This window comes from Lytechinus variegatus, chromosome 4 (assembly GCF_018143015.1).
Source record: "Lytechinus variegatus isolate NC3 chromosome 4, Lvar_3.0, whole genome shotgun sequence".
NCBI classification, from domain to species: domain Eukaryota; kingdom Metazoa; phylum Echinodermata; class Echinoidea; order Temnopleuroida; family Toxopneustidae; genus Lytechinus; species Lytechinus variegatus.
The window spans coordinates 27,705,371-27,849,549 of record NC_054743.1 but is presented as its reverse complement, the minus strand read 5'-3'; the positions used below and the strand labels follow the sequence as shown (position 1 = coordinate 27,849,549).

The 144,179-nt window shown below is 36.7% G+C and overlaps 3 protein-coding genes across 9 annotated transcripts; 1 reads left to right on the top strand and 2 right to left on the bottom strand.

Annotated features, from left to right (window-relative positions):
- The first annotated feature begins 6,121 nt into the window (after positions 1–6,121).
- On the top strand, positions 6,122–23,022 carry LOC121413753 (peptidyl-prolyl cis-trans isomerase CYP18-3-like). Its single transcript, XM_041606690.1, has 8 exons — positions 6,122–6,234; positions 11,364–11,538; positions 14,354–14,475; positions 15,324–15,386; positions 16,638–16,791; positions 19,433–19,489; positions 21,495–21,630; positions 22,813–23,022. The coding sequence occupies exons 1-8, from the start codon at positions 6,160–6,162 to the stop codon at positions 22,943–22,945; spliced, it is 915 nt and encodes a 304-aa protein (XP_041462624.1). The 5' UTR covers positions 6,122–6,159; the 3' UTR covers positions 22,946–23,022.
- Positions 23,023–30,478: 7,456 nt separating this feature from the next.
- On the bottom strand, positions 30,479–43,785 carry LOC121413752 (sorting nexin-12-like). The gene is made up of 4 exons (XM_041606689.1): positions 43,555–43,785; positions 35,172–35,267; positions 34,701–34,828; positions 30,479–32,593 (listed from the first exon to the last, which is right to left on the bottom strand). Exons 1-4 carry the CDS (start codon positions 43,729–43,731, stop codon positions 32,488–32,490), a joined length of 507 nt encoding a protein of 168 aa, XP_041462623.1. The 5' UTR covers positions 43,732–43,785; the 3' UTR covers positions 30,479–32,487.
- Positions 43,786–51,959: 8,174 nt separating this feature from the next.
- LOC121413751 (serine-rich adhesin for platelets-like) lies at positions 51,960–126,525 on the bottom strand. Of its 7 annotated transcripts, none has more exons than XM_041606683.1 (19): positions 126,459–126,525; positions 105,709–105,863; positions 104,654–104,812; positions 98,007–98,108; positions 97,180–97,293; positions 93,362–93,453; positions 87,752–87,850; positions 82,776–82,890; positions 81,764–82,129; positions 80,898–81,027; positions 78,657–79,371; positions 76,637–76,846; positions 75,949–76,024; positions 73,355–73,585; positions 71,801–72,376; positions 71,226–71,452; positions 68,637–70,566; positions 54,341–54,596; positions 51,960–53,008 (listed from the first exon to the last, which is right to left on the bottom strand). In XM_041606683.1, exons 1-19 carry the CDS (start codon positions 126,487–126,489, stop codon positions 52,332–52,334), a joined length of 6,261 nt encoding a protein of 2,086 aa, XP_041462617.1. In that variant the 5' UTR covers positions 126,490–126,525; the 3' UTR covers positions 51,960–52,331. The 7 variants fall into 7 exon arrangements, with proteins under 7 accessions (XP_041462617.1, XP_041462619.1, XP_041462615.1 ...); XM_041606685.1 differs by lacking the exon at positions 126,459–126,525 and adding an exon at positions 125,889–125,974; XM_041606681.1 differs by lacking the exon at positions 126,459–126,525 and adding an exon at positions 116,058–116,581.
- Positions 126,526–144,179: the final 17,654 nt, after the last annotated feature.

Genomic DNA, 144,179 nt, shown 5'->3' with positions numbered 1-144,179 from the left:
AGTTGTCTGGGTAAACTATTCACAGCTGTTTTAAATCATCGGCTGAATAATCTATCAACGCTAGATCATATTTTTACTTGACATTAGTTACTTGAATTATACCTGTTTGGCAGAGAAAGGGTATATTGTGCCTTCATCGATCATCGTAAAAAGGCATTGATATTGTTGATAGGACATCACTTTGGAACAAATTACCTTTAAGTGATATAAATGGAAACTTTTCAAAGTGGTTAAAATATGTACACACAAGCTAAATCGTGTTTTATGAAAGATGGTGAAAAAAAATCAAGCCTATTTAATTGTAATATATAGGAGTCAAGGAGAAAATTTTTCACCTTTACTGTTTGCTATGTTCATAAACGACTTTAAAGAATTTATCAGTGAACGATATGATGGTCTTGATGTTTTACCTGAGAAGCTTCAATCATTATTACTAGATCATGGAATTGATGTGTACATGAAGTTATTTACAATACTTTATGCACAGATGATATTTACCATTGTCCTTGTCAAATCTGAACAAGAACTTTAATGTGCGCTCAATGCAGGTTGTTGTAAACGATGGTATTCAAATGTGAATATAGACGAGAAGAAAATAGTTATATTTTGCCGTGGCAAAGTGAGAAAAACGGGTTCTCTTACATTCTTGAAGTAGTAAATGATGATATCTTGGAATAACCTTCAATTCCGGATTAAATTATAATAATTCATCTCGGAAAGCTCAAGCTAAACAACTGAATCAAGCAAGAAGAGCAATGTATAGCATTTTGAATAAGATTTATCATCTTGATTTACCAGTGGATATCCAATTGAATTATTTGATCAACTTGTTTTACCGATACTCTTCTACGGGTCAGAAATATGGGGTTTTGATGTGATTAGAGATCAGAAGTGTTCCACATAAAATTTTGCAAGCAGCTTCTTAAAGTTAATAAATCAACGGCAAACTGGATGGTTTTAGGCGAACTTAGATTCAAATTAAAGAAAAATATTGAGAATAGAATGATAAACTTCTGGTATGGATTAGTTTACAATAGTATAACAAATTTGTCTGGTTTGATTTACGAGATTGTATATACTTTCTGATCAAGGTATATATCACTGTTGGTTAACGAAGATAAAACAAACTCTTAATAGATTGGGCATGACGAATATATTTGACATTTTTTATATCTTGATGAGATATTCGGTAAAACAAGTTGTAGATCTACGAATAAAGGATTCACATGTTGGTTTGCGTTAATATACGAAAACTCTCAGTGTGTTGACTACAAAATATTCAGACAAGTTCATCTAGAAAGTTACCTCATCAATATGAAATAAAAAAGATAGAATCACTTTTTATAGATTTCGTTGTGGAAATCATGGACTTCCTATAAAAATATATTGCCGCAGAAAGATTTGAAAACCGTCAAAGAAACATTAGGCTTTGTATATACATTATGCAACGTTCACTCAATTAGGAATGAATTTCAATTATTCATTTATCCTTTTTTTGCCAAAGAAAGAAGTTTAATCTTAAAATATATTACGCTCAAAGACCGAATACACTCAAAATGAATCAGCTATTCAATAGTGAAAAACCAGAAATCCGTTCCAATCTTGTGAATTTTTGTAAGAAAATAAATTCGTTTCTAAGTATGTTATGCTCGAAATTCAATATTTTTGAGCTGAATTGAATAGTGGTATAACAGCCAATGAAATGCTGATGCCATTACTTGCCTTCTATTAGAAATTGTTTATGCTAATTATAATGTTAAAAAGCTGGGGGTTAAGCTTAACATGGCATATTATTCGAGGTTACACTTCGTAATTCCGAAGGTTCTTTATTCCGAAGGTTCGTAATTCCGAAACACGTAAATTGCCTATACCTCGATGTTCGTTAATCCGAAAACGAAAAAGGGTTCGTTAATCCGAACATTTGTGGCGTTATTCCGACGGTTCGTTATTCCGAAGGTTCGATAATTCGAAAACGAAATAAGGTTCGTTGTTCCGAAGGTTCGTTAATCCGAAAACGAAATAAGGTTCGTTGTTCCGAAGGTTCGTGAATCCGAAAACGAAATAAGGTTCGTTGTTCCGAAGGTTCGTTAATCCGAAAACGAAATAAGGTTCGTTTTTCCGAAGGTTCGTTAATCCGAAAACGAAATAAGGTTCGTTAATCCGAAAACGAAATAAGGTTCGTTTTTCCGAAAACAAATAAGGTTCGTTAATCCGAAAACAAAATAAGGTTCGTTAATCCGAAAAATGAAAACCGGGAAAGCAGAGGCAAGTGGGAGGCAAGGGGGAGGGGGACACTGTTGCCGTTCAATTGTTATGAGGATGGGAAGGCAAGGGCGGCCGAACGAATTTTCGTTTGGGGGTATAAAGCCAAAAAATGAAACTCATACGTCAAAATGGGCACTTTGGTGATATTTTTACCTTAAGATTATCATCTGCTTGAAGTCATTGTGTGTTTGATAGTGATTAAGTAGAGAAAAACCTTTTTTGAAGTGATTTCTTACTATGGCAAAACGAATATTTAGGCTTTATATTTCGGGAGAGAGTATAATGAGCGAGCGGCTTGGTAAAACAAATTCAGAGGTGAAGTTGTAAAACGATTTTTGGGGTCAATTATTCTTAAAATGGCATTATTGCGAGCGTGAATCACAAGCTAAAACTTTAGGTTATTTCAATAAAAAATGAAAACAAGTTTTTTTTTAAAATCCGAGCAGATTTCTGCTGTCATTAAACAGATGTACATCTAACTAAAAAATTAATAAGAGCGCAAAACGCGAGCTTAAACATACTGACCAGAAAATGCACCTGTTAAATAAAGCATTTAGTGACCTCTTTAGGATGCATATTTAGCCAATCGTATGAGAGTGCGAAGCGCAAGCTGAAAATTTGCAATATTCCAGCCTGAAAACTTAACTTAACTTGTATACTTTAAAAAGAGTATTTTATTTCGAAAAACACGAAAAACGGCATATTTATTTTTAAAAAAGGAACTTTCCCATTTTGGAAAAAATTAATTTCCCTGTTTTTTTATATCATTTTGGGGTGCAAGTGCCTTCTGCCTTCTTCCCGGCGGATCCAACTTTCGTCAAATGGGGGGGGGGGGGGCAAATATTTCCTCGATCGGCAGCCTAAAGTTGATTTATGTTTGTTTCTTTGAAAGGGTAGTCCTAACAGTCAATAATTAGCTTTATACTTATAAAATAAAGTAAATATATAATAACATGATAAACCTTTTTAAATAATGCGAGCGCGAGCTATACATTTTTTTAATATGATGAGCAATATGTTTGTGATCTTCAAAACGAGATGCCTATGTAACTAAATTTAGATAATAACTGCGAACAAGAAGCGGAAACAGAAATTTTAAATATATAAGCTCTGACATGATCTAAAGGGGACATTTTAAGAACTTTTTGCAGTTAGCCATGAAGACGATGCGTGTTTCAACCAGTGGCGGCGGAACATATTTTCCTGAGGGGGGGCAAAGCCAAAAAAGGGGCCAATAGGGGCAATTTGGTGCAAACGTATATTTTCACTATGAGATTATCATCTGTGTAAAGAGGTTGTGTGTTTTGTAGTAATTGAACTGAGCAAAATTATTAAGTGATCACTGATTGATAAATTATATATTTACGTTTCATTTCTGCGAGTGTAGCGAGCAAGCGGTTTGGGGGGAAAGAAATCAAATATGAAGATGAAAAATTCGTGTTTTTGGTCGATTACTGTTAAAAGGGCATCCTTGTTATAAATGTTGCGAGCGAATCACGTGCTCAAACTTTTGGAAATTTCATGTAGGCCTAGAATGATAATAATGATATAGATATTTTTTACCCTGGGAAGCCACTTCAGTTCTGAAAACTGTTCTCCCAGCTATTATTATTTTTTTTACAAAAATGCGTAGAATGTCCAGTTTTCAGGTTGGAAAATCGGAAAATTTTTGCTCAAGTTTCTCTTTCGCATCAAGTATAGCTTATTGAGGAACTCATTCTATTCCTGGTTACAAAAAAAGTATAAAATGTCCAGTGTTCAGGTGGAATATCACAAATTTTAAGCTTGCGGTTCGCGCTCTCATTATTTAGTTCGTGAGATATATATTCTATTCATGAGTCACTAAATGCAGTCCTTAAAAGATTACTTAGAAGCCTGTTGCATAAAACTGAGAAAACTCTGGTAAAAACTGAAAACTAAGGTTAGTCTGATTTCCGCCATTGACTTTAGCACAGGGCAAAAACTCCGGTAAAAACAACCTGAGTTTTCTCAGGTAAAAAGTTTTATGCAAACAAATTACAGCTCGCCCTCGAGTTAATTCTTTAGAAAGATACATATATTTTTCTTACGATTACAAAAAATGCTCAGAATGTTTAAGTTCACGTCTTGTTACATGAAATGTCTACTAGTTTGAGCTTGCGATTCGCACTTTCAACATCTCACAAGGATCATTATTAGTATTATTTTTATTTTTATTACAAGCAGAAGCTGTTATTAAAAATGACGTCCCCTCCAATACAAATCCTATTATCTAGAGGTTACTCGCACGCGACCAACACACTTGATCACCGCATCTTTAAACCATTTGCTTAGGCAGCAATTGCTCAGATAAAATCGAAATTAGCATATGCTTGATCAGGGCGCCTATTCTTAAAGGGGAAGTTCACCCTGACAAAAAGTTTATTGTAAAAATAGCAGAAAAAATAATGAAATATATTGCCGAAGGTTTGAGAAAAATTCATCAAATAATTAAAAAGTTAATAGAATTTCAATTATTTGATTTGTGACGTCATATGCGAGCAGCATTCCTAAATAGTGAATGGTAAAATATCAATAAAATGTCATTTTCTCAGAAAATTGAAAATGATTTTTACTGTACCTTTTGTATATCAATAGACAAATCATTTCACACCCGATCATGAATAGAAAACAAAATCAAGTCATCAGGAACCATATAAAATTTGAAATTCATGCGTTTTATATTACATAACACATGGGGCAGCTGCTCGTTTATGACGTCACAAATCCAAAACTTTGAACTCTGATAACTTTCTTACTCTTTAAAGGATTTTCCTCAACCCTTCACCAATATTTTTTACTATTTTTTCTGCTATTTTTACAACAAAGTCTTCTTCAGGGTGAACTTTCCCTTTAATGAAATACATGCTTTTGGCCACAGCAGACGCATGTATCATCGATCGTTATTACTATCATTGCATAATATCGTGTAATCTTGTAATGACAACACCGTTTTTGTTACCAAAATGAATAATTTTCATTTTCGGAAATACGAACCTTATCTAATTTTCGGATTAACGAACCTTATTTCGTTTTCGGATTAACGAACCTTATTTCGTTTTCGGATTGACGAACCTTCGGAATTACGAACCTCATTTTGTTTTCGGATTAACGAACCTTCGGAATTACGAACCTTATTTCGTTTTCGGATTAACGAACCTTCGGAATTACGAACCTTATTTCGTTTTCGGATTGACGAACCTTCGGAATTACGAACCTTCGGAATTACGAACCTTCGGAAATACGAACCTTCGGAATAACCGAACCTTCGGAATTACGAAGCTTCGGAATTACGAATGTATGCGTTATTTGATTATCTCAACTCAGGCCTAATCTTCTCAACTTTGCTACGCTCGAAATATAACATTTTGAGCTTTTTTAAAGGCTGTGGTTTGATAGCCACCGATATGAAGATGCAGTTACTATGATTTTTCTTCTTTTTTAAAAAAATCAATCATATGTAAATTTGGATTATTATTTTTGAAGCGTCAGGTTACTATTTAACCGTAATTATAAAATTGTTTTTAATGCTAAAATTCGTAGTCTTTTTAATTTATTTTTGAAATGTACTCTAAATGATTTGTTAATTACTTCATGAAATGCTATTAATGTTTTTTTTACATTTTTTATGATTGCCTCTCCAATACCCACTCTATGGGTGACATGGGAATAAATGGAATAAATGTCATTGCAATCGTCATTGTCATTGTCAGCCATATAGAGATATAAATATTATCTCTATCTATTGTCAACACTGCCGTCGACTGCCTTGTGTTGCTTCCCTCTACGTCGTTGATAGCAACTTAATTAATTCACGGAAATTTACGCATGCGCGTTTCGTTGACAACGGACGCTCGGCCTACTCATTCTCCCAAAATGGCAGGGATAAAATTGACTGTTATTGGACTCTTACCAAATGAAACATTTCACGTTGCCAAATTCTGCGCAGAGGTATTTTCTTTTGATTTAGTTCATTGATATATTTCCATAATTCCTTTCGATAAAGCGACAATTTTCACAGGTTTTGAATCGTTCGATCGTAAATTACTTGCACTACCTTGTCCCATATACTGAGGAATGTGTTGGTAGACTTTAGGTCTATTTGCCAGTGACACAGTCACATGGGACAATGATGGGTCATGGCCACTCACACAACATGCGAGGTTAGTAATACTAACCTCGCACAACGCATGTGGTTTCATAGTGGACTTTGACGTTTTCATTCATCACACGAATGTGAGGGAATGAAAAACGCCAAACGTTTCAGTATTTCTCCACTATCGATTATTATTTTTATAATTAAGTTTGTTTTAAAAATGAATTGGAAATTGTTTATAAAAGTGTTTTTATCGCTTACCTCCTAGTCTCAACCAGGATACTCCGTTCGATCCGTCCTTAATACTGCGGTGGAAAGTACGCAAACAACAAGCGAAAAGCAATTTTTCGTATCGAACATTCTCAATTCAAGTCGTCAGCGCATAATAGGAAATTGTACCAAAAATCAACAGGTTGCATCTCATGTATACCCAGTTGTTGTGTATCCGGACGGGTTGTGTGTCCGGACGATCAATTTTAGAATGTCATTTGGAAAAATTTACAAGCGAAGTTTCATCAATTATTAGTACAAAATGTTAGGAAATATTATAAAGAACAAAATAGAAAATTATTTACAAGTAATGAATTCATATTTTTAGTGTAATACACAGACAAAAAAGAAGGCTTTAAAAGGATAAAGTGTCCGGACACCCGACCCCCCATCCTATATACTTATTGGTAAAGTACGCCATCTTTTGACAAGATGATGAAAGTGGATTGAACGAGCAAGAAAATAATGCTGATCGCCTAGAATGCAGCTAGCTTGCAAGACCGTAAACAAAGGTACGGTAGGCACTTAAGAACCAAGTTTGAAAGGACACTCGTAAAATTACGTCACTGTCGCGATGAATATTCATTAGATCGTGGTCGTGCGTGTTCAATACAAACTCTCTGCATGCATGCACTCAGTGTGTATTGAACACGCACGACCACGATCTAATGAATATTCATCGGCGAGAGTGACATAATTTTACGAGTATCCTTTCAAACTTGGTTCTTAAGTGCCTACCGGCTTGGTGAATAATATCGCGCGCACTCTTTAGGCAAAAATTGATATCCACGCTGAGCAGAAGTTATCTACGTGAAGATCACGAAAAATGCTCTTATTTTATTAAAAAAAACAGCAAAGAGAATTCAACGAACGATCCATATGGTTCGGTAAGTGTTATAGAACAAGTAGAATTCTTAGCTATGATGTAAAGTCATAGTTATTTTCGTAAAAAGGGTGTGAAAGATTCGCGTGCACCTGGGGTGGTATTCTGAGGTCATTTTATCTCTTAAAATCAAATTGGTATTCTGAGATGACATTTTATCTCTCAGATGAAATTTTAGATTTTATCTTGCCGCTTCTTGCGTATAAATTTTATCTTGCGTATCTACAGATGATACGCAACAGAACAATGCCTGCGTACACATACCCATCGCGTATCTGGCCATTGCAACGCAGATGATGTGCTTGCGCCCATGTTACTTTGAAGAAAAAATAAAATAAATTTAAAAGAGGGTAGAGGCTATTTTATCTTTGCGACGTTGATTTCACCAGTATTTCTAGGTGAATTAACCCCAAATGGTGACATGAAAATGAAGAAAAATTATATATTTATTGAGAATAACACCTTAACGTTGTTCCTGTACAATCAGAGAGTATTTCATAAGACTTTTCTTTACTAATATTGTCTTTGAAATGATGCTTGAAAAGATGCGATATAGACTTCGAAAAAAGATGAGAGTATTGTCCTTTTTGTTAAAAAGAAATCTCTGTAAAGACGCGCAAGCGTATAGTGCAAGCGTATTTGAAGTCAATAAATTGACGCAATCTGGCCCCTTTGCCACACCTGGCGGAATGGATTTTAATTGGTTGAGTGATATGAGAGAGCTATAAAAGCGCGTTTCTAATTGGATATTGATTGAAAAATAGGTGTGTCTTACAGAGATAAAATGAAGATAAAATGGTTCTCAGAATACCAATTCAGAGAGATTTTAAGGGTATTTTATCTCACTGATTTTAACGGAGATAAAATATTTTATTTTATCTGAGATAAAATGGATCTCAGAATACCACCCCAGGTGCATATGAATCCTTCACACACGAGACGATTTGAAACCATGAGTGGGTCATGGCAATTGCACGTTGCGAGACACTTGTTCACTGCCATGCACTTTTCCACTGTAACTGCCCTGCCGGCAAGACTTCCATATGTCCCCTCCACTAAAATTGAAAAAAAAAATATGGAGAAGGTTTATCAAGAATTATCTAACATATATCTAAGAGATTTAAGAAGGAAAAGTCGGATACATACCAAAATATGGCTTTATTCCGTCAAAAATTCGAGTGTGTGTAATTCCCAATGGCATCGGTTTATTTAGTCAGAAAAATAAATACCCAATACTCTTGGAGAGTAGACTAGTCGTAATATCGGTTCACAACTGGGCGTTGTGGCGTGCGCCTGTAATCCAAGCTGTGGGGAAGTTACAAATTGATGCAGAGGTTCGAGCCCTGGTCACGTCTTTCGGATGGTGACGTTAAAGGTCGGTCCCAGACGTAAATAATCATATCTGATTGATACACGTCTGACAAAACTCAAATACACACACACACACACATAATTGTTATGAAACCCATGGCTTTCAACAATTCCTGCTAGCTCAGTGAGTAAGGCGACAGACTGGAGATGCTTCGTTCTGCAGCGAGAGGTTCGAATCCAAGTTCCCACCGGAAGTAAGAAGAAAAAAAAGAAGAAAAAAGAGAAAGACAGAAGGGGGTTTTGGGGAAGTATTTTTTAAAATTAGTGGAGGGGACATATGGAAGTCTTACCGCCCTGCCTGTGTGGGGAATCTACATCATCGTTGGTATGCCAATGCAGTAAAAATCTCATGAAATTGAAAATACCGGGGGGTATCACTTTTCAACCTTTTGGTGATATGATGAATTTTCAATCATTTTGACATTTGATTAGCCTAATTTAGATCTAATTAATTAGCAGGCATGCATATTTGAAATTTGGAAATGAATTGTTTTTATTGTCTCTTACATGCTATACCATTAGAATGGAAAATTTAATAAAAAATGTCCATGACATCAATCACTATGATGATCACATTGTAGATAAAAGATAAGGGCCTAGGCCTAGATCATTTTACGAAAAGTAAAAAGGTCACAAAATTGTGTGATAATACTTTTTTAACAGAAAGGAGCATGTCCCTTTCGATGATGAACCAAGAAATCAAATGGCAAGATGATTTGAGTAATAATTTGTCAGATTCTCATGTGTGGAATTCTCGTTTCCCTCTTATATAAGTCATCAGTTGATTATAAACTTTGAAACTTCCAATTTACATTATTTACAGAAGAATTTCAATACAAGATTTTATATTCAAAATTAGAGTAAAAGATTCTCATGTAATTTCTGTGAAAACCACGTTCAAACAATTGCTCATCTATTTCTTAGATGTGAATAGGTAATTTCATTTTGGAACAAAGTTCACGAATGGTTGAAGGCCAAGCATATTATTAGAAGTACACAATTCAGTGACATTGAAATTTGTTTTGGAGTTACAACCCTTATTAACTTTCATCTTACCATTATTATTGTGTTGTTTGCAAAATATTTCATTCATGTAAATACAGGACTATCAAACCCACATTTGCTCATTTTATGCTTGGTTTGGAAAAAATCGAAGTAACCGATAGAATTATTGCTTTTAAACGTCATTTGATGAATGTGCATAAAAAAATTGATATTTTGTGTACAAAATGAACCATTTATTTGAATTTGTTTGAAATATATGATATTTTTCAATTATGATGTACCTGTGTATGTGATACTTATGAATGGAATGAGTTGAGAAATAAAAAAATCTTGAAAAAGAAAAAAAGGGATGCATATTTTTATTTTTCATTTTGTCACCATGGCATGTTGACATTGTCATGAAATTATTAGTAACCGATCTAACGTTAAAGGGGAATGAAACCTTTGGAACAAGTAGGCATGTGTCAAAACAGAAAAATAAAAAGAATAAGAACAAAGAAAGTTTTAGAAAAAGTGGACAAATAATGAGAAATTTATTTGAATACTGCAATCACTAATGCTATGGAGAACCTTCCCATTGGTAAAGCATCAAGGATGTGTGATGTTACATGTGAACAACTTTCCCTTTGATGGGCTATAAAATACCTCAAAAATATGTCTCTTTTTGCTTTAATGGTGATACAAAGTCTTTATCCAAGACGTGCCCTCCTATAGAAAGAACACATATCTACTACATGTAATAGAGGGCCATACAGTTTTAAGTGAAATATATACTAAAGTAATGGGAAAATATGTTCAAAAGTGACATCACACATCTTTGTCGCATTGCCAATATGAGGATCTCCATAGCATTAGTGATTGCAATATTCAAATGCTTATAACTTTCTCATTATTTGTCTGATTTTTCTCAAACTTTCGTTGATCTGTTTCTTTTGATTTTTCTGTTTTCACACAAGCTATCTTCATTCCCCTTTAACGTTAGATCTGTTACTAATAATATCATTCTCCGTTAAAGTTACCTGAGAATCATTTTCACCAGTGTGCTCAAAAAACTTAAAAAAAAGATATTTCTTCATATTTTTTTATGCCCTCTATTGCCATGGCCCATGCCTTGTGGAAAATAAAATTGCAAGAAACTGGGCGTTGTGGCCAAGTGGATTAGTCTTCGGACTTTGGGACAGAGGGCCGTGGGTTCAAATCCCAGCCATGGCATAATTGCCTTCGGCAAGAAATTTGTCCACATTTTGCTGCACTCAACCCAGGTGAGGTAAATGGGTTCCTGGCAGGAATTTATTTCTTGAAATGCCACCGCGCTGTAAAAGGCTGCGGGGCTAAAGCCAGGGTAATAATATCCAATGATGTGCATAGGGACGCATTTGGCAGTGATATGCACTAAATAAGCATGTTGGTATTATAATTATTATTATGTCTTCTTTAACTCTTTCCTTTTTTCAGTATTTGTACCAGAATATTCCTACTAAGTTCCAATCTCCTGAAATCAAAGGTCTCCTGGAGTTTCAGTGGGAGCAGTATGTGGAAGAACAAAGAAAAGCCTTGAGAGATGAGACATGGGTTTTCAATGAAAAGGCTATGACTTACGTTCACACCCATGGAGATTGCGCTTTCCTCGGTAAGCAAAAAAGAGTAACAATGCTACTCAGAAACAAACAGAATGGTTGTTTATATAATAGTAATATTTGGTTAGCTATATACAGTATATATGTGTGTGTATTCCAAATGCCTCAACAATTTTTGTCTTGCCCCCAGAGCAGAGTGAGACTGTAGGTCTGATCACATGAGGTCAAAGGTCATTTAGGGTCAATGACCTTTGGCCATGCTGTGGTATCAACATTGAATACATACATACATGGGGTAATACATACAAATCACGCCTTCTAAAACCATATATCCTACAGAAAAAATCAATCCGGTTAATTACTAAGTCCCATATGCAAAGTGCTAGTAAACCCCTTTTCAAAAAGATGAATATTTTACCTCTCCATGAACTAATTACTTTAAATACTCTAATCTTTATGTACTCAGTTAAAAATCATATTTTTCCATTGAAGTATTGCAATATGTTTTCACTCAATTTAAATGTTCATTCTTATGCTACTAGACAAAAAGATAATTTCCATGTTCCGAAAGTGAGACTTTCTTCTTCTTTAAATTCACTAGCTTTAGTCGGTATAAAAAAATGGAATCAACTCCCAACTTCACTAAAAGATTGTTCAACTGTATCCTGTTTCAAAAAAATGTGTAGGGCCTATTTAATGGAAAATCTATAAAATCACCAGGGTTTGTGTGTGTGTGCGTGTGTGTGTTGCTGTGTGTATGTGTGTATGTTTATACATTTATATATTTTCTGATAAAATTTGTGTTTTCTCAGTTTTTTGTTTTTGATTTTAAATTATGTCAATGATATTGTTTTGGGGGCCATTATCTACAAGCAGTTTGCTTTTTTATGGTCCTAGCCATATTTTGTTTGTATAATTATGTATGATTTGTATATACACATTTTTATGGTTGAATAAACTTGAATTGAATTGAATTGAAATATAAGTAAATTGATTTTTGAATACGGGTAGTTAAGAGTCACTTATCATCTTGCATGTGTTTCAGGTCACATGATCAAGGTCAATGATCATATAGATTTTAGTGGACAACAAACTTAAATTATAGTATTTTGAATGATCAAATGAATGGTGTTTCTGTGAAGAATTAAATGTAGTTGTTTACAAAGTCATCACAGCTGCTACTTTATTGAAGTGCGTAATGCAGAAAAGACTGCCAGAGGCAATCCACTTGTTGCATTATATGTGAGAGTCCATACAATTACGAGACAAACTAAGGATCTCTAGCTGAAATTTGAAACCGTAACTGATTAATTTTCTTTAAATATGATTTTAACAGATGATCTTGGAGAAAAAATGAAAAAGTACAATGAGCAACCAACTATTAGCTGTTTGCCCTGATTCAGAGATTGATGTTTTTTTGTTTGTTAGTTTGTTTTTAAACCAAATAACATCAGGTAACTATGTACATGTAGGCCATGGTCAGATTATTTTGGGGTAAATATTAAAAAAAAAACATTTTGAGGAAGTACAGTAATACAATTTCTCATTACCATTTTGTCTTTAATTTTATTATTTTTTTTAATATTTTTTTTCTTATCACGATTCTTTTTTGGTGTGCTGCACAAGAATGGCAGCTGTACATGACCAGATGCTTTTAATGAAGGAAAGGGGATTTTTCATCTGAAACAACCTTTCCCCTTTTAATAAACAATCTCATCACGTTAGCCTAAGAAACTGGGAACATGTTGACACTGATGATTGGTCATATGGGATGTCACTTGTAATTGTATCTCTATCATGTTACAGAGCCTGGTAATCTCATCTAACAAAATATATAGACCATGACAGTTAGGTACAATCTGAATTAAAAAAGCCTGAAGAAAGCCATTTTTTTCATGTCAAATCATAACCAACATGTAATATAAATTCACAGGGGCCATGCAAGAAAGAAAAGGATAGTTTTTACATTGTGGTGGAATATTGGTCTTCTCCCTCCCTTCTCTGATAAATGTTAAATGCACACAATGTACAATTACTGCATGGCGTAATTTCCTTCAGCAAGAAATTTATCCACATTGTGCTGCACTCAACCCAGGTGAGGTGAATGGGTACCCGGCAAGATTGATGCCTTGAAAGCATGAGCGCAGAAAGGCAGCTCGAGCTAAAGCCGGGGTAATAATAATAACAACGCGCCTCGGAATAGAATATTTCTAGATAGATGGCGCTACATAAATGCCTATTATTATTATTGAAGACAAATATAAAGAATAGAACATAACATTTTAATAAACGGAACATGTTTCGAGGTGTCGCACCTCATCCTCAGCCGTAAAATTATTAACAGAGTCATTGGTATTTATACAGTTAGGATGTCAAGTAAAAATTTTAAGAATGTAGTTACACAGGATTACAAGGTGTGAATTCAATTGTTAAATGGAATGAAGTAAAACATTTTACAATGTCTATGAATTTATCAGATAGGGGTGGGTTAAATTAAATGGATAACATTATTTGGTAATTGTACACCTGTTGGTTTAGTTGAGGTTGTTTCCATTTGATGAAAATCCCTTCTTTCATTTTTAGTTGAAAATCTGTTTGAGCAGTATCAAGAATTTTGAAACAGTGGGTATTGCATTCTAACAAGCATTGGGGTGACGATTGCAAGTGTCTCCAGACATGGGAGTTTTTGTCCTTCCCCAGGTGCTCCTGTACTCGTGTCTTATAATGATGCTTGGTTTGACCAATATAGCGAGCTTTACATCTCGCACATGTAAATTGATATATGACACGAGCACGAAGTATTATTATTATCTAAACAAATCCATTTATCTACAATGTAATCCCTTTTTATTTTTGGGTCCATCACAGGAGGCCCAAAGGCCTTGCAGGAGTGGGCACAGGAGCACTTTGGGTACAGGGAATGCAAGCCTTTACCTCTCTACATGGCTCTGGCGGAGGAAGCGTATAGGGAGCACATACTTGCCACAAATGTAAGATACAAAAACAGTGTGATGATGATGCACAGCATTTGTATAGTGCCATATATCTGTCAAAAACGTTCAAAGGCGCGTTGGAGGAGCCAGTCAATCTGGGTCGCCTAGAAGGGCGCGCACACAGAACTGTGACCCGCAGGTCTCTCCTCCCAATAACTGGTTGGGGGAATGCAGGTTGACCACTACACCGGGGTTCCCCCTACTCTTATTTGAATAGTGCTGTGGGTTCTTAACGTGCAAAGGTAGTGATTCTCCTCTATACGGGGCCTCCATTTAACATAGCCTGCATCTATGAAACAGGGGAGAAACGTATGTCCAAGGCTTGCATTGGCCCACTGGTGGAGATTTGAACTGCAAAGCTATGTTGTTCTGAGAGGGGGAGGGGAGGGGGGTTAATGAACTACATGTACTGTGCCATCCCCATACAAGAATAGATTGATGTGACAAATTCGCAATCTCTGCCAGTGATCATGGGTTGCTCTGCAAAATGATTGAAGCAAAATGCTGATATGTACAAAAATATCGATTGGCTGAAATACATGTATATAATATACAGAGCATTACATAAATTTAGAAAGTGTTCAAGGTATTCCAAACTTGGCATTATTGGTGGAACAAAGTTTTACTTTGTGCAGTTGAGAATCGATCTAAATTTTCATCTATTCCTCCCCCTCCCCCTTTCTTATTCCTCTTTATAATATTGTAAACAGGGGTGGAATAACTTTAATTTGGTATACTTTATATTCATGTCATTTTGATACACTCTATATTTCGCTTTTTCCAAGAAGCATACCGTCACAGATGAGTTCAATGAGTTAACTTTTTTTCCAATTTTCTTTCTTCAGCATACATTTGTGTACTTTGATGTGACAGTGGATGGGGAAAAGGCTGGCAGACTGCTGTTTGAGGTAAGAAAAAAAAACCAGGGCTCACTTCATAAAAAGTTGCTCTGATAGAAAAAAAGTGTTGCTGGCATTTCAATTACCATGACAACAGTGGAAATTCTGCTTCCTGATTGGCTCTTCCAATAAAAGTTGACATTTAGCAAGAGTTGCTATCTTAGTATCTTTATACGCCTGTCCTGTGGGATGTATTATGGTATCACACTTGGTGTCCGTCCGTCTGTTAACTTTTCTTTGTAACACGATAACTTCTGTTTAGCTTAACCTAGGCTCATATAATTTGGTGTGTATGATACTAGCATGGATCCCAGAAAGCCTATTGATTTTGAGGTCAAAGGTCAAGGTCACAGTGACATATTTTTATCTTACACTTCTGAAGTCCTTGTAAATGCAATAACTTTAGTTTAACTTAACCTACATGTAGGCTCATGTAGTTTGGTTTATATGATACTAGCATGGATCCCAGGAAGCTATTGATTTGGGGGTCAAAGGTCAAGGTCACAGTGACATGTTTTCATCTCACCCTTCTGAAGTCCTTGTAAATGCGATTGATATCTGTAATTTAACTTAACTCAGGCTCATGTAGTTTGGTGTGTATAATACTAGCATGGATCCCAGGAATTCTATTAATTTTGAGGTCAAAAGGTCAAGTCTCCACTTTCCACTTTTCTTGCTTGACCAATAACTTCATTTGCTGTGTTACAGGCAGGTGTTTCATGTGCTCGCCCATGAAAATGGGTCCCAGATCCTGATTAGAAATTTTTGTTCTGAGGGAGCTTTGTAAAAGACTTGAAATCAATCTATAGCTCATTAGATATCTCCTAATCTCTCCAGTAAATAGCCATTTTTCTATTGATTGGTATATTTTGTTTCATAATTCAAAGATTTCCATCAGTCAATGATTTCAGAAATAAAAATAAAGGGAAGAAGAGCAAAGGAAAGTGGTTGAAATGTGACATTATTTTCGGATTTGTATTCAAAGTCTATCACAAATGAGATTTTTATTGTATAGAAGCCCAATATTTTTACTTACTCGCAACTTTTGTTTCGATTTCTCCATATGTAAAAGATAGATAGCTCCTATATTCATCTCTTAATTAATGCATTGACTAAAATGTATAGGAAGGTATAGTTCTATGCAACATGATTTTGGAGTAAATGAGCCAATTTAGCAATTCAAATGAACACTCCGGATATACAATGCCTACAAAATTCAGGCTTCTAAGTAAAAGTAACCATAACCATCTTCTTGCATAGCTTTATACAGACCGATGCCCAAAGACATGTGAGAACTTCCGAGCGTTGTGCACTGGTGAGGAAGGACAGAAAACAGACGATACGCTGATGAAATACCACTATCTGGATACCTTGTTTCATAGGATTGTACCGAACGGTTGGATACAAGGAGGGGGTAAGGAACACTGGATTAGCAGGGGTGAAAAGGGATAATTCTCTGAAATACCTCTATCTGGATACCTTGTTTCACAGGATTGTACCAAATGGTTGGATACAAGGAGGGGGTAAGGAACACTGGATTAGCAGGGGAGGGGAAGGGGAGAAAAAGACGATACCCTGATGAAATACCACTATCTGAATACCTTGTTTCATAGGATTGTACCGAATGGGTGGATACAAGGAGCGGTAAGGAACACTGGATTAGAAGGGGAGGGGGTGCAAAGAGGGTGAAAAGGGATTATTCTCTGATGAAATACCACTATCTAAATACCTTATTTCATAGGATTGTACCGAATGGTTGGATACAAGGAGGGGGTAAGGAACACTGGCTTAGCAGGGGTGGGGTTGGAGGGGGGTGAAAAACGATACCCTGATAAAATACCACTATCTGGATACCTTGTTTCATAGGATTGTACCAAATGGTTGGATACAAGGAGGGGGTAAGGAACAATGGATTAGCAGGGGAAGGGAAGGGGAGAAAAAACCATACCCTGATGAAATACCACTATCTAAATACCTTATTTCATAGGATTGTACCGAACGGTTGGATACAAGGAGGGGGTAAGGAACACTGGCTTAGCAGGGGTGGGTTTGGAGGGGGTGAAAAAACGATACCCTGATTAAATACCACTATCTGGATACCTTGTTTAACAGGATTGTGCCGATTGGGTGGAATCAAAGAGCGGTATGCTCATTGCCTGTGTGGTGGGGGCAGATATAGTTGCCGTCAGTTGTATGGTTTGAATACGTTGGATACAAGGAGGGGGTAAGGAACACTGGCTTAGCAGGGGTGGGGTTGGAGGGAGTGAAAAAACGATACCCTGATAAAATACCACTATCTGGATACCTTGTTTCATAGGATTGTACCAAATGGTTGGATACAAGGAGGGGGTAAGGAACACTGGATTAGCAGGGGTGGGAGAGGGGTGAATAGGGATAATTCTCTGAATTACCTCTATCTGAATACCTTATTTCATAGGATTGTACCAAATGGTTGGATACAAGGAGGGGGTAAGGAACACTGGATTAGCAGGGGAAGGGAAGGGGAGAAAAAACCATACCCTGATGAAATACTACTATCTGAATACCTTGTTTCATAAGATTGTACCGAATGGGTGGATACAAGGAGGGGTAAGGAACACTGGATTAGAAGGGGAGGGGGTGCAAAGAGGGTGAAAAGGGATTATTCTCTGATGAAATACCACTATCTAAATACCTTATTTCATAGGATTGTACCGAATGGTTGGATACAAGGAGGGGGTAAGGAACACTGGCTTAGCAGGGGTGGGGTTGGAGGGGGGTGAAAAAACGATACCCTGATAAAATACCACTATCTGGATACCTTGTTTCATAGGATTGTACCAAATGGTTGGATACAAGGAGGGGGTAAGGAACACTGGATTAGCAGGGGTGGGAGAGGGGTGAAAAGGGATAATTCTCTGAATTACCTCTATCTGAATACCTTATTTCATAGGATTGTACCAAATGGTTGGATACAAGGAGGGGGTAAGGAACACTGGATTAGCAGGGGAGGGGGAGGAATGAAAAAAACGATACCCTGATGAAATACCACTATCCGGATACCTTGTTTCATAGGATTTTACCGAACGGTTGGATACAAAGATGGGGTAAGGAACACTGGCTTAGCAGGGGTGGGGTTGGAGGGGGATGAAAAAACTATACCCTGATGAAATATCACTATCTGGATACCTTGTTTCATAGGATTGTACCGAATGGTTGGATACAAGGAGGGGGTAAGGAACACTGGATTAGCAGGGGAGGGGGAGGGATGAAAAAACGATACCCTGATGAAATACCACTATCCGGATACCTTGTTTCATAGGATTGTACCGAACGGTTGGATACAAGGAGGGGGTAAGGAACACTGGCTTAGCAGGGGTGGGGTTGGAGGGGGGTGAAAAAGACGATACCCTGATGAAATACCACTATCCGGATACCTTGTTTAACAGGATTGTGCCGAATGGGTGGAATCAAAGAGCGGGTATGCGCATTGCCTGTGTGGTCGGGGTCAGATAGAGTTACCGTCAGTTGTATGGTTTGAATTGCTCCAAGAAAGAAGGCACAGATTTTACAAAGGAGAAACTTGAAAGTGATGTAGGAAGATGAAAGGCATGAGACAGTTGTGTAACTAATAACTACAAAAGTACGAAAAGGCACAAGATGAGTGACTGTAATTTCAGGGGAAAGGGTATTAGCAACACAATGGGGAGAAAACATACAGATATTGATAGTTTGATTAGTGGATAGCATATAATAGAAGTACTGGTAGTTGTAACTAGTAGTGGTGGTGGTGGTGGTGGTGTTAATGGTGGCAGTAGCAGTAGTATCAGTTGGAGTATTAGTAGTTGAGTAGTGTAGTAGGAGTAGCAGCAGTAGTTGCAAGAAAATACATGAGGAGGCCAAAGGAGTGTATGATATTTATGTTCATTTTCTGTATGATTATTTATGAAGCACTTTGTCCATTTAAGAGTTGAAGACTAATCAATTCAGTACTACAGTATAGTATATAGAATGTATTTTTTTCCCTTACTATTGCTTTCATATTTTAGTTTTGTCATCATTTTCTCTCCCTCCAGATATCCTGTATGGGGCAGGAGATAAAGGTGAATCAATCTATGGAGAAGTATTTGAAGGTATGTGCTCTATAATTACGTAAAAAATTCAGTCACACAAAATGACCACTATCTGATGTGTCAAGTGTTTCTTGTAGTAAATGAGTAATTGGTAAGCAGTATTTAAGAAATTTTTCAAACAAGGGACTTATTGACACCGTTCTCATTACAGTCCTAAAACTACTTTAGTGGAGAGTTTCATGTGTAATATGAACGCGCAAAGTGGTCGTGGAAGCAATTTTCCAAACTGGTTTGGAAAAGCACCTCGCAACTTTCCGGCGTTAAACTAGTTCAAGCATCGGTGAGGACATAATTGTTTTTCAGGAAGCACTTTTCACACATATTGTGTGTAGATTGCCCACATATACTGCAATTCCTATTTTTTTTGCGCGAAATAGAGATCGTCTGAAAGCAAAAATATCGCTTTCCATGAAGTGGTTTAAAAACCACTTTCAGGCGATCAGGGAAGCGTTTCATGAAAAGACTTGTCAGGTGTGTAATCCGACAGGTCTTGTTTTATCTGACAGTTACCATAGGAACTGAGCTTGTCAGCCAATCAAAATCAATGAAAGTTGTCAGATTGACAACTCCCCTGATGGGAAAGCTAGTGAAGCGATTTTCCAAACTGGAGTCCTGAACCGGTTCAAGGGAAACTAGTTTTAGAAAAGTAGATGAGAGCACAGTCTCTTGTTACATGGATTATGGTTATTTGCCAGCCAATTCATTTTCAGCTGGATTTTATTTTTAGCTTAGTCTTTCCAAGGAGTCAATCCACATAACGCTTTGATTTTGCCACTCTCCACCCAGGTGTCGGAGGGTACCTTTCCCCTTGACAGCTTGATAGGGTGTTGTTTACAGCTCAAATTTCCATGGTCGGGACCGCTTGTCATGTCGACAAGAGTGCATTTTTAAACATGTGATTATATACCACTAAGCAATCAATAAAGTCACAATATCCTTATATTTATTTGGATCAGAAATGATGGATTGTTTGTTGCTTTTAAATAATGTTTAACTTTCTATGATCTTATGAAAAAAAATTGAAATGATGCTAAAGATGTCAGAAAGTCAGGACATTTTCTAAAATGATGACCTCTGGACTGTATTGATTTACTCACAAACTGTACATGTACACACCCTCCCCCTTAAAAAAAGATCTTTAAAAAATTGTAATTTTGCTTCATGATACACTGCTGATCAGACAATGTCAGAAGTCAGAAAAAGAAGTATATTTTGTTATAAACGTTTATGAATCAATAATAAGATGTTTTAGGATGTTATTGGTTAATTCTAGTTTAGGATAAGTTACAAAAGTTGCATTTGAACACAACTGTTTCTTAAACATCACTTTTCAGTCCTAAATGCATGCCTCAGATTGGTTGGAAATCCAGTTGTGTTTGATTTTTGAAGATGCATTTGATTGCAATCCCTTGTGCAACAAGCCCCTAGAATACCTACATTAGGAAAAGTTTGTTCGGGGTGCACTGGTTTGGATGTAAAATATACATGCCAGCTCAAAAAAAAAGATAAACTTAATGGTTTGACATATTACAAGCAAGTGTTTAAGGACAGTTATGAGTATGTATATAGCACTGCCAGTACTGTACCCCACCCATTTTCATTTCATTTTATTTCAACACGGTAAACAAACTTCAACCAATGGCTGTTCTTCTGAACGTCCGTGCATACATATTAAAATCACATTACATGTATATAAGATACATTATACGAAATAAATATACAATTAAAATATCAATAATATTACAAAAGAAAAACAAACAAACAGAACAGACATGTTTACATCACTCTGGGTCCAATCTAAATATGTTGAAACTAGTTACTTTTAAGTCATTGGGTAAGTGCGTTCCAGCTTCTGGCCCCCCTGTACTGTAAACTTCTTTTCTTATAATTGCTTTTAACTAAGGTAACTGTATACCCAGGCTAGGGTATGGTTAAGATTTGGATGTTTGTTGCAGGTGAAGATTCATGATTGAAAACTTGTGTCGCTCATTCTTTGTTTACTCAGATGAGAATTTCTCCATGAAGCATGATTCCAGGGGTATACTAGGGATGGCCAATAGAGGGCGACATACAAATGGTTCTCAGTTCTACATCACATGTCAGCCTGCACCATGGATGGACACCAAATATGTAGCGTTTGGGTGAGTACGATGTTATAAAGATCCATCAGAAATATTTAGAATATTGTGGGAAAAGGTCCATGAAACCATGGGTGTTTGATTACCCCAAAAGTTTGATTCACCTGATTTGATTCAATTCATCAGGGGAAAAGAAAAAATTACAGGGGGCTTGGGGCGTCCCCCTCCCCCCCCCCCCCTTTTACTGCAGTGTTAAAGCTTATCCAATGTTGGAGATTTACGCAGTTGGATGTGAAAAATAGCCCAACAAATATTGAAAAATAATGATTTCTTGCCAGCGAGGTTTAGATTTATTCTGTAATTGAATAGGCAGAAGTGTTTTTTCACAATGGTAATTATATACACCTATCTACCTGTTCTAAGAAATTGCCCACTAATGACAAAAATTTAAATTTTATGGAAATGTCGAGTCAGATCGGCTCCGAAAGCATTCATGACGAAAACCTCGTGTCTAAACATGAAACCCATTTTTGCTTTCCATCACTACTTGCACAACTGCAAGTTACCCGCATTGACAGTATCTCGCATGCATCTTACACGCAATTATCGCAAAAAGATTTTGAACATGCTTTTTTTTATAAAATTGCCCCGTCCTATTTACTCGATTTAGTATCATATAACCAGCCATCCCGAAATCTTAGATCAAGCTCAAAAGCATTATTTGTTGTTCCCTCTGTCTTTACAAAGTCATATGGTGATGGTGCTTTTACTCATGCCTCTGCTGTCCTCTGGAATGCTTTACCTAATTTCAATGAGATATCAAAGTGATTCATGTACATTCAGATCCCTCAAAACATAATTTTTCAATGCATAAAATACCAACTTTGAACTAATGATCCAATCTAAATACTTGATTACTTTATTCTTACCTTTCACTATTTCTTCTTCAAGCGCATAGGGACATGCTATGCTATGTGTGATGCGCTATACAAGAATTGAGTATTATTATTATGCTTAGGGAAATCACCTATAACTCACCTGCAAGGCTTGCGCAGAATTATGTGACAGGGCCTTCAAAGAAAATCCTAATTTAAATCCAAACTGGGATTTTATATTCACCATTTTAGTGACTGATTTTTTTTTCCTGCTCAAATTCACATCACTAATTCTATGCTGTCATTTCTAGCAACAAATCTTTTGCCATTGCATTTTCAGCTCATGTAGTCTCTTCTCTTCATATTTTAGAAAACTTGTGGAAGGCACTGACGTTCTCAAAACCCTGGAGGCGCAGGAGACGTATAACGAGAGGCCAAAGAAGGACTGTAAGATTGCTGCCTGTGGGGTGTTTGTTCCGAAAGATGATGAGGCCTTGGCTTAAACCTGGACCCTGTCTTACAAAGAGTTGTGATTGTTGAAAATCCATCCGTACCATAATTTTTTCTACAGGAAATTTGCACAATCTCCTTAGTAAATAAAGAGAATCACACTGAATCTTCAACAGAAATGATGAATATATGAATATGCATCATATCTAGAAAATATTTTGAACAAATTGGCATTTTAGATGTTGATGTGTCTGGCTGTCAATTGTTGTGATTGATGGGATCAATCACAAGTATTTGAAAGACGGGTCCCTGGACCCTGTTCCACAATGCTTTAGCATTTGATCATATGGCTTATTTCTTCGCTTCATTACATTGATCATTGTGTAATCAAGCATAAAAATCAACTATACGATCAATTGTTGGGCTTTATGGTACGGGCTGCTGGACTAGCTTTTAGGTGAAACAGTATTTTAACCTGATATTTTCAGACCTCAAATGACCAATTTCCATCATGGTTTTTGTTTTCAAAGAACTCCGATGGGACGAAGCCTTTATTATGGAATACACAGACCATTTTTGTCTCACCTGCGAAGCAAAGTGAGACTATAGGCGCCGCTTTTCCGACGGCGGCAGCGTCAACATCAAATCTTAACCTGAGGTTAAGTTTTTGAAATGACGTCATAACTTAGAAAGTATATGGACCTAGTTAATAAAACTTGGCCATAAGGTTAATCAAGTATTACTGAACATCCTATTAGAGTTTCATGTCACATGACCAAGGTCAAAGGTCATTTAGGGTCAATGAACTTAGACCATGTTGGAGGAATCAACATCGAAATCTTAACCTGAGGTTAAGTTTTTGAAATGTCATCATAACTTAGAAAATATATGGACCTAGTTCATGAAACTTGGACATAAGGTTAATCAAGTATCACTGAACATCCTGCATGAGTTTCATGTCACATGACCAAGGTCAAAGGTCATTTAGGGTCAATGAACTTTGGCCGAATTGGGGATATCTGTTGAATTCCCATCATAACTTTGAAAGTTTATGGATCTGATTCATGAAACTTGGACATAATAGTAATCCAGCATCACTGAAAATTTTGTGCAAGTTTCAGGTCTCATGATTAAGGTCAAAGGTCATTTAGGGTCAATGAACTTTGGCCGAATCGGGGGTATCTGTTGAATTACCATCATAACTTTGAAAGTTTATTGGTCTAGTTCATTAAACTTGGACATTAGACTAATCAAGTATCACTGAACATCCTGTGCGCGTTTCAGGTCACATGATCAAGGTCAAAGGTCATGTAAGGTCAATGAACTTGACCGTGGCCATGTTGGGGTTTTTTGTTGAATAACCATCATATCTCTGTATATGGTCTCGTTCATTAAAAAGGGAAATAAGAGTAACCATGTATCACTGAACATCTTGTGCGAGTTAGAGTAGTATTCAAAGTGAGCACTGCTGCTATATTCAACGGCGTGATGCAGGTGAGATGGCCAGAGGCATTCCACTTGTTATGGGGTACTTGTCCAAAGTGATATAAATTGAATGAGTTGGTTAACAATGAGCAAGTAGAGCACTTATGATGTCATCAAACTTTGATCACGGTAATTATTGTAAACTAATTTCTAATATTTCCACTTTTTTGTCAAAATTCATATGCAAATTACTAGGGGTATGCAAGAAATGAGCTCATTTTGTATTTCCACTCTATTGGTTTTCTCATTTTCTGTGCATTTTATTTAATGAAATAACAAATATTCCAGTTCTCTGCTCAACACATTATTCATTTTCTAAGGTCATCATTGCTATATTTTTCTTTCTGAAGGAGATATGATAATAATGATGTTCAATTCAATTTGATAAATGACAGGAATTGTCAAATCAAATCATTAGGTGGCAAATGATTGTTGATGTATATACAACAGTTTCATCCAAATAATGCAAAACTGAGAAACTCCATGCCTTTCTTCAAATTTTCATCTGATTCTGATAAAAAATACCCAGTGTTTTTCTGTTTTCTCTTCTGTAGAAGTAACTCCTGTTGAAGTTCGAGCATTGCAGCTTTCTGCCGCATCAACGCCAAGCTGGCATAAGCAATTAGAATAGGAAACATGTCATGTTCAAGTTATTTAGTCGTTGTGACTACCTCATATATTATGAAGCCCAGCTTTCCATAGAAGCATGGTTAGAAATTCTTGTTTAGGATAGGGCTAAAACTAGGTTTAATTATCAGGATACCAATCCTAATAGTTAAGTGTTCTGAGGATCCATAATATTTGGGCCTCCACAATTTACCAGTTGTGTCTTCCTTTGTATTTTGGATACAGGTTAAAAGGTGCTGCATGTCAATCCCTGGCAGTATTCACAAAAATTATAACTTTATTTTATCATGAAGAGGGTGTTCTCATTCATGACTGGAAAGGGCTGGGGCCTCATTCACATTTGTAAGCCTGGTTTATATTTACTTGGTATGAAAGCAGTAGGGCTGCCTCTTAGATTGTGTAATGCCACATTGGCTGAATCTATTGGCCTGAAATCACATAGATTTCCATTGAACCATGGTAAAAAACCATGCATGGACTATGCATAATTACGCATTTTCATGACGTATGCTAAGAAAAGTCCTATTTAGAATGGGCACTTTTGGCAAAGAGCCCCTAAATTCATGCTTGACTGAAGCGCATTTAATAGAGAATTCTTCATCGTCCATGATTTTGTGATATGCCATAGAAACCATCATTGTGAATTTAGATCATCTAATCTAATATCGATTTGGTCCAATTGCTGTTCGGTCTGCAATACATAATGATGAGATGGAATAATTTGGTGCTCAAGTAAAACAGTTTAGATATTCCTAGAGACTAAGAGGTTTTCAACCTAATGGACATTAGACAAAGTGGGTATTCTTGCCTAACTGGAAATTACACAATTGAATAAAATAAATTCATCTGATTGTGGGTGATTTTCATTGGTCTTGAATATTTTCGTTATGCCCATATGCTCCATGTATATTTCTAAAGTTACAAAGTATAAGATTATCAAATGTTTGGGAGGTAGTATGAGGAATTCATAGTTCTCTGAAAGCTTTCATGTACATAATGTAATTGTACAAAAACTTGAAAGATATTGGTTATATATATATATATTCATGTAAATGTTGATTGGATGTTTGTTATAATTGTAATATATTGTATCATATTTAAATAAAACATGGATTTCTACATGAATTTGTGTTTTTTTTATTCAAATTCTTAAATTTTTACCCTTTCTGGGGCAGCATCATGAAAGAGTAGGATATGGCCATTCATGGAATAATGGCTTGGAGTTGTGCACACTTTTTTTGGAGGGGGGGTCAGTAAAGTTTTAGTCTCTTTAATATATCATTTCAAGTTCAGTCTGACCCAACAATAGAACAAAGTGATCAGGGGGGTGTTTCACAGAGTAAAGGAGGACTTTAGGAGTCATGCTTAAATGTCGTCATGCACATCACATGGTTTGCAATGGCACAATCTTAGTAGTGCGCGTCCTCTTAATATGATTTGACCAATGCTGTAATGCCTTTTATGCCACATGCAAACGTAAATTGAAGTGCAACTCTAATTCGCATTCAACTCTGCAAAACACCCAGGAGCACTGTACGGAGCATCCAACAAAAAAGAGGAAAACCGTTCAGAGAGAGATTTCACAATTATTAAACGTTAACTATGAATTTGATACTTATGGTTAACAAGATTTGGATCTCATCTTTAATTTGAGATCAACTGCTTAGCAAATCATTCACGCATGGCATATTACAAACAATGAATATTGAGGCCTATTTGAAATGATTTGCGCAGAAATTCACGTTAATCTGGATCACTCTCGCTTCAGGGATCAGCAAGAGAAACTTAGGAAATGCTAATGAGACGATCATCAAATAAGCACGGTTGTTGTATCACGAACTAATCTTGTGCAATTTTTCTGCCCAACCTGATGTACACATTAAAATTTCAAACTTGTCTTGCTCATTAATACATGAAGTATTCATCGCACATAAGGCGTCTAAATGTAGATGAATAATTAAATTGTACGATGATGAAAATGACGTATGATTAATTTACTTTGAAGGAAAAAGATGTGGGAATCCCAGTTTCTTTTTTTTCTGGAATGTACTGTAGAAGTCCCAAGTTAAGCAAATGCCTTTTTTCAAAAAACATTTTATTAAAGCTCTTAATCAAGTAATTTGATCATCTTTTTCTCTCAGTCAACAATCCCCCCTGTCCTTATTCTACTCCCCCACCCCCTAACCTAACCCAATCTCTCCCCTTCCCCCTCTCTCTACCTCATTCTTTCTCGTTCTTCCTCTCTCTCCTTTCTCTTCATACATATGCAAACTGACTAATCTAAATAAGCATACAATGGCAGGTTAAAGATTTAATTAACAGAATTTACTCAATTTTACTTACGACTACATGTATGCAAACTTTCAAGTATTCCACGAATAACGTTTTTAACTGAAAAGACAAACATAAATTTGAGTAACACGTCCTATTTAACAATATCACCAAAGAAGTTCGCATACAAACATGTACAAGATTTTATTTATTACAAGATTGTCAACAGACGCAGAGGTACAAAACTTAAAAGGGGCTATTGTTCATTCAATAATTTTGATAAACACGTCTGTCAATATTTCATTTTAAAAAGCAAATTTGCGTGAAGGTTACATGAATGAGCTGAACTCCTAATACAATTCTTTATTCGCAATTCATACAGAATTGATATATGGCTGACTTGCAATAACCCCAATTACATGTGCAAGTACATGTATCTTCAAATGGCAGGAGTACACGAGTCAAGATTTCAATATTTTCATAATAAAACATGTTTGATAAAAAAAATTCATATTACGTCTGCTACATCTTTTTAACCCTAAATTCCATTCAATATTACCAATTCAGATCATTATAAAAGGCAATGTATAGATAGCACTAATACGAGGATAAATACTAGAATAGCAGAGTTTCTTAAATACAAAGGCAACGTAGAAACCAAAACTGTATAATATTCTACAATGTGATTTTTTTTCTGAAAGTGAACTAAATGAAAGCAGCAGGTACAGGGATATAAAACAAATAATGTACATGTACTATTATCATTCTACGATGTCTAATTCATATTCATTTCAATATCACACATACCCCTCAAATCTAAAGGGGAGTGGTTCACAATACATGTATATACCACAAGTGAGGGTTCTCGATCCCTGATTGGTCAAATTAATTATAGGCATTAATTTGAAATCTCACTGCTGGGCAGTACATGTACTAAAATATTGACTAAGCATACTTTCATGAATAAAAATTTTAAAAGACGGAATAATGATGGTGTTTGAAGATCACTGTGAATATTTACAGATTACAGAAAGTCTTGCATTAAGTCAAAGTCAAAGAAAATTTTAGACCAGTTTATGCAAAACTGATGTTTTTTGCCTTTTCTATGTCGAATTCCATGTTTTTTATTTGCAATCCATCGTAAACCTTGATACTGCTGCCGATATCAATATCAAGTCAAAATCAATGTCATGTGATCCATCGCATGTACTTAAAGGGATGGTCCGGGGGGCCGTTTCATAAAGCTGTTCGTAAGATAAGAGCGACTTTAAGAACGACTGGTGAACCTTTCTTAAGCGCTAAACCATCGCCAATGGTGTATACCATTTACCAAGAGAAAGGATCACCAGTCGTTCTTAAAGTCGCTCTTATCTTACGAACAGCTTTATGAAACACCCACCAGGATGGAAATATTTATATCTTAATAAATAAGAGTAAAATTCACAGAGCAAAATGCTGAAAATTTCATCAAAATTGGATAACAAATAACAAAGTTATTGAATTTTAAGGATTTGCATTATTGCAGTGAAACAATTCTAGGCATGTCTTCATGATTATTACCTGAATGAGGCATTTTAGAGACATGATATAAACGCGTATTTTGTCTGTCTAACTGATTAACTCAACATAAACTACGTCACAATGGCTCGGTCAGCGATCAGCTGAATGACGAGTGACCATAATCGTACACCCCTCCTCCCCGAAAAGAGTAATTTTCCTACTACACCTACATACAATAATTAGCGGTCCATAATATCCGTATTCCGAGCTCATCAATCCCCAGCGCATTTGTGGATGCGTATAGAGATACGCTTCATAAGGATCCGCGCACCAACAATATACGTCATAATAAAGACAACGCTGGATCCGAGCACTTGTAAGTACGTCATAATGGTAAAGTGCAGAATTGACACTAGAGGTTTGACCAAGGTAAGTCCAACAATTTAGTTATATAATCTATCAATATGTTAATTTAATGTACCAGAAAGAGGTAACAGGTAATAATAATAATATTGACTGGCGTTACTTTCGGGAGATACCAAAAATATTTCCCTCACTAGACCCATATTGCCCTCGTCTGCGACTCGGGGCAATATGAGACTAGTTTTGGAAATATATTTGGTATCTCCCTCAAGGCCAGTCAATATTATATAAATATTCACTAGGTGGGCTGATGTCATATCCCAATTGCTTTTTGTAGGAAATTTGATTTATTAAAAACATTTTCTACCAAAAACTAAAACAATTGGATTGACAACTGATTAAAGTGCATTAGTTATTTATGGCCGCAACTTATCTCAGCATAATGAGGACACGTCATTTTCACATTTACAGAAAAAGTGAAACAATCATGTAACGTAACATAAGAAAAAGGAAAGTGGAGATGTGACATCATCAGCCCGCCTAATGAATATTCACAACAATGTGCATATAACCTTTTTCACAAAATATTGAGAAACTTTAAAATTCAATAACTTTGTTCTTTGTTATCCAATTTTGATGAAATTTTCAGCATTTTGCTCTGTGAATTTTACTCTTATTTATTTAGATGTAAATATTTTCCGCCCAGACCATCCCTTTAATACAAAGTATACATTTACATGTCTTGAGAAAGTGACCATACACGTTAGTTCCACAAAAAAATAAACCCAGAATTTGAAGACGTACATTAATCATGATATACCGACCACAACACACAAAATATACATTTTTAGAGAAAAATAACACATTTCATAATCATTTCACACTGATATATAAACACTATTATGCATAATCATCTTTTTTTTATACATTGTTAACAACCGTTCGTATTTGTACATTACACTGCTTACATCAACAAGTGAGTGCTTGAATTAGAGGCAAAAGAATTCCAGCTAGCTGATGCAAGTGCTTTTGTACAAAAATAAGTTTCTTCTCTATTTCACCATTGACAAATGATTATAATAGAACAAATCAAATTACATTAATAAATAAATACACTACAGTAAAAAGAAAAAAAATCTAGAAACTTGGTCTGGGTGTGCACTCAGAGTATTAAAAAAAATAAATTTGGTGTGTGAATTCAAATCTAATGAAAAAATGTGCAGTGCTGGGTTGGCATTTACATTGGTTGAAGATGAAATTATATAATAAAAATATTCTCAGTTTCTCAGACAATTAGAGGATACAGTTACTCAAGCCTTCCTCTCTTTTTTTAAGACAAGTGTCTGGTAAATTGTAATTTTGTTTCCATATTCGCTTTTGGGACCTGTTAGGTCTAATATCCAAGTCTCGTCCCGCCATGGTTTAATCCTAGTTGGTCTACAACAACTGATCTAACCATTTTGTCTAATTGCCATTTAGCGATTTACCATGATTTTTCTTATTTCCAGTTAGGCTGTAAAAATTTCCACTTACAGTAAAACCACTTTAATAATCTGTATGATTAAAAGAACTGTACATAAATAAAACTTCAATTTTTTTCAAGAGCAAAATAAGTAGACAAAGTCAAAGGTAGAAGACCAGGGTCCCGTCTTACAAAGAGTTATGATTGATCCGATCAACCTCAAGTATTTGGAAATTAATCAATGTCGTCATTTTTTCTTCAGGAAATTTGCACAATGTCCTTTGTAAACAAAGAGAATCATAGTGAATTTTTCAACAAAAGTTAAGAATATACGAGTATACATATACATCATATCTGGAAAATATTCTAAACAAACATGTATTTTAGATGTTGACATTGTTGGCTTTCCATAGCTGTGGTTGATTGGATTAATCGTAATTCTTTGTAAGAGGGCGGCCCAGATCACTAGATGAAAGGATAGTTTGACCAAGTGGCAATTAGATCAGATAAATAGTAATACAACTGGATACAAACTTAGGGTTAGAGATTAATAGGGTGGTGGTATGGTGTATGTGATCAGGGGTTCGTTGCAGAAAGAGTTGCGTTTAATCGCAAGTCCCATATGCGCGCTGTTGATTGGTTGAAAATCAAGTTGCACATGATTTTTAGAGTTGCGATTGATTGCAACTCTTTCTGCAACAGGGCCCCTGGATGTAGGGAGAGGGTTAGGATTAGGTTATATAATGTCCGACTTTATCTGCATATTTCCCACTGGAATATTAAATTGTCATGAGACCAGATTCGGCATTGCAAAAAAATTATAAGTGCTATCAACATAATATACATACACAGATGAACTGTCAAAAAGTGGCTAATCAAATATTTTGAAGTGCAATTAATGAAATATCTAGTACCTGGGTTTAATACAACTTTGTTCTGTATTCCAGGCATAAGAGCAGATATGAATGTCCAGAGACTACTTGTATTTATTTTGCAAATAGGCAGGCCTCATGACTAGGTTTATAGGCCTTTTAATTTGAAACACTTCACTGGGTATAACACTAGCGTATTCAGCATCAACTATGACAAATAAATGTATGGGCCCATGCAAAACCATAATAGAGTCACTATTGTCCGCAGACAACTGGGCAGATGAAATGCTTTGTAGGATCTGATGCTGGATACGCGCCTGCATAATACTGTAACCCCTCCTATATTTACATGAGCAAATATATCATTTATGAAGGATCCCGAATATCCCCAATCAAATGCAATTTAATCAGTCGATACTAAAAAGTAAGATAGCGAGAGAAACATAACCAACGCAAGCCGAAAAGATGGTTGGGGTCATCATCTGGGGTCTGTTGCAGAAAGAGTTACGTTTAAACGCAAGTCAAAAAAATCAATCGCTAGTCCCAAATGCGCACTGTTGATTGGTTGAAAATCAAGTTGCGCATGATTTTTAGAGTTGCGATTGATTGCACCTCTAAAAACCTAATGCAGCAGTCGCATTTCCCCCACGGCAGCCATACAGCGAGTCGACAATAGCAGTTTTATTCAAACCATCTGTATGTAGCTGGTACAAATAATGTTAAAACAGCCATTTTCAACTCGCTGTTTTATTCAAACCATCTGTATGTAGCTGGAACAAAAATGTTAAAACACCCATTTTCGACTCGCTGTTTTATTCAAACCATCTGTATGTAGCTGGTACAAAAATGTTAAAACACCCATTTTCGACTCGCCATAAGGCCGCCATAGAGCAAATGTGACTGAGGTATAAAGTCAGAGTCCAATCAAATTCTTGAAGGTTTCTTGTACAAGTAATTCATACAGGTGGAGTAATTGTTTGGGCCTGTGTATTTGTATCGTGCACATGGTTGGGGGTTACGTATTCCTGACTTTGCCTGGTACATACTTCTTGTCCAGCACCTTGTCTTGTAGAAACATGTGAAGGATCTTCTCATTCTGGGCAAGCGGATGTCCCGCAATCCTGCAAGGGACAAAACGTTTCAATGATTTAATGACAGGATAGCTGCAACTTCCGACTTTAAATATGAATGTTCAAGTATGCATTCAATGAACACGAATGAGGCTTATAGTGGGTTAAATGAATCACATGGATCAGGGGGTCCATTCCATACCAGGGACAGTTTTACAAGGACTTACAACTTTGGTTTTGGTTTCATCATGGCAACCACTAACAGGGCTGAGTAGCCAATCACAATGAAAGTTTCCATGGTCGGTCACTAATGCCAAAGGTACCTTTATCTTATGGTTTTATCTACCTATTTCAGTAACTCGCTGATCCAGACCAGTCCCGTACTAAGTTGTAAAATTTTGGCCAGTGTGCCCAAGTTTTTTAACGTACGATTGTAAAAGTAGCGCAGCTCTGCTGTAGTAACTGAAAGCAATCTTTAATGCTTGGTGCGGACCATTTTTAGCGCAGGCCTAGTGAGGAACAAAAATCATGAGTTACTGAAAAAGAGTATATAAAACAGGCCCTGGAACTTCAACAATTATGGTAACTCTGCCATTATGTTAACCACAACTTGAAAATCGAAAATGGTACTATCAAAATTTGAATATGCTGGTGTAGTTTCACTTCATTACATTCATATCATATTTTTGGGAAAATTAATTTTGTAGATTTTAAATACTGTAATCATAGTCCGTTATTCAATAGGTTTGGGCTTACTTTTGATGCTAAAATAAACAAAAACATAAGAAATTCAGTCATTTCAGTGTCACCACAGATTATGAATCATCAACCACTTTAGGCCTATACTGTAAAAGTGGAAATTTTACGCGGATTTCGCAGCAAGATCGGCGAGCGCACATTTATGAGCATCTATTATAATGCAAGTTTTGAACCATGGTTTAATTGCATGGATCGTTTTGTCAAAGAGATTGCATAATTTGACCTAAGGAGCATTAGCTCTAAAATCATATGCATCGCGGAATTTGTTCCGAAGCAATGCGATCATTTTTTTAACAGTCGCAGATCGGTATTTAAATCACGATTTTAGTTGAAATATAAGTTGCTTTTGCTGTTTGATTGGTGAGTGTTTAGATCTATTTCGTTTTTAAGAAGACGTCTGGTCGATCGCCCAGGTTTGTTGATTGATCCCATGCACTTTGAATAGCCGTAACAGTTATCCCCCGGGTGCTCGGCCGTCTATACTAATAAGCCAGCAGTGCCTCCGTTTTGCCTTCCCTGATGTCCACCCCACAAAAAAAGTTGCACTAAATGTCACAAAAGCTCATGATTGGATCCAAACAATGCTGAATTACGCCACTTTAGAGGTAGAATTATGATCAGAAAATACAATTTCGTCGCTGAAATGTTAATCAAGACCATTCACAGATGGGGAAGAAGGAAATGACTTTCTGATTATGGAGTGTGCAGCGTGAATTCAAGAACAGGCGAATATGTTTTGAAGCCACCAAGCGCGAAAAATTAATCCTGCGAAAATAACAGCGTTTACAGTATATCAAAAGTTTCACATGATAATAAACCGGTAATATTGCCGAACCTTAATCAACCAAGCAGAGCTACGAAAATTATAGCACGAAGCAAAATTTCTCAATTTTCTACTTGAATTTAACGGCCAGTGTGGTCATCATCCTTGTGCATGTGCGCAGATATTTAGTTCTGTTTGCCTGGATCGCAAACACTGAACTACATGTAGATCGCAAATGCCGCAGAGTGCTTACATCCTCTACATTCCTTGCTCGCAAACAGAACAAATAGCTGCACGCAACGAGATTTCCAAGATACGAGCCAATAAATTCGAGCAAGAAAATTGAGAAATCCTGCTTCGTGCCATTATTTTCATAGCTCTACTTGGTTGATTAAAAGTTCAGAACTATAGCATCATGCCAAAGTTTTCTTATAAAGGTCTAAATTAGGAAATATATGTCTTAAAGTGGTTGATATTCTCAGCCTTTGGTTACACCAAATTTCTTTTGTATTTTTTCATTACGTCGGTTGATTGGTCTTGACAAATTTACACCGGTGACCGCCATCATCAGGCGGTCACTGGCGTACCACCCGGTTTGACTCGGGCTTAATGTCGCTATATTTCAACAGCACTTACTTATTAATAAAATCCTCTAAACCTTGCCTCCGGTCCTCGATGAAGTCGTCCTCAAATATACCGTCTCCTTTCTTTAGAAATGGAAGTTGTTTACCAAGAGCTTTGCCTGGTAACGGTGGAACAACAATCTAAAAAAAAAAAAACATTGTTCAAGTTGTAATGTAAAGTGATTGTGTCCAGGTATTCAGACAGATAAAAAGGAAACTAGTTAAAAAGGAAACAAATCTCTTCAAATCAAACCTCCTAGCTATATGTATTTAAGTCCATGTGCTCTTCATGACTACTTTCATCTACATGCAGTGTAAACATTTCCAAATTGGGGTATTACAATTGTTTTCTTTTTAAAGTAGGTGGTACTCAAGTGGAATGATTTGTTGATAGTCTAATGTCAGACACTACCAATAGATGGACAAACTTTCAGGATATTACAAATACATTGTTTTATAGAATTATTTCAGAGTACAAACTTACTTTACTATCTCGTTCTAACTCTTGCTTGAGAAACTCAAAGTCACTGTATCTCCGCCGTACCGTTGATTCTTTTTGCTTGAAGACTGGTAGATTCGTCTATGGTCATTAAGAAAATAATGATGAAAAAATTGTAAGATTCTGGGCCAGACTAATTACAGATTTCAGTTGTAAATAATCATGTAAATAAATATGATGAATAATAATTTGTCTATAAAGTGTTCCACAAACAGCACCTCATAGTGTAGGCCGTCGTTGATATATCATCACAAACCGAGTCAAAGGTTAAGCCCATTGTATTATGCAAAGTGGGAAGATTTTGGAGTTGCAAGAAAGTGATCAGTCAAGTATAAAGAAACCTCTCAGTTTGCCTATTTTCAATTTATCCCTTTATACGCATCATTATTAGGTGAAAAAACAGGATTAATTCTCTTTTTTCGAAAAAGTATGTGATAGATGTGGATTTTTGAGGGAAATCTGTCATTGTTGACAATGTTCGACACACAGGTCTATAGCCCCCTTGTTTAGGCTCCATGATGACAATACAAATGATAAAAATATCATTACAGATTCCTCTAGGCTAGCCAGGAGGCTCCTAGAGAGTAAAAAAAACATTCACTAACGAATGCTTACTCTCCACAGAGCCAGAGATTTTTCTTATATCATCTACATACATGCTCGTTATTCTTCAAATGAAAAGCATGGCAAACCAAAATTAATTTTCGCCATAAGTGTTCTACTCTTAAAAAGCTTTTCACACTGCTTTTCCTTAACCCCATACTATCCTTAACCCCGGACTATCCTTAACCCCATACTATCTCTGTTTAGTTTCATCCCGTATTACCAGGAGGAAAAAAAAAATTCTGGGGCTACTTTTGAGTTCACTCGACCAAATTTGCCACATTTTATTAAATTTTACATCGGACCCTATGTGAATTTGAGGGGCTCTTTTTTAATTTTTGAGGGCTCTGTAGGGCATTTTGGGGTCAAATTTCCCCTGAGCCCCCATGTAATTTTTCCAATCTCAACCCCATACTATTTGCTTAGCCGGGGTAAACAACACCTTAACCCCATAAGATCGCGGATGCTCATGAATAATGATGATTTTTCCACCCAGAGCGTCTGAGCATGATTAACGTGCAACTTCGACTTCTGTGACTGGCTCATGCTTAGCCCCACTTTTCCTTAGCCCAGTTTCGTTTCACTCTGCATCTCTTAGCACCGCAATAAGCCGGCTAACTCTGCTTTTTTGCAGGCGGGACAGAGAGTACCATATGGCAGTGAGTCCAAACTTTGCGTGTGTCCATACTTCGCAGACGGTCATTACATGTATCTCAAAAACTAGCCAATATCCTTAAAATCTGACATCAACGTGAAAAGCGACCTAATATTTTATTTCGTAATTCTCCTGGAGAAATTACAGGAGATCCCGCCCGCGCATGCGCAGTCATTACGTTCGCAGCATTGATTTTGGCAGTCATTTTCCGCCATTTGGGGTAAGATAAAAATTGCTTTTTCTTCCCCTTCTTCGAGTTGGTTGCTGGAAATTATGCGCTAGAGCTCTTTTCTATTACAACCTCCTTCTGATATCGACATTGGGTTCGAATTGGAGTACTTCATGACAAAAATACGATTATGATTCGTGATTTCTTGAATGTGGGTACCAGCCCGCCGGCGACTCAGTCGCAGCGGAGTGCGGTTTCCCCACCGGGCCAGACGCCGGCGAAGCCGGGCGCAGGGACCCGTTCCACGAGCCAGCAACCAGCGTCGCATCAACAGTCTTCGTATTCGACTTCGTCGAATACAGTTAACTTCATGATAAAGGGGATATGATTGAATCTCCGTCGGGCTTTTCGGGCATAGGTACCGATATGGCACTATTGAAAGCCAAGCCCAATAAAATTGTCAAAAACATAAAGATAAAGGAGATATTAAATCTCCGTCGGGCTCTTCGGGCATAGGAACCGATATGACACCAACAAAGCCAAGCCCAAAAAGAATAAACCTTCCCCCTCAACTTCAAACTCTGAGTTTGAGGAGAGACTAAATTAGAATCGCTTTGACTGAAGCACTGGAGAACCAGGCTTTTCAGAACTAGTCAGGGAGCCAGTTACTCCCCAGGCATAGGTCAGCCATTATCAAGATAATATTCTGAGGCTGTCTTTTTACGATGATAATAATGGTTTTGATGATCAGAATTCTTAAATACAGTTCCACGCAAGTCAGGTCCATGTGACCAATGTCAATGATGACAATTCACAAGCTCCAGATTTCGAGAGGGGGGAAGGTGAATGTGATGTTGGCCAATTAAGGCCCAGGCATACCGGCATTAGCCGCTAAGTTTGCCCAGCCCCAAGAGATGGGGCACGGCAATTGATAACCTTGGTCGATATGCCAAGAGTTAATGCTCCCATTTGGGATCAAACTAAAACAAGTAGGCCTAACTAGACAAGGAAACCTGCAACTACAAAAAAATCAACGTTCACTAACCAGAGGTTTGACAGCATTCATGCAATCTTTAGACCCAGAGAATATTTCTGAAGCTCAACAAGATTGCCTCGCTTTGCTCAGCAATACCAATTTTGAGCTAAATTGCACAAGGAAACGTCTTATCAGACCTGATATGAATATGAAATTTACACCAATTGTGAAAATCTTCCCAAGTGGGCAAGTTCTTATTTGGAGATGATCTTGCTAAGCAAGTGAAAGACCTGAGTGGGCAGCTGCAGGGATGATGAGAGGCCAATTGAAGGACAAGCATGTCTCACACATATCACCCATATGCCAGGAATAAAACCAGTACTCGTGAATCTGGATGGGCTCAATCAGCCCAACATGATTTGTGGTCAGGCAACCATAGGGTCCTTTTTAGGGCATCCCCAGTGGAAACGACACAAGAACAAGGGTCATGACCAGTGGCAGAACCCAGGCTCGCAGAGCAGAATGCCTCTCAACAGCCCCTTTCCCCCAAAGCAGGGTGCATCTTGGAAGAAAACAAAGTAACTACTTCTACTGAAGAGGCGAGTTAACTCAATGATTATTCAAAGTTTCCTATTGGTGGCCGAATGAGGCATTTTGTAAACAATTGGAAAATATTACTTCTGATCACGTCATCTTATCAGCTGTTGAAGGGTATAAATTAGAGTTTGAAAATTTATCTATTAAACCATACCGTTCACTACCCCCACACTGTTTTCATATCAGAACAGTTGAAGTAATTAAAATCAAGAAATTATACACTTACTTGAGGAAAAGGTGATTGAACAATGCTCCCATGAGAATGGAGAGTTCGTGTCCAACATTTTTATTCGGCCCAAGAAAAATACTGGGCTAATTAAGAGTTATTCTGGATCTTTCTGACCTGAAAAAGTATGGCTGTCAGCATTTTAAGATGGATAGCATACATACAGCAACACAATGTCAGAAAATTTGTTTTCTTGCCTCAGTGGACCTCCGGGATGCTTACTTTTCGGTCCCAGTTCACCCTTCAGATAGAGAGTACTTAAGATTTATTTGGCAAGACACGCTTTTTCAATTTACATGTTTACCAAATGGTTTGAGTACTGCACCACGGCTCTTTACCAAAATTTTGAAACCAGTGTTTGCCACACTGCACCAAGCAAACCACACTTTAGTGGGTGATCATGACAACACCATCATTATTGGTAACAATAAGGCCCAAGTACAGAAGGCAATTGATGCCATGGTTGGCCTTTTATCAGAGCTTAGGTTTATTATTCACCCTGATAAGTCGGTACTCAAACCATTACAGGAAATTACTTTCCTTGGATTGGTCCTTAATTCAGTGAATATGTCCATTACACTCCCTTCTGACAAGGTAAATGAAGTTAAAAAGTGTTGCTTATAGGCCTCCTCCAAACTAACTTGCCTAGTATTAGAGCAGTCTCCAGAACAATTGGGAAAAAAAAAACTGTACCATCATTCCCTGCTGTCCAATATGGCCCTCTTTTCTATCGGGCTTTGGAATTGGACAAAATTGTAGCACTGAAAATTAACAAAGGTCATTTTGATAGACCCATGCAACTCTCGCAGGCAGCTCGGTACGATCTTGAATGGTGGATAGCAAACCTGCACATTGTATAATCGTCTTTGAGAGTAAAGAACCGCACCTGGCATGCCTGGAGTTGTACTCCGATGCAAGCGGTTCGGGATGGGAAACTACATGTATAGAGCTAAATTCTAGTAAAGATGGGCGATGTCATGCCGAGGAGCTTGCCAAAGCTCAGAATAATGAGATTGATTATCTTGAATTACTGGCAGCCTTTTTCGGACTAAAGTCCTTTTGGACATCTATGAAAAATACCATATCCTACTACGCATAGATCATGTAGTTGTAATGAAATTGCAAATGCAATCTGTAAATGGTGTTTAGAGAGAAATATTTGGCTGTCTATTTCTTATATTCCAGGCAAGCTAAATGTAGTAGCTGACAAGCTGTCTCGTAAATTCAATGATAGGACAGAGTGGACACTGGATAAACAAGCTTTTAACCAATATACTCCTTACTTTGGCTCACCAGATATTGACTTATCTGCATCTCGACTAAATAATCAATTGCCTAGGTATGTCTCTTGGCAACCCGATCCTAGTGCATTCTTGGTTGATGCATTCTTTTTTCTAAACTGGGCCAAGTTGAATTTTTATGTCTTCCCACGTGTTTTGTCTCATGCCAAGTTGCTTGCAGAAAATTCTGAATGACAAAGATATACGGGCTTGCTAGGTGTCCCATATTAGCCCTCATAATCGTGGCTTCCCTTGATCCAAATTATAGGGAAACCTGTAGAATTCAAGAGGAGGAAAAGGTTAATAACTTTACCCTTCTCAAATTTCACCCCTTTTGAGATCACATTGATGTATATGTTGCACGATCTCCGGAAACTTTTCAAGAGACTGAATAAAAAGACCACGGAGATCATAAGGTCTTCACGGAGAGACTCTACTAAAAATAAATAATAATAATAATAATGCTCAATTCTTGTAAAGCGCATGTAGCATAGCATGTCCCTATGCGCTGTATCTACATAAGAAAATGGAAAAATTTTATTTAGACAAAGGTTGGAGTTATGTTCAATCATCAAGACATTTATTGGAGTTCCTTACAAGTTATGTGAACACGGAGCTGGTTATAGTACCTTGAACACTACAGAAGTACCTTGTCTAAATTTTTAGTTTTAGATGGTCCTTTTACAGTGGGAACTCATTCATTAGTGCACCACTTTATGAAAGGAACCTTTCAACTTCGACCACCCAAACCCAGGTACACTAACATATCTGGGACGTTAAATTAGTGTTGAACCATTTAAGGAATTAAGCTAGCACCTGAGAGAACCCTTAGCCTCAAGCTCTTGAGCCTAAAAATTGTCACCCTCTTGGCACTAACCTCAGCGCAGCGGGTGCAGTCGCTTCATCAGTTAAACATTGAGCATATGACTCTTAAAGATACTAGTAGTGGAGCTACGTTTTGCTTTGGTCAACTACTGAACAAGATAGACCAGGGCATACATTATGAAGATATGACATTGGAAGCTTACCCTCTAGATAAGCGACTGTGTGTTCTTGATTATCTAAAACATTATATTCGAAGAACAGAACGTCTGAGTGGATCATAAAAAGTTCCTTTTTATCAGCTATCAGAAGCCTCATGTGAGGATAAGTAAATTTATAACAAACCATTTCCCTTTGGATACGAGTAAATCTAGCTGCAGCTGGGGTATAGACTCTGATTTGTATAAGGCGCAATCCACGAGGGCTGCGTCGGTGTCAGAAGCTGAGAGGTCAGAAGTTCCCATCGCTGCTATTATCTCAGACAGGCTGGATGGACTAATGAGAAAACTTTTAACTCTATCATACGCTTTGGATCAGAAAAGTGACTTCTCAGCCTCCTTGTTAGGCAGTGCCTCATACTCGGTTGTAGAGGTTATGTTGTGTTCACACCAGGGTTGTGACTTGGTGTAATTTTGGTATCAAATATGCCTCCTGAGCTTTGAAATCTCCTGTAATTTCTCCAGGAGAATTACGAAATAAAATAGAAAGATTAAATGAGAACAAAGTTTGAAATTTAATATTTATTTTATGAGTAATTTGGAGGGAGAGATTACAGGCCCCCCACTCCCTCCCATTACTCAAGGGCAAAATTAGCTCTAACTTGTTCTCATCTTAGTTTAATCTTTCTTGCTGTTTTATCAGGAGTCATATTTGATGCTTTGAATGATGACTGCGCATGCGCGGGCGGGATCTCCTGTAATCTCTCCCTCCAAATTACTCATAAAATAAATATTAAATTTCAAACTTTGTTCTCATTTAATCTTTCTATTAACCCTTTGTCTTAAGTTTCATTAAGATGAGTTCAGTATTCATGAAAATATTGACAAACGATCGGCAAACTTGTCTATGTTAGCGCCCATTCCGAAGAAATCTGAAATTGTCAACAAGCATCACGATATCATCATTTTGCAAACAGATATCATCAAAAATGTGAGTTCAATGTGGTACTGCATGATTCTATAGCATTTTGTTGTCAATCTGATATAAATATCTTACCTTTTGAGCTTGAGTTTTTGTTTAAATCCCCACAAAAACTTTGGTCCGCGAAGTTAGGTCACACTTTTTCAGAAAGTTTTTTCAATACAGCGCACATTTATCGATCAGAATAGAATTTTGAGATAGCGATACCAGCAAAGCCCCTTGACCTACTTCACAATTTCGTCAATGATTTTATAGTTTACGGTCTTGCCGTCATGGTGGTAACTATTTCTTGAATTGGTTTTGTATAAATTGTGAATATCTTTTGAACAAAGTTAAGCCTGAAACATTTTTTAAGTCTGCGAAGTTTGGACACCCCATTATATACTATTTGAAGAACAAAAACACCCACAAAAATGTAATCTTTCCAACCAAAAGTTTGTCTCACTGAGGTCAGAAGCCCATTTGTTTTGTGTGTGGGCGACAACAAAAATCCAAATGAAAAAAAGTTGACGATGAATTTTTAAAGTAGACAGTCACAGTGAAAAGGGGTAATTTTTATGAGGAATCTGCTTATCAGTATCACATTTCTATTTGCCATCAAGGTAATCCTTTTGCAGAAAATATAAACAAAAGAATATCCAAAGTAACTGGATAATTGGATATAATACACACATTCTAAAATACAAAAGTCTCTGGTCAGTCTGGTGATATTGGCGATAATCTCCGTCATAGGAGACAGTCTTCCATATTGCAAAACGATCATGCACAAATTATGGAGCGACCATAATTTGCCCACTTTCTAAAAATTATCATGAGGTTGATTTTCAATAAAAAAAATCTCACAGTTCACAAATTTATCAAACTCATACAGTAAGTATGGTAGTGGATCGTATTACCGAACACTTTTCATGAATTTATCAAACACATTATTCCAATAAAATTCACCAAACTTTCACCATAAATACACAAATACCTACAAAATATAAATATGCAGAAATTTTGCCGAAATTGTTTTTCATTTTTACAACATCAGCTTCCAATCGGACGCCTCTTCGCAAGTGAAATATTTTGGTCACTTGAAAAGGTATCGTATTACCGAACGTGTGTTTTCTATGGGAAAAGTTGGGTAAACAAAGTCACTCATGAGCTATTTTGACCATATTTTATTGTTTTGAGGATATAAAGACTTCGAAATTGTGTTTTTGATAATTTTTCATCATTTTTCTATTTAAGTTCCCTTTGGAAGGAAGTTGCAAAGGTTTGAGCGTATTTGATTATTTTCTGACGCATATGATGCGCGCGTTCGGTAATACAAGGCCGGTCGGTAATACAATCACTCACTATACCAGACGGAAGGCAAGATCCCAAAGTCAAATTCGCTAGAAATTACAAAGTACATGTATTGTAGGTCAAGGACAAGGGTTTGGCTGGTATCACGATCTAATAAAATTACATTGGGATCGTTTCATAAAAGTGTGACCTTGGAATCACGATACATCTAAAAAATTCTCTCATATCTCATTTTGCACCTGTTTTTTCACACTCACAGCTGAGAATAAGGTTTTTGGCCATTTTTGAGCGTTTACAAATAATAAAATTCCATGGTTAAAGAAAGAGGTGTTAACTGAGTGAGAGTAGGCCTACAACATGTTGTAGATCTAAATCGTAAGTCATGTGTAAGTATAATTTCATTATCATCAACAGACACCAGCTGGCTGCCACACAGGACACAGCAACAACTGCATGCATGCAGAACCATCACTTCACTTCGACTCCGTGGATCACGCCTCTTTTGATGGGTTCAAAGCAACACAGCTCAATTCGAACTCACGGGACACTGCACTGCACTGAAATTGAAAATGGGAACACTGCCTGGCCACCGCAGTCCAGTGCTACTTACCGTCATCCTGACTTCATAATCTGTGTATCTTTTGTTCCCTATACCATGTGTTTGAGGATTACAGACATCTATTTCAAGAAAATTGGCAGGAGCAGCGTAAGCATCGTCAAGAGTTTGTCTCTTGGAGTCTAAACGACTCGTGTCAATGTCGACAGGTTTTGGTCCGTCTTCCGCCATGTTTCGTTTTCTCGGTTATTATGCCGCAAAGCAAATTCATTATGTAGGACATAGAACACGTAGTTACTTACGTAGCTCGAGAGACCCCTTTGGCACGGTATAACGGTTCCACGTTCCACAGAGAGTTGGGACAAAAGTTCTTGTCCCCGCCCCATAAAAATAATAACGAATAAATGAATAATATTCATAATAATAACAATGATGATGATGATGATGACGATGATAATGATGATGATGATGATGATGATGATGATGATGATGATGATGATGATGATAATGATGAAGATGATGATGATGATGTTAATGATAATATTAACATTAATTATAATTTTAGTGTTTTGGTGTGGGGTTTTATTTCATTTATAACTTTCGCTTATAATAGTTGGCCTATTCCTTTTTTTATCTTTATCCCTATATTTTTGTGCTATATTTATAAAATTTATTTCTGAATTAATTCTGTTATCTCTATTTATGTTCATGTGATCATTTCTAAAATGCAGCCCCGTAGTAACAATAATAATAGTAATCTGGAAAGCGTTTTATCACGGACCTATTATAGGTCCATGGTCTTATCAACATTTCCGTCCGACAATTTTTTTCTTGATTGTGATTGGCCAAGAGGCACTGTTACCATAGAGACTGTCGGATAAAACAGTAGGGCCTACTTTTCAGATAAAACTACGTCCGACATGGAACTTTTCGTGTAACGCCTATCGCTTAGGGTCGCTTATGCATAATAACTGGCCCATGACAATGTGCATTATTTATTATCAAACCTATCTTTAATATAAATTCTTCTGCAAAGCAGATATGATTGTCTTAGGAGCAAATTAGCAATCACGATGCCCCTGCGATTCCCCCTTTTTAATTTCCCAATGATTACTCTTCGGTCAAACGTATCTCCATCTTGCTCTTGCTCCGTGTACATGGGCTTCCACGTAGTCATACAACGTCGCGTGTCAAGCTAGTTTGAGAGTAACCACTCTTCGTTATCAATACTCTTTCTTTAGTGATGATCACTGCTCAAAAAGTGGGTGGTTCCCTGACCCCCCCCCCCCCCCACACACACACCCATCACTCATTTTTTTTTTACATATTGGATATCCTCCCAAAAATGATAATGACATGTCCACACTTTTGGAATACAATAAGGATAAACCTAAACCCCAAAAAAGGAAAACTTAAATCTAAACATGATAAACGCGGCAATAGGCCTGTACGATCCTACAGTTGCTTGCTTAAAACATTCTTGCTTTCTTAGCAGTCAGCTTAAAAATCACCACCATTTAACATTTACCAAAGTACAGAACTAAAAACCACTCCATGGCGGGTGCCGATCACGGGGATCCCCCCCCTCCGATATTTCAGGTGGGGAATTTCCTGTGGTATATTCCCCGAAAATTCCAGGTTGAACATCATAATATTTTTATAAGATGAATCATATGACTAGTATATAATAATAATGATAATAACAACAATAATAATAACCATAGTATGATGATGGTAGGGATATCTATCATATTTTCTCATTATAAATTACTATTGAGATTGTTTGTTTTTCAAAAAAAATCATATTTTTATTACTGTTTTATGAAACCATTCATTTTTATTACGAACAGGTGGATAGAGAAAAAAATCATGATAACTTTTTTTTTTAATTCACCCGAGTCCGCAACCAAGCACATGTGATGTGGTCTGGTTATACCACACTTTTGAATATCACTTCATTTTTGTTAATTTTCTTTATTCAGGTTATGATTTTAAAAAAGCGGAGAACATAAAAATTATCATTTAATGATCTGTAGGCTATACTGAAGAGAAATAACCATTAAAACAGATAAGAAACTTCAAAATGGCTCATTTTCCGTGTCATTTTTTTTTATTAGCTCGCGCGCTTCGCGCTCGCCTTATACTTATGAAGGACCTTGTCTTGTAAATATACTAAAATTACTTAAAATTCGGTCATAAAGACTACCCCCCCCACACACACACACACACACCTATAGTGGCGTACAAATGGAGCTTGGGCCATGGTCTCTGAGCTCGATCAAAATATTCCATGGCCAAGCAAGAACAAGGAGAAAAGAAAGAAAGGAAAAGAAGAAGGGTCTAATGTAGGCCTAAATTAAAGATTTTGTATGTATTAAATCAAATGAAGGAGAGGAAGAAGAAGAAGGAAAAAAAGAAGAGGAAGAGGAAAGAATAAGATGAAAGTAAAAGAAGAAGATGAAGAAGAAGAAGAAGAAGAAGAAGAAGAAGAGAAGGAGGAAGAGAAAGAAGAAGAAATGGAGGAGCTAGGAGGAGGAGTAGAAGAGGGAAAAGACGAAGACAGGGTGAAGAAATGTGCACCAAATCATTCTACCCATCATTTAAGACAGGCCAATACTTGATTTGTATAATGATAGGTTCAATTAAGTCATGTATTTCATAATGATTAAAAAAAATCTAAAATCTTTGTAATCCATTATCTTTATATTCAAACACTGCAGAATGTTTATGTATGTTTCTGTTTATAGTATAGGCCTACTTGACATTTCAGTTTCCGGAAATTGCATAGTGTTTTTTTTTTGTTTGGCTTTGTGTTTCTTTTAGAGCTAATTGCAAGGGCGCCGTCTTATGGTCGAATTTTTTTTGAAAAATAATGCCCATTATGAATGTGATTATGGCAAAGAATAAAAACATAGAAAATCAAACCCGAGGTATTCCAGCAACCTTTATCGATTGATCAATCAAACTTGATAAATTTGATCAATACATTAACTTACGACCCACTCAACCAAAGGTTTATAAGCAAAACACCCTAGGGGTGGATCTATTTCAAACATGGTCGCCTTTGCAGCGCGGGGGGGGGGGCAAGGAGGCAGTCGTCCCCCCCGAAAATTTTGAAAACTTACATTTTTTTACTGATCATTTTCACAAAATTAACCAAATGGACGCAATCCTTCAATTTTACAAAATGCAAAAGCGCCTCAATGACAAGCTCAGCTTTCGAGTTTTTTTTTTAAGTTTACACTGCTCCCCCCCCCCCCCCCCCCCCCGCTTGGAAAAATATTGCGTAAGGCCATGATATCCGATTTTCCAATCGTCTGCTCCATCGAAAAGCAAAGAGCCTGTTATAGAAAAGGGAGGGGTATTCGTAATTAATGATTGCAGTTAATTGATTCTTCATTTTCACACAACAAAATAAGGTATTCACACAATCATGTGGACAGTCAAGTAGCTATTCCCGGAACGTCAATTGGCCCACTTTCAGAGCCCCATGCAGCTGATCATTCATTCAATAAACCAACCAATCAATCAATCATCCAACCAACCGATCCATCAATCAACTATCCAATCAATGAGCTATATATAATCAAACCAACTAACCAATCAATCAAGCAACCAATCTATCAAGCAATCAATCAACTAATCAATCACCCAACCAACCAATCAATCAATTGACCAACCAACCAACCAATCAACCAATCAATCAATCACCCAATCAATCAATCAAGCAACCAATCTATCAACCAATCAATCAACCAATCAAGCAACCACCCAATCAATCAATCACCCAATCAATCAACCAACCAATCAATCAATCAGCCAATCAATCAACCAGCCAACCAATCAATCAACCAACTAACCAACCAATTAGTAATATATCCATCCATCAATCAACCAACCGATCCATCAATCAACTATCCAATCAATCAGCTAATCAATAAAGAAACCAATCAATCAATTAAACCAACCAATCAATCAACGAACTAATCAACCAATCAATCAACCAACAAATCAATAAACCGCTTGATCAATCAATCAGTAAATCAATGAACCAATCAATCAACCAATATTAACCAATCAATCAAATAATCACATAATAACTCATGCAACCTGTAACAAGAAGAAACCATCCAATCAACCATCAATTAACCAAATAAATAAATCAACCAACCAAATAGAACAATCAATCAATCTTCCAACCTATCAATCAATCAATAGACCAACGAAGTCATAATCAATGGAGGGGGTCAAGAACTATGAATTAAATGAACCTATTGAAATACCTAATATATAAATAAATCAGGACTTCTGCTCATTAAACGAATATAAAGAGAAACAAACAATAGGTAGGGAGGGAGTTGTATAACTGTTAGAAAAGTTAAGCATGAAGTGAATGAAATAGAATAGGAAAAAGTTACCTAGAAGATATAAAAGAATTTTGATATTTTTCCAATAATGCATGGTTAATTTCAAGTATTTGTATCAAATTAGGTCAAAGCTATATACTGAAAGTATCTTTGAACTGTAAGCATTTTGTCCATTCAACATCTGCTAATGCAATCAACAATGAGAGAGAATGGCATTTTTGCGTGTGTTCTTGCAATCGCAAGTGTCAATTCCTAAAGTCAATGTATAAAAATACAAACACCCGTAACATTTCATTAAATTGGCTTTAATTGTTCAACAATAAACCTCTTTCTCATATTTCAAAGAATACAAATTATCTACATGTACACAACAGAAAATATTGGAGCTCTCAAAAAATAATTTAAACTAGGTAAGGAATGTTCTATTTCATTTCTCTAAATCAAACTGCAGTATATTACAAACCAATTCATTAATATGTACAAAATAATAGGTCTGGCAGGGGAGAGGGATACCGAGGCTTGCGACTAAGACACAGAGTCATCCAGAAGAAAATGCATGAAGAATGAATACCCAGATTTGTGTGTCCAGACAGTATATGTACATCTGACCAATTTAGAGATTAGAAATGGCAATGGGAAAATGTTTATATTTCAGAGTATTCTCGGCTGTAATTGTTCACCAGTTCTTTTAATTTTGTTTATCTGGCGGTAAAATGTACATATGCTATGCCAGTTTAAATCAAAGAGAATAATAAATCATGAATCAGGATTTATATGTAGTTAATTCCTTCATTCTTTCTTTCTGGCATATACACTTTGAAATGACACCAAAAATGATACAATAGTAAACTAAGATATCCATTGGATTTTTTTTACTGTTGTTCTTCTGGGTGACCTTCAAGAAATGTTAACCTTGATATTAACTGTTAAACTCTTAATCAAAACAGAAATATAAAATGTATAAATCAGTGAATACTACAAAAAAGGGAACAAAATTACAAGTTTTGAATTTTGCAAATTCATGGATTGAATGGGATAGATCTTATTTATTTGGGGCAGTTTTTCAAGGCAATTTTTTTCTGGCAAATATTAGTCTTGAGATCTGACACCGATATACCCCTCACATTGCTGTACATTGGCAATAAAGTGATAAAAGAGATATTTAACAAAAACTGTTGATTTCGCTCAAAATGGGAAAGGAATAGCATTTCTCATATGAGTACAGAGAGAAATTAACAAGAAATTCATTCAGCATAGAAGACAAGTACACTAGGCCCAAATAAGATATGGCTTAGCGATTGATTGTGGAGCCGACCTTTACGTTTGATGATACACAATGGTCAATGAAATCAGACCAATAACCAATCATTTATCTTTAAAAGGTCAAGTCCATCCCTGAAAAAATCTTGATTTAAATAAATAGAGAAAAATCACACAAGCATAATGCTGAAAATGTTACTAGTATTCAAATTGAATTCAAAATAAGTTATATTTTAAAGTTTCGCTTATTTATCACAAAACAGCCATTTGCACAACTCGGTGATATGTAAATGAGGATTGATGATGTCCTTCACTATTTCTTTGTATTTCATTATTTGAATTATACAATATTTCAAATTTTACAGATTTGACAATAAGGAAAAACTTGCCTGAACCGTAAAAATAATAATTCCACATGTTAAGGGAAAAATAAAACTTTGTTTCACAGGACAATGAGGACGAAATTAGAATATTTCATATTTCACATAATAAAATACAACAGAAATAGTGAGTGATGTCATCAGTTCCCTCATTTGCATATCGACCAGGATGTGCATATAACTGTTTTATGAAAATTAAGCAAAACTGTAAAATATCATAACTTTCATATTTTACATCCGATTTTGATGAAATTTTCAGTGTTGTGCTTGTTAGATTTTTCTCTTTTTATTTAAAAAAAAACCAAGAATCTGTTGGGGTGGACTTGTCCTATAATCATACTACAGGACCAATAATTTTCATATAAAATTGGTAGTGACTTGCAACCTCTTTCCATTTAGAGGGCAGGCAAATTCACTTCTGACCTGGTAATGTCCTCTTATCCATGTAGCTCTCTTAAGTTTTCTTCTAAGACCTGTTCCTGATCTGTTTTTCTGATTGTTGGCTTTAATATTTTTTTTAAAATCCAAATTAATTTTTGTGGTCCTCACAATATAACACAAAATAATAAGTGACTTTAAATATATAAAGGCAAGCATTTCTATGCAAATTTAATAAAATCTCAATCATTTATGTACAAATATATTTACAAAATAGGGTAAATTATCTAATCTATAATATATTGCCACATACTATAAATGTACAAATAATTCAACAAATCAATGGAAACACAAGATTTGACAATGATGTTAGTTACAACAAGAACAAAAAAAGGAATAAAATTTTGATATTTTCTGAGGCACCATCCATCAAATTTGAAAGCCCAGTCGGGTGACCATTTGCATGGCAGTAAAAATAATTCATATCATTTAACACTGGTGTTCCCAAATGAACTTTCACATCATTTCCCAATTATGTACAAATTATTTTCAAACTGAAAAGTATACAAGATAAGTATTATCAAGATGCTGATGAAACATAATTAATATTGCACTGTAGTTATCACCTGAAGACACACACTGGTTTTCAAAACACATATCAAATATTTGTTTAATGTTGTTGTTGCTGTTGTTTTTAATTCCTTTACAGGTACAAATTACAATAATAAAGTGCATTTTTTTTCTCCAATATTTGCATCATGTAACTAGGAGGAGAAATTCATTTTTCTTCAATGAATGAAAACAAGATCAAAACAGGGGAATACTGTACACAAGGAAATAAACTGAATGCTTCCTGTAATATTCTAAATGCATAACTTAAGGTGGATGTGAAAATGAATGATTCAAAAAATTTGTAATTGTTTTTAGCAAACTTGAGAATCAACCTCAACTATATGGAAATCCTTCAATGACATAATTTATTCTACGAAAAATTTGTACAATGTCCTTCGGAAACAGAGAAGCACAACTGATATTCAAGAAAACAATGAATGTATGAATATACATCATATCTAGAAATATTTTTGAACAAACATGCATTTAAGATGTTGATGTTGCTGGCTTTCCATAGTTGTGATTGAACGGACTGAACGCAACTCAGGGCCCCGTCTTACAAAAAGTTACGATTGATCTGATCAACCACAAGCCAGCAACATCAACATATAATTGACTTGTATAATTGTTCTAAATGTTTTCTAGATATGATTTATATTCCTACATTCATCATTTACTTGATAATCCAGAATACACCTCTTGTTTACAAAAGACCATTGTGTAAATTCTCTGTAGGGAAAGCTATACCATTGATGGATTTCCATATATTTGAGTCTGATTTGATCAACGGCAACTCCTTTTAAGACAGGACCCTCATATATGTGAAACTAAACTGAAAGGATGGAAATAATGCATGCTTTGCATGTTCTGGTCTGAAAAATTGCTTTCACTTATCCAATCATATGACTTAAGAAGATAACTGTACATTTTACAGTTTGGGAAAAAAATCATTACACCACTTTCCTACCAAGCTCCCATATGGTATGGCCTAATGATTATTTTCCAAGCTTTATATATCATTGAAGAATACACATTTCAAACGAGGTGGGTGTTTCATAAAGCTCTTCATAAGATACGAATGACTTTATGCATGACTGGTAACCCTTTCCCATGCCAAGTGATATATCCCTAGACAATTGAGTTAGGACCTAAGATTCTGTTCAAGTCGTGCGTAAATGGTGTAAGTAATTGTACGAACAGCTTAATGAAACGCCCACCAGAAAGAATGAGTTTATCCTATCCATGAATCTCTTTGGTACCATACCAGGGTCCAATTTTACAAAGACTTGCAATCATGGTAACTTTGCTATCGTTGTAACTACCATGATAACAGGGTTTAGCAGCCAATCAAAACCCAAGTTTTCCATGGTAGTTAGAAACAATTGCAAGCAAAGTTACTATGAGTCTTCATGAAACAGGCCCAGAACCAGAGCGGGAAGTGCACTTATTGAAAGACTACACACACCATCAGCCTTCACCTCATGCAAGCATTGTAAGTCCCTAAACATTGGCTACATGCAACATTAAACTTTTGAAAAAACAAATTTTGCATAGTGTGTATCATGCTAAGGGCATGATACACCTTATCATGTCAACGGCACTTGTGGCATAAATTGTACAATTTTGGGAATTATGTATGATTCATAAAACACTCACTGAAGCCTCATTCAGGTGCAAAAAAAATCCCCCAACATTGCATCAGGAATAGACATATGTTTTCACCATAAACGTGTGAGTACAAACAAACTTTTAAACTTGATAGCTAAAGCTCAAAGTATCAAAGTAGGCACAAAATTATACTTCCGGTTGGTGAATAATGAAGTTGTCCTCAACATTACAATAGCGAATCAGTAGCATCATTGTATAGGGTACTGTTGCTTGAAGTTCCGCTCACGAAGTCATTACAATTGTTGTTATTATTGGCATTGTCTTCATTATTTTTCAATTCCTTCTTGTGCAGATTGCGATACATCTTGGCCATCTTGCTCAGTTTCCCAGTGCACTCGTCACTGTTGCTGTTATTGGCATTGCTCACACTGCTTGCAGGCATCTTCATCCCTGCAGTTGGAGACATCACCTGCTTGGTGCGCGGTGTCCTACCCGGGCTGATGGCTCGATTCTTGGAAGAAGGGCCAGGACTGGTGCCTCGCTGAGGTTTAGTGGGACCGGGACTGGTGCCACGTTTTGTCGGGCCTGGACTGGTGCCTCGCTTGTTGGTCCTGCCTGGGCTAGTGCCACGCTTGCTTGGGCCGGGACTGGTGGCTCGTTTGGCTGCAGCGGTAGCGACGGAAGAAGAAGAAGATGAAGAGCTGGAGGAGGATGAGGAACTCCTGGAGGATCCGTTCATACTGAGGTTTTGGGTGGAGGTGCTGTGTTTAATTGGGAGCTTAGAGGATCCACCTCCAGGAGGGGAGATCCTGTTGGAGCCAGGAGATATCAAACGGGATTGCTTGTTACTGCTAGCCTGTGATCCAGCAGAACCTCTCCGCTGTTTGATTGGAGAACTGCCATCTAGGGGAGAGAACAGAACCAAGAAAAATAATTTCTTTTTTATTTTTAGTGTATACATTAAAAGTGTCAACAACAACATGTAAAACTAAAAAGGCTTCCTTTCATTACTTTTATACAGGACATGGGGTAATCTTCCAAAACAGGGGTACTTTTTCTCATCTCCTAATATTAAAATGAAAACTGCCCCTTTGTCTATTGATATTTTTTTTCAACTTGGGGAATCTGCTAATCTTTCTCAGGAAAAAGTAAGGTGAATTAAGGAGTATTTATCATACATTGTTTGCCTCCCCCTTTTGAAAATTGATAATCTCTTAAAGGTATTGTTTAACTTTGTGAGCAGCCGATTTAAAAAATTCTCAAACCAAGATGAAACATGTGTACAAGTGCATGTATTAGAACTAATAAACCCTGAAAACAACCATTATTGAGAATGAAAAGCTAAAACTACATGGCAAACACAGATTTTGTAAATAGGCGTCTTATAGACGCCTAAATAGTACACATAACTGTATGGGATGAAATTAAGTTGGTGTTTCCGGTCACTTTATATTTCAATTTTTGAAGCACTAAATAATGATATTCGAACGCAATTTTTTCAGGGCTTCTTTTTTGTAACATATCACAGACACAGGTGACAAGTGTGGCCTTCTAGCTCAGGTTTTTTAAAAGTCAAACCAATGTTAACCAATCACTTTAATGTACCAAACTTTCATTCAGATTTCAATGCAAGCATGATGAATACATTGCAGTTAGCAAGACATCAACTTAGGTGTAACCTCCAATTATCCTGTAGAGCATGCATGTGCTAAGGTCTTTCTTCCAGTTGCATCATATTTATCAAGCTTGCACCAATGCATTTCTACCAGGTGGGCAACGATCAGGCAAGTAACAAAGTAAGGACCAACCCTAATATAAAATCTGAATTTTTCTAGAAATAGGAAAGTGAAAATTTTCATGGAATGGGGGGGGGGTACACAGAAGTAACAGAATTTCAGGGAAAACACAATTTTTAGTGCCAAAACAATTTGAAATTCATGAATATCAAGCAAAATCCAATAAAAAAAGATGTGCATCAGTGTAATATCTGCTGATCAAACCTGTTTGCACTGTTAAGCATGTATCTGTCAAGCTTTTCTTGTATATCATTAAGCAGCGAGTACATAATGGCAACTTATACATGTTTCCAAGACTTTTACTATTTTATAACTGCTTTTCTATATTATTTGTTAAGTCATCAGAGAAGCACAGGATTTGTTGTTTAGAATACCCCAGAATATAGGATTTTGCATTTTTGAAAACTGGGGACCCTATAATACTTCTGAAAACCCCCACCTGCTTCCGATTGCATCTCCAGCTCATCCTCCGCTTCCAGCTGCTTCTGAAGGTAAAGATTAGGCTCGGAGCCACTTCTCTTGATCTGGGGTACCTTGCTGCCCTTCTTCCCGGCCTTGATGCGCCCCTTACAGGCGCTCTGCCCCCCTCCGCTGGGGCTAGATAGGGTGGTTCCACCGCTCTTGGAGCGAGACCTGGCAAAGAGAGGCTGTTGAGGCTGGCTGTCAGTGGATGGGGATTCAGGCTTTGTCTTATTCTGAAAGAAAGATCAATAGAGGTACAGTGACCTTAATGTTAAACTCTTGACATCATTTCTTAACAAAAACACAAATTTTGTAAACTGTCTGATGTTTTTTTTTTAAGTCAGACTTCTATCAAAGTCATCCCTTTAAAAAACAATAATAGGTAGGGCTTTTCTTACTTCTGTTTGGGCAGCACAAAATGACATCTGCTAGAGTTACACATACTTTTTGTGAAATACATATTTATAATCTTAATGTCACATCAGCCATCTTTGTTCTCCAAGGGGAAGCTCACCCTCACAACAAGTTGATTTTAAATTCAATAGTAGCACAGAAATTACAAAATTCCTGCATAGTAGTTTAAAAAAAACACACCAAAGAACATCAGAGTTACGAATATGATACATATTTTTGCATTGTAATGTCACATGCAGGTGTAACCAAAAAATATTGTTTCATACTTCTATGCTCAAAAGTTAGTGAACTCCACCACAAAATGCACTCCTTCATGCCGAGCGTTGCATAGAGACAACAATACAACAATGTTCGGTGGGTCCAGAGAAACAAACTAATATTTCATCTTCTGACTTCACAATATCTAAAACACCTTTGAATTATTTATTTTCTATACGGGTTCACTGACTTTTCAGCACCACTGTACATGCAAAAACTGCCATGGGTTTGACAAAATGCATGTATTCATAACAAGCATGTGACCAAGTTATTACCGTTCTTTTGTGCAATATGAGTATTTCAAGTGTGAGAAATGAGAACAAAATCAATGTAATCTGGAGGAAAGGAAATGACTCTGATTGTAATTAGTATTGTACACACTTATGTTGTGTTTCAAGTACAAATCTGGGATAGGTATCTTCGGAGTGCATGCATACACTAAAATGGATAAGCAGCTGTAAACTTCTACCAGAGCCAGAGGGGTCAGAGTCAAGTGGATCCCACACTGGATTAAAATTTTATAGCCAATTTACATTGATCAAAACCTGGGGCCAGTTAAACCTAAATCTCCCGGGGTATTTTGATTCTTGTCATTCCGGGGGGGGGGGGGGGGGGCCATTATGGCCCCCCCTTAAGATCTCGGCCGCCGATCGCGCGAGCGACGCAAAAATTTGCACACTGGTAGTGTGCGATATAATCTACAAGGCTGTATGGTAAAATTTTCCAAAATAATGAGATTTTATTTTATATGAATTAATTATGCTAATTTATGCATAAATCATACTTTTTGCTCTAATTCACTAAATAAAGCTCCTAGAATGCTAATTTTTGGTAAAAATTTTCTTTGTAGCATTCTTAACAATCGTAATTCAAAAAAACTTTGGTTTGGAAATAAATTTCTTATGTATTTTATTGTTTTATGAATTTCTTATGTATTTCTTTGTTTTTTTACTTTTTGTTTTTTGTTTTTTCAATGGAAATTGTTCCAGACATAATTCTGATCATAAACAAGGCAAAATTAATTAAGTTTAATCAGTAAAAGTAGAAATAATGATACATTTATGAATTTTGGCTAAATACGCAATTTGCATTGGATTTGTACATGAAATCACGTTTATGAGCAATTTTGGGTCTGACATGCACTTGCATAATGTTGCGTAATGTTGTAACCGCGTACCCGGGCGTCACAACTTTGGTCTCAAAATTTGCGCGAGACTTGAATGTAAAAAGTCAGTGAGCTGCGAGGTGAAAAAATTTCGCGCAGCAGATATATCGCGAAAATTGTTGAGGGGGGGGGCCATTATGGCCCCCCCTCCCGGGAGAATTAGGGTTAAATAAAACAGTTACTTTGCCATTGTCAACTACCATGGCAACATGGCTCAGCAGCCAATCACAATCAAGGTTTCCTGAGTATTTACAATAATGGTAAACTTTATAAAGCCTTTTTGAAATGAGCCCCAGATGCAAGTATTCCCAGATAATACCAATCTATACCTGAATTATTATTATGATTTCTTAAGAACTACCATTTCTCATGCAGGACATAAGTTATAGAAAAAAATACAAGAAATCAAAATATGCCCTACTTGAATATATTAAAAGAAAACTTAAAATACCAAGTTAAGAATGAATCCTAGTTATCAAAATATGCGGGGGGGGGGGGGGGGGGGGTGTTCCGGGTGTCTGATCGTCTTTTTGTTATTTTATTTACATTTAGATTTCTGAATGCCATGTGCAAGGGTCTATTTCTTTTTCTATTGTTTTGTTTTATATTTTGAACATGTTTATATTTAAGAAACATTTTATGTAAATTTTATTACCTTTGGGAATAACCCTGATCGGCCTTTGTCAATTCCCACCACATTATGATTTCGAAATGAATATGTTTCATTTAAATGTTTTTTTTTTACTATCTATCTGCATAGGAATTTGTACTTGTATTTTTAATCAGATCAGGGGCCCGTTGCAGAAAGAGTTGCAATCAATCGCATCTCTAAAAAATCACGCGCAACTTGATTTTCAGCCAATCAACAGCGCGCATTTGGGACTTGCGATTGATTTTTTGACTTGCGTTTAAACGCAACTCTTTCTGCAACGGGCCCCAGATGTAGAAATAAATTTGTATTGAATTAATGAGTAACTTATTCATTAAGACAAAAAAAATGCATGGTGGCATCTGCATTGTGAATCAGATCTGACTCCTGTCTTTTAATCAGAGAGGTTTCAGGATTCAAAGACTACTCCTGGAGAGCGTTTCATGAAAGGACTTGTCAGATCCGACAAGTCCTGTTTTATCAAACAGTTACCATAGTAACAATGCTTCTCAGCCAATCAAAATCAATGCAAGTTTTCACATCTGACAGCTAGTTAAAACCTTTTTTTTTTGCTTGTAAATTATTTTGGTTACGAGAAGACGTAATTTTTCTCTCTTTTTTTTGGTGAAACATTTACATTTGCTTGTCAAATTTTCATTCAACTCTACTCCCCCCCTTTCAAAAATCCTGCGTACCCTACTGGCACCACCCCTGCAGGCACTGTACCGTTTTCACTGTAAATGGTACTGGTCATATTGATTTTATTTTTCACACGTCATGGTGCTAATCTGACGTAATTTAGCTCACCGCAAAATTTCCATTCGGGTACTAGTCTCCACCAGTGGCGTACGATAGAACTGGAAAACAATGGCTCTACAAATCTGTTGTTTTAACTTGGCACTACAAAAATGTGAACCTTTGCTTTCAAGTTACATACTCATATTACATGTAGATTCAAGAAGGGTACTAATATGGGAGACACATTTGTTCATGCAACAATTGCTACGGGCTTTATTTCTTTGCAATAGGGTTTTATGTTAGGTTTAGGGCAGGGTGCTACATATCTTTTTAGGAGCAGTTTCCCGGTAGTGCAAGTGAATTATCAAATAGTTGGAATATGCTTGCCCCAAAATCTTTTTCACTTGCATGAAAAAATCCTTGAAAAAGTTTTACCTCTTCAAAAGTAAGTATTGCAGTTTTATAAACCATTGACCTTTTTTTTCTCTCTTTTGACATGAACTGATGTACCTTGTACCTGCATTTCTTTTTCCAAAATGAGTTTATCTTGCCCGCCATGACCAAATTTAGGGTCGATAAATCGTATAGACCCTAAGTTTGGTCATTCTACTGTGAGAATTTTGCTTGCCCAATTCGGGCAAGTAGCGTTGGTCTTAACTTCAAAACACTTGCCCGATTCTAACTTTTACTTGCCCCAGGCAATCGGGCAAGTGTTAATTAGCACCCTGGTTAGGGTTAGGTTTAGGGTATGGTATAGTGATAAATTCAAAGTTGAAATTTATAGTTATTCAATAAGTGTGTGGAATTCATAAAGGAGCAAATATCATGAACCACTAGTACGATATAAATCTGGTTGAGCAGTTTAATTTTTTTTAAATATCATTATGATCTAACACTGACTAAATATTGCATCAATCCATTATCTTAATATTTATTGAGTTCTATTATCTTACTATTTATTAAGTTATCACACATCTTGATATAATTAAGCAATCTTTTTCATTCGCATTTAAATCACAATCCAAGGCCTTGAAAATGTTGGAGGGTGTGAAACAAAAATATCAAACTAAGATTAAAGTCTCTGGCAAATCATGTATCCCCCAAAATGTACAATTGATTGAATAGCTCATCATATGGTCCTTTTTCCTAACAATTCTGAAGTTTCCTCAATCAGTATTCTAGGCATCCTTGCCCTCTACATCTGTTCCATCCGACAACACACGAAAAGGGCATAACTGTGTACAAAGGCCAGTCAAAGGATAACAAGAAAAGTGGTCTTTATAAGCAGGTTCTACTGCTTGTATTTGCATTCCTTTGGTATACACCACAAGAAGAACTGTATTCAAGGGGACTAGATAAATGCAGCCTTTAAAACCTGATGGAAAGCTGATGAAAGTATGACTCTATATTTATATCCTTATGCATAAGGTCTGATGCTACTGCACGACCGCTCTCCCCGGAAGTTCACAGCTTGGGGAAGTGCGGTACATAGAGAGAAAGATGTTAGGATTATCACAGTATTTGCTGTATGACTATAGGGCTCAAGGACACAGAGCCGACACCTTGCAACACAATGTGGCAAAAATCAATCTCTGCAGCATCCCCTTCAGAAAAATAATCAATAGGAATTCTACAAGTCCTCATAAATATGCTGTATACTGAAAATAATATATGCTTGGTCAAGTGGCATAATATTTATGATTGTTTCACCTTGCCAAATCTGTGGCTTCGTTTGTTGTTTCGTTATAAAGACGGAGCTACAGTATATTCAAAGCAAAGGCTTGACTGGAATTATACATGTGTCCTCATAGTACAGTGATGTGGATGTAGGGTTATCAGAGATAATTTGCTGGATTCTTGGAAATTGAATAGAAAGGTAATTATTGGCATAAGAGGAGAGGAGAGAGATTGGAAAAGTATTGGTCGGGTTGAGGCCATGATGGAGTACAAGGATCTGGGATTTGTCCTAGTCCTCTTCCTCTCGATCTGCCATGGTGGGGGGCTGCCAGGGGTCACAGGGCAGTGGACCAACTTTGCAAGGGGCAATTTCTTTCAAGATAAGTTCTGTGAAATCTTCTGCCCGAAAGACGACACTCGGCCAAGGCTTACTTTAACGGACGAACAGATTGAGACCATTCTCAACAGCGAAGAGGTGAGGTTTAAACCAGTGGGGGTCCTGTAACACAAAGCTTAGCAATCGTCATAGAAGAATATCTGTATAATTGATTGCACTGACCACAATGTATAATCGATCATGAAAATGAAGCATGTGATTGATCGTTAACATTTGTGTTACAGGACCCAGGTCATAGTTCCATTCTGTGGTTTAATATTGAACGAGATTAGCATTATCTAATGTGATATTTCGCATATTATTTTGAATTGTGCTTTTCATTAGATCCATTGTCAAGCATTAACGTGTCCATTAGTAAATGGTATTTTACAGTTGGTTGAGAACATTGCAATTGCAATATGCATTCTCAGTAGAAATGCTATTATCACCTGATTTAGGCAAATTCTGAATCCTATCCTAATCGAAAAAAGAAAGGTTATTTGAGAAAACTTGCCAATGAAATAACTCCAAGCTGGTCTATTCAGACGATGAAGTTACTTGAAAACCTTGATATTTCATCAGCTTTCATCATTTGATTTTTGCCAAAATTTGAATTTTTCTTTCATTTTATCCTTTGAAATTTAAGCATCATAAATTAATAAAGATTGCTAATGTGTACCTTTGAAGCTAAATGTACATAAAACATTACCAATCTTAGGATTTATATCTTAATCTAATATTCTACTCTGTGTAGAATATCGCACTGACTAATAAAATGAAATGTTGACATTCAGGATTTTTTTACATATAAGCTTTCAAACTTGTAATTGGCTGTAATTGTAAAAGTACAGAAGTAGTGGATATATAGAAATTTGTAAAGAATGTATGTCCCAGTGCGCAAATATCAATCTTTTATCAATTTGGCCACCCTAACTCTATGCCAATGCCATACAGATTATCAAGATGCTGGAAGAAAACCCAGAGCTACTGCATGGTGATGAAGAGCTAGAAGGGGCTTGCGTGATTCAATTCAATAGAGACCAGAGGGACTCCATACTGGCCCAGTACGGGGGGTTCTTCTCCACCAGGAAAGAGGCTAATGAGCTGGAGGAAACAGCAACACGGGTCAACGTCCCAACAAAGCCACTTTTAGACCCGGCGGATCAAGAGAAACTGGACAATTTTCGGGAGAATAATCTGGGAAGAACAGCTGATGAGGATGCAGGTGCGACGCGAATGAGTGCGGTACCAGAAGTCGGTAAACATTTTCATTGATAGAATTCTCATGACATGCAGTAACACATTTCTTATTAAAGATGATCATAATACTCAGGTTTCTTCATGGGAAAAAAATAATGTGTAAAAATGAAGGAATGCACAGGTATATACATGAAGGCACTTTTTGGAGGGGGATTTGTTTTTGCTTTCTAAATCTCAAAGTAACATGGCTATGTTTCCTTTAGAATTTCACATTTCTGCTTTAGATTTTTAAACAATTTTTCTTAGTAGCTTTGTCTTCAAAGATACTCTCAATGAAGTAGAATGTAAGTGTGCAGGTAAGTTATTCCACAATTTGGGACCACATCCTGTGAAATCCGCTCTTTATTTTTAAAACTACTCTTGGAAAAAATATCAAACGATCATTAAAATGAGGATGATTTCCACAAATACATGAGATACAAGATGTTTTTAAACCTAAATTCTGTAACTGCAAAGTCTCTGCTCAAGCTTGTTAAAGCTCTGCAATTCTTTCATAATTCATCTTCACCAGGTACTTCTGGTGAACAACAGGAAAAGACCCATGACAGTATCTTGAGTTATTACAGAGGTAGCAGTAGCAGTGGCAGCTACGAATGGAGTAATTCTGGCTCTTCTGGTAGCAGTGGCAGCTACGAATGGAGTAATTCTGGCTCTTCTGGTAGCAGTGGAAGCGACTCAAGGCGGCGGAGAAAGAGACGAGGTGCTAACACTGTTGGGGATTCCCACAAGACACTCAAAGACCAGCCTCGAGATGTGAAATTGCTAAGTGATATCAGCGTGAAAAATTCAATAAGGTTGGGTTGGTTTAGCATATATGTGCATTCTATAAAATGTTAATCAGTACCAAAATAAAAAGTTCAAGAAGACAACCTTTGGGCCCTGTTTCATGAAACTATAAATTTGCAATAACAGTTGAAAGCTAGTAAAATTGTTCAATCTGATTGGCTGATAGAAAATTTGTTATGGAAATCATGCATTTGTTAGTATATCAAGTCTATAAGAAACAGGACCTTTATTCTTTGCACCCATGAGTGCATTGCATGTTCCGCAGCGTTCCTGATGGACGAACCCACAGGTCATCCTTGAATTCAATGAGATATTTCCTTAGAATTTTAAATGGTGGGAGGTGTGCAATAAAGCTGCAAACAATTTCTGAAGTGTGTGCATATCATTTTCGGAAAAGTTTAAATAATGTCAAAATCAAAACACACACACACACTGAAATCCGGTCTAAATGAAGCATACTTGAATATTCCACCATGGAAAACTGTTCCTGGAATGTTCACAGAGGAAAATGGATACACCATGTGCAGGCAAGTAAAGATTAAATCATTCTAATGCAGAATATCATTTTGAAAGTCTGCATAAATTGGTCTACTCTTAATTTGAATAATTGCCTAAAGTCAAAGCAATATTCTTGACCAAATTGTGCAGAGCATGTGTCATTCAATGTCGTCTAAGCCAAACATATTTTTTGTGACCAGTCTAAAAATAAAATGACTATAATGGGCAAATTCACATGTCCTTGCAAAGTGCAATTAAAGAGAAATTCCAGTAGTTGCAGTAAACACTGATTTCATGAGAAAGTCTGTAAAACAAGGCTTAATTGTCAGTATATTTCATTGAGGATCTAGATCTGGTACAGTTACACAAACTGAACTTTGTGAAATCTTGAAATGTACGCTGAAAAATGTTCACACCGAAGATCCCCAACACAGATAAGCGCACGTGGGACAGTGTATAATTATTGCTTTGAATGTCGGCCCGAATCCTGTGCTTATTTGCTGATTTCTCAGCAATTACACAATTTCTTCCAGAATCCTTTGGCACATATGTTTTTATACAAACAGACACTTTGGTGGTCATTTCATTGGATTCTGTAGGAACTCATTTTGATATCGTTACCAAAACTAGCATTTACCTTTAATAGAGATGTATGATGTGTTATGAAAAATCTGGAAACAACCATCTGGAAATCTGGAAACAACCATCAAAGTCTGGAAACAACCATCATTGTGGTTGGTTTAAGCAAGTGTGCGCCTAACAGGCTGCTTGAAATGCTATGAATCCAGTGACCGGGTAATAATTGTGAAGTGCTTTGAGCAGTCGTAGATTTATAAAGCGCTACACAAATGCCAATTATTATCATTATTATTATTATTCAGGAAAAGATCCCTAAGGAGCAGGACCCGGTCAAATGGTGCAGCTCGAGTCAAGAGGGGCCCTACTTCTGCTCCTCTGTGTGAAAGTATAATAGACGCAAAGGCCATTGACATTGCATTAACATCGGACAATAAGCTGGTACAACTTCCTCAGGTAATAGTACAAACATTAGCTAAAAACATACATAGGGATGAAAAAGCCCATTCTTTACAGGGAAACATAACACAAGGCTTTGGGCAAAATCACCCTGAAATTCTCAAAAAAAACCTAGGAAATAAAAAAAGAGCCGAAAAATCTCCCTTCCCTACAATGTTAAAGCTTATAAAATCTAATGTTTTGGATTTAGGCAGTAGTCGGTGAAAAGTAGCCCCTGAAAAAAAAAGGTGAGGCCCATTTGCCCCAAAATGTCAACAAAATATCCCTTGAGCATTACAAAAAGGACCCCTATGATTTTCAATTTTTTTTTATTGTTGATACCATAACATGGTTAAAGATCATTTACCCCAAAAAGGACCCTATGAATTGTTGATTTAAGAACGAAATATGGTTCTAGAAATCTTCATGCATTTCAGTGCAAAAACTCTGTTTCAAACACATGTTAATCACAAGCAGTTATTACTTTAGAACCCAATGGCTGGGGTAATATGTGCAGAGCTAGAGACACCATTCCAATGCAAGAAATCAAGATGGATCATCGTCATTGAAGTCACTATTATGGCCTTCCAATAATTTTTTGCTTTGACAGTTCAGCGAGATTGGACTGAACCAATGGTTCCTGACGGAAACCTGTAAATACCCATATTCCCTGGTCCATGAGGACGTGGGCTGCTACAGTACAACCCGCGGTCACAAGGCCCTCGCAGTGGATCTATCGGTGGACCCCACGGAAAACAACTCCACGATCTTTGAGGGCATCATTATGGTAGAGAGCTGCAAGGCTTTTATTTCCGGAGCAGAGGAAGTAAATGTCGAAGAGGGTACCAGCAGCAATAGCAGCGGCACTAACAGCACCACCACCTAAAGTCCTCAACTTCTCAAATCTAGCCAGGTTCCTTCCCCATAATGCATTGTTCTCAGCAGTGTAGTCTTGTAGTATATAATTCACTACTTAAACCATTCGTATCACAGTAATTATGTTTCCAAGTATGATTCAAACATGTTCTTCTCATGAACATTTTGGTTTCTCTATACAAATAAGGCTAATTTATTCTCTGTATTATTAATGGTTTTCTCAAAAGGTTCATTCTGGGACTAGCAATTAAAGGTCAAGTCCACATCAGAATAAAGTTGATTTGAATCAATAGAGAAAAATCAGACAAGCATAACATTGAAAATTTCATCAAAATCAGATGTAAAATAAGAAAGTTATGACATTTTAAAGTTTTTCTTATTTTTCACATAACATTTATATGCACAACTTGGTGACATGCAAATGAGAGAGTCGATGATGTCTCTCACTCACTATTTTTGTTTTTGACTGTTTGAATGATATGATATTTTAATTATTACAGATTTTACAATTAGGACCAACCTGACTGAACCATAAAATGTTAAAGTAATGGTAGTTTGACATACATGTACAATAAGACAATTAGAATATTTCATATTACATATAATAAGATTCAAAAGGAATAGTGAGTGGGCGATGTCATCAATTCCCTTATTTGCACGCCAACCAGTATGTGCATATAACTATTTTGTGAAATTAAGCGAAACTTAAAAATGTCGTAAATTTCTTATTTTTGCAATTTGCATCCGATTTTGATGAAATATTCAGTGTTATGCTTCTTAGATTTTTCTCTTTTTATTCAAATAAACTTTTTGTTGGGTGGACTTGTCCTTTAATAACACGCAGCCAATGACAGACCACACAGTCCTGGTCAGTTTGCTGCCCCTTTAAGCTGCCAATATATAGATATCCTCAGCTGTAGGCATACGTAGAGGTCTGTTCGAAGGATACAATCATCGTGTAGATCACAACATTGGAATCATTTTGATCATACTGTCGGGAACAGGTGCAATTCTGCGACATGGTCCATTGCATCGGTAACGTACAAACAAATCACTGTTAAATTCTAGAGACAACGCCTGCACGAAGAAATAAAATCAATCCTGAAGAGATTTATCCTTCCCCTTCCCCCATGACAGGGGTTTTAATCAATTTGTTACAGGAGAAACTCTGCCAGGAAACTTAATCACTGTTTTGCCCAGATATGTTGTTTCGAAGTTACAAATAATATTGTAACTGTATGAAGGACCAAAAACTACTAAAAGATGTAATTTAATGCAACACAAGGTAAAAAATGACATGGGTAAAAAATGAGTTAAAAATTCATGTACAACTCACTAACAAAGCAATAAAATATGAAGTGACTTAGGAAGGAAAAATACTAATGTGTATTGTGTGATCTTTGAATCAAACAGAATTGAATGAAATGGAATCAAACTTGACTATGGGGGCCTATTTAAATTCGAATCTTGATAATTTGCATTTGGTAAAGATTTGGATTTGGACTTTGACTTGATTTTGATCTTAATTTTGATTTCAATTTGAATTTGAATAATTGGATATAAATGTAAATTGGAAGTGAAAGAGAAATTGAAATAAAATTTGATATTGAAAGTAAAATTGATATAAAAAATTCAATCAATGTCATTGTCTATGATAGACATCAATTTAAATTGGATAGGGATTATCATTAGACTACATGTGTATGACTTGACTCAGTAAGCGGTGTACTGGTAAAATATTCATCTTCTGTACATCTATCGTGGAAAAAGACCTGGGTCCTGTAACAAAAAGGTTAGCAATTAATCGTATACTTGATTTTCACAATTGATTGTACATTGTAGTCAATGCTATCAATCGTAGAAAAATGTACAATCAATAGCTAAGCTTTGTGCTACGGTGCCCATAGCTCTGTAACATCATGGAGGTAGGAAGGATGGAGTGACAACGAAATGCAAATTAATTCATGTAGCTTTCAATTTCTAAGGGAGTACAAAAGAATACACAGGTTCAGTCTTTGGTTGCAACTTGTGATGCCACCAGTTTCATGGAAAAACTGAAAAGTGTTGTTTTCAAAACAGGTAATTGTAAATATTTCTAATTCGATTTGATCACAAAAGGTGGATATTAATCACATGACAAAATATATCTCAAAGCCTTAATATTATGTCCTGAAATTGGGTGAAATATTGAATGATAACAGTTTCAAAATGTGCAAAAAACTCAGAATTTGACAATTTGTAAATCAACATTTTACAAATTTCCACACACTTCCTCATTATGAAAAATGTTGAGATTAATTTTCAGGGTATACAGTCACCCATTTGTGATGCTATGCGTCATAGTTGCACCTTCACGCACCCAGTCAAGTAATTTCAATTCCTACTTCAACAAAAATTGCAACATTTATTTTTGCTTTCTCCCGTAAAAATTAGCAATGTGTCTGCTCATAACATCTGACCAGAGGCAGCGAAAAGTGACCATCATTACAAAAGCATATTTCCTATTGTATCTGGCCAGCAAGTCTGTAGTTAGGTAGGAATCTTTTGTCTACAATCTGCAAGAAAAAGCCAATGAAACACATGCCCGACGTATTTTATCCCTGAGGCATCAAAAGTGGCTTTAAATGAAACAAATGAGATGGTACTCGTACTCCTTCCTTTTTTTTACCTCCATGGTAGCATAAAGCTAGCGATAGACTGTAGGGCTGATTTCTATAATTATTTGCATTGAGTATTGTGTATGATCATTCGTAAAATTCAGCTCCGTGATTAATCACTAAGCTTTATATTTTAGGGGGCCCAAGACTACATTCGGGACAGAGAGAATAAAGATATCTGTATCAATACACACACTTGTACTAAATCGTGTCTGGTGGCTGAGTTAACCCACGACCCAGGTACCCTTAGTAAAGTTCACCCTTCTTCAAGCCCTTACCACAATAAAAAATATCCAGGGGTTGTTTCACAAACAGTTAAATGTCGACTTGAAATCATGCTTGGTGCCGACAAACGCTTTCATAATTGATATGCTGTAGCGCGCATCCTCTGAGCATAATTTGATCAATGCTTTGATGCATTTTATACCACATGCAACTACAAATTATACGTTATATCTTTATGAACCACCCCTGGGTTGGGTTTACCAGTGAACCTATCTAGAAAGGGATTAGTGGTCTAGTATTCATGCTCAACAATGCAACATTCAAATTTAAGACAACTTCTCTTGCAACAAATATTTTCATTCAATCTTAGACTATTCATGCACCCTATCAAAAGTTAGAGCTACAACTTGAACAAGAATTCTCAATCCATCTTTTTACTGCCATCCCTCAAAATTTATCATAAACAAAACACGGAATATGGGAATGCCGCCTGAAAAGGACATACAGGCCTGTGTTCTGAAAAAAGGTTTCAATTGTACCATGGTACATGACCATGGACTACGCAGATGTTTGTGTCCACAATTACGCTTGTTCCGTCGTGTACACTCAGAAAAGTCCAGTTATAAGTGTGTACTTTTGGCAGAGGGGGCTATATTCAAGCTTGAATGAAGTAGGATAACACAAGAAATATGCATAATCCATGGTTTTGTACCACGGTCAAAGTCAAACTTCTAAGAATACAGGCCAAAATAACTTTATAGCAGGATTCATCTGTGCTGTGTATCTTTCATGGTAACATTCTTGTATTTCCAAATGTGTTTTAGAAGTTCATGCTTTTGCATTCAGTACGGTGCCTTAAAACCATTCTATCCTACTGTTCATTTTTTTACATTGATTTCCATCTAGTTGAGTGTTCAGTCAATTTGCATGTTATTGAACGTTCATGTCATCTGGGGCCCATCTCACAAAGAGTTGTGAATGATCTGATCTATCACAACTATGGAAAGCCATCAACATCTAAAATACATGTTTGTTCAAAATAATTACTACAAATGATGGTTATCCATATATCATCTGTTTTCTTCACAATACAGTATGCTTCTTTTTGTTTTCAAAGGACATCAAACAAATTTCTGAAAGAAAGAAATTATGACATTGTTGGATTTCCATATACTTGAGATTGATCAGATCAATTGTAACTCTTTGTAAGACGGGGCCCTGGTCTGTAGCTTTGTTATTAACCTGTAGCAGTGCATTCTTTAATTAAAAACACCCTAAAAAACAATTATTTCTTTTCATTAAGAATTCCTAGAAATAGTGAGCAATTTATCATTTTGAAGCTGCTTTGTAGTCGATTTCTCTCCTTTTAAACTGTTTTGTCACATGGTTTGGGGCTCTGTTTACAGTTATCATTCATTTGCTGAATCGAGCTAGTTTGATCTATTTTCATGCCAAGATTGAATTCTGTATCACGGAAGGGAAAATCCAACAGCCACATATATGCATATGTACCATATCCATGAAATAGTCTGTAACAATACTGGCTGTACAGAGATCAATGTGCAAACTAAAGAAGAGTTCATAGCTAAAGGTAGTAGGCCTACGACATGCACATTCATACAAATGCACTGGGTTTATGATTCCAATTTGTGATACTTTATCATGCATTGATGGTGTTACCTGGCCATTGCCATTTCCGTTTGATCCATTTCCCCCAGGACTCTTCACAATCTCTAAGGATGGGGTACTAGTGGTACGGTGGACACCGCCACCAAGCCTCAAGAAACCTTTGGTTGGAGAGGGTACTCGGACCATCGGAATCCCTGACCCACCATTACTCCTAGACTTGTGCTGCATCATTGGGGAGTTTATAGGGCTGAGGATTGTCTTGATGTTGGTAGGTCGTGTGGCTCTGCTTGGCCTATCATCAGATTTGTTCTGTTCTGTGCCATCTCCTGCTTTGGAGCGGCTGTTCGTCTTGGCTTCCTCGCTGTGTTTGGCAGAAACAGGAGCCTCTTTTGGTTTGGGCTTGTTGGGCTTTGGAGCCAGAGAGAATGAGACAGTCTGCTTGGAAGATTTGTTGGAGGAAGCACTGTGGTCGCTAGGAGATGCTTCATCTGAGGACATTCTGCTGTCTTCAAGGCTTGATGAACTCACCACTCTCTTAGCTTTGCCCTCACCCAATCTCAAATTGACTGTCCTATCTTCACTGTCATCACAATCACTCACAGGCAAGGACTCTTCAAAGTCCACTGAAAAAGGATCATGACCTACACTCACCCTGTGTGATTCATCCATTTCGCTTATCTCAGTCATTGTATTTGCACCATTACTGCTGGCTGATTTTGAAGTGAAATTGGCTGCCAGTTTGGACAAACGAGGGCTGGGTTTGGGCTTTGGACTTTTGACAGGAGCATCCTTCTGTTCAGACACAACTAACAACTTTTCTGAGGTGGCAATCTCTGTTATTCCTGTTGGGGATTGAGGGTAGGGGATCCCACCCTGGAAGTCAAAATTAAACACTGTTTCTTCTGTCGCTTTCGTGGAGGACTGTTCAACTATTTTAGAAGATTCAGCAACACTCCCTAAACTCTGATTTGGCTCTGACCCATTCCCTGCTGATTCAGGCTGAGGTGTGCTTTCTTTCATTTGTAATTCTGAGTTGGAAGGAGAATCAGTGTGTGTATTGTTCTTATTGCAATGTAAAGATTGATTATTGCCACTACCCTGTGAGTCCCCATTACACAAAGGGTTTATGCCTGAGGTATCATCTAAACCCTGAACACCATTACACTTGCTTGCTTCATTTACATTTTCATTCCCTATACCGGCTTCACAAACAATACCTTTCTGACACTCACCCGACCCCTCTTTCACTATCTTAGACAAACCCTGCACATCATTTGCTTTCTCACCAATATGTCCGTCTACTAAGCTACTTTGCTTAACCACCAGTGGACCTTCCTTTTGGGACGACACTTCAAGTTGTTGGACAGGAACAACTTCAATTGCTCCACCACCTCCATTTTTCTTGTCTTCCTCAATGGAATTGGCTCCTTCCACATCAGGACCAACATCAATAAGAGCAATGATGGCCATCTGGATAGCAGTGTCAATTATCTGTTGACTCATCTCAACTCCAACAGACTTGGCAATGGCCACTTTCAAACCGTCCTCAAGGTCCACAACAGAGGGCTCAGCATCGATGTCCATTTCTCTTTTTGATTTCACAGAAGCAGGCTGCATAACTTGCTTTCCATTCCCTGCTTTAGTAGATTCTCTTGCTGACTTAGCATCATTCTTTGCATTCTGACTGCCAATGTTGGACTTGTCCTTCAAAGCATCCCCTCTGCTTGAAGAGCCACTGGATTTCTTACTCAAAGACTTCTTGGGGGAGTCCTTGGAAGCTTCAGAGGAAGTCTTTGAGCTGGATTTCTTCTGGTTCTCCTTGCTGCTCCTCGGACTGGCTACTGGACGTTGCTTTGCTGGACTTGTTTTCTGAGTTTCTGCAGGGGATGCCTTCTTGGCCAGTGGAGATTGAGGCAATGTCACCTCGGCTGTATTTGAATCATCAGACTCAGTGTTTGGTCCAACTCCCCGAACAGAAAATCTAGAAATGAAAAAGCACCAAACAAAAGTCATTTGCAAGTCTGTGTAGATATCAAAAGAACCTATACAACCTGAACATTTTATCTTTCAATTTGAATAGATGCAATGCAAAAAATAAAATTAATGATATGTAAAAATATTCAAAGATTATTTTAATCAATGAGCTCACAACAGTCCTGTACAGATAATCACAAAGAAATGTAAAAAAAAACCTTCAATGGATAAATAACATTCAACGTATATTAACATATTTCATCAAGATAAGATCCTTGCCAAATACATTAGTTTGTGATGATTTACTGAGATAAACCAAACTGTACAGGACATGAATATGACTTATTGAAAGGGTTGGACTTACAATTTAGGTTCAAATTCATTTCATACAATTCTTTTAAAACCATTCAACTGAAGAAAAAAACAATATAGAAAGAATGAAAAAAATATTAACATACATAGTTGTCCAAACAAATCAATACAGCTGATCAAAAATGGGACAGAACTGCAGATACTTTTGCCTTCATATCAGAACCCAAATTAATTATAATATTGTACCTCAAATGAAAAAAACACATATATATTTAACCAAATATAATATAAATAAACACTGTAAGAGCAACATGTGCAAAATGGAGAAGATATAGACTGTGAAATGTTCCTGACCTGTAACTTCCTGGAGTAAGTCCTCCCAGGATGGCCTGAGGATAGGGCACATCCATCACTTCCCTGTGATTCTCCCCTAGCTGAATGAAGAGCTTGTAACCCTTGATAGGACTGATGAGCTGCCTTGCCCCACCCTCCTTCTCACCAGGCATGGACGACGGCTTCCACTTCAGGGCAATGCTTGTGTCGGAGCGAGCTGTGGCGACTAGCTCCGTGGGGGCTGTTGGCTGTAGGGAAGACAGGGAAAGGGTTACACAAGGCACAGTACTATCACCCATCATTATCTGTAACTCTTAACTAAAAAGAAGGGGGTCCGGTAGCATATGTGAGCATTGCTTTTGAAAGAACAATATTCAGTAAGGAATTGGATCGCTTTTGTGGTAATTCATGTATGGATGAAATGTGGGTTGTAGAAAACGGAACGGTTCATGTTATTGTATTTAAAAGCAAAGTTCATATCAAATTCAAAAGTTTGGGATATAAATGAAGTGAAGTATTTTGGCAATATCTTTTAAGATCTCGGACAATTTCAACATGTTTTCAATGGATTAAAAAAAATACAACATGACGATTACCTTTGGTTCAGCATCTTCCTGGTCCTTCTCATCTGGTAGGAAATGTCCAGCCTGGATTACTGAAGGGGCAGCTTGAGTAGCCTGGTTGGTGGCATCTGCGTTGCTGCTTCCTCCACCTGCTCCTGCCCCGTTACCTGCAATACCTGCCTGCTCCGACATCCACTTTGCTGCGCTGATTAGAAGCTGTTGCACATCTAATGGATGCAGACCTTCTGGAAGGTTGTTCAGTGCCTGGTTGATCATCGCTCCCTCCCATGGTGCAGGCAGGGTGACCCCTTGAGTCGCTCCAACGCTACCAGCAGTAGCTGGTACTGCGTTGTTGGTATTGATATTTCCCGGTGGGCTCTTCTTCCCATCCGAGAATGGCTTGGAGGTGATCTGAGACGGACTTGACTTTGATGCTACCAACAAGGGTTTGTCTTTGGATGAAGCCTGTGAAGGTGGCTGGGTGAGCGATTGGTCTTTAGCAGGAAGAGGGGTGGCAGGGAAGGGTGCGGAAGGAGATGAAGGGTTGGTCACATATCCGGAGGTGATGAAGGTTGTGATGCTGTTAATCGATTCCTGAAGGCGACCAACCTGTCTCAAGAACAAAGAAGTGCTAAGATAAATTCAACTTGCACACCACATGAATAACATATTGACAGAAATTGTGACAATTTTTTTTTTCTCAAATATCAGATAGAGGCAATACTCTCAATACAATTCATTGAATTCACATTTCAAATATGTGCACCAACAATAGGAATAAATGAAGTAAGCAAAAGATAAAGGTGATTTAGAGAATATGACTACCGGTAAGTCTGCACTTTTGTAATGCTCATAGAAGTATTATCAGTTTTATTCAATTAATTCCCACTTTCCCCATTTCCTGAAAACTTGGTAAATGCTAAAACATTGATCAGATATAGAGCATTTCATGAAACAAATACTAGTAGATTCTCACTGACCATTTGTTATAAACTACTAAAATTCTTGTATCTGATTGGCTCAGAGCAAAATAATCAGTGAAAATCACTATTTCTCATGACATATTCCAAAGAATGATCCTACAATATTCCTTGATCGGATGGATGTTTCATAAAGCTGCCTGTAAATTAAGAGCGACTTTACGAATGACTGGTGATCCTTTCTTGTGGTACACACCAAAATGTTCATTGGCTATGGTTAAGCGCAGAAGAAAGGTTCAAAACAACAAAACAAATGGAGATTTGTCCACAAATCTGCAACTCTGAAGCATGGTGGCCAATTTGAGGATCCCCATAGAAAGTACAACAAGACTTTTTAAACATCCAGGGCTCGGTAACACAAAGCTTTGCAATCATCGCTAAATACCAATGACCAATCAAGATCGTCGTTGCAGGCGCACTTTGTGTAAAATACTGACTGGGAACCAATCGGCGCGGTTCTTTCACACTTGCAATTCATCGCAAACCTTTGTGTTACGGAGCCAATAACTTGATTATTTCATAACCAATTTTGATGAAATTTTTACTCATTTTACTCTTTCCAATAAAATTGGATCTCTTCTTGGGTTTTGGTTTTGTTTGATAATACCTGCTTCTGTAAGCTGCTACAGGTCTTCTCCAGTTGGACTTCCCGTACGGTTGAAGCAGGCGTGTCAAAGAGATCCTGGGCATCCTTGAACTGGGATCCTGGAACACTGGGATCACCCTGGGAAGGTGAGGGGATGATGGAGGGAGTGGTAGGGGGCACTGGGAGGGGTCCACCAGAGGGGGGTACGTCCCTGCCATCCACATCTTGCTTCCACTCCTGCAGGGTTTTCACCTACACAATTGAATTTAGAGTTTAATGAGCAGAGAAGGGGATATTTCATAAGAAATTAAGACTGACTAAAAGTCACATTTAAGTTTCCAGTTGTGTTTTGTACATCATAAACTGCATCGCTGCATCGTTCTAATCATCTTCAGAGGAGAAGCACTACTGCATATTAATCAAGTTGCGAGTTAAATATCATCTTCTCATATGCACATTAAGTTGCACACATCTCTTTGAGAAACACCCCTTGGCATACATAACAGAATTGAAACAAATCACATTACAATTTACCTGTATATTAATCATGAAAATGTGTATTGAATATAATGTACACACACATGTAGGCACTAAGTGTGACTTTGTGACTCACAACTTACATTTTGTGAAACAATGCCCTGGTATGTATAGTGAAACTGAAACAAATTACACTATCCTACATGTATGTCTTGTGACTGTTTCAAATTATTTTTAGTTTGATTCACAATTATACATAACCACAATCTGAGGATAATAATAACGCAATTCTTGTATAGCACATATCACATTATGACATAGCATCTCTACGCGCTTCCAAAGGACTTGGATATAATTACCCTGGCTTTAGCCCGGCAGCCTTTTACAGCGTGGTGGCATTTCAAGGAATAAATTCCTGCCGGGTACCCATTTACCTCACCTGGGTTGAGTGCAGCACATACTGCAAGGTCACCAATAAAGTAATGCAATTAATTGTTTCTTTATTGCTGCAGAGTTGACAAAACTGTGCATCTCAAAGAAGTAGGCTGCTATTGTATTTTGCAAACTCAACGCGAACAAATAATTTGCAAATTGAAAAGCAAACTTGAGAAGCAAATGTGTATGACAGTATGTACACGTTTACACATGTACATTATGAGCATTCTGAATTTCAGAATTATCTTAAATAGAAAATATAAAAATTTGAAATATTGAGACATGATGGAATAAGCAAACTCTACAATATCAGTACATTTTTGTAATTGTATTTATAAAAACAATGAGAATTAGGGAAAGTATAAAAAGTTGAATTGACAGAATGTGATAAAATTATTAACACCACAAAATCACCACTTTTTTGTAATTGAAATCATAAAAATTTTACTATGGTTCCATTAGGAATTGTTCTCTTCAAAACAAAAGATTTTCAAACAGATGAGATTGAAAGGGTCCAAAAGAGCCCGTATGCCACTAAACATGAAACTCCACGCTGAATTTGAGAATGATGGAATCAAACACCACAAAATAAGTTCTTGAATTCTTTTACTATGTATTGCTTCATTCTCAATGATTTTTGTGTCCAAGGCAATACCACTGCATGCAATGAAAATATTTTTTAATCTAATATTCTAAGAGTCAAAGAATCAGGAAAGCAGCACGTAAGAGCGTTTCAAGAAGCAAGGATCTGTAAAATATTGTTTACCAATTGATCATAGGGGTGATTGCATAATTGACTATTGTGCATGATCAATCACAAAAATCAGCTCCATGTTCAATCACTAAGCTTTAATGTTACAGGGTCCCATATAACAAAGGTTATTGATTAATAGTACACTTGATTTTCACGATTGATTGTACATTGTAGAACATTGTTCTACGATCATTGCCTAGCTTTGTGTTACGACCCCTGGTAGTACAAGTGTAAATGGCGATGTAAATAGAAGATAAACTCCATGTGCACCATAATTATCAAGAGATCACTGCTAGATACGCTAATTTGATATCACTCTGTAGGAAAAGGGGTACTAAATCTAGGCCTAGGTGGGTCCTTGGGGAATTATTTAAAGGTCATGAGTGCCTAACAAGATTATATCTGCCAGAAATTATAATTAGGGATCGATTATATATAGATGGACTGCGGCTTGGAGGAGCAGTAAAAATGTTTGTGGCCATTTCCCCCCTGAGAGTGAAGGCATTTCCTGGACAAGAGTCAGCAGTTTTGGGTTAGCACTAACCTCTCTGTTACTCTCTCAATCTCTTTTCCTCTATTTCTCAATTACATGTATTTTTCCTCTATCTCTATCCATTTCTTCCCCTACCCAAATTGGGAATAGAAATCAACTCTTCATCATTCTCCCCATCTCTCCGCCTTCTTTTCTTCATTTCTCCTACATTTCTCTCCTGTCTATCTACCTTCTATCTCTCTCTCTCTCTCTTTTCATTATACTTCCTTATTCTCCTTATACTTCCTTCTGTTCTTTCTGCTTCTCCTCCTCCTCCAACTCTCATTCTGTCACCCTCCCAAAATTAACAAGCGATCCCCCAAACTCCCCTCCTCCACTTTCTCTCTCTCTCTCTTTATATCCAACAAACAACAGCCTCCCACCCCTTTCTCTCTTACGCTCTGCGAAGTGCTTTACCTGATTCCAAAGTAGTTTCAGGGCCTCCATTTGCAGTTCTCTTAGATGTTTCTCTTGTTCGTACATCTGACGTGTCCTGCACACATCAACAAAATTCAAAGGGTAATCTTAACACGGTACATCACATTGGGTCTGGTGATGGACATACACGTATGTTGAATGGTGGGATTGAAAATGCAAATGTGCTTTGGGAATGTTGATTCTAGAGTAAAAGCACTTCATTGAAATAGTGAATTGGAATCAATATAAGATTGGCAAGGATATCCAACCTAAACATTGTTTTGAGGACAATATCAATTCTAGTTACTCACTCCCCTGGATTTGTGAAGTGTAAAATAGTTGGCATGCACAGTATAGTCTGTATTGACATCTGAATGATGAATTAAATATGTTCAAAGCAGATGCTGAGAAAGAGAGGAAAACCTGTTCAACACAGTTTTAATGAACAAGAGTTCATAGGCCCTGGCCACGTCATACAAAGTTATGCTTACGTTTTGCTTTTATAGCAATCAGAATTCAGATTGGAGAAGGGTTACTAATAACATGTTATATTTCATATGCTGGTAGAGCAGTTTCACAACTCAAATGGCTACACATTATAAAGAAATGTTATTTTTATTATGAATACCATCCTAAATCAATAGGGCTAATTAGCTTATTAAAACACTTTAAGATCCAAGTGACATACCTATCAAGCTCCATGTTGAGGTACTTGATATGTTCTTCCACCCTCTGTTCTTGCATCTGTTTCTGGGCGCGGCCAGCCTTCTCGTCCCCTTTGCGGGCGTGGTGGCCCCTCCAGCTGGCCTGTATGGTGCTGGCGGCCCCGTCCTTGCTCTCCTCCTTACCCCCACCTGCCCAGGCCTCCTGAGCGGTCATCTGTTCCGCTTCAGGTCTGCTAGAGAGATTAATGACATTGAAAATGAATAGAGTAAAATAATATTCATATTACGGATATTGTTGACGATGGTAATGATCAATGTGATGGTGATATCAATGATCATAATGATGATAATGGTGGTGATGATGATAATTATGAATTATGAATTACGGATAATGATGATGATGATGATAATGACGACAATGGCCATTACAATGATTAGGAAAATGAGAATGTATATTACACAGGCTTACAATATCAATAATTTAGGGGCAAAGCCACTGAGCCGTAGGGCATATTTCTTCATGTACATTAAAGCAGAAACAGGAAAAACAGAAATGAGACAACAAAGTTCCAAGGCCAGTCAACAGAGCTTTTACATCAATGGCCTTCCTGGCTTTGGAAGTTAAAATTACTAGTAATTTTAATCCCTCTGTATGTATGCTCAAACATGTTGTTTCAAAATATTACAGAGGACTTAAATCTTGAGGCACAAATATTGAGATATTTGTTGGGAGCAAAGAGATCTTGGAATGGTCATTACATTTTGGTGGGAAAAGATACTCTTGCTACTCCATCAGATCTTGGAAGTGCCTTGAGAGATGGTTCTTCTAAAATTTCATGAATACAAGCAGTCATTCTTGTATAATGATTCAGATTTTTATTCTACTCATTATTATGAACTCTAACTCCATTTAACTTCTAATTTACTGATATTTTCCTAATTCAAATAGCCAAATGATATGAAATTTCAACCAATAATCCCTCTCTCCTCTCCGCTTCTTTCTCAATCATAGAGAGAGTGTTATTTCAAAGAGAACACACAGTCATATGATAAGCTCTCCCTGCTTTCCCTTCCTCTCAAATAAAAAGTGTTATTCCAAAGAGAGCAAAGAGATGTCATGTTATCACAATGTGCTCTTCTCTCATCGCCTGCATCTCAGCAAAGGAACAAGAAGATTAGAGACCGCAAACATCCCGCTGGCCAACAACAACATGGCTTTCAGGGGCATCCTCTCTGCACCACAATCAGGATATACACAAGCTTCCAGTATGGCCAAAGGCGAGGTGGCAGAGCTCTATCTTCCTTTTCCAGACCCCCAAAATATCACATTCTCATCTTAGTTTATCATTGAAATTTTTCTGCCGAGGTATAGGGTACATGGACAAGGAAACGATTCCCTGCTCGCTGAAATAATGTGTGTTTGGATTGTACTTATACAGTATACACACTTGATTTGATAAGGACAACACCCTGAACACAGATTTATTCCCTAACTCAAAGAGGATGTTGTATATATGCTTTCTGCAATCCAAAATGGCAGAGCTGAAATAATACAAGTCTGATTAATAACTTGAAGAAAAGCAAATTAGAACAGAAACAAGTCATTTATTCTAAAAATAATGTCTCCCATTTGTAGTTTTTCTTCTATTTTCTCAAGATTATCATCATGAATTCAAGCATTCTCGGGTATTTTAACACTCATTCACATAGCCAAGAATCTGCATATTCAACTTTTTTCTTCACAGATATGCAAGGGGAAAATATTGTTTCTTAAACTATCATAATCTGATTTTTTTTTTCTTGATTTTTGTTGCATGATTTGATTAACCAAGAAAATATATACATGTACATGTAGATTCTTAAAATGAATAAATCATAGCATTCCACATTATTTAAAGCAAAATCTAAAACCAATGACTGCTCATGGAAATGTTGCCCCAAATCTTTCTCTGGTTACAAAATGAGTGTTGACCTCGCCCTAAGCCAATTTCTACAGGTAAGTTTATACTCCAGACTGATCTTATCAAGGTCTTGAATACATACCTCTCAAAGTCTGGGTTGCCGTTGACCTCCCAATGTCTACCACTCTGACCTTTCCCCTGCTTCCTGGAGCTGGTTGTGTCTTTGCCATGTTTGCCATCACTCTTTGATCCTGAGGACGATCCCCTGAGATCCCCACTGCTTCCCCCTCCCGCTCGTTTCCCAAGATGTCCCCTGCCCTTCTCCCTTCCTGCCTTGGACGAGTGGTGGAAGTCATGTGGGCTGCGAGGCGTGGGGGTACTGGGGAGACTGGAGGATGAGTGTCTTGGGGTCGGGGTCGAGGGGAGGCTCGATGACTGCCGAGGAGTCGGTGTGCTCGCCTTCTTCGTGACCCTCCCGTGGCCTGACCCGTTCCCTTCCAGCTGCATCTTGAGCATGTTCGTTGCCAGAGGTTTAACAGGGCGGTCCTCGTATGCCTGGAACTTGGATACGGGGGAGGACGCGTCGCCCCCGCTCTGGGTCTTCTCCAACTGGGTTCTAACATGGGATGCAAAGGATGCTGTGTCTGTGATACCATGAGACTGTCTGGTCGGAGGTACATCCGTGTATTCTTCCGACACGTTAGCTTTGGCCTTGCTATGCTTGGTGGTATGAGGGTGCTGTGCCTGTTGGGCTGAGGCTGTGTTGGGTCTGGTCTGTTGAGCTTCTCTGGGCATTGGATGGTGTGGGAGGAAGGATGCCTCGGAGGCAAGGGGTCCTAGCTGATCAACTTCACCATCTACATAGAACACAATTATTACAATTCTTACGAGAGTAATGTACAAACCAGTAATTCATTCAACAAGTTACATTCAATGTAGCGAGAATGCAAAGTGATGGCAGTACATACAGCACATCCAATTGAATTTAAAATAGTTCAGTATACTTTGCATGAGCATATTGACTCTAGTCAAATTTTACATACACTGAACAAGTTAAACTTAGTTCCTGTCACTCAAATAAAAGAATTTGAAGCTTCATTCTTCTCACAAAGGATACAAATTCAAATGACAAAACAACAAATATAACCTCATCTAATAATCATAAAATACAACTGCATGTTCAATGGGTACAACATCTAATGATGGGTGTTTACACTTCATATCAAGTTTATAATATAATCCTCTCTTCATTTCAACTCTGACTGACTGAAGAACAACTTTCATGACTTTATACAAGCATCAAGATATGAGGCAATTACATGAATTCATTAATAACCAAAGAAAAAAGGTCCCTCTAAAAATTTAATAGATAGAATAAATCCATGGATAGGGAATCATTTATTTTCAGGGGCTATTTCTTTCATTTGAAGGGATACGGTTTTTTTAACGCCAAAAGGACTGGGCTATTTGAGATGTATTGAGGACCGGGGGGGGGGGGGGGGGGGGGGGGGGGGGGAGTCCTTTTAGGGTTAAATAATGATTGATTCTGTGCCAAATGAAGCATCATTTTTCTGGTGTATGTACAATATTGATTTTCTAAATGTTCTTGATATTCTTAAAGACTGTTTGTGGAAGATCTAGGGCAACTCAAGAAAAGATAGTCACCGAAAGCATTACACTTGGGGAATTTGGGGGCAATCGGGCTGTGATTGGAGTTTTATCATCTGTTGCTGTCATGAATTATACAGATATTGACTAATGGGGTGTGTAATATAAACATTCTTTGGACCGCCGGATTAATATTTTCCCGAGGGGTTATATTTTCCTGACGTGCGCAGCGCTGAGGGAAAATATGATCACGAGGGAAAATATTAATCCTTTAGGCGGTCCAAAGAATGTTTTTTTACACATCCCATCAGTAAATATCTGTTATATTAGATAGCCTTTCATGATGAAGAGAAAAATGGCCTAACGATTCGTGCAGCCTGTTGTTTACGATAGTCACAGTGATTGATGGAACTGGTATAGATCTAGATGTAACTTTAGTCTACTACTACTACTCTAATGCAGTGAATGGCCCTTTTCTAATCAAATCAAGTTTGTTTTAGGCCTAGCCCTAGATCTAAGTTAGAGTCCAGTCCAGATACTTTAGTCCCACATATTTTATTTCCGTGTAGTTGGTAACATCTAATCCACAAGAGGGCGCCATACACGTAGAAAAATATATTCACGGACCGGTTGGTCAATATATTCATCGAAGGTGGACCGGCTGGGAAAATAGACGGATTTCGATCATATCACATGACGCGCAATTGACCAATCGCGCTTGGCTATCTAATATTTCCTGATAGAGCCTTGTATGAAGCAGAAATCTGTGGCATACCTTCAATATCTTGTAGGAAGACATCGGCAGTCCCAGATGGAGGAGAGTTCTCTCCCACCGGTTTGAAGTTACGATGAAGCTGTGAGTTCTCATTCCTGTCTGAAGGCCATGCACTACCGGGGCTCAGCACCTGAAAGATCAATAAAAAACACCCATGCTTATTTTAGCTTATGTATTGATTATCTACTGGACAATCGAATGGTCAGTTGTTACTTAAAACCTGGCGGATGTTTCATAAAATTGTTTGTACTTGATTTTATGCACAAAAAAGTGTCCCTTTTCTTGTTTGCTAAAATCAGATTTTCATTTTTGATTTCCATTAGCTAAAATCTATAAAACTATCAATGATAAAAAGCATCTGAAATTGAACACACTATATTTTACAAAGTTTACATACTGTCATGTATGTTGGTTTATGAGAAATGCACTCTGATTATATGAACACATGAAAAACTTGGGTTATATACTTGAGCAAAATAATACCCTATCACTTATGAATTCATCTGTGTGTGAAGTTGTGCACAACTTAAGAACAGTTATAGGTAGTTATCACAATGCTCAGTACTAAAGGGCTCCACAAACAGTTTGCAATAATACTCTCATGGTATTTTATGAACTTTAACTGAAATTGTGGCATGTGCTTCAGTCTTTCAAGAATAACTTGATAGTGTGCTATCTTCTATTAACAGAGTAAATGATAATTATTCTTCAGTTCTAAATTTTCTTCTGCTGTTTTAAAAAAATAAAATCTGTGAATACTACACAGAAATCTCTCTTTTAATCAAAAAGCTAATAAAAACAAGTATCTTCCTTCAAAGAGTGGCTAATATGTGACCCAAATAATGAACAAATCCACAGAAACTCACCTTGGAGGGAGAAGGGCTCCTCAGAGGCGAAGGCATCCTCTTGGTAGGAGACTTCTGACCACCGTTGCCACCCTTCTGACCGGGCATTGAGGGGGTCAGTTTGGTAGGCGAGAGCCGGGTGGGGCGCATGGCGGACCCAGCAGGGGCATTGCCTACCGGTGTAGACGGGAGAGACGATGGGGTGGATGGCGCATGTGCCCCACCCTGGGCCTGGGCTTGGGGTGGGTTTGAAGGGGATGGAGACGGAAGCTGTGCCTGGGTGGAGTCAGGACCACCTATGGCTACTGGGAAGGGGTGTTGCTGTTGTTGGTATTTCTTCTGTTGTTGGAGGATCCTCATCAACCTTTCATCTTCTTTTGCCTGTGTCTGATCAATACAAATAATAAAACAACCATTACACACCCATTAAATGCAATATATAACCGCAAAAACTGGAGACATTCGTATCACCCTTCAATACAGATACAGATCCGAAGATTACTTAAGGAAAAGATTATTAGTATGTTTAGTCAGATTCAGTTCAGAGAAGTGACAGTGAACAAGACCAAACATCAAATGTAAAAGATAGGCCTATACTTGCAGATATTCCTTTTAATACTACAAAATCAAATCATCATTATCACTAACGTCCTTTTAACAAACACTACAATCTTTCCCACTGCTATCACAACCATCAGCAAACCCCTACTTCAAACACTGACGACCATCATCATAACAATCACTCCCAATATCTTTACTATTGCAGCAATAACCACCACTTCCTTGACCACCAACTGATCCCTCTCTATTGCTAACACCACCATCATCATCAATCACTCCAGCTATCTCATTCACAACCTTCACAATAATTATCGCCACCACCACAACCATCATCATAACCATCACTCCAACTTCCAGCATGAACCATCTCCATCATCACTTCTACCATCTCCACAATCACAAAAACATCCACCAGTACCAACACCTTCATCGCTACCATCAAGGAAATTCTTGAATCTTTCTTTAATAATACCTCAGACACCACTGTGAGAGGGCATGTGTTGCCGAGGTATTGCACAAGTTGTAGGTGTTGTCCTGGGTGGTACCATCTTCCTTTGCCTTGACTGTACAGCCACTCAGCCTTCAAGCTGCAGGAAATAGAAGATAACAGTACACTATGTCAGATACAAATATCAAAGGTACATCAGGGTAAAATGTAATTGCATAAATAGAGTCTGCATCTTCAACCACAACATGTACCAAATGTAGGGGAGACCGGGGTTAGTTGGAACATGGGGTAAGTTGAAACATTGTAATTTTCTTTAAAGCCTGTAAAATAAACTTATGCAATACTACCCTCAATTTATTGCTATTGATAATACAACAGTGTTAAATTATTATTGCAATAAATCGAGGGCAGTATTGCATAAATTTATTTTACAGGCGTTAAAGAAAATTACAATGTTTCAACTTACCCCATGTTCCAACTAACCCCGGTCTCCCCTACTATTCAAATTTACATACTGTAAACAAATACACAAGTACAGATTCCAAAATACATCATCACATTTGTACAAACATCAGGTAATGTACATTAGTCTGAAAAGGATGTCTGAATTTCAATATTGTCCTTGCTCCCAATACTTGAAATGAGCAGAAAAGAACTGCACCTCTACAGAAAATGGAGCAGCAATGGCAGCTGATGCCTCAGTGCGTGACAGAGTTAAGAGGAAAGGGAAGGGGTAATTTGCAATGCCGGTGACAGGCAAATCACCTTAATTATAGCACAAGCTGCAACAACGAGAGAGACTTGAAGAGATACGTGTGTTCATACCTGTTTGAATGGTAGAATGGAGAGGTCAATGGTACACATTGGTGTGAAACTACAGTATCAGTATGAACAGTATAGCAAATACACATATCATATGGTACGAGATTTCACATGATGTGAAAGAAATATGCTTTATTCCACGAGGCACAGCCGACTTGAATAGAGTGTTTCTATCTTTCGCCGAATGAGAAATGTTGTATCAATGAAGGAATGAGAATACTCACTTATTGTGTTGTACAATGCACGATGCAAGAGTGCTGAAAGGCAGCTCGTGCTAAGGCCCTGGTAATAATAACGCGCCTCGGAATAGATTGTTTCTAGATAGATGGCGCTATACGATGCTTATTATCATTATTACAATGCCTTGGAAGTTATCACAAATATGATCAATTATTGATTATTGCTATGTTAGTTTATGAAAATGAGGAAAAATTGAAAACAAAAAGCAACATCCCATTCATGGGCGATTCATATCCACAGCAGCAGTGCACATTTTGCAAGTTGGTCCTACACATGGTTGCACCAGAATTTAAAGCACAATGAATTGAAATGCACTTATGGTCTATCACCTGGGGTAGGTGTTGATCTTCTAGAAGGATATGGTAACAGTGTGTTATCTTTTGAACTACATAGGATATGTAAGATGCTTGAGCTGATGACTTTGAAACAATTAGGGCTCTTGTTTACAGTGTATGTGCTATCTTCAGTTTCTATATATTCTTGGAGATAATGATTACTGGAAGCAGAGAAAAGTTTTATATATCTGAGGATATTAGTGTTGATGGTAAAGGTATCAGCTAGAAATTAAGGAGTACTAGTATACTAACATTGCAATGCAGTCATGCAGATGTACATGCAATGTTATCTTCATTGCTGACATTCTTTCCAACGTGTATCCTGAAGTGCTACAACACTGGAACTATCACTGTAATGTTTCAGCAATAGAGAGTAGATTAAAGCCTTGTGTGTCCTTGAAAAAGAGTAGCATGATGTGATATATAGAGCTTGATTGAATCATGCATACCCTTAATCCCTTCATACACTTTTAGGGCGGAGGATGGGCTTGGTCCCACATACCTAATCCTCTGTGGGTAAGTCTCCCTGAGCCTTCTTGCCCACGATCAATGGCAATGGCAGCCACCAGCGTTTCTTCGCAAAGTGAAATACATGTAGATCCACCATCATTAAAAGTCTGTTGCTAGATAGAGCTATCTCTTTTCTTCTATCTATACTTCCATACTGCATCTACGTATGTCTGTTTGTATAAGTCTGTATGTTGGTGCTCTCTCTCCCTCTTTCTCTCTACCTCTTCACATGTAGGTGGATGTCTTCCTTTTGTATTTCCTTTCTCCATATCTCTATCGCAAAATAGCTTTTTGTTCTCTTCCCTCCCCACCCCCCTCACCACTATATATATCTGCCTCTCTCTATATCTTTCAGATATTCTCTCACTTTTCATTTACAATGTACCTTAATATCTTTTCTGCCATGAACTTTCAATATTATGGTAGCCCTATCTTTCTCTCTCACTCTCTTCTACCTCAGACAGTCACTCTGTCTCCCAGTGTCTAGCATGTACATGTATCTCATTTGCTCTGTCTCTCTCTCTCTCTCCCTGCTGTTGTCACACTGTCAATTCCCTATGAATCACCCAGTGAATTGGGGTCCCACGGCTCAGAACGATCGCATCAATTGTTTCCTGCATTTGACCGCAAACAACAACAGTCTACGGAGAGAGATCGAGACCGGCAGTGATTGACAGACTGGAACAGGTCTACTGGGATAGGCCTGGCAACACCAAAATTCTGTTGAACATCCAGGGTTCTGTTCAGAGTTGATTGGTATATGCAGAGAGTCAATTGAGCTGTCACATGCTGATGCTGGTGGATGTTTCATAAAGCGGTCCATAAGTCAAAATATACTTTAAGAACGACTGGTGCCCTTTCTTTTGGTAAATGATAGACACCTGGGCTCCATAACACAAAGATTAGCGATCAATCACAAAATGAACTGACCAATCAATGTTACATGCACATTTTAATAAAAATACTAACCAGGAACCAATCAGAAGTGTTCTTTCATATTTGCTATTCATCGCTAAGCTTTGTGTTAAGGGGCCGTGGAGCCCATCTACGATTGATGCCATTGACTACAGTGTACAATCATTCATGAAAATTGAGTGTTCGATTAATCGCTAACTTTTATCTTACAGGACCCAGATTTTCATAGGTGTTGATTTAGTTTCTAAGAAAGGATCACCTGTTGTTTGTATAGTCGCATATAACTTACAAACAGCTTTATGAAACATCCACCAGGATCAAGCAACGTCTAATTGCATACTGCAATGCTCCTTAAACATAAATAAAATTACTTCTCTCTACCCCATGGCAAACTGATATATTGAAAAATGAGAGATCAAGGGTCAGTACAGCCAAAGCAAACTTATCAAGGTATCTTAGACAAATGACATCAATTTTTACAAATGATAATCATTTTCATTGCAGCCAATATCAATCATAATGGGAAGAACTGTCAGTTTCCTATACATAGACAGTCCTTTCAGTGCTGTGTACAATGATCAGCAGTCAGTGCAAACATTGTTACAGGTCTGTCTGAAGAAACAGTGACTAATAATAGGCAATGGTCAGTACGTTCTATGACACATACTCCATGACACCTGTTGGTCACAACTGCTAGCTGTGTAGTTTTCTCATTTACATACAAAGATCCAAGAACAAATGACCATTCTGACAGGTGGTTACACACACCAATGGACATTTGTCTAGCAGTCATTGTTGGCAGAAACAGTGACCATGGTGATAAGGCCTTGTGAAGCATGAAACATGGTCTTCTGTGTCTTATGATACAACTGCACTGTGGTTAATATCGTGGAAACCCATATCCTATAACATATGACCATTTGGAATGTGGTTACACATAAATTTATGTATAGAAGCAACCAAGTCATTGACCAATAAAAAAACTGGAAGCTTTAGATCATTGCCCATACTCACAAGTCTAGCCATCACCAACTACATGCACATGGGCCACAGTACACATGGGAGCACTATTTTCTTTCAAGGTTTTATGAATACAGCCCTAAACATACATGTAGTGGACTAAACCTGTTGACTTCCTCTTCGGACAATGTGCATTTGTCAAATCCTCTCATCTTCCAATATTAAAATTTGGAACATTGCAACAAAAATTCTATCAAACCTACAAATAGATCATGCATCAGTTTCCAAATCTGCAACATCATCATAGGCCAACTTTCCATAGCCTAAGTGTGATCTAAGAACTTGTCACCTGTTGTCCATGTAGCCACTGGACTACGTTTATACTTGGAATCATTGGACTGGAATACAGCTCTCATCCACACAATCTAAAACTCCCTTTTCACTAGTGACATCACTAAAAACATTCCGACAAATTCGGCTTGAAAAAAAATGGCATTATGTTCAATATCCTTGCAACAAAATTCCTAAGTCCGAAGACCATAAGATGGTTAAACACATCTACAGAGTATATATAGGAGCCTCGCAGTCAATGACAAATGACAGCATAGGAACGACAACCCCAGCGACGTCATCAACACTACTTACTTTGGTTCCATGACACAATCATGCTTTTCAAGTAACTACCCTTTGGTCAATTACCAAAGTCAAAGAACAAGGACAAGGTCATTACCCAAATCAAATGAAGCAGGCTCTGTGTCACTGACAGGAGCTTGTCTACAGAATGATGAAGACATCATGGTCAAAAGCTTCCCTGACATATAGAGAACCAGTACCAAAGTAATCATGTCAATCATTTATTTACTTTTGGCCTGGTCCTAAACAATAGAACCAGGCCAACAGACCTAAATGAGGCTAATTAGGTATTCATCTGGTCATACATGTATCTCGGATCCCTGTTAAACTGATGCCTACCAAATTCTGACTGTGGATGTTTTTCATCATGCTACTCCAAGATATGACAATAGATATAAAATTAGAAATGCAAATTCTGTTTTATGATGACGTCGCACTTCTGTAATCTATATTTCTACTACAACAATTTTGACATTGGAGAGTAACTAGTTCATGCCTTCTTGAAGGACAGCATACACATTGCCATCATGAAAGCTGGTGTAACTTCCTAGGAACATTCTTGACAAAAAATATTATAGTACTTACTTTTCTTTATGTGTGATTGCATAACCGTCTAGGATGTGTAGCGTTGGACACCAATTGACGATGTAGGGCCTGTAGTCAAACCCGCTGTTGAAAGGTGATCTGAAGTTGGAGTTAAGAAATTCTTTGGAAACTACAAATAATTTCAAAAGATAATACTCATTTCATACCTGAATTGGTGCATTCATTGTCAAGTCTTAGATTTGACAGTGCATCAACGTTCTAAATATCTACTACTCTGCAGACAGTAAAAAGGTCAAAGGAAAAAAAAAGAACATCTCCTGACCTGTCCACATGCCATATTAACCCATTCTTAATGGGGCAAAGTCTTAAAAGTGAACACAATATGGCATTCACTCTGGCAACATGTACCATTTATTTGAACAAGAATGATAGAGGAATTAAAAACAACTCCTACTTACATAGTTACATGAACATGCAATGGGTCATTGCATGTATGTGTCTTGAACTGAATTATACTCTTTGTCTACTTTCTGAAACAGAAATCAAATTATTTCAACCACTGAAGGCACTGATGGTATCTGTCAAGCTGCATTTGTAATGAACCAAAAATAACTACTCCCTTTATTAACTAAATCCATTTAGATGGTTGTGCCTTTCTGGGTTAGGATTTAATCTGCTCTGGTGTGTCTGTAATTGGGATTTCTGGTCTCGCTCGTGAGCACAGACATCTAGACTGGTGAGAGAGATAGACCACGATAAAAACAGACGCAGAAAGATAGAGAGATAGAGAGCAGTTAGAGGGGAAGGGGAGATATAAAAGCAAATCAAAATGCAGCAACATTCTGTTGGGCAGAGATGAATATCGTCATTACAGAGAGTGAAGAGAAATTAAGGAAAGAGTGTGATAGACACAGAAATGAAAGAGAGGGGAATAGAAAAAATATAGGGCAGGATAAAAATAAAATAAATAGAGTTGTAGATAGAGATGTACATGTATGCATCGTCTTTAACATCAATAGTTGTAACAAACTTTAATCAATCCCTTGTTTGTAGTTCCCTATCCCAAGAATAATTGTAAACTGCAGATTATTGAAGTTGAAATTATCACTACTGTGTATACCAAGAAAGAACCAATTTTTACAAAAAGTAATATGGACAGGGAATGATAAAAAACAAAAATACAAAAGATCATCAAGAGAGAGGCCATGTTGGAAATCCACCAAATTTGTATGTGTACAACCTGTTTTTTTTTTTCATTTTTCTATATGAATCAAACCCCCTCATTGTGATATCTCTGCAAACATCACAACTGTTCCAAAAATGCAGACCTCTTCAGCCGAACAGTGCCTTTGGGGCTGTCATAGATACCTTAAAAACTCTGTGTGGGTTTGCTTTTTCCGCTGATCAGCCCTCGTAAGTATCAGGTGTAAATATGCATCATATCCATAGCAACAAACTCTCTTGTCTAAATGTTTTCATGACTTTTCCTCTCTGCGCTCATCGCATGGTTTCAAACGTATGATCTTCTACATCAGGATTTACCTCCATGCGTTGCTATGGTAACTTTCTTGAAATGATTCTTAAGGAAGGCAGCAAAGGCAATCTTGTTTCATCTATCTCTTGCGTCAGTAACACTTCACATGTTGAACTAATTTCTTTTGGCTTTTAATAATCATTTATGCAATACCCCCCCTTCCACTCAAATGATTGCCATTTCTGACATGCACCTCCACTCTCTTGTTCCATTTCTGAACTTTTAAAATCATTTTTTTACAGTATTTCTTATATTATTTTATCTGGTGCAGATTCAAATGATTACTTGATTCAAATAATATGTTTTCATATTCCCTTGATTTGTTAAACCTTAATAGCAACCAATCTCATAATAATCTCAACAATTTAATTAAACCCTAATCTCCACAATAACAGCATATTTAACTACAATTCTAATATATTTTTTAATATATGAACCTCTCTATGGCAAAAAAATGAAACTGTGGATTTTTTTTACATAATCAGCTACATGTACATATTAAAGGCAAAACTAGTTATGTTTAAACTTGCATATCAAGTTGCATACCTATGAGAAGACAAAAAGTATCAATACAGAAGAAAAAATTATCCAAAACACATGTAAAAAATGAAAAGTTTCACAGAGATTTTCCACAGAACATGTTCCTCCCCACAGCCCTGCTAAAAATAGAAAGACAGTGTGGCGATCAATGCCAAACCTCATTTACGTCATGCAGTGTTGGCTCAAGACTGCGCCCTTGCAAAATCAAGTTTTACACATTGTCTTCCGTCTACATGTCAAAGTTTGAGATAAGACAATGCAGCAATGTGACGAAAATAAGGTCGTCAGTGCAAGGCAGTTGAGTATTCAAAGCCTATTTAAAATGTATTCATATCTCAAAGGCCTGTTCAGACACAGCATTTCAGGGACTCTTTTTTAGGCATTTCCAGGATGATATTCATTCCCATCCTGCAGCATTTTTTTTACTCCAGGGCCCCATCTACAAAGAGTTATGATTGGTCCAATCAATCCTAACTCTATGGAAATCCACCAGTGTCATAATTTTTTTCTACAAGAAATTTGCATAATGTCCTTTGTAAACGAAGAGAAGCACAGTGAATTTTCAAATAAACAATGAATGCAAGAACATTCATCATAGTTAAAAAATATCTTGAACGAACATGCATAATGGATGCTGACATTGCTGGCCGTCCATAGTTGTGATTGTTCGGAACCAATCGCAACTCTTATTAAGACGGGCCCCTGATGAACATCCCTACATGCACAGTATATTAGTGGAATACAAAATGTATCTTCTGGTAAGCAGCCAAGAAGTTCTATCATTCTAGCCTCACAGTTTTGTCCCATGAGACATTCAAGTAGCATGCTACCGTCATCCTTTTGTCAATCACTTCAGCCTTTTCTACATTTCTGTGTAAAGCAACAAAACGTTGAAGAGATGGCATTCAATGACGTTGCCCTTTTCCAGAGAAAATAGTGTTTCATCATATTTTCCTGGGGCCATGCCTAGTTCTGTTACGTGACCAATTGAAATGAAGACAGGCAGGGATGGAATGAATTATACAGGCTTGAAAATGGATGAGGCGCATACATGTACATGTATGACAATGCACTGTTCTATGCATATATAGAAACTGAATTATTAATATCTCCAGAGGATTAATTCTCTCTGATTCATCTACCTTATTCACAAAAATGCAAAAATCCAGATGTACATGTATTTGACCAATTTTTTCACCCAAAGGAAATCCATGCAAGCTGTATCATAGCCTATAGTCTAGGCGGAAACTGCAGTAACAGGTGTATCTTTGCTGTTACACTTAACTTAAGAAATGAGTCTGATACATCAAGACTACAATGGGTACGACCACTGCCTACATGTACATGTATACACTCTCGTCTTACATCAGCCATTGTTTTCATCTTATTGATTACTGTATGATGCAGGATTTTTTTCATACAGAAACTGCCATCAGACATTCAGAGATACAAGGAAAACAATGACTATGAAGCATGAAGAGAGTGTACAGGGAGTGGCTGCTTCACTGTCTGAAGTCTCGCTGAATTTCGTGTGTAACAGCATCAGACTCGTAAAAGCAAAGGCAATAGTTGCACCCCCTGCCTGCCTGCCTGCCTACCATTTAGATTATGAGCTTGCTGTATCATAATAACATAATACATGTAAGACTGAACTCCTGGCATTAGCTAAAATGGATATACACCTATTTTGGGAAGGAATGAAGGATGATATTTCCAGTGAACTTGCACATTACACTCTTTATTTTTTTTTTATGTGAAGATGTTTGGTTGATATATTTTTTGATGCATTGAATTTCAATAGGATGTCAGCATAACTCTACTCCAATCCAGGCCTCAATACACCTTGATTGAATTGAGGTTGCATTTCACTGTGTGGGATACGAGTTTACAAGCAAGACGGAACTCCCCTCTAATTAACTCGGGGATGGGGGTGGGGGATGACTTTCCTGTATCAAGATTGGTTGCTAAGCAGCCATCATCTTTGGGGAATAAGCTGGGCCGAGGGAGGGACAGTCATGGAAGATGCAAGATGAATTGAAGAAGGAGGGACTAATTTGCATCTTATGTTGGCATGAAACCCACTTATTCACAAAGTAATTTTTTTACCTAATCAAAGGAAAAATTAAACAATTATAAAACCTATTGCCTGTTTCATCAAGAAGTTAGACCATAAAAAGTAACGGTAATTGTATTAAAGCTATCACGACCAACATTCCTAAGGTAGGCTTATATTTTCTATGTTACCATGTAGCGGTAAGCCTTGTGAAATTGGTCCTTATGGAGAAAGAAAACAATATTCTAACAAGAAAAAGCCTTGAGCAAATATACACTGTATAGACTGCACAAACTTCAAAACTAGTATTCTTACATTTATCCATATATCCATTTTTTAAATTCAATTTTAATTTTAAATGTAGGTATGATTTGAAGTCTTTTTTTATTTACTTATTATATGGTTTTCACTTTTTTTAAGAGGCATTTCTATTGACCTTATTCAATCAGAGTAAACAAGAATTGAGTGTAATTTCATCCATGAAAAAACTTAAATCTGATAAAGACTGATTATTTTTCAGTTGAAAAGTATCCTCTAAGCAGTGCATATTAATCTGTCTGAAATAGACAAGAATTATCAAATGAAATGCGCTTTGACGGCACACCTAACCATCACATGTCGTTTGTATACAGGGTTGGACATTCAGTATGGGAACGATTATAAAAGGATATGTGGCTTGTAGATGGGCAACTAGGGATGTTACCATAGCGAAGGTAATAATTATTCAATTACATAGTAGCATTGTGACAATGCTTAATTTTTTTTCTTAATTTGGATGTCATCTTGTTTTATTGAATATCTCAGTAGAGCATAATGGAATATATATCCACAGCCCAAATTTGGTAGGAATCAGCTCAACAGGGCCCAAGATATGACCATATAATTTGCACCACTGAAATAAATTTACCATTGGCCTGGGTCGAAGCATTTCCTATCAGATATTTAATATACATGCAGACTGTGGATGTTCTTCATCATGCTCCTCTAGGATATCAAATAAAAATGGGAAAACTGACAAAAATAAAAAGCAAAATCTGTTGTTTTTTAATGACATCACACTTCGGTGCTCTGTATAAGGCAAGATTATAATCATGCTTACTGCTATGTATTTGAATCTAATCACAGTTTAGAATATTTTCTGTCAAGCATTTTGTAATCATCTGACATCTACGTCCCCCTTGAGTAGACTCTATTGCACAAATGTCTATGACTGGGAACTTCACAGGACATCCTACACTGCCAAACAGATGCAGATGATGATGATAACGAATTTATGATGATGATGTGATGACGATAATGATGATGAAGGCAATAATGATGAGGATGATGACGATGATAATGAATTGATGATGAATATAATGTTGATGTTAGCAATGATGACAATGATGATGATAATGATGATGGCAATGATGATGATGATGATGATGATGGCGATGATGATGAGGAAGATAATGATAACAATAACACATAGCAAGTTTATAATTATCATTAGCAGTCATAGGATTGAATGTGAAAAGGATACGCATTGGATGAGCAGGGTGTGGCCATGAGAACGCAGGGGTTGTTCATGACAGACAGCTGCTGTAGACTGTTTAGACAAGAGAGATATGACACCTGAGGATGAGAACAGACAAATAAATTTCAAGATTATTAAAAAGGTATTCATTCCCCGAGATTCAAGAGGGGGATGTTGGACAGTTTTGTTGCATGCTGTACTTGCCACCATCTTCATGACAAAGATCATCAAATATACACTACATTGTATACCCCTAGTGTGCTGTATGTCGACTTAATATCAGACCCTACAATATTTGAAGGGCGGAGCAACTTTTCAAAGGGCAGATTTTTATTCAAATACACACATGGAAAAGGTTTTTTTTAAAGGGCGCCACACTCTCCAAGGGAAATGAGATAAAGCACTATGGCCAATCAATAGAACATCTATGGCATTGCCGTGGGTGGTATTAGATTAATGTAATCCAAGAAATATAAATGCCTTCATGAACATACTGTACGTGTACACACGACACACTACAGTGTTCACTCAAGCTGTGAAAAAAAGGGGAAAAAAAAAACATGTATATAAATACTATATGCACATTAGGTTTTTATTACTACATGTACATGTGAAGAGCGTGTCAGGAAAAACAAATTAAATACTGTATGTTTCTGATCTTCATACTGATTACTGATAGGCTATGAAGGTGACAGTAAGGTCAATAAGTACAGAAATCCATACGATGACTAGTAAACAATATGCCAAATCATGGAATTATGAATGAGGGGGTCTACATATCAAACAGACTCTTTCAATTAGTAGTGTGTCTAAAAGAGGCCTAGTCTAAAGTAGTAAATTTACACCAAACATATGAAGGGACACAATAATGTTCAAGTTTCTAATGTCCATTTCTTTGAATATATACACATACAAGAAATAATTACTTGATTCTCGATGGCGAAACTGCCATTGTCATCAAGTAATGATCATGGTGACAGTCCCTTTCAATAATAAATATGCGCATGTTCATTTTTCTTTCTATAAATGTTTTTATATTTTTCACTGATTTATAATTAATTAACTGTAAAAGTCAATCATATGATTTGAAGTATGAATAAATTCAAAATCAAACTGAGTAGTTTGCTTGTCTGTTATGTTTGAATTTGGTGATTTTTTTCTCTCTGCACTTGTCAGAATCAATCTCCATATTTTATTCTGAACCTTCAATTCAAAATAACTTTGAACAGGGCCCCATCATCGCAAGTTACACTTTTCTCGGGGTTATAACTCAAGGTTTTTAATGGAAAACAAATGAACTGAATTGAATTACAATGAAAAAGTGTGAATAATAACAGATTAAATTTATGTGACATGTACATGAAGACAATAAAGGAAATGTACACAATTAAGTCCAAATAATTCCAAGAGAATATGATGATGAGTCACAAACACTGTATGGATTATGCTTGAACAATATCTTGGCAAAGAAAGGATATCATGATAATCTCAACTAAATAACATGAAGGTCGCCACGTCATTCAGGTGAGAAATGTATGGAAGGGAGGATTCAAAAATGGAAGGTCTGCTTTGTTAAGTTATTCAATAAAGTTTAAAATTATACATGTATGTGCCCAATAGGCAATATCATACTCAGTGAAATAATGAAGTTTCATTTTGTGCCCGGTTGTTTGGTGGGTTTCTTTAAGGAAAAAATGTATCAAGGTGAACACGATTTTTCTTCAGGAGGGGGTGGGGGAGATATTAGCCAAAAATCATAATTGAGCATCAGTAAATCTATGCTGTGAAGGATACCTACATTAAAAAGAAAGAATAATAATATGTAATGAAACACTACACTAGCATGTTACTGATGACTGTGCATTATTTGCAGTTATGAAGTACAGTGTACAATGCTAAAACATACATTTTATCATCTGTAATAACATTTTTGCATAACTGTTTTATATATCTGTACTATAAAGAGGGTTCAAGTAGATTTTAGAGCAAAATAATGAGTAAACTTATTTCTAAAGATGATCTTTGAGCTCAAATATCATGGATGTGTCAATGATTAATACATACAACTGAAACATGCATGATGATATCTGGAATTATAATCAAGGCCATCACCAAAAAAGAGCTTCAGGGCTCTGTAACACAAAACTTCGCAACTGATCGCATAGTTGATTCGTACAACTGATTGCACATAATAACTAATGCAATCAAACATAAAAATAAGCCCTAAGATCAAATGCTAAGCTTAGTGTCACTGGGCCCAGAATGGGCTTATTGATCTTGCTAGTTTCTAGGGCAAACAATCTGCCTGCCACTCACAAGTATATGATCTTTACGAACTGATATGGGCATACACCAATGTAGCAGCAGTCAGTCAGTCATCAAACATGGATTAGCAGCAATACACTGTTTCTAACATGCATACGAATGTATACAAACACAAGTTCAAAAGAATACATGTATGTACACTGCTTCGCGTAAATGTCACAAAATTTGTTCTACACTCACATAAAAAGTGTAGATAGTATCTCACACAGATAATTTTGATGTACATGTATTGCGCATATAAAGTATAGATTTATGATTGAATGGGGGTCTAACATCTTCATCACTATTATGGAATTGCATGTTGTGTGTCACAATTCTAAAGATAATACATTCATGTAATTCTAAAGGGCGGCTAAACAAAGGGCGCGTATTTAACTCTGGTCTAAGTGGTTAAGAGGGATAGCTGATCGTGACACTTGTCTCTACGAGTAGAGGTTCCATTGGTCAGCAAATATGATGCTCAATCCATTCCAGACTGTACGTGGATAATGTGCAAAATAGTTTTCTTCGCCATTAAAGCATGGGGAAACAATAAAAGAAACATAATAAAAATAAAATATGAACAGAATTTAAACAGTTTTCCACTTCCCATAATTTCAGGACAGAGATAGTCTGTGGCCTAATTTGAACTGACTTCAGGGTCCCATCTTACAAAGAGCTGCTATTGATCTGATCAATCGCAATTATGGACAGCCAGCAATGTCAAAATCTACTATGCATGTGTTTTTTTTTTTTATATTTTTGAACTATGATGTATATATTCAAACATTCATTGTTTTCTTGAAAATTCACTGTGCTTCTCTTTGTTTATGAATGGATTTCTATAGAATTACTACTGATTGGATCAACCGTAACTCTTTGTAAGATGGGTCCCTGAATACATATTCAAGCACTGTAATAGCAAAAACACTTAATCTCATGTGTTACTCTACATTATCACCCGTATCAGACATCTGAGCTGGTCATTTACAAAACCGTATTGCCCTACTTTTTCTGAATATCGGGAAGGGTAGGTATATTGTTTGTATTTTCCTCGGTCTCAATGCGCGTATTTACTTTGCATGCAGAGACGACGCAAAATATACCTTTGTATTTTCCCTGGTCTCACATTTGGGCATTTTAGGATGCGTATAAAGAGATACGCTTCATAAGGATCCGCGCTCCAACAATATACGTCATAATAAAGACATCACTGGATCCGAGCGCTTGAAAGTACGTCATAATGGTAAAGTGCAGAGCCTAGACCCTTATATTAACAAGACACAATAGAACTCTATTTTTAAAAGAAATATCACCATTGTCATGATTTTTGCTCTAGATATCTGATTTGGATGATAATAAAAATATTGACTGGCTCTTCTTTCGGGGAACATCAAATATATTGCCCTTAAAAGAACCATATTGCCCTCGTCTAAAGACTCGGGCCAATATGATTCTTTTGCTGGCAATATATTTGATGTTCCCCTCAAGGCCAGTCAATATTATATAAATAACCCTACCTCTGTGAGATCTGATATCTCATTCTCTGCGAGTGAGAGGATCTCAAGTGAGTGTGGAATGCAGCTGGGTATACTGCGTAGCGTCGTTAAGATGTTACCATGGAGAAGCAATGTCTATAAAACAGAACAAGATAAAGGAAACGATTCATTAAAATACAATATCAACAGATTAGTGAATTGATCATTTAACAATGCTAGTATACATATGGCAATCCACCACAGGCCATATGTTATGAGCAACTTTACAATTAAATCTATTCTTCAACATAAATACTGACAGAGTAGCCATTTACAAGTATTGTGAACTGTAATATAGGATTTTCCTTTACATCTTTGAATGCATACATGCATGGGTTCTGGATGACAAATTATGGCATGATTGGTTTTCTAGAGTTGTGATTAAATTGCATCAATTGCCTTTTCTTAAAATAAAACTTTACAAAATAGTACCCATTAAAATGATTTAATACAGTCCTCTCACAGCACACAAAAGGAAGAGAATCCCTCTGCGTGTCTGTGTGTGATTGACTTTTTAGAAGAGAATCAATATGACCTTTTTATGTTTGGGCCTGACATTTAATGTCACCAGCTCTTCATAACATCCCCATGTAGCTTGGATAACATGAGCATGCCACAACGCCCAGTGGCATTTCTATATATTAAAGTTGTTCTGAATCAAAAAAGAAATGTCTAAAACAGTGAACACCCCCCCCCCCCCCTGGACAGTGAAAAAGGTAATTTGGTCTATGCTGCAACAGAACACAAACATCACCATACACTGAGCCTATGCAAGTGTCATACTGCAAGGTTAGAGGTTCAATACCCACCTTGAGGTTGCTGAGCATAGAGATGTCCATGATCGACGAGACGCTGTTGTCCGACAGGTCAAGGTGACGTAGCTTCAGGTTACTGCTGAGATGGTCAATACTCTACGGGTCAAACGTCATAGAAGAATAATGTAAATAAACGGGGCTATTCATGTGTTAGTTGGGCAGGTGCCCCAAATATAGGTATCTTGTATAGTAATTGAAAATTTGTGAATAAAAAAGTGAAAATTGTGAGCCATCTTAAATATCCAGTCAGCAAACAGTTGTGTTTAGCTTTGGAAATCTGTGGCAGTTTATTGCTACTGTGCTATGCTCTTTATCTCAAAACACCTACAACAATGTATGTGTGAGTATGGATGCATATCCCTAGAGCTTATACCTGTATTTGATCTTCAAACACTGTACAGAATCTTCAATCAAAGCTTTCAGGATGTGATCAGCTCTTTGTTGAAACTTGACAAGCTTTGCCAATGCTACATAAGTGCAGTGATATAACCCAACACCATAAGTTCTCAAAATATTTTAAAAAAAAAGAATCTCTGAAACTACATGTAATGGCCGTTTCACTTAACTTTGCATTACACTTCACAAAGTGAGAGTGAAATTTAGAGATCATTTGCACATGTCCATGTAATCAGTTTGAGCACATCTCAATACTGAAGTTCAGTGTACAACCTTTATTCTTAATGCAGACATACCCCCCCCCCCCCCTTCCCACCTCCCAAAATCAGGTTGCACTGCAAAGGTGCAAATTGAGTATTGCAGTGTTCCAGGTCACATGCCATACTAGATTTTCAGCTCAATTCTACAGAGCTCCAGCTGGCTTAGCTAATTTCCGTTTTCATTCAAGCTTGTATTAACCACAGTTTGCTCTGTGGTCATAGAAAATTGGCAGTAGACAATGTCAAAAATTGCAACAATTATCCTGGGTCCAATTTCATAAAGACTTGTTACAACAACAGATTATAAACAATTTCTAAAACAAGTTTACAATTAGCCAATCAACTTGAACAGTTTCAGTAGCTTTAAACTGTAAATTGCAAATTTGTTATTATAAAAAGTTAGGTGAAATGGGGCCCATGGAATTGTAATTGCAGATACTATTGTATTTATACCAAGTTTGTCCCATGTAAAATCAAATAAATCAGTCATAAAAAATGCAAAAAAAAAGTTTAAAAAGTTTGTGCCATGTGCATAAGATGTACTGGAGATTAGTAAATTGCTACAGGTTTGTACTACTATACCACGATGTACACTAGTATTAATTTGTTTATCTGGGCTTCTGATTTAACTTAAGAGAAAATGAAATTCATTATTGGAGAGCGAGAAACTGCTGAATTAAAATAACTACCCCGATCTGGCTGGTTCCAGGGACAAGCAATCAAGTATTTAAACATAAAATTAATCAATAATCATAGGGAATATATAATTGTCTAGATTTGCTTATGCACAATGTATTTATGTTAAATTTTGTTCAACATACACACATTATTTTAGTAGGTATGTGTGTGTGTCCTGCAGGTTGCTTGTCTAAGAACATATTTTCTTCCTTGTTTTATATCTTTTCATTGTTTGTACTTGTTAATATATGTATGTATTTGATATTTGTATGCAGGGCCCCCAAGAAAAACAGTGCTTAGTCCACTGATGGGGTTACCCTGGGTAAACAAAACGAAATAAATAAATAATAAATAAATTTGGTATGTTTTATCCCTGCACCCTTCTCACTGCTCATCAATTCCCTTTCTACACCAACTTTAGTCACTGAATCAATAAAACACATTGTACACTGCATTGTATCCTTTGGTACAAGCATCAATCGTTCCCCCAAATCAGGAAAAAATAATGAAAAGTCTGCAATTGGAAGCTTGCATTTGCTTTAGGTTGTATAACGATGCCATACTATGCTTTTAGAAGCTAAAAACTTGCAAAAATCTTTGATAAGCTCACTTATTTGGATTTTGATGTATAACTCACTGTATCACAAACTTTGAATTTTATTGCCACGGCTGTCATTTGGCATCCAATTCTGAAAGAAATTGTTTTGCTGAATTGAGTTGCCTTTTTTAAAGTAATTTAATCTCAAGGATTATTCCCAAAGTTAAGTGACCATATGATTTCTTTCACTCAAAAAAAAATTCCTGGTATAATATTGCAATTTGCTATGCATTAATTTTTTTAATGTTAATACCGGTATTTTATTTTAACTACTACACAGGATTTCTTTTCCAAAAAGATTTCAGTTTCATCTTGAATACTGTATAGAACTGTTGAAATCTTTTCTGATATGACCAAAATTGTTTATGAAATTTAAGTATTCAATTGATTCCCAACTTTCACTGTTAATACTCAAAGCAAAAATACTGCCTTTAATACAGGTATGTAGGATAGACCAATATAAATTGTAACTTTTTACCCTTTTCGCTTTATAAAAGTATATCCTTCTTCTTGTCAATATCACTATATACCTTGGAGACAAATTAATTTATACAGTAAATTGCATGCTTGCAGGTCACACTGTCAGATAGGGTTTTAGCCTAGGGTTGTTGAGCTCTGCTTCTGACCTCGCCAATTTCCCCCTTCCTTCCTTCCTTCAAGCGGCTTCTTATAAATTCTTATTAAAGTGTAACAATCACCACAAAAATACACAGTGCGTAGCAGGCACCTGACTGAATGGATGAAGGTTTCTGAGAATAGCAGTACTCCCAGATCATATTTCAATTAGCCAGCAGACAGATATAGAAAAACTATGTGTAAATGTATCCTTAAAGCCTGTGTATAGCTTTGGTAAAGGGTCAATAATGTGATTGATAATCGAATATCATCTAATATGACAGTCTTACTGAAGCGTAGAGACCGTTAGATATTTTTCCAACTGCACTTCTCTGAGAAAATTTCAAATATTCAAATCTTGGATATATAGCACCCTCTCTCGGCAATGCTTGTTTTAAATTAAAAAATGGGCATTCAAGCACTTATCTTATAAATTTAGTGATTACATATCCAAAAGTTACAAAGAACATATCTAGAAAGTTTCAGCCCATTCCATGATTTGGAATAGGATTTAATTGAAAGACAAAAACACACAGATATTTTAATTTGATCGGGTGACCCGATCAAGTTAAATTTCCATGTAAAATCGCAAAATTTATCCTGTAAAACACATTTTCATTTCATATCCTCCACATCATAACTGTTATAGGGCATATCCATTCATATTAGCTAGCAATGAATTGGAATAGTGATAGGTGCATTTTGGTGGATTTACCAAAACTATCACAAGCTCAATAAAAGTAGAGTAGCAGGGTTCGGCTCACTGCTAAATGCACGTATAATGCTACATAATGTATTCAACTGCTATATGACGAAGTATCAGGTCACTCTATTTTGTAATATTAATGCCTAATATGTTTCATAGTCTGGGCTTGCCTTGTCATGACTGGCTTGTCCTGAACAACTTTCAATGTCTATGTATCTGATAACAGAATACAGTGGCCCGTATTCTTAAGTCGGGTTTAATATAGACTCTGGTCTTAAATTGTGGTTTAACTATGGATAGCAAATTGCGACATGAATCTCTAATAGTACCAGCTCATTTGACTCTGAAATCATTCTGAACTGTTTGGGAAGGCCAAGTAAGATAACTGTCTTCACCATTAAAGAATTAAGGAGCTCAGTAAACAAAAGAAACAAACCATGTGAACAAATTTTGACATGTTTGGATTCCCATAATTTAGCAGAGTTATACCACTGTCTAGGTTAAACCCGAGTTCAGAATACGGGCCTGTGTGTATGCAAAAGTTCTTTTAATTCTCTTCCAATAATTAACTCACATTTTCCCACTTTAAACAACTACATAATTATAATAGGAAGGTAATAGACAAGGTCATAGTCTCTCTAACTTGGCTCTACATTGTAGTCTATGTTCATACACTACATGTATAAACAACAGAAACCTTATAATAATGCAGGCCTACTGTACATACAGACAAGGGAAAGAAGGAGAGGAGGAAGAGACAGAGAAAATGGAGCAAGAGAGAATGAGAGACTGAAAGATACATAGAAATAGGGATATAAGTGAAGATAAACTGAGAGAGAGATAACAAAATAGTGTACATGTAAAATAGAGAGGAAAAGATGAAATTAGAAAGAGAAAAGAGGAAAAAAGGAAAAGATAAAGGGAGAAAGAGAAAAAGAGAAAAAGAGAGACGGAGCAAGAGAGAAGCAAAGACTGAGAAATGATAGTACAGGAGGGACATTGAGAAAGTAGAGAAAGGAGAGAGAGTGAGAAAAAAGGGAGAAAGGAGAGAGAGAAAAAAACAGATGGAGGCAGGAAGGAGCCATCACTCAGCTCCTAGCAGGGCTGAGTCTAGCTGATAAGGGGGATCAAGCACAACTCGTCATCTATTCATGCGCTCTTCATGTCGTCATTCCGTACAAACCACACTGCTATCGCTTTGAGTTCGCTTGCCAAGTGTTATTCAAATGGATTACGAGAGACAAAGGAGAGTTTGCATGACTACTGTGCATGGAACTGCCATGCAACCATTGCTGAATTATTTCTGCATGTCATCGTCCAGTTATGAACTCTGTCCTTTTCCTTGTGTGGATGTAAAGGTGGACACAGCCATACATCTTTTACTGTGTGTAAAACTTCATGCGGACCAAATTCTGTAATAGTCCTTAACATATGAAAATTGAAAACATTAAGTACAATAAAAAGATGATGAAGATCATTCTTTGCTGCTGGCTTTTAATAGCATGTTCAACTCTCAAAGAATTTGTGGGATGAACAATCTTTCACTTATGGATGACTAGCCCAGTGGAATTTGCTTCTTCAGGATTCCTAGTATACATGTAGGCCTACACAGTATCTCTAAGCCCCAGTTCTTTGGAGTATGTCTGAATAACAGATATTTTCTGGGTATTTTCCTTCCTTTAAAGCACAAATTTAATGAATTTGCCTCTTGAAATGTCATAAATATATGAAAAGTACTATCAAAGGTCCTTTCTGCCACGGACAAGGACCTTTTTCCTGGCTAACAACAATGGATTTCCAACAGATTTTATTCAAAGTTATCACAGGCTAGGCATCCAGACTCCTGGACCTGCATGCTTTGTCACCAACAAAGACCCAATTACAAACAGCTTCCTGTATGTATTATACCCAGACAGATTACGTCACAAACATTCTGGGAGGCCTCTCAGCCCTCTGACCATCTACATGCTGTAGCCATACATGTGTATTGGAAACTCCATTCAATCTCTGACAAACCTGCAAACGACAGACTTAAAGCTTTAGTAGAACATGATTTCTCAAATAAACCACCATTGTTAGGCAACTTTTCAAAAGTCTGTGCCGTATCTTTTATAGCAGGAATCAAGCTATAAGGCTGCAATGTGTCTTTCCATTGCACCTTTCCTGCAGTCCCCGTTATTTTGTCTCTGGTGACTGTGGTGATTTGTAAAGAAAAGAAAAGCTTCTAGCAGGATTCCTGCTGAGTGTTTCATAAAGCTGTTCGCAAGTTAAAGGAGAATGAAACCATTGGAACAAGATAGCTTGTGTGAAAACAGAAAAATCAAAGAAACAGATCAACGAAAGTTTGAGAAAAATCCGACAAATAATGAGAAAGTTATGAGCATTTGAATATTGCGATCACTAATGCTATGGAGATTGCAAATTGGCAATGCGACAAAGATGTGTGATGTCACTTGTGAACAACTCTCCCCATTACTTTATTATATATTTCACTTGAATTGCCTCTTTTATCACATCTATCCATAAATCATACTGCTCTTTCTACATGAGGGCATGTAATACATGTTTTAAGAATACATCATGGATAAAGAGTTTGTATCATCATAAGAAAAAGCAAAGAGTCATTTTGAGGGTATTTTATAGTCCACCAAAGGGAAAGTTGTTCATCAGTGACATCACACATCCTTGTCGCATTGCCAATATGAGGATCTCCATAGCATTAGTGATTGCAATATTCAAATGCTCATAACTTTCTCACTATTTGACCGATTTTTCTCAAACTTTCTGTATTCTTATTGTTAAATTTTTCTGTTTCTACAAAAGCATATTTGTTCCAAAGGTTTCATTCCCCTTTAAGAGCGACTTTGAGAATGACTGGTGATCCTTTCGTGTGGTAAATGGTCTACACTAGAATGTTCATTGGTGATGGCTTAGCGCATAAGAAAGGTTCACCAGTCGCTCTTAACTTATGAACAGCTTCATGAAACAGCCCCCTGCACTATGTTACCTTCAAAGTTGGGATGATTTTGTCAAGAATATTGGTAACCCATAATTCAAGAATTCAAAGTCTTAAAGACTGGTAGTAAATTTATTTGCCATGTACAACAATATTGCTGATCTTACAGTTGACCTTGCAAACTGTTTCTCTAATTTCCCTAAAGATGTTGAGTGAAGTACTGTGTATGAGGTTGGTAGGGTTTAGGGTCATTACAATGTGGATAGGGGTTGGTGTCAAGGTTTAAGATTCAGCAGTTAAAGTCTAATGATGTGCCAATATCTAGAGGAGAAATAGCTATTAAACCAAATTTTAATTGATTCATTATCAGATCCTTTATTTCTTGGTCTTATCCAAGATGAAGGGGAAAAAGTTTTACCACCATTACTGTACCTTGATACTGTTTCCTGACAGATTTAGCCATTCAAGTTCTGGAAGGTCCCTCAGACCTTCTATGGTCTGGATACTGTTGTTCGGCAAGTTGAGGACTCTGATGGTTGGCAGCCTTGAGATTCCGTTCATACGCACCAAACGATTGTGCCCAATTGACAGCTGTCCAGGAAGACAAGCAACAAGATAAGAATGTACTTGGTCTACAAATGGTTATTTTACTGGCTAAACCTGTTTGGTCTACTATCAACTTTGGTAATTGCTGTTAGTTTTTGTCTAATACCCACTTTCAAATTATCAATCAGTCTAATGACTAATTTGTCAACTTTCCACTTCATTTTATTTCATTCATTTTGAATCTTGTCAAATCAAAATTTGGGTTATTCACAATTTAACTAACCATACATGTAGGCTAAAATGGTGTTAGGCAAAGTGGATATCTAATGAAATGGGTATAACCTATTAAATTGTAAATTAAACAAAGCAGTATGATGCTAAATGAATATTAGACCAATTGTAAGGTTGACAAACTGATTGGAAACGAGGTAGGATTAGTCCATGTGAGATGAGACCAAAAAGAAAGTTGTGGAAGAGGGTGTAAACCCATCGGCAGTTGTAATAGCAAAGAAATATTCAACATCTTGCAGGATTTCCTTTCTTTGAAGACTTGCAGACGGCAATTAAGAACAAGTGGGTGTATTACATGTACATTGTATCTGCAATATATTCAATTTCATTGAATACACCAAATTTTGGTTGAGAAAGTTTTTTACCAAGCTCCATCGAAACATGGTATAAAAAATTTAAAAAATACTGAAAGGCACAAAGAAAATCCTACTGAAGTGTTTCATCAATATCTTTGTCTGAGAAATCGTCGGATATGACAACTTTTCTTGATTTTCAAAATAACTTTTACTATGGCAACTGTTGGATTGAACAAGATTTGTCAGATTAAATGTCCACCAAGTCCTTTATGAAGCATGCCCGCGAACTTCAGTCTATAAAACTAAATTTTCCAGGCTAAGACCTGACAAGTAGCATCATGGTAATATCCATACCTGTTGAAGGTTCTTGAATTCCTGAAGATTGTCAATGCGTGATAGTCCATTATGATCCAGTATAAGGGTTGTGCATGTTGCGTGGGTCTCTGACGTGGGCAGGGACTCAAGCTTCTTCAGCCCCCTTCCGGCAAGGTCTACAATCACCATGTTTTCTGTCAGGAAATTAGAAGATAACCTACAGTCAGAATAATTATTTAATTATGATAATATAGAGTAATTCTAAAGTGCCAAATCCACATTGATTATGTGCTTAAGGCGCTGAAACTTTCATCCTGAGGTTGTTCTAATTTATTTGAAATAGAATGGGAAAATATCACTGGGTTGCCATTTCCCTGTAATATCAAGAGGTACATATATTCAGTCTTACAATCTATCACTTATAAGGTATATGCTAAGTATCAGTTTCAAGATTTATCCACGAGGTCCTTAAATATGACTAACAAATGTGACATGAATTTTGTTCAAGAGACATCTTTTACCAGAAAAGAAAATATATTTACAAGTAAAACACTATCCTCTAGTAAAATAAACCCAAAAAAGTTATTCCAACTGAATTTTAATTCTTCACGTTTATTAAATTGAAGGGCTTGTTGTATGAGCAATCATCTCTTACACCTGTACATGGTACATTCCCTTATAATGTACAAATTGATCTATAACTATGTTAATGTTGTTAATATGGATAAGCTAAAACTGGGAAAGAACTTAACCTAAACATTAAGTCACAAATGTAGAAACTACACACATACATGTACATGTATACAATGAATAACTTGATGAATGAGAAATATGCTTTATGGCGATAGGCACTATTACAAAATAGCCCAAAAATGAATGTTTCCTATCACATATTAATGCACCTGTTAAACTGTGGCCAAACTATTTAACCAGTGGTCACTGACTGATGGAAGGCAAGATTCAAATCACTGGTCATTGACCTATGATGAGGCATATGGCAAGTCAATATCATCAATCCGAAATCAGAATGACCAGAATCACAGCTGATCATCAACAAGAATTTATCACGTATCAAATGGGTTCCTGAATCTGTCACAAACCATTCGAACAAATGATAGCCTGGAGCAAAACAGTGAATCAGGTTTGTTTTCAGTTATATTTTTTGTTCTACATTAGCCTCTACAGGTGTAAAAATCTGAAGGAAAGGTGTAATGAAAATCAAAGCCAAAGTAAAACAAGTGGAACGCCTCAGGCAGTCTCGCCTGCATTACATGATTCAATATAGCAGCAGTGTCGACTTTGAAAACAGCTATTGAATTATTATTCAATGTCCATTGTGCCAACATGACCTTTAGCCATAATCATATGACTTTAAGACGTATTCAAAACATACTTGATAACCCTTACATGTATGTCTATGTTTCATGAAATACATGTGTAGATCCATAAACTTTTAAAGTTATGATGCCAATTCAACAAATACCCCCAGCACAGCCAAAGTTAATTGACCTTAAATGACCTTTGATCTTGGTCATGTGACCTGAAACGCACACAGAATATTCAGGGATACATGGTTACTCTTGTGTCCAAGTTTCATGAACTAGATCCATAAACTTTTCATTAAAGTTATGAAAACTCCACAAAAACCCAACATTATCAGAGTTCATTGACCCTAAATTACCTTTGACCTTGGTCATGTGACCTGAAACTCAGGCAGGATCTTTAGTGATACAGTATTACCCTTAATATGTCTTTGTTTCATGAACTAGGTCCAATACTAATTTATGCTATGCAGACGAAACAATAAACTGTAATTGATTTAGTTAGTTGAGTGATGCACATACATGATCTGAAGGCGAATCAAGCCTCACCAAAGATTACTAATTTTAGAATCACATTGTCTTTATACATGTACCTGTCGGTTCGGAAACCCTCCAGCTACATGGCAGATAAAAGTTGTACATAACATTAATTTTAACTTGGATTAACTTTGAATACAATATACTTGAATTTAGATAATAGCTATGCAGTAATCAAGTTTTAAAAAAAAATACAAGAGAAACATTACGTCTTCTGTGGCTAAAATAGACCCTCTCCACAGATACAAACTCCATCTTGAAGCACTTTCCAAAAACAGTCAGGCCAAGAAAACCTGATGAAGGACTGCTAACATCAACTGTTGTCTAGAATTCAGATGACATACATGTAGCAAGAATAAATAAATTCTGCAGCATCTTGACCATGTTCAAGGTGAATAAATGGTTGATTTCAATATACAGATCAGAGTTTTAGGATTGAATCAATACACCTGTGTCCCAAGTAATTGGCATTAATTTTGTATACTCTATACGAATGGTCCAACGTTCATATAGTAGTTCAGCAAATATCAGAATCCTAGATGACATAAACCTCATTGGCCAATTCATGAAGCAAAGACCTAATATGGTACAAGTACATGTGATCCAGAGTTCATAGTTGATGAAAGGAAAAGACCTTGATAATTTGTCCAACTCAAGAAGTGAAAAAAATTAGTCTTCTTGACATCATGACTGACATTCAGAGATCTCACAATGAATCGCTGAATGACTATTTATTTCAAAGTCCTTGTTCAAAGTGTGTCCATTTGTGGCACTTGTCCATCCTGTTGCACTTATCATAGAGAGAAAAGAATAAATGTCTTGTACATAACTATTTCGACTACTTTGTTCGCAACATCATCACTTTCTGAGTTTCATGTGTCAAGTATGGCAACGACCCACTTTGATGGCATGAACCATGACAGAATCTCCAGCACAGATCATCACCTGCTCAACACAAGCAGGAACGACGATAGTCATCATCCGTAAACCTCCATGGACCAACGTCACATCAACATCTTGGTAACGGGTGTCATGTCCCCAGAAAGGTACTACCGATATCGGTCGCTATCTTCGACCCATGTCTCTGCATGGCATGGAGGCGGCTTCCTGGACTGAAGATAGCGATCGATGCAGAGATGATAAACATCTTAATCCCGATTCAGGTAGCAATGGATTGCCCCTTGAGGAATGCAGATCCTGAACTGTTGCCACAAACGGCTTTAAAGGCTACAAACACCAAGTGCGCATACAGCAGTTGAACCCATCTCGGATGTTCCACAATGATGAAACCATCATGTGAAATATAATGGTCTAAACCAACTCGATTTAACCTATTTTGCTTCTATTTTTGTCATCAAGTCCTGTCATCGTTCAGTGAAACTATTGAGTGGCTAATAATCTTTTCCAACAGATTCTAAGCATTTCTTGACAGGTGTTAAGACTCAGTACTGCCATGGGACATGTTAAAGGCAATGTCTGTCACATGATACATGCAGATCCATACAGGTACCCGAAATACATGTAATAGTAAACAAAACTTTGGCACAATGTACTTCGGGTTCTGCATTTTCAAGAGGAAATACTAAACTTTCTTCTCAAATGTGCATATTGCTTAAAATATGAGAGAATGTAAATATGACTCCAAATTATCTTAATTTTTGCGCACTCTGGTAAATTTGCTATTCAATTAAAATCGTTATCTTTTTTATTCCTATACTTCATTTTTAAATAATTTACAAACATCATTATCACACCCCCCCCCATTTTCTAATTCACTTGAAGCAATACAGACTTGAAAACCATGGACTTGATGAACCTTTCTCAAATCCCATATTTCCAAGGCAATGTTGAACAAGGTCAAAGTTCATTGATGAATCAACCTCACAGGGACAACATACACCTGACCTTAGAGGGGGAGAGGGAAATTTGACAGGAGGGGGGTAAATCAAGAACATCCTGAAGAGTAATGGGTGCTAGATAGTGTCAGGTAAAATAGCCCTAATTGCATACCTAAATTGCAATACCAAATATAACATGGTTTAATCTAGTTGAATACTGTAGGTACAAGTACAAATCTAACTTGCTGAAGAAATAATGTAAATATATAGGCCTACCTGGCTTGCAACAAATAGATGCTTGATATTAGTGTAGCTTCCTCATTAAGACTTAACATATTTAAATGAATACACAGTATAATCATTAAACCATATGTACAGCAAAATAATCAAGCTTGTATAATTGACTCAATATGAGAGCTACTGTAACAGTGAATGACTATATTGCATTTTAATACTGGTATATTGATTATATTGAATCCATTGTACATGACGGATTAAAAGATTGAAGGATTTTTTAATAGCTGATTTAATTACAATTGATATTAAAGAGTGGATTGAAGTCCTCAGCTACAGTTGTTAAAGGAGAATGAAACCTTTGGAACAAGATCACTTGTGTGAAAACAGAAAAATCAAAGAAACAGATCAACGAAAGTTTGAGAAAAATCGGACAAATAATGAGAAAGTTATGAGCATTTGAATATTGCGATCACTTGGCAATGCGACCAAGATGTGTGATGTCACTTGTGAACAACTCTCCCCATTACTTTAGTATATATTTCACTAGAATTGCCTCTTTTATCACATCTACCCATAAATCATGTGTTCTGTCTACATGAGGGCATGTAATACATATTTTTTAAGAATACATCATGGATGATTTGTATCATCATAACAAAAAGCAAAGAGACATTTTGAGGGTATTTTATAGTCCACCAAAGGGAAAGTTGTTCATCAGTGACATCACACATCCTTGTCGCATTGCTAACGATCTCCATAGCATTAGTGATTGCAATATTCAAATGCTCATAACTTTCTCACTATTTGTCTGATTTTTCTCAAACTTTCTTTATTCTTATTCTTTTATTTTTCTGTTTCTACACAAGCCCATTTGTTCAAAAGTTTTCATTCCCCTTTAAGTGTATTTATTGTTAAAGTATTATAATAAGAATTGATTCATTTGGAGGTTGTTTAGCAAGAGTGTAATGATGGTAATTCCAGATAATTTATTGAAACAAAAAGTATTACACTCTATGAACAGTATCATAGAAGCGCTTGTATTGATAATACCTACCTGGGTCCCATAACAAAGATTAGCGACTAATCGTACGCTTGAATTTCACGATTGATTGTACATTATAGTCAATGGAATCAATCACAGAAAAATGTTCTAGATCATTGCTAAACTTTGTGCTGCGGGCCTCTGGACAAATCATTTTTTCACTCCATAACTCAAGTTATTTTTCATTGATTGGATTGTTCCATTTATTTGTTATATAATCATTTATTCATGAATTATTAATTTACTACTACATGTATGTTTGATATCCACCTATTATTTACCTATTGGCTCATCATTTAAATATTTCATTATATACAGTATAGATAGCTACATATTCATTGACCTACCTACTATAATTTACATATCATATTCCATCGACATATTAAAATATATCTGTTTACCAACTTATGGATCTACATATATTTACTGTGCATACTGTATTTAATTAATTCATTCATTTGTTTATTTCTTCATTTTTTATTAAATTGGTCATACATGTACTTTAAAAAAAAGATAATTTGTCAAGTAATTAATTCATTCAATTACCCACTTTTAGCACTTTTCATCTCATACAAATCATTTTTTTTTCCAGACTGATTAATAGATGAAAACTTCAACCCCCCCCAAAAAAAAAGAAGGCTATTGTAACTTGAACTTTATATACATGTGCATTGTTTTCTTGTTCTCTAATCAAATTAATACATACACGTACATGTTCTAAACTATGCAATTAAACATTTTCATAAAAGTGGAAATGATCATTTTATTTTGATTTGACCAGTTTGACAGATATTCCCCCCCCCCCCCTTTACTTCATGTTGAAAGAAATACTCTACACTGTATACCTACATTTGTAAAGTCAGTTGCAAAATGTACATTTTTCTTCTGCAAGAGTATCAAACTACCACGCATATATTCCCAAGTATGTGTACTGTCGAGAGTCTCGAGACATATTGATCCTTATTGAAGCCTGTATTGTTCTCATGACTGGGATTAATAGTAGGCCTAATGCATACATCTACATATTCAGCATAACACAGCTGAGCGATGCACATCAGCCAGCCACCCCACCCCATACAGGAAGTGTTTAATCTCTTGTAAATACCCCTATCCTTGTCAAAGTGGGCGTCGTCCCCACCCCTGTACTAAAAAATTAAAAAATACTTGTATGGAATGCTTCCTGCCATGTAATTAATAGACTCCACTCATGTCAGTACTTGTACATGTACGTTTCACTCATTTCTGCCCTGGTAAAATTGCAAATATTTCTTTGGCCAACACTTTTCAGAAGCAACAACGCATCCACAGACTCTGACGTGCACTTATTGGGACAAACTGAAAGTCAAGTATTTCAGACTCGCTAAAGAGTTCATTTGATGGTTAATTTGTCAAATTTTGTTACCTTTGGGTAGACGTCTGAATTTGTCTCTTAATAATATTTAGGCAAATTACAAAGTCAAAGTGGACGTGTATATAGGCCTACATTGTAAATCCCAACACTTTTGAAAGAAGTGAATGATAAGGACATCTAATACAAAACACTTGTTCTCATAATCTCTAATTTGACTTTTGATTTGTGGAATTCATATCAGTTTTGACAAGGGCATGGGTATTTCAATCTAAAGACTAGTGACATGATCAACGATACAGTGTATACCGATATTTCAAAAGTAAATGCCACCCTCCACTGCATAGTTCATTAATAAATTTTATTTAAAATGTTTTATGACAAAGAAGGAAGATAGAAGGTACTTATCTATAATGCTTCCATTGAACATTTTTTTCAAGCATATATGCCTTTTGACATTTTCAGTATTGAAATTGCATAATCTGGACAGATGCACACTTTGGATTGCTTTTTCAAGCACATTTTTCAGTCAAGAAGATGGTAAGTTTTTTTTTATTACTATTTTTAGAGAGAGTAATTCCTTCCCTGTATGGCCTTGAAAATATGAATGTACAGTAGTGCAGTCCTCATTGTGCACACTTCACACCTATCGAGAACTACCAATTAACAGAGCTGCCAACTTTAATTACGAGTTGTGAAAAAAAACGGAATTTCTTCTTATCCTATTTTCAAGCCTAAACCCCTATTATTCTTAAGAATTTTGAGGAAAGAAACGACAAAAATCATCATTCAACAAGTTTCATAATAATTTCCAGGGGGAAAATCATATTAAGTGTCCCTTTCCCCTTAAAAATCATAATAATAGAATGCAATCCTACTACTTGGCATTCCTACATTAATAAATTTCTTGCTCAACACAAACCCATAAAGTCCTCGCTGTGCACACCTATTCAAAACTACCATTAATCAAGGAGCTTCCTATTTCTGGTGAAACAAAAATCCCAAAAGGTTTATTTCTTTAAAGGACAAGTCCACCCCAACAAAAATTTGATTTGAATAAAAAGAGAAAAATCCAACAAGCATAACACTGAAAATTTCATCAAAATCGGATATAAAATAAGAAACTTATGAAATTTTTAAATTTCGCTCAATTTCACAAAACAGTTATATGCACATCCTGGCTGGTATGCAAATGAGGAGACTATGACGTCATCCACTCACTATTTCTTTTGTTATTTGAAATTATATGAAATATTCTAATTTTCTCCTCATTGTCAAGTGATACAACGATTAATTCCTCCCTGAACATGTGGAATTAGCATTGTTTTAATACTATATGGTTCAGTCAAGTTGGTCCTTCTTGTCAAATCTATAAAAAATGAAATATTGTATAATTCAAACAATAAAAAACAAAAGAAATAGTGAGTGATGGACATCATCAATTGACGCACCTAGTTGTGCTTATCACTGTTTTGTGAAAAATATGCGAAACTTTAAAATGTCATAACTTTCTTATTTTACATCTGATTTGATGAAATTTTCAGCACTATGCTAGTTTGATTTTTCTCTATTTATTCAAGTCAGTATTTTCATGGGGTGGACTTGACCTTCAAATAAACTGCAATTATTACCTACTTCTCGCACCCTGCATCCTACAGAAAACTCTGTAGTCTGTACACCCTCAACTGACACCCCATGTTAAGGAAATGTCAAATTTAAGATGCATTACACACGAGACATGAGAAAACACTCATTGGCAATGTCTCGTGCACATCTGGTAGTTAGAGCCCTCTCATCCTATTCAAACATACTTCCTTCATGATTCTCAATCCAATCCACCATACATCATTGCATCCACATGAGGATATTTTCCTCCCTTTTTTTCGGTGGGATTTTGAGAAGAAAAGGGTGGAAAACGGTGGAAAGTTGAGAAAATCTGCAGCTAAGTCACGGCTTCCTGCTCGTAATCTGCCCCAGGAAATCAGGAGTGAGGTGGGGATGCTACTAACCCATGACACTTGACTTGGGCACGTTCACATCGGGTGTGAAATTTTGTAGACAATTCACAGTACATCAGGGCCCTGTTTCACACCACTTGTTACAATAACAAATTTGCAATAACCGTTAAAAGCTACTGAAATCCTTCTTTCTGATTGGCTGATGGTAAATTTGTTATAGAAATTGTGCATATACTGTAACAAGTCTTTATGAAACAGACCCTGGTCTTGATACCATGTATAATATATTTAACTAGGGCCCTCCATCATGTTATTTTGTTTTTGTGCAGTTTTATATTCGAGTATAATACAGCAACAAAATTTAAAATCAGGGGAGCCTGGCTGTTAATTTTCCATCTGACAGGTTGTCAAAACTGACACCTTTCCTTGATTTTGATTGGCTGAGAAGCAGTTACTATGGAAACTGTCAGATAAAACAGGACTATATTTGAAAACATATCTGACAAGTCCTTTTATGAAATGCTCCTCTGAAAAAAATATTGGTTTACATTCATTTGAGGGTTTCCATATTGGGGGAAAATTACACAGGGGTTCTGGATAAATTCGCCCCTAAAGAGCCCCATCTAAGAGCCCTGAAAAAATCTTAAAAGAATCCCTGAAAGTCCCATTAATAACAATAATATTTGAAATTTATATTAAATAGTGCATTAATTTAGTAAAAAGAATCTCTGAAGGCTTCACAAATATTAACTTATTACATTATACTTTAAACCTGATTTAAATTATCCATTAAACGTAAACCTCAAACCTTGTTAATGATTATCAATTGAGCCTCAAAACTTTGATAAATCAACAATTGTTTCATTGGCATCAGCTGCATGAAACTCCCAAATGTTTTACTAAAATTCAAGTTCGACCTCGCTTCTATTGTTCTGTCTATCAACCTAAGGTTAAGTGAACCATTATCAAAATCAGGTTTAAGAATGTTATTTATACATAGAGAATGGTACGCTGCCAGGATTTTTAAAATTGAATATAAAATCTTTTGACAGTCTTTGAGATAAAAGAGTCTGCATGATTCAAGCCAATTACTTGTGTAAGTTTTAAACCCTAAACTGCCTACATGAAATTTCCACATAACCCATAGCTGGCTACTAGTCTGGTCTCAGCAAAGTTGGATCTTACAGAAATAATTATTTGAAGGAGGTGGACATAACTAGACTAACGTGTAAATGGAGTATACAGAGTTCAAAACCCAAGCAAACTATAATTAATTGGCTAAACTCCAACTGAAGCTGTTAGATTTATGTGGCTGTTCTGGTTCAAATATATCCTTGCCTTTATCAGATTTGCTTGAAGCTATTATAAAGCAGCTGTTTTTTATTATCTTGCCAAAATAAAAAAAAATAATTTGTGTTTCTCTACCCCCTCCCCCAAAAATATATATATTTTTTTGTATAATGACAAAAATATATATTATCAGTTTTATTAGATCATGTGAAATGCCAGATTAGCGTATATGCGTCAGGCTAGTGGGCAAACTACTGACAGGCCGTCAGTCTCCTTCGCGCAATCAGTAACTTGCCCGCTAGCCCGGCGCATATCAGATAATAGTAGGCTAATGCCAGATATGCAAGTAGGGGGAAGGGGCTTTAGAGGATCTAAAAGTAGTATGTACTGTACCAACAGAACAAGTACACCCAGAAAAATCTTTGGAGAGCCCATGGATTTCAACAATTAAAACAGCTATTGAAGTAATTGAACCCACATAAACCCTATTGCTTCTGAGTGCGCCTCCCAGAAAAAGTGATGCTTCACATAAAGAGTGTATGATTGGACTGTGTCCCACTCAAAGAAAGATGAAAGGAATTCTTGAACAAATGTTTACAATTTCATTTATCTGCAAATAGCCATTTTTATATTAATTAGTAAACAGGACTGAGAACAGGTACAAAAAATTAAGAAACATCTCCAAGTTCAAAACATCAAAATTGAATGTCTATTAAAATTGATAATCTAGTAGCAAAATACATGTACAAACACATCTTTGAGGTGTCTCTATTTGGAGTCTCCTTCTTTGAGCTTGATTGAAATAAAAGGACAAACCTTCATTCTCTCCTTTCTCTTCACTTTCCGACCAACGGACAGAATCTGAGTTCATTCCACTGGAAGCTGCTGAATCCATACTTCCGGAACTACAATCCATTATACTTCACAGTTAAAGAAAGAAACTCTCATGACGATTTTAACCCAAACTTTCCCCTTTTCCCCTGAAAGGAAAAGTTTAACAAATCAAGAACTAGAAGGATCAATAAAGATGAACGGGTTCAACATGTATCACAGTCCATGTAACACGAAAAGTTTCCAAAGCACAAGAGGTTATTAATAACTTTCAACTGTGCGAACAATAATCAACAGATGACGATACTATGTTTACACTGTACCGAAGTAGATCTACTCCTGCTGCGGTAAAAAAAAGCTTGGGAATTTAGAACGCCCCACGAACAAACACTGCAGAGTCAAACTGATCGTATCAGCAGCCAAAGGATAAGCTCACTCGACCTCCGTTTGTCTACCCAGCATGCACTTCACTTGCGTGTCCTATGATTGAATAAGGGGCAGAAGGGAAATCAGACATTACGCGCAGCGATGTTGTCTAGCGCCTTGAAGCACTGCTCCCGGTAGCTGTATAGTCTTTAGAATCAGACTTCAACAGAGAAAGTAAAGTACTTTGAGTTTATAAAAAAGATGATCAATCATATTCATTACTCGAACTGGAGCAGGACATTAAATTGTTATAAGAATTTCAGAATTCAAATGGCACTCTTCTGGTGAAAGACTGAAAGCCCATACCAATTACGAGCATCCACTCTGCACATTTCAATACACAACTTGGAACAGGGTCTTTATAGCAGACTAGCTAGACCTTAGGAAGTTCTTACTCACTGCTGCTTCTCCTCTCATAGGAACTGGCAAATTTTGATGAATCTTTGGCAAGGATTACTTTTCATTTCCCCAAATTTAATTAGCCTTTTTGAATACCTACACACATACATTGTACATGCATGGCAAGCATAGTTTTTATGGGGGGTTTTCATTACACTGCAATTTGAGGTGAAGAGTTTGAACCTTTTACAATGTTCATGAACATGTACATGAAAGTAGCAAGAAACAAACTTTATGGCATCATCATGGGGAAACAGTGTCTGCCCTACAAGACTACATGTATATATTCAACCTATATTTTGCCATTGCAATCCTGAAAATACAGCCTGAACTGACAAATCTTGTCTCCACTCAAGTCTCAACACCATGGGAACTCTGAAGCATCATTGCGCTTGAGGCCCATTGTAAGAATATGAAGGAAAATGGAGCTGGCTTAAAAGAGGAAGATGTCTTAAAACCTGGTCTGGGTACAATCGGGTTGCTATCAAAAGGAACATAGTAAAGGAATAACACAGTTTCTGTTATCCTTTTGAAAGTTTGACAGAGTTGCTTTCTTTCTTTATTTTGAGAGACAAATTGACAATGTTGAAAACTCTGCCTTTGAACCACCTGCAAACAAAAACCATAAATCTTTATCTAGATCATCTGTTTAAAGACCACATTCTGAGTCCCGTAACTGAACAATGCAGTTGAGCTGAAATAGGTTCAATTTTACTCCTTGGTGGTCCCCTTGGTCACCGACTGCCTACATGCCATACCATAAACATATTGATCTTCTTGCCAATGAATAAAGGTTTCACTACAAAATTTATATTAAATAGGATTTACTATGAAATAAACAGCAAGGGACCTGTGGCAATTTAGCCCAGGAAAAATGTCCAAAATAGCCAAGTTGCAAACACCCCTGTATGGAAATAATAATACTTAATAATGCTATGATTTGCAACATAAACTAATTAAGTGCAATATTATATATACATAACTTAGGAAGTTATTACAGTTTACATGTAAGTTATTCCCAATTCAAATTCTAAGATTATGAACATGGTGAAGCAGTGGTGTTCCCAATAAATGATGTACATGTGCTTTAAATAACTTATGATCATATAACTCAAATACTGTCCATTCTGCATACACTTGCAATTTATTTATATATATAGATAAAATAGTATTTAGATCTTCCGTGCATCTTGCCGGATTGCCGGTTCAATTTACTTCCACTGACTTGCCATCCATACAATACAATACAGTCAGCTGCAGGACTCGCATGTTTTATAAGGCTTATTTCTGGTATTTTTTTTTTGTTTGTTTTTTTTGTTTTAGGAATTCTGTCACTGTCCCATGACTTTCTGTTCCTGTGCCAGTTACAGAATTCCTTGCTCTCTATTTAACGTCACATAATTTAATTTATTCGTACTACATTATTTATCTGGATTTTTCAGTATTCTCTGGCTCGCCGCACTGGTGCTGTGGCGCGGATTCGCTAAATCTGTTGTTATGCGCATCTGCAGTGGTGTGGGCGTGCTAGAGAATGCTGAAAATTGATTATGTCTGTATTTTGTATGTAATGTTGAATAAGTGTTGTCATGTAAATTGTAGTGCCAGCGGAGGCCGAATTTCTGTGTTTTTACAGACAATAAATATTTGAATCTTGTATCAAAAGTACTATGATTAACTACCAAAGGAAAAAATATGCTAACTGCAACCAAGTCAGCCACTCTTGTCATATATGGGTATCTCAACCCTAAAGGCTGAATAAATATAGGGATTAAAGAACACATCAAAGAAAAGTTTATTGAAATCGGCTTCGGAGTGGGTGGAATCATTTTATTAAGGGTACATGTATGACCTTGGTGAGATATTAAACAAGAACAACAAGAAATTTGCATTTATAGAATACCACTCAAGGGTTCTGGCAACAGACTGTCAACAGCTCCCTCTTTACTCAATTTACAGAATAGGTTGGGAACTCTCTGCATTTCAGCATTGAAGAATTAACTGCGTGAATGTATCGTTTTCCCATATTTTAAGAACAGGGGTCTTGATATTTTTTCTTGAAGGAGGTACCATTACTGTGAAGGAGCAAAACAACCTACATATAGCTCATGCTCATAGGGTGGACCATTTTCAGTTTTGCTATTTAGCCAATATCCCCCTCTTATTATTTCTTCTCTTTTTCTTCTTTCTTTATCCTTTCCTCTTTTCCTTATCATTTTTCTCTACTCCATGATTGCAGTTTAAACAGGAGGGGGCTGCTCCTGGATCTGTCTATGGGGGGGGGGGGTGATTGCAGGGTCATTCCATGTCAAATCACCCCAAAAAAATAAAAATTTTAACCCGACCATTTTTTACTTTGATCAAAATTGGTATACTTGTTAAGTGTGATCCCACAGTACCAAATTTCAAATTTTAGGTCAATCGGACCAGGGGTTCGCGAGATACGGCCCGTTGAATTTTGAGATTTTCGGCAAAAATGGGCGTGGCCGGCTACCTTTGAATCCTCGTATCTCAAAAACCACTGGGCCAATCTTTACAAAATGGGTATCATTGGAAAGGGAATTGAATAAGGATTCTAATTCTGCCATCACTTTTAAGATTGGAACATATTGAGGTGTTTTGACACTTTGACCTAAGTTTTGACCTTGAAACTGACCTTGTGGATCATGTGAACTTGACATTATTTTTCGTGAAATTTAAGCCCCAACATGTTCTTTACGGTATATAAAAGTTTCAGAGATGCAATATTTTTTCTTAAGGAGCACGCAAGCATCCTTATCGTAGGTGAAGAATAGAAAACAAGATGGCGGCGTAAACATCGGGTAAGTCACTTCCATCTTTTCATGACCTTTTTCTCATTTTTTTTAATGAATTCTTGTTTAAAAATAAAATCCATAGCGTAGAAATGTCGGAAATGAAGTTGTATCCCATGTACATGATTTAGGGCTAGATCTTTTAGAAAGAAGGTAGAAATCTCGGGGGCGAAAGTTTCAGGTTTTTTGTGGTACACACAAATGAATAGAAAGGAGGACCTGGCTTCGATGAGAGTAACCTTACGCTAGTAAATGATTTTTACTCTCTAGAAAAGAAGCCTCCTGGCTAATTGCCATTACTAGGAGTGGATCTATCTAGAATCTAGACCATGTAGACTAGTTGCGCGTTGCTGAAGCTGAAGCTACAACTCCCGACATGTCCATGTAGTCCAGTCAATCTAGCCAGAATAGGGGGGTGACCCGCCACTAATTGCAACACTTGATTTTCCACTGCAATGCTTTCCATGAAGGTCCCCTTAACAACATACTAAAAGTCCCAAAAAATCCAAGCAGTGGAAATTTATGAAATTTGCATATTATGCAAATTAGCCATAAAAATTTAGAAAAATAAGGAAAATAGTCCAAAAATTACAAATTAAGTGTCCAAAACAATTTAATTTGAGCGAAAAGTAATGATAAATAACTGTATTCAATGTTTTTATTAAAAAGCGCCAGCGAATCTACCTAATTTGCATATTATGCAAATAAGCATCCTTGTATGGAAAAAATGTCAAGATATTGTGCTTGTTCTCATATAGACTGCTTGAAAACATTTCATTTATGTAGACATTTTTTTTTTGTTTTGGACACTTGCTACTATCACTACAATTCATCACAATGCCTGAAAATTAATTTGCATATTATGCAAATTAGCCATTAAAAATAGCAAATAGGGAAAATAACACAAATATTATAAATTAAATGTCAAAAGCAAGCAATTTGAACAAACTTTCACGATGAATAAATAAGTACAATGTTTTTATTTTAAAAAGCTAGCCAATCTGCCTCATTTGCATATTATGCAAATAAGTATCCATATATGGAAAATGTCAAGAAAATTTTATTTTCTCACATTGACTGTTGTTCAAATCAATATGCTGCTATCACTAAGCATGCATATTTATCCTAATGTAATTTGTATTTAAGGTAAAATACTGCAAATGTGTTCTTCACGTCCTAAAGCCATGTTGTTAGAACAAAGCACAGTTTTTGAAATTGGTGAGTAGTTTGTTAGAGCTGACGTCCGTTTCTTATATGGATGGGAACGACAGAAGGCCAAGAAAAGCAAACTTATGGCAGTAGGTGAGATCTGATGAGTAGTCTCATTAAGAAGTGTAGCAGAGATTCCATCTGGCCTAGTAGCTTCATGCAGGTTGGTTTCTTTAACAATTTCTTCAGTAGTTTGGCTACACCCGCTTGACTAAAAAATATGTTTTCTGGCCATGTCTGGGTCAGAACAGGGTTCCAGGACTTGCAGAGCAGCGTCATCATCATCATGATCAGTGGTAAATACTAAGACTAATAATCAGTTGTCTTCCAATGTAGTCATAGCATGATAACATGATATTAAGGGCTTTCAACATGCTAGTTGTTACAGCCTGGATCATTGCCAATCCGGTCAACAAATGGTGTATTATAGGCTTGTCTAAAACCATTCTATGGTCCTAGTGTAGCAATTCTGAGCTTCACCAGATGCTTTAGGAGCTCAACATGCGCAAGCCTTCCTATAAAACTCTTCTTCCGACACATCTTATGTCCAGCGTCTATTAAATTGAGGCATCTTGTGTCGGAAGAAGACATGGGTAATGGTTTGGTTCTTGCCAAAGTCCTCTTGATTAACATTCAATCTCCTATGCTCGACTTGTCGGATTTCAGTACAGAGAGTTGTATGATTGTCCAAAGTACATGTGCATGAATGTCAGCATTCCTCTAGACTAACATCCTCAGTCGTACCATAATTTCTGACAGGTTTATTCCTCTGTATACTCACAGTATACCAATGAGTAACACAAAGTGGCAAACAAATCCTGGAACGGGTACACACTGTTTAATCATTGTTGGATGGTATTTGATGGGGATGTTAAGGGTGTTTCGTTATGTTGTGCCCTCTTGTTGGAAAGGCAATCATCTGGTTTAGTCCTTCATCTGTTAACGTCTACTTGGTTGTTCATTGTCTCACTGAGGAATTTCCATTTGCCATAAATATCAGGAAATTGATATTATTTGCATACGATTTGCTTAGAAACTATAGCTACAATATTTGGAGATAGTTGCCATTCTTAGGACATTCATCAAAGAGGAAAGAACAGAAAATGGATGCTTCATCCTGAAGCAGCAACTGGATTCAGCAAGAACGTCTAATCATGATTCCTGTATCTGGGAAAGATGTCTATATACACTTTAAGCCTTTATCATGACTTTATGAATGGCTTTCATGTTGCTCGTATGGGCAAATGCTCATTGGTACTTTTATAAACCATGCCCAGAGATCTCGTGATTCGAGCAAGTACTCATATTCACCACCACAAGTAGCGTGCTACAAGGACCAAATATTCGAAGCTAACAAGCTTTTATTTGTACTGGGTGTGACATCTTGTGCTGATCACTTGACAATCAAGGAGAATGCTAGCGTGGACTATACTAGCAAGAAATGCAAAGACTCTACCAAGTCAAGGAGAGAGCAAGACTTGGATGAAGCATTCAAGCATTCAAACAGTGGGACCCATGTAGAACTGACTCATCATTGCACAACATGAGTGGGGTATCTGCTCCGGTGGTAACTGCTCATGAAAAAAGTCAATATCAACCAAGCAAGGTCATCAAGGTTACACATAATCTACGTGGAATTTTAGAGGAAAATATCACAAGTTTCCTTTATTATTTATAACATGCCGGATGCTTATTTGCATAACATGTACATTCCACTTCAGATATAGATCCACAGAGGGGAGACCTTTGAAGGACCTTTCAAAGACCAAAAATTGGCAAGGTCTTAATTTATACAGCAGTCTCCAATATCACTGAAATTTGTCATCTCTGTTGTGGAATGACTCAGAAAGACCCCTCAAAGAACTCTGAAAGACACCTGTCCTATAGAGATCTTTCAATGGTCTTTCAGAGATGTTTATGCTTTAAGTGATCTTTCAAAATTCTTTCCATAGACTTTGCCTGATCTTTTATTTATCTTTCGATGATATTTCAATGATCTCTCATGAGTCTTACAGTAATCTCCGTAAAAAGCTTGAGAGACTGCCGAAAGATCATAGAAAGACTAATAAGAACTTTGAAAGTTCATTGAAAGACCATTGAAAAATCATCAAAAAATAATTTTACTGTAAGACCACTGAAAGACTGTTTTGGCGTTTCAAAAGTTTTGGGACTCACGAGGAACATAAAGACCATTGAAAGATCTATCAGGAATCGTAAAAGACATCGGAGATCTTTGAAAGTTCATTGAAAGACCCTTGAAAGATCAAGCAAGTTTTATCGTCTTATAGCAGTCTTTCAGAGGTCTTGTTCTCTGTTGAATGGGGGTTTAACTGTTTGTGTGAGAAAAATCAAAATTTCTGGGGGGGTTTTCATACAAGGATGCTCATAATTTGCAATGATGTAGATTTATTCACAATTTTGTTATTTGAAGAATTATTGAATTTGTAAAGATTACCATGAGCTTCCGTTCAATTTATATTGTTTTCCGCACTTGATTTCCAAATTTTTGATTATTTTCCTCATTTGCAAATTATTATGGCTAATTTGCATAAAATGCAAATTTTGTGATTTTCATATGATTGTCTATTTAATGACTTTTAATGTGGTGTTACTTTCCTGTAAGGCATTTCCATATTCCAATTTCAATAGATAATCTACTTGCAATTTTTGAGGAATATGTCACCAGTGTGTTTTCTTGAATATTTATTACATGTTAGATACTTATTTGCATAATATGCAAATGACACTACAGACACTGAGCTTAATATTAATGTTTTCAACGTCCTTAGTGATAGCAGCATAGTAATTTCAACATTATTCAAATTTTCAAGCAGTCAATGAGAGAAAAATCACAATATCTTGACATTTTTTCCATATATGGATGCTTATTTGCATATTATGCAAATGAGGTAGATTTGTTTGCATTTTTGATTAAAAACATTGATTAAAGTTATTTATCATAAATTTCCGCTCAAATAAATTTGTTTTGGACACTTAATTTGTAATTTTTGGACTATTTTCCTTATTTTTCTAACTTTTTATGGCTAATTTGCATAATATGCAAATTTCATAAATTTCCACACCTTGGATTTTTTGGGACTTTTAATATGTTGTTCAGGGGACCTTCCTGGAAGGCACTGCAGTGGAATATCAAGTGTTGCAATTAGTGGTGGGTCAAACCCTATATTGACTGGACTAATGCGCCCACTGCACAGTTTAGTGTTTTTTTAAGCTCAACTTCTGAAAAGATGGTATTATCCTGCTTTAAGTTTTAACAGTTAAGTCACCACTCCATTATTACTGCAGTCAGGGTTCCCACAGAAATTTGAAAAAAGAATTCCATGACTTTTCCATGACTAAATTGCTGCTTTCCATGGCTTGCTTTCTGGCGCCGTTTCCAAAATCAGACACATTATGATGGCCTCCATAACCTCCCCTCACAGCCATCCATTCCACCCACTACCTTACTCATGACATGTACATCTACATGTATATCATTGGTATGGTCTGTTTCTGACCAGGGTACAGTACCATTTTCGTTTCACCAACATCAAGATTCAAAATTGTCTTGAACACAAACTCATGTAATTTCTTGAACTGACAGATTTCCATGAACTATTTCCAAATTTTCAGAGCATAGCATGCAGATCTTGTCACAAAAGTGAACTATACAATACAACTGTAGATGTAAATGTCAAATGTTCCAGGCACATTGAAATTAGGATCCTGAATTCACCTTTACTACAAAAAGTAATGGAATTATGTTTTCAAATTTCTGGGGAACCCTGAATTATATGGAGATGAAACACTTTACATATGTCACACATGAGCCAATTATTACAAAAGAGTGACATTTAGGTTTTACAATAAGGTGACATGAAAAGGGCTAACAAAGACATCCTCATCCTAAAATTATCAACATAGTGCTGCATTTCACTCTACATTACAAAAAAATGAGGCCATTTGTGATACAACTTGAGGACACCAGCTATATTAACAAGTGTATTTCTCTATATGCTCCAAAAATAATGAGGATATCTTGAAAATTGGACATTTGGTGCCTACATTTCATTAAACTTCATTTTCAAGTAACTTTTGCAGAGAGGACACATTATTTGATGCAAAATAGCAATTAAAACATCTTGTGTAACTAAGAGATTCAGAACCTTTTGAATGTATAATTTTCTGAAAGCCATGCTGGTAGTGCTTGATCAGTTATGACTTATATGTCAACTAATTGCCATGAATGTGTGTAAAATTGTACAAAACTTGAAATTTAAATTCTCTAAAAACAACTGAGAACGCAAAACTGGTTACAAAATGTGATATATTAAAAATACATTGACTGATTGGCATCTTATATCATTGCAAATAAGATGAAATTTTCTGTAGTCTGGTTGTCCGAATTTAATGTCAGGAGCAATCAATTTATTCATGGCCATGAGTATTTTGAGTGAGGAATGTGGATTGTGGCTGTGTTATACATGTATTCACAAAAACCTTTTTTTATTAAATGTTATTTCAACCTTGCTAGCCCTAACACTAAGTCATCTTGGATTTTTGAACATACAGACAACTGACTGGTCTTGTAACTAACCCTAGTGTATTACTTGACCCTTTAAACCATGGTTTAGACACCAAACTCATATTCCCCAGACAGATATTGAACAAACTATGTCCTTTTATAAAAAAAAAAGTAACATCAGACAGTTTGTACTCCACTTTTGGAAGCCATCTTGGAATTTTGAACATACTACTAGACCAATGAGTGTCATTGTAACTTGTCCTTGTCCTTGTATATAGTTGAAACCATAGTTTAGACAACAAAATCATATATCAGCGGTGGATATAATTAAGTTAAGTATGAGAGAACTTTGCGAGACATGACAAAACAGAAAGCTGAGTGCCATATCCATGAGGTAAATGCAATTCCATGACTTTTCCATGACTTTTCACAAATTTTCCAAATTACCTGACTTTTCCCTGATTTTCCAGGAACACAAATTTTTCCAGGATTTTCCAGGACCGTGGGAACCCTGTGCAGTTCATTTCGTCACCGCCCAGCACAGGCACAGCCATGCCAGTGGTGACTTCTTTCCTCTCCCATTATTAACTTTTAATTGTACACAACGAGCGCACGTGCACACACACGAGGAAAGAGGAGACTTTATTTCAGGATAAGGCCGAATAGATCTAATAAACGTTTCAATAGCCTAGATTCGATTCTATAGAAAATATTATTCGCCCCCGCCCCCGCGCCCCAGCAAGCGATCGCCTCCGAGTTTGACTTGTGACTCTCCCCGGCCCCGGCTCCCCCGTAGATTCGGCGAAAGATGGGTCAGAGTTGCCGCTGAAAAAATGACAACTCACACTGCACTGCAGCAGACGTCATCTCGCCTCGGTCTTGACGCTCACCCCAAAATTCACACAGTAAAATCGGATTCGAAATAATAGAAAACTTAAAAAATACCAATAAACAACCAGCAAGGCTGTCCATTTATTAATACTCTTTTCAATCCACGTAAATCACTAAATTTCTTACCCTTTTTATGATATTGAGTTGAGGTCGCCATTTTGAAAAGCGCGCTTAGGAAATTATTCGATATCGTTCCGATATATATCTCGATCGATCCGAAAGAAAGGCCAAGGTTTATGAAGAAAAATGGAAATTTAAATATTTTACCCGGGGGGGGGGGCCACTTCCATTCACGAGTGGATACCATGCGCGACCATGGGGTCTCGAAAAGCACCCTAAACACGTAATTTCCATATTCTGAAAATGCACCCCTTAACAAGTATTGGCGTGTGAAACCCGTGAAACCCTACCCTTAACAAGTATTGGAAACAAAACGATACTCTTGGCAATTATTCCCTGAAATGAACTGAACCCCTAAACAAGTACAGGAATGTTTTATTGTAACGGGTCCTTTGGTTGTCGGCTTTACCTTATGTTATTTGGTTTAGTACGACCCCACCTTCTACACCTCGCGCAAATAGGACTCTAAACACGTAGTGTTGGGGCAAAAAGGACATCCTTTATAAAACATTTTAATTTTGTTTTATCATCCCCGCAAATTCAACCCTAAACACGTAATTTTCCTAGCGAAATAGATACCCTTTTTTCATTATTTTTGTGTTTTTGACACCCTTTTCACGTTACGTACGTAACGTGCCCTATCGTGAAAAGGACATCCTTACGTGTTTTTTTGGTCGCGTATGGTATCCACTCGTCAATGTAATTGGCCCCCCCGGGATATTTTATGAGATGTGGTGAGATGAAAACGGAATGAAAAGATGTAACAATGTTACATTGTATTTTTGCAAGGAAGGAGTATGAAAAGACTGGACTTTTAAACCTTTGGTCAAGCCAGTTTAATATGAAAAGGCCCTCAAATTTGTTCACCAAGTAAAATTAAATGCTGAGGTGATTAATCCAAATAAAACAGTTTCACATGAATGGAAATAATTAGGATTAAAATCAGTCACTCTCATACACAACACATTCCAAAGGGCGCTATTTTAGGGAATGCAACAAATGATCCACTGTCTCGGGTGTCGCAATGCATAAAGAGCATATAATGCACTGGTTTTCTTTCCTTATTTTTGTGAGCCATTTATTAATTTTGTAGGTACAGAGTATTAATTTATTTAAAATTTATAGTGTGTCAATAGTGATTCGTATTGGAAGAGTTAACAATTTGGAAGTTTGTTGTCTATCGATGTTGTAAAGTTGATACGAGTAAACACCTTGGAGGTTTCGGGGTTTAAAAAAAGGTAGGAAGGGGGGTCGGGTGTCCGGACACTTTATATTTTTGAAGCCTTCTTTTTCGTCTTTGGATTACACTAAAAATCATGAATTCAATACTTATAATCATCTTCTATTTTGTTCTTTCTAATATTTCCTAACATTTTGTACTAAAAAATGATGAAAATTCGTTTGTAAATCTTTCTAAATGACTTTCTAAAATTGATCGTCCGGACACACAACCTGTCCGGACACACAACAACTGGGTATATACTTGAATTGTTGTGTCGATTTATTCTGAATTTCTCCCGGAATTTCTGAAATGCAGGTTAACAGAAAAGAGAAGGGAAATACCAAGGATCCTTCACAAGATGGTGGTAGTTTTGTTAAAAAAAGAATACTTTCCTGGCATTATGATAGCAATCTAACAATTCAAAATACTGAAACTTTAACCCCTCAGTTTCTTTCGCCGGCCTCCCGACGTATTAGAATCCCGGGGGGGGGGGCCACTTCCATTCACGAGTGGATACCATGCGCGACCACGGGGTCTCGAAAAGCACCCTAAACACGTAATTTCCATATTCTGAAAATGCACCCCTTAACAAGTATTGGCGTGTGAAACCCTACCCTTAACAAGTATTGGAAACAAAACGATACTCTTGGCAAATATTCCCTGAAATGAACAAGTACAGGAATGTTTTCCTTCGGTAGTCGGCTTTACCTTATTTGGTTTAGTGGCGACCCCACCTTCTACACCTCGCGCAAATCGGACTCTAAACACGAAGTTTTGGGGCAAAAAGGACATCCTTTATAAAACATATTAATTTTGTTTTATCATCCCCGCAAATTCGACCCTAAACACGTAATTTTCCTAGCGAAATAGATACCCTTTTTTCATTATTTTTGTGTTTTTGACACCCTTATCACGTTACGTACGTAACGTGCCCTATCGTGAAAAAGACATCCTTTTTACGTGTTTTTTTGGTCGCGCATGGTATCCACTCGCCAATGTAAGTGGCCCCCCCGGGATTAAAATCAAGTTACGCATGATTTTTAGAATTGCGTTTGATTGCAACTCTTTCTGCAACGGGCCCCTGGGCTCCGTAACACAAAGATTAGCGATCAATCGCTAAATGAACTGACCAATCAATATCAATGTTACAACGCTCATTTGTTTTTAAATACTGACCAGGAACCAATCAGTGCGGTTCTTTCATATTTGCAATCCATCGCAAACTTTGTGTTACGGACCCCGGAACGGGAACCTTAATTAAACTACTGTCCAACATGAAGGAAAATGTAAAAATACAATACTCCGAGAACGCGAAGTGCGAGCTCATTTTTTTTGTCCTTAAACCTGGAACATACTTATCACTATTGAATTAGTTGCGCGGGCTGATTACTCCGATTTTACAACGTGGTAATTGAACATTCTTAACATTTTTTTTTGTAATCTTGAGCACGATGGATATTAAATCATAATGCCAGCGCGATGCGCGAGGGAGTTTTTTTTTTTTTTATTTAGACTTAAAATCGGACATTCCGTGCGATTTTTGTAATCATGAAAAAGAAGAGTATCAATGAATAATACGAGCGCGAGCTGATTTTTTTTTATATTTTGACTTGAAATCTAAATCATTTACACGATTTTATATAAACAACAAACTCGGCCGTTCCACATCCGTAATTGGACATGCTGTGTATCTCAATTCGAGCTGAAATGACGCGAAAGGGAACTTCTTAAGCACTTTGCAAAGACATGGAGACAAATTGTGAAGAGAATATGGATCTTATTAAATATACCGTATAGGCGGATCCAGGGGGAGGAGCCCCCTCTCCCCCCCCCCCCCATTAACGGAGCAAAAAAAGGGATAAAAAGGAAAGAAAGGAAAAGAAAAAAAAAAGAAAAAAAACAGAGGAAAAAAGGAGAGGAGGAAGACGAGTAAATAAAATAAGATGAGGGGAAGATTTAGAAAATAAAGAGATTCTTTCATGTCACTATATAAGATTTTCGCTCGCGCTTCGCGCTCGCATTGGCTGGTAGGTGATTTTCATGTCTTGTTTAATATGGAGTTTAGATATCAAGTTTGGAAGTCAATATACAAAAAATATTTCATCTCAGAAAGTGCTTTGTATAAATGTCAGTTTTATGGTCTGAATATCAACATTTTCTGCTCAGTGCGCTTTCAAATTTTGACTTATCAGATATCTAATATATTCGTGTATTCCATAAAGTTTTCAAAATATCCCTTTTCAGATCTGATTGTCAAAACGTATCAGCTAGCGCTGCACGCTCGCATTTTGATTGGCGAGTTATGTATGTCTCAATGTTGATTATACAACAAACTACTTAAAATCCCCTTTTCATGAGTATATAAAAAAAATTAGGCTCGCAATTTTCACTCGCACTAATGGTTAAGAATAAATAAAATGATGCATGCTATTCATAATTACAAAAGTGCATGAAATGTCCATTTTTCAGGCCATAATAACATCAGATTTCGCGCATTCATCAGGCAGTCATGAATAAGATATTAGTTTAATAATGAAATTGTCCCTTTTGTTTTATTTTGCGCTTATTTTGGCAAGAGAAATAGGAAGACAGTGATCATTTTCATATGATGACATGTGCTGGAATACATATTCTGTTTAAGTTACAAAAAGTGCTTAGAATCTCCATTCTTTAGGTAGAATTGTCAAATAAAACAAAAATCAGATCGCGCTTCACGCTCGCATTATTTGATTTTTTCTAAATATGAAACGCGTCTTCATGGCTAACTGTATGCAGTCTTTAACACAGGTACCAGCTGTTCTTTTCTGCTTCCGTTTCGCGTTCGTGGTAATTATTTAGTTGCATAATGCGCATCTTTTCAGGATGCTCAAATATTAGGAAAAAATACAAAAGATTTAAAAAAAAAATTAGTTCGTGCTTCGCATTATATAAATATGGATTATGATATCATATACTGTAGTTATGTTGATTTCTAAGAATAAAGCTAAGAAGTGACTATTAGGACTACCCCTACAAAGAAACAAACAAAAATCATCTTCGAGCGTCCGATCGGGGAAAAATTGGGTGAAACAAAACTCCGCCCCCCCCCCCCTATTGGCGAAGGCTGGATCCGCCCCTGAATGAATGATGCAAGCGCCAAGCACGAGATGATTTCGTTTAAGATTTAGACCCTTAATTAACCTGGACATACTGGTCAGTACAGATCTAGACGTGCGATGTGCAAACTTGTAAACTTAACATCCTCCTTGTGTTAAAAAAAAACAAAACAAACTCAGATTCCTAATGTAATTGAACAAGCTGTGGGTTTCATATGCGAGTGCAAAGCGCGAGCTGAAATATTTGATACCTTATATAGGCCTACTGACCCGACAGTAATTAGCTTTTGAAGTACTGTCCAAATTGAAGGATAAATGTGGAGAGCATTTGGATCACTATGAATCGAGCGCGAAGCGCGAGCTTGGAAAGTCTTGAAATAAACACTTCAAATCAGTACATTCTAATCAATGTCGATAAAGAGGGCACACGTTCACATTACAAAAAATGACAACTTACAATAATTAATTTTGATATTTCATCGACAAAATAAAAAATACTGAGCAAGGACAAGGTACAGTTGGAATAGCTTTGCGTTAGTTAGTCAGTTAGTCAAGTAACAAATAACTACGTATTTCGAATAAGTATATAACTACGTATTTCAAATAAGTAACTACGTATTTCGAATAAGTAACTACGTATTTCAAATAAGTAACTACGTATTTCGAATAAGTCTTGAAATCAAGACTTCAAATCAGTACATTTTAATCAATGTCGATAAAGAGGGCTCATGTTCACATTGCAAAAAATGACTACTTACGATAATTCAATTTGATATTTCATCGACAAAATTAAAAATACTGAGCAAGGACAAGGTACAGTTGGAATAGCTTTGCGTTACCCGATAGTTAGTCAGTTAGTCAAGTAACTACGCATGGGTGTCGATCGGTATTCTTGGTTGGGGGGGGGGGGATGATTGACACAAATGTTCTTGTGGATGGGGATATTTCAACATTACCCCCACTAAAATCACAAGTTAGGACATTTGGGAGTGGTTGATATGCATGGTGTTCTTGGAAATTCCTTCATTGTTGTAGTGTACTATACTTGTATAATTTTTTTTGAAAATTCAATTTGTGTTACAAGTTAGCCTATTCTAAACTCATACCGAGAAACAAATGACAAAAATTGACTGGACCATGTACATAGTGATCTGTTTATTGAGCATGATGTATACACAGGGGCGTCGATCCATTTTTTAGATGGGGGGGGGGCAAAATTATGAATCAAAGGCGCTCGATCACAAAATATATATCTATATATAACTCATGAGAAAGAGACACATATCTCACCTTCACCAACAATGCGAGCGCGAAGCGCGAGCTAATTTTTTTTAGTATGTCATTAGTATGTCATTTTTTTTAGTATGTCATGAAAACTAATTTTTTTTAGTATGTCATGAAAACTACTCTAAACAAAGGGCGGACAGTCAGCAGTGTGACCAAAGTGTGAACAAAATTTGGCTTTCTCTGTTGGATATATTTCAGGATTTGTCATTTTCAACTTCTTACAACCACAATGAGTGTTCCTACCACTTCAAAGATGAAAATGCGGTCCAAATCTCGGATTGAGAAAGGTAACTTTGAAGCCACTGAGCTATCACCGAAAGGGGACTCTGAAGTACGAGGCCAGATTAAACAAACGCCCGGGGCGCACCCGATGGATTCAGCCAACAGATCCCCATCGATTTCAGGTGACCATCCAACCGTGGACGTATTGACTGATGACCCCACATTGCTACGCAATATTCGCACTCAGGTTGACAAAGCGATCAGCGAAGAAACACATTCTCGACTCATCCAAGCAATTATCGACGCAGTAAAAGAGGAGGTGACGAAACAAGTTTACGAGTCCATTCAACTGGATCTTCACAAATTCTCGGAAGAAATCGCGACTCTTCGATCTTCAGTTGATGATCTCTCCAGACAAGTGAAGGAAATCCGACGATTGAGTGACGACCAAGAGCAATATTCGCGTAGGCAGTGTCTTCGTTTCCATGGAATCGCTGAGAATCAAGAGGAAAATACAGATCAGCTGATCATCGATGTTGTTCGTCGCAATCTTGGAATCAATCTTGATCCCGTGCATATCGACCGTAGCCAGCATCGGATCACACCAAGATCTAGGAGTAACACACCGCAGAAACCTCGTCCGATCATCATTAAGTTCACCCGATATAACACCCGACAAGAGATCTACAAAGCTCGATCTAAACTTAAGGGCACTAATATCTTCATTCATGAAGATCTCACCGCAAGCAGACAAGTCATCGTCAGCAAACTTTGCTCGAATAAAAACGTCAAAAAAGTCTGGACACTTGATGGGAGGATCACGGTTGTTAATGCTCACGGAACGAAGATCTCGATCACAAGTCTAGCTGACATTGACTCAAAACTGTAAGCTTGCTTCCTTGTTGATTGAAAAACTTTTTATAGTGTTACCCTCAATTCCCCAAAACACTTGAGTAACATTTTTAGCACTTTTTGTTATATATTGTTTACTTCTTTATTGTAATTGCCTATCACTATGCCTCAAAAATATCCATGTATTTATTGTAAGAAAACAGTTAGAAATAATCAGAATGCTATGCTTTGTATTAGCTGTAAAAACTGGGGACATTTAGATTGCTCTGATATGTCATTTCCATTTTTCAGATCAAATACTGACTGGAAATGCGATTGTTGTCTGTGGAAAGAGCTACCCTTTCATGAATGTTCGAATCAATCTGTGTTAATAAGCTTGAATAATTCTGATTTAGATCAGACAGACTTAAATCTAATGGACAATACAGTGAACATATCAGCCCATAATGAGATTGAGTCGGAACCCGAATCACTTATGTTTCCAAATAGAAAGGGACTTAAAGTTGCCCATTTAAACATTAGAAGTCTTCGCAATAAAATGGTTGATATACGACGTCTTCTTAAACGCTGTCCATATCATCTAATGTCATTATCTGAAACCTGGTTAGATGAGACTATTGGCAGCAATGAATGCTATATTGAAGGTTATTATTTGGAGAGAAAAGACAGAGGTTGTTTAGGGGGCGGAGTTTGCTGTTATATTCAACAGGGTGTACCTTATATTAGGAGGCACGATCTTGAAAGTGAAAATTTAGAATTGATCTGGATTGAACTAAAGCCTAAAAATGAAGCCAGTTTGTATGTGGGCATTATTTATCGAAAACCAAATTCCACCACATCTTTCTTTGATGAATTAGATAACAATCTTGATCAAGTATTTTCATTCTCAGATAGAATGATATTACTAGGCGACTTTAACTGCAACATGCTCACAGTTAACTCACTATCTAACAAATTAATAGAAATTAGTCAATCACTAGGTTTAAAACAACTTATCAAAGACCCAACTCGTGTGACCCCTTTTAGTAAAAGCCTCATAGATCTGATTTATGTTTCAAACTCATTAGGTGAGCTATATTCAGGTGTGCAGTCTATTGGGTTTAGTGACCATTCCTTAATCTATGTTGTTACAAAATTGAAAACACAGAGATCACCTCCTCAGATCTCACGCTTCCGATCTTTCAAGTTTTTTAATGAAAATGCATTTCTTAGTGATGTTGAAAGTATCGATTGGAATGATTGTTTTGTGAATGAAACTGATGTTGACGTCATGTGGAACAAATTCAAAAAAGCTTTTGTTGAACTTTCAAACAAACATGCACCGTATGTATCAGTGCGTAAAAAATTCAAAGGATCTCCTTGGATTACGTCGGCTTATAAACAACTAGCAAGAGACAGAGACTACTGCAAAAGGCAGTTCTATAAGATGAAATATGATAGAAATAAAAATGAATATGAAAGTACTGCTATGTGGGAGAAATATATTAAACTCAGAAACAAAACTAATACTCTCAACAAAAAACTGAAAAGGTCATATTATCGTAGTAAGATAGAGGGAACCAGTGATATGAAAGAAACCTGGGATATTGTTAAAGGGTTGTTGCCTAACAACAACTCGAGCGAAGGCTCTCATTTGGTCATTGACGGTGCTATTGAATCGGATCCTTTTAAAATAGCAACAGAGTTCAACACAATGTTTAGCAAAGTTTTTGAATCGATTCATGGTAAAGACCCGAGCGAAATAAAAGACAAGAGTGATGATGCTATCAAAAGGCTTCGTGAAGTATACATTCACGCTTTACTTTTAGAGAGATAACCGTTGACTTTGTAAGAAAGGAATTGAATAACATCAATTGTACAAAATCTGTAGGCCTTGACGACGTCCATCCCAGATTGTTGAAACTCAGCGCACAGTCGGTTGCCATTCCTCTTGTGCGCATTTTCAATCAGTCAATACAATCTGGACAAGTTCCCAATGATTTTAAGCTGGCTAAAGTAGTCCCTATCCCCAAAACAAAGACTGCTAACGAACTCAACCATTTTCGCCCTATTTCCCTTCTCTCGATCGTTTCCAAAATTTTAGAAAGAGCGGTCCACTCTCAATTAATTGAATATCTTCACCATGAAGAATTGATGTCTCATCGGCAGTCAGGGTTTAGAAGTAAACATTCCACCTCGACGTGCCTAACAGAGTTTACTGATATGTTATACGATAACCTTGACAAAGGCCGAGTAATAGGTGCTCTGTTTTTGGACTTTAGAAAGGCCTTTGATATTATCCCTCACGATATCCTTATCAAGAAATTATATTACTTTGGCATAAGAAATTTAGAGTTGACATGGTTTGAATCATACTTAATTAGAAGAAAGCAATGTGTGTCCTATAAGGGTACTACTAGCGATTTTCTGCCTGTTCATTCAGGGGTACCGCAAGGTTCAATTTTGGGCCCTCTACTGTTTTGTATGTACATTAATGACATTAGTAATTTAACTATGCATTCCAATACTAATATTTCTCTGTATGCAGATGATACTGCAATATTTTCTTCTGGATTTGGAGTTAAAGCTGTTCAAACACAGTTGCAAAGTGATGTTTATGTTCTAAGTAAATGGCTAAAAGAAAATGGTTTGGTTGTTAATACAGATAAAACGAAAGTTATGTTATTTTCAAGTCGGAGGAAGGTACACCCAGTCAAGATGCAGATATACATGAATAGTAAATCCATAGAAAATGTAACTCAGTTTAAATATCTGGGTGTTATTTTCAGTCATATTATGGACTGGTCTTTTCACATCAATTCCATTATTAAAAAGATTATGAATTCTATAATATGCATGCGGAGAATCAGGCACTGTCTGACAAAAGACGTACTCGCCCATTTGTATTTTTCTTTAATCCTTCCTCATATCGACTACTGTTCAACTGTTTGGGGAACATTAAAAGTGAAAGATTTGCAACGACTTCAGAAGTGTCAAAACAAATATTGTCGTTTGGTATTGGATGCAGACTACTATACCCCAGTCCAGAATATGTTACGCTCTCTGAAGTTACAATCTGTCAAGAAAAGGGTGGATTATAATTACCAAATACTTATGTATAAAACTTTAAACGGTCTTGCTCCTAGATATTTATTGCAAACAATGCCTCTGAGACCTAATTATTATCTTACTAGATCAATCTCATCACAACAATTGTATCTCGCAAAACCAAGAACCGAGTTTAAAAAACAGTCATTCTCCTATATAGCATCCAAACTTTTTAACTCATTACCAGTACCAATTAAGTGCTCTGTTTCACTTCCTACTTTTAAACGAAACGTCCGTAAATTCCAAGCAAGCTAACTTTTCTACTGTTTGTCATAGAGTGTATAGGCCTTACACCCCCCCCCCCCTTCTTATTGTTATTTATTTATTATGTATATATATCATTTTTGTATTGTATTTCTTAATCTTGTGTGTTATAATTGTTATTGTATAATGTTCAAATTGTGATTGACAGCAGGGCTCCCTTGTAAAGCAGGCCTCTGGCTTGAATGGGACTACCCTGCTTTTTATAAAGAAAACATGAATAAATAAATAAATAAAATAAAACAGGAAAAATGTACCTGTTCAGGTTTGTTTGTAGTAAATCATGAGGAGGGTCGATACAAGTATCTCACTATAGAGAGCGAGCTGAAATTTCTTTATATTCTGACCTGAAAGCTTGATATTCTAAGCATTTTTGGTACCAATGATTAAGATGGGTATCTAGAAGAACAATAGATGCGAGCGCGAGCTGAAAATTTTGATATTTTGATCTGGAAAAAAGGACACTTTAATGGAAGATATATATCCAACAAAAGATTATTGCAAAATCAAAGTTCTTTTGAGGTTTAGAATTGAAAACGGGAAATTATATTCACCTATAGATATAATCATGAAAAGTATGGGTTTTTGGTACATGATGCGAGCGCGAAGCGCGAGCTGAAAATTTTTATATTCCAATCTGAAAAGCAGACATTTTGAGCACGATTTTAAATCAAAATCGAGTTGGTATCTCAATCTCGCTTGCTGATTTCAGTGTAGCATTACAATCTTATTTTATTTTTTAGTTGCACATGCGGAATTATTGGGGGGGGGGCAAAACGATATGTTTGCCCCCCAATATTTTCATTGGTGGGGCGATCGCCCCCTGCCCCCCCCCATCCAGGATCGACTCCTCTGTGTATACAACTTCTCTCCTAAATCTAACCTGACTGGCAATATCTTTATTCTTCTTAATGCATGATGATAAAATGCAGATTCGGACCAATTAAGACTAGCACAAATTACAACCTGTGTGGCTTCTCGTGCGCCATCGGGCTTACCGTCATTCCTTTATTTATCTTGCCACCCTTTTACTCCCGTTTATTTTTCCACCCTTTTGAGTCAATGATTTATTTAAATTAATTTATTCACCACTGGTGGGATGGAACACCCTATCAACAAAAGTTGATTTTCGTTATGTCCTTTTATGTCATGTGTTAAAAAATATCAGATACAAAAACATTTCATTCTTTTTCATCTTGAACCTCCACCCATCTGTTTAATAGTCCTGAAAAAGAATGTTTTTATTTAATAAAAATATACACAAATTGCGAGGGAAACAAACTGATTGATGGCATACTATAGTCATCATGATCAAACTTTTCATTTTTTCATCATCATTATTATAATTTTTCTACCCTAAATTATTGGGGGGATGATAATACAGGCCATCATAATACAGGATATATCCCCCCATCCCCCCCCCCCCGTGATCGACACCCATGTAACTACGTATTTTGAATAAGTAACTACGTATTTCAAATAAGTAACAACGTATTTTGAATAAGTAACTACGTTTTTCGAATAAGTAAATACGTATGTCGAATAAGTAACTACGTATGTCGAATAAGTAACTACGTATATTTCGAATAAGTAACTACGTATGTCGAATAAGTAACTACATATTTCGAATAAGTAACAACGTATTTAGAATAAGAAACTACGTATTTGAATAAACTATGTTTTTTAATTAGTAACTATGTATTTCGAATAAGTAACTACGTATTTCGAATAAGTAACTACGTATTTTGAATAAGTAACTACGTTTTTCGAATAAGTAACTACGTATGTCGAATAAGTAACTACGTATTTCAAATAAGTAACTACGTATAATTCGAATAAGTAACTTTTCGAATAAGTATACATATGTCGAATAAGTAACTACATATTTCGAATAAGTAACTACGTATTTAGAATAAGAAACTACGTATTTGAATAAACTATGTTTTTTGAGTTAGTAACTACGTATTTCGAATAAGTAAGTACGTATTTCGAATAAGTAAATACCTATTTTAAAAAAGTAACTACGTATGTCAAATAAGTAAATACGTATTTCGAATAAGTAACTACGTATTTCGAATAAGTAACTATGTATTTGAATAAGTAACTACGTATGTCGAATAAGTAACTACGTATTTCGAATAAGTAACTACGTATTTGAATAAGTAACTTATATGTTTTTCGAATTAGTAACTACTATTTCGAATAAGTAACTACGTATGTCAAATAAGTAACTACGTATTTTGAATAAGTAACTACGTATTTTGCCCATATTTCGAATAAGTAACTATTACGAATAAGTAACTAACTTCACATTTTGAATAAGGAATAAGTAACTAACTTCACGGACCTTAAAGGCAGTTGTTTTGTTCAGAATCTCTCAATCAGAAAAGTAAGAGTAAGAGGCTAGGGCGTTGTACGCGTCTTCTCGTTGAACTATTTACTAATAGGCATTTATATAACACTATCTATATTCCGAGGTGTGCTGTTTTTTACCCCGGCTTTATTTCGAGCTGCCTGTCAGCGCTCAGCGCATTCAATGATTCAATGAAATAATCCTGCCGGATACCCCATTCACCTCACCTGGGTCGAGTGCAGCACAATGTGGATGATTTTTTTGCGGAAGGAAATTACGCAATGGCTGGGATTTATCCCCACGACCCTCTGTTTCAAAGATTCTTGGTTAAAACAGATTCAGCGATTATTTTTTTTATTGGCCAAAAATCGTCGGACTTTCCCACAAATTGTACAAGTGAGGGACATCCTAATATGAAGAAATGTCTTCATTGACGAAATGGTTGTCAGCTAGAGTTAATAAGGTGGCGGTTTTAGACAAAACCGAACAACAGTTTTCAAAACGATGCGGGGGGTGTGTGTGTTGTTTTACTGTTAAACTGAAAAGGCACTGGATTTCAAACGACAGAAAACGGGATAATAAGGAAAGGAATTACGACATCAATGCATCTTGATGCTGCTGATGTCAAGACTCGTAATATACGGTACAGTACAATACACACAGTACCAACACGTATACCCCCCCCCCCCCTCACTAGGTAAGCCGCTATTGTGGGAGACAAAAAGAAGATATTATTATTTCTTATTTTTGCCTATAGGCTACTATAGGCACAACGTGCAGACTGGGGGTGGGGGTGCATCCCTTTATTTTCCGAGTGTGAGGGGGAAGCTGTGTGCACCCCCCCTCCCGTTTCAAGAACGAAAAAAATCATGATATTCTTTGTTATAAACTGAAGTTTAGTATCATTATCATATAGTTATCGTTGTTACGTGCATAACTACCATTACAGTTTTATATCAATAAGGCCTAATGCGATCAATTCAATTAAGTCCATTATGATCCAAAGAATAATGTGTCTACAGTGAGTCAATAAAGCACTTCTTTCATTATGTATAAACTTTCGAGTAAGATATTTTGTTAAGATGTGAACCTGATGGTTAGGCGTCAGTAAAAGCGATCATTTTAACGACATCAAATGTTATGTAATCTTACGTATTTTAATGGTATATATTTTCACTTTAAAATTGCGAGACAGGAAAATTAATAAAAAATATCACTCACTTATTAACAGTAATAAAGATAGTAATGGACTCTATTTTAGTACTTCGACAATGAGGCGACTGTATTAAAAGAACTTAGGCTTATACTTTTTTGCCTAGAAAAGGAGTTATGAGTGCAATTAAAGTACAGTATTATTGTAGATAATTACCAAGCAGACGACATAATGAAAGAACACAGGAAGATACGCTGTGAAGCAATCGTTAACTTGCCAAAGATATATACACATTGATACAGGCGCAGCCTGCGCGGCGAGACTATAGGATTTGCATCTCATTAACGACCCTTTTAATCGTGATGGTCAAATATCTTGCTCCTCTCATTGCGTCGCTTTGACGGCATTTCATGGGCTGAAATTTCCCACATGAACTAACATTTTCATGAACTTAATCTTACGTGAAAAAAATGTTTAATTCCATGAGGTTAACTTAAGATTTTAGAATGTTTTCAAACGAGACTAGGCTGCCTATTTATAGTTGTTGACACAACCCTCATGTATGCATGAATATTCCGCATACATTCGTAATTCCGAAGCTTCGTAATTCCGAAGGTTCGGTTATTCCGAAGGTTCGTATTTCCGAAGGTTCGTATTTCCGAAGGTTCGTATTTCCGAAGGTTCGTAATTCCGAAGGTTCGTCAATCCGAAAACGAAATAAGGTTCGTAATTCCGAAGGTTCGTTAATCCGAAAACGAAATAAGGTTCGTAATTCCGAAGGTTCGTTAATCCGAAAACAAAATAAGGTTCGTAATTCCGAAGGTTCGTTAATCCGAAAACGAAATAAGGTTCGTAATTCCGAAGGTTCGTTAATCCGAAAACGAAATAAGGTTCGTTAATCCGAAAACGAAATAAGGTTCGTTAATCCGAAAATTAAATATGGTTCGTATTTCCGAAAATGAAAATAATTCATTTTGGTAACAAAAACGATGTTGTCATTACAAGATTACACGATATTATGCAATGATAGTAATAACGATCGATTATGTGTGTTGGGGCCAAAGCATGTATTTCATTAAGAATGGCGCCCTGATCAAGCATAGGCTAATTTCGATTTCATCTGAGCAATTGATGCCTATAAGCAAATGGTTTAATTAAAGATGCAGGGGATCAAGTGTGTTGGAAGCGTGCGAGCAACCTCTAGATAATAGGATTTGTATTGGAGGGGATGTCATTTTTAATAACAGCTTCTGCTGGTAATAAAAATAAAAATAATACTAATAATGATCCATGTGAGATGTTGAAAGCGCGAATCGCAAGCTGAAACTAGTAGACATTTCATGTAACAAGACGTGAAGTGAGCATTCGGAGCATTTTTGTAATCATGAGAAAGATGTGTATCTTTCTAAAGAATTAATGCGAGGGCGAGTTGTAATTTGTTTATATATACTGACCTGGGGCCCGTTGCATGAAACTTTTTACCTGAGAAAACTCAGGTTGTTTTTACAGGAGTTTTTGCCCTGTGCTAAAGTAATTGGCGGAAATCAGACTAACCTTAGTTTTCAGTTTTTACCAGAGTTTTATCAGGTAAAAAGTTTTATGCAACAGGCTTCAGAAAGTAATATTTTAAGGACTGCATTTAGTGACTCATGAATAGAATATATATCTCACGAACTATATAATGAGAGCGCGAACCGCAAGCTTAAAATTTGTGATATTCCAACCTGAAAACTGGACATTTCATACTTCTTTTTTGTAACCAGGAATAGAATGAGTTCCTCAATAAACAATACTTGATGCGAGCGAGAAACGTGAGCCAAATTTTTTCCGATTTTCCAACCTGAAAACTGGACATTCTATAGCATTCTAAGTATCCGTTTGCACCAAATACCCCTATTGGCCCCTTTTTTTTACTTTGCCCCCCCCAAAAAAAAAAAATACGTTCCGCCGCCATTGGCTAAAACACGCATCGTCTTCATGGCTAACTGCAAAAAGTTCTTAAAATGTCCCCTTTAGATCAGATCAGAGCTTATATATTTAAAAATTCTGTTCGCGCTTCTTGCTAGCAGTTATTATCTAAATTTAGTTACATAGGCATCTCGCTTTGAAGATCACAAACATATTGCCCATCATATTAACAAAAATATAGCTCGCGCTCGCATTATTTAAAAAGGGTTTATCATGTTATTACATATTTACTTTATTTTATAAGGATAAAGCTAATTATTGACTGTTAGGACTACCCTTTCAAAGAAACAAACAAAAATAAACTTTAAACTGCCGATCAAGGAAAATATGGCAAAAAAAATCCCCCCTCTATTTGACGAAAGTTGGATCCGCCGGGAGGGAGGCAGGGGGCATCAAAAATGTAATAAAAAACAGGGGAATTAATATTTTCCAAAATGGGAAAGTTCCTTTTTCAAAAATAAATATGCCGTTTTTCATGTTTTTTCGAAATAAAATACTCTTTTTAAAGTATACAAGTTAAGTTAAGTTTTCAGGCTGGAATATTGAAAATTTTCAGCTTGCGCTTCGCACTCTCATTCGATTGGTGAAATATGCATCCTAAAGAGGTCACTAAATGCTTTCTTTAACAGGTTCCTTTTCTGGTCAGTATGTTTAAGCTCGCGTTTTGCGCTCGTGTTAATTCTTTAGTTAGATGCACATCTTTTTAATGACAGCAGAAATCTGCTCGGATTTTTAAAAACTAATTTTCATTTTTTATTGAAATAAACAAAAGTTTTAGCTTGTGATTCACGCTCGCAACACCTCGCAATAATGCCATTTTAAGAATAACTGACCACAAAAAACGTTATACAACTTCACCTTTGAATTTGTTTTACCAAGCCGCTCGCTCATTATACTCTCTCCCGAAAAATAAAGCCTAAATATACATTTTGCCATAATAAGAAGTCACTTCAAAAAAGTTATTCTCTACTTAATCACTATCAAACAGGCAATGACTTCAAGCAGATGATAATCTTAAGGTGAAAATATCACCACAGTCCCAATTTTGACGTATGAGTTTCATTTTTTGGCTTTACCCCCAACGAAAATTCGTTCGGAAGGCCCTTGCCTTCCCATCCTCATATGATAATTGAACGGCAACAGTGTCCCCCGCTCCCCTCCCCTTGCCTCTGCTTTCCCGGTTTTCATTTTTCGGATTAACGAACCTTATTTTGTTTTCGGATTAACGAACCTTATTTTGTTTTCGGATTAACGAACCTTATTTCGTTTTCGGATTAACGAACCTTCGGAAAAACGAACCTTATTTCGTTTTCGGATTAACGAACCTTCGGAACAACGAACCTTATTTCGTTTTCGGATTAACGAACCTTCGGAACAACGAACCTTATTTCGTTTTCGGATTATCGAACCTTCGGAATAACGAATCGTCGGAATTACGCCACAAATGTTCGGATTAACGAACCCTTTTTCGTTTTCGGATTAACGAACATCGAGGTATAGGCAATTTACGTGTTTCGGAATTACGAACCTTCGGAATAAAGAACCTTCGGAATTACGAAGCTTCGGAAATACGAAGTGTAACCGAATATTCATGATGCTTCACTCTGGTTGGGCTTCTAAATTTGCTTACTTTATTTCACACTGTTCAGCAGGGGCGGATCCAGGATTTTGAAATAGGGGGGGGGGCGCCAGTGGCGAGGAAGCGAAGCGATCGAGCCGGGGGAGGGTGTGGGAGGGGGGATACCCCCCTCCCACGGCAAGGACTTTTTCAAAAAATCATGTCCAATAGTCGTATTTTGAGAGCACCTTTAGAAGAAAAATGCACACTTAAATCACTGTAACTTCATGAATAAAAGACATATACTGACTCAATTAGGAGCTGGTTTCCAGTCACACACCGTATAAGCGGTCATTCAAAACATACATTTGGCAAAGGCTCTTCACTTGCTTGCATCGTGTGATTGAAACGTCAAATTTAAATGATACGAAACTGAGACTTGTAATCGATAATTTCCGAATAATCCATTCTGTTTATTGTCATTTGTGTATTTACATTGTGTGTTTCAAACGAGAATTGTTTAGTCGTATGGCAACATGCATAAAATTTGGTTCTTTTTTCCCCAAAATGCACAGTAAATTGTTACAAACTACAGAAAAAACGACATCATCTTCTGGTAATCAACCTTTTCCCAGAGGTCGTCCCCCCTAGATTTTTAAAACTATTTTT

Bases quoted from the DNA above. Each gene is read 5' to 3' on its own strand.
- LOC121413751 (XM_041606681.1), bottom strand. From the start codon at position 116,157: ATGGATTGTAGTTCCGGAAGTATGGATTCAGCAGCTTCCAGTGGAATG. The intron at 82,891-87,751 runs GTAAGTACTATA...TATTTCCTGCAG, and splicing joins GCAATCACACATAAAGAAAA to CTTGAAGGCTGAGTGGCTGT. The intron at 54,597-68,636 runs GTAACACCATCA...TCTTTCTTTCAG, and splicing joins ACGGAAATGGCAATGGCCAG to AATAAGACAAAGCCTGAATC.
- LOC121413752 (XM_041606689.1), bottom strand. From the start codon at position 43,731: ATGGCGGAAGACGGACCAAAACCTGTCGACATTGACACGAGTCGTTTA. The intron at 34,829-35,171 runs GTAAGTTTGTAC...TTTTTTTTTTAG, and splicing joins AGTTAGAACGAGATAGTAAA to ATTGTTGTTCCACCGTTACC. The intron at 32,594-34,700 runs GTAAGTGCTGTT...TGTCCCTTGCAG, and splicing joins TTAGAGGATTTTATTAATAA to GATTGCGGGACATCCGCTTG.
- LOC121413753 (XM_041606690.1), top strand. From the start codon at position 6,160: ATGGCAGGGATAAAATTGACTGTTATTGGACTCTTACCAAATGAAACA. The intron at 14,476-15,323 runs GTAAGATACAAA...TTCTTTCTTCAG, and splicing joins AGCACATACTTGCCACAAAT to CATACATTTGTGTACTTTGA. The intron at 15,387-16,637 runs GTAAGAAAAAAA...CTTCTTGCATAG, and splicing joins CTGGCAGACTGCTGTTTGAG to CTTTATACAGACCGATGCCC.